Source organism: Coturnix japonica, chromosome 3, assembly GCF_054131305.1.
Source record: "Coturnix japonica strain WE chromosome 3, WE-NBRP24, whole genome shotgun sequence".
Lineage (NCBI taxonomy): Eukaryota > Metazoa > Chordata > Aves > Galliformes > Phasianidae > Coturnix > Coturnix japonica.
Genome location: NC_140665.1, coordinates 69,177,248 through 69,305,991, shown reverse-complemented (window position 1 = coordinate 69,305,991; position 128,744 = coordinate 69,177,248). Strand labels below are relative to the sequence as shown.

Here is a 128,744-nt window from a genome sequence, read left to right as displayed (position 1 = left end):
AGTGTCAATAAAAGATGTATTTCCTTGTTTATTACCTTAGTTCCTCTATATATCACTGAGGTTTTAAGTAGGCTAATTCTGAAGGCTGAAAGGGTTTTCTTACTGATTTCGGTCAATATAGCTTTGGAAATATTCCAAAACCACTGAAACTAATAGAAATCTTTCATTGTTTTAAACATACCTCAAAGATACACTGAATGTGTCTGTCACAGAGAGGCAGTTCTGGAAATGCTTAGGAGGAGAATTTGGTCTATTGAAATGATATTATGATGTGAGCCTTTATGTCCAAAAATCAAAATAAGCTATCGGAGAAAACTGCTGAGATCATTTAACTCCCTCCTAAAATTGATTCCAACAACAAGGTAAGAATAAATAGAGTATCAGAAGATTGGTTATAGCCTAGTAAAGTCTGAGTATGTGCAATAAACTGTTGAGCCATTAGTTATCAAATCTTAAAGTTCAAATCTCAATTAACATATTGCACCTGTCTGCAGCATCAATGGTTTGTGGCAGGATAGAGAGAAACTTCTATTGAGTGACTCTATTCTGTCACCCCTGCTTCAGTCCAGCAAGAAGAACTCAATATATAAAGAAAAATATCTGATAATAGGTACAGGGTCATTTATCATTGATTATTTCCTCTATAGGAACTAAGTTACAAATACATGAATCTCATTTTTGGTCTTACTAATCAGCAAAAATTTCACCCATTCTCCATCAGTAGTTTTGGATATGTCATAATTAGTAATGGTAGCTCAAAGTCTGTCATATAGTATATTTACAGTTATTTCAAATCAAGTAAAAATACATTTGCATGCCTATATCCCAGGACTGAAGACAACCAAATAGTCAGTAGGAAATGCTACAGAAAGAGCACAACATCTTAGATGAGCTTGAAAATAGTTAAGTCTGATTAGATTTTGTATCAAAATACTTTAGTTTGGCACTTCAGCAGATCTAAATTGTTTCAGTATGGAGTAATGTAGTTGGAAATAAGACAAACCTTCATTTAATGTTACTGTTCTGTGCTAAAATTATGGGTTTCTTTTGAGATAAGGAATTTGATTGGTAACTGAGATACACTGAGCACAAATATCCAGAGGAGAGCTCATAAAGAGTAAATAGTGTTAAGTGGATGCATATAGCAGCCTACTTCCACACGAACACCTTAGCATGTTTTAATGATTCCACTATCATCAGCCAGGAATCAAGCCTATTTTCTTTTGGGTTTAATTTGTGGAATGAATATTTTTGTGCCAAAAAGTGTTAAATTAAGAGAAGAAAATGTTATCTTCAATCTTAAAAAATAAAATCAATCAGAAAGAAAAACCTCAAGCAACAACAGCAAACAAGAAATAGTAGAGTTGTCTCTTGCTCCTTCTATGTACAGGTTAAAAAAGAGGCATATGAAATAGTGATCTCAGACTTTCAAATCTTCTGTACTCAGTTTTGCAACATATTATTAAGTACTGAAATATCAAAACATCACTTTACAGCTACACACCTAATATAACTTACACATAAAATGTAGGTACCTTTAAACATTTCTGTACAGCATCTGTAATATCCGTACATTACTCGAAAGCTGCACTTATTATATTAATTGTATGCTGTTGCATTTTAAGACAGTTTACAGCCAGCAGCTTGAGCTAGAAACTGTTTGATCCCAGTTCATTGGTTTGCTGGAGACTGTGCGATCCTGAAAGGATACGCTCATCATACTGGAGGTGAACATAAAAAGACAAAACTCTCCCATCCCACATGCAGACAAGACAAAACTATACCTGGAGATTTTGATCCTGAAGATCCATTAAATCAGAGTATTTATGGTAGACACCTCAGAACCCTGCACATATTGCATGGCTTCCACCTTCTAGAATTTCACAGTTTTGACAGAGGTTCGTGCCACATTGTTACTATGGTCCATATGGAAACGCGGGGTAGAATCTGCCCACATCATGCCTAACAGACGACCACATAAAGATACAGGCATGGCTTATACTCCCACTGTAAATTGTCTAGCAAAGCCTTTTCTCCTCTCAGCCTTGTGGTACAACCTGGATTTATTTATTAATTGTAAATTTCTGAAGACTTTGGCCAACACAAGCTTCAGGACTGCGGTTTGTGGAAGAGATGCTGAGCTAAACGCTTTGAAACACTACAAAACAAAGGTGAGAAATCTATTCAAACATCTAAAGTGTTGACTATATGTAAATTTATCCTACATTTCAGTGCCTGGATAACGTAGACAAAATACCATACAGGCTACAGCTACTCAGAAGAATCAGGTATGCAAAGACAGTTTCAAGGGGAAAGAGCTGTTCTTTTCTATTATTTTTAGGAATGTGTGATTGCAATTAAACACATAAAAACACACATATATAAAGAAATCCTTAAGAAGTTCTTCCAAGTAGCTGAGCCAAAAATTTACTTCAGTGCCACCATAAGAGAGAACCATCATGTGACCTACTGTCCTGATTCACAATTTATCTAGTAACTCAAAAAGAAGTTTAAAAGGCAACTTGATTTTGATCTCTAAGGAACTGGAAGATTTCTGATATGTGGGACACTTAGTCTGACAGACAATAGCATAACAAGATTCAGTTCTGGATAAGGTGGAGGTAGAAGAATATAAAATAGGTGGAAGGAAAAAAAATAGCAATGGGGGTAGTTAATCATTGTTGGAGCTTACAAGAGAAGCGGCAGATTTATCAAAACTCTTTAATACTTCACTGACTGCCTTTCCAAAAGGTAGGATACAAACAACAAATTTTGAGGCTAGATAGCATAACGGAAGAATTCTTTCCCACAGAGGAACTATTACTGAGTCATTGTGTCTGTCCTTGATATGCAGGCATCAGACTAAGTCAATGTTGTCTCATCTAGGCTAAAAAAATGTTTTTACATGGCTGCCTTTCATGATCAGCACATTTCATAAAGTATACAGCATGCAGTTACTGAACATGCAGCAGATACCTTTGGGATATTACAGTGCGCCTATTTTCCCCAGGAAAATTAATGATAGCTTCTTAATATGTAACATTTTTATAATACTGTATATCTGCATTGCTGCCTAATGAATATAAATTAAAACACTGGCCTGGATTTCTACTCTATCATAAATCAAATTATAAACAGATCAAAGCAGAAGAAAAGAGCAAACTGCAATTACAGAGTGAAAATTGTTTACATTCTGGAGCATGCAATGGCATTTCTGTTTTTTGCTTTTGTTGTCATTTACATGCATTTGTTTTCAATGTCATCATTTCAAAATGAATGAAGGTTTCAGATTTCCCATAGACTATATTCCTCATGAAGAGTAATACAGAGGATAAGAATATATTTTGTAACTTTTCTTCCAGCATTGAACATAAAGAAAAGAATATTTAAATAAATGTCATTAATTTTGAAGAAGTTGCATCCCTTTATATCAATCATGAACTCACATACTGGCTTGCGTGTTCCTACAACTCAATGTAGCTAAAAGTCTTGACAGAGAACAAGACACAGACATGCAGTCTGAAAAGTTTGAGCCCATAATGAGTCTCTATAGCTGAGACAGTAGCAACTTTAAGAGAGGGAAGATATGTTTATTGCGCTAGCCACTTAGAAACACTCGTGTTTCAAAATAAATAAGTAAATACATAAAATCACGTACTCGTTGATTTTCCCTGGAGAAAATTTCAGAGAGGAATTTAAAATTTGTATGAATTCAAACAGCAGCGTCTAGACCCTGATCTATTTGTAATAGTATATTTAATTAGGTATTTAGAAGGAATATGGTAGGACCTGATCTTGCCATTTGGCATTCATGCAGCAGAGTCCTGTCACAGTCACATGATTCAAATTAATTAGAGACAGTATGTGCATATACAGTATTATTCAAGTATAGGGTAGTCAACAAACTGTAGACCTGCTGTTAGTACAGGGTTTGAAGCTGACACATTAACCAGACAGGTGAACTGAGACTCTGTTCTCCTACATACTGTAAAATGTAAGAACATAAAGATGGTTTGTGAGTTCAAAAAACTTATGATTCTTCCAGACAAAAGAATGAAGTCAGGAATGTTACAGAGGAGGTCAGAACAAAGATACAGGTCTATGATTCATCATTAGCAGCTGTAATGGTTAGTGAATAAAAACACTCAGAGAGAATAGGATTAACTCTCACAAGGGTAAAAAGATTATTAAAGCCTAGTGCGTCCTTTAAAAGATACTGTATAAAAGGTTACTATGGAGTTGAATGTTTTGCTTGTCTCCATTAGTTCATGACACCATGTTTCAAATAGAAAACTTCCTTTTTTTTCAAGGCCTAAAGTTTGCACACACACACTGGACTCTTAACAAAGAATGGAAACAAGTCTATTCCTCTCAGTGTTAATAGTGAAAACTACCAGACACTTCATGTTCTCAGGTATTTTCTTCCAAGTACAAACTCAGCATTTCCAGTACTCTGCTGTCTGTGTCAATCTGAAATTAAGCTGTGCCTACACTATAGACTTCTCCTGGCATAGCTTTGTGAGCAGATGCTATGGTGTCTTGGTTCCAAAAGTTCCTGTTACAAATTCACATGCATTGACAACAAAAACAAACAAAAAGTTGTCTGTTCGTTTACCTGTTTATCTTGCTTGACTTGGAGGTAATCAGTCTGTAGTATATAGCTTTCACAAGATAAGCTGTATCCTTACTAAGAAAGAATTGCTGCTATGGCACAGCAGTATAGGAATACTATTAAATCACTTCTACTAAAGATATGGGTCTTGGTGAACAACTCTGTTGATACATGAAATAGACTGAAGTCTGCAGAGTAGTTGTATTGACTGGGTAGACTTGCCTGTGTTCGAATAAATTGGTTCATACTTTGTTTCCAAAATCACCAGATTTGATATTGAAATACCAAAGATACAAAACTGTTGGTGTTCTTATGCCCCCCCCCCCCCCCCTTTTTTTTTCTACATTAAGCTTCATACTAGTACACCACTGCTGAATGTATGAAGGTGATATATGAAGTATCAACGATGTAATACTGGCACACAAGACAGGAGGCAAGGCAGGAGAAATCCATAATTAGATTTTTCTCACTACATCCATCTTCATTTATACAAGAGGCCAAAGTCATTATTATTTACTCAAAAATATCCTTGGAGAGTAGAACTGTAAAGATTTACTGCATATTATGAGAATCTGTAAGTATATTGAAGTTTCCTAGTTCAATTATTTGTCCTGTTTACATTTGATTAAAATAGGAAGAAATTTTTACTAGCACTTATGTGTTTGATTTCTAATGATATTTTACCTCTCCTAAATCTACCCTCTAATTCAGAAGGGGGAAATAAGTTTCATTTCTCCCTTCTTATTTAATTTCTTTTTTCATCAACTGACATAAAGTTACATATGATGTTCTTTGTTTTTGATATGAGAAGACCTTCAAATTTGTTAAATAAATTTAAAAAAATAAATAAATAATTGTGATGGTATAGAAAGTGATAATTAGAGAAGATGTATATTTCAAAGCCATCCTTTGACTTTAGTGGAGACTAGGGCCTGGGTGCAGCAAAGCAAATCTCTCGTGCAGAAAGAAACCAAGAGCAGTTTGGGCTCTTTAGCAAAGCCTTTGCAGTGTCCTTGGCCTGTAAAAGCAATACAATTTTTAGGGTCAGTCCTATAAGCCATAGTGCAAAAGATTTAATCTTAAACTGTAAATCTGAATGCCCCATACAATATCAAACTGCTGCTTAACAAAGAGTCTCACTCAATAAGAATGGCACTATGCACACACACACCACTGTCAGATTTACAATAGATTACTTAATCTCAATTAGACTTCTTTATTTCTTAATAAATCACACTAAACAAAGAAAATATTCTGTAATAAATTAAAGCTTTAATGTAGCCCACCAGCTAAATTTTCATATTGTCAATGGTTTACGGGCTGGTTTGGCTCGGTTCTGTGACTAGTGGGGCAGAGGGATTTCACAAAATCCTCACCTCTGGAAAAGGGAAACAGGGGACCACAAAATAATTAAAAACAGTGGCAATGATCTGAGGAGAAACAAACTAATTCACTAAATATGGTATCGGAATGCAAGATAGCACACTATAATACAATATAGTTAGAATTGAAGCTAGTAAATCAAATACAGTGAGAGAGTATCTGAAAAGCCTTACAGTAATACTGAAGTGATGTGCACAGTTGGGATGGGCAGCAACCAGGAGAGGCAAAGAAGAGAGCAAGAAGAGCCCAATTAATGTGACCTTTCTAGGAGTTCTATCTCCTCTCTGGCCACAAAGCCCCATGGGGAATGTAGTTCTCTTCTAGGCAGGTACCCGGAACTGGAGTATTAACACTTTAACTCCCAGTGCACTACATTGTGTTATGATGTGGAATACCAGTCACCATAAAAACATGTCACATATAGAAGGTATTTTTAAAAGTACTTTTCTTCTCTCTGAAATGAAGTCATTAGTATCTGCTGTAAGTGTGGCTCAGGCTGGACACTTATATTAGAGTTAAATGTATTTAACCCTCCATAATACATACCAACAAAAAACCCAAGACTGCACAGTTCTTTCTGAGATTCAAATATTGGTAGCATTTCATGTTATTTTTTATCTCAGTCATACCTAAAACCTCAGCCTGAGTTGGTGCCTCATTGCACAATGCAATTCCTTGTCTAGATCCAAGATCCTGCTCTTCATCCTGTTGCCACCCAATGGACAACTGCAGTCACTGGGGACAGTAAGGCTCATTGCACAGCTCTGGGCACTGGCATCAGTCAAAACAGTTGTAGAATCAGGCCCAAGTTTATGGCAAACCATAACTAATGATCGTCATGAGCAGTGTAACAAAGGATGATAGATTTTTGAATGGTGTAGTTAACCCCAACCCCAACAATCAATTACAAACAGGAAAATGCACTCAGGGCTCTCATGGGCATGGGTTCTGGCCATACAAAGTGAAATGCAGACAGAAAAGGCAGCCCTGCCTCCACGAACAGTGGTAGGACCAACTTGGTATGGATACTTATAACACATGTTCTTGTACTGCACATGTGTTCTTAGTAGGACTTTGGATGTTTGTTGATGGATTCTCTTTAAAAACATGCCTCAAATAAATATTCAGACCCTATTAAATAAAAAATGAACTCTCTTTTTTCCCCTCATCATTATGATAAATATCTACATTTAGGCTTAGGGACCTGTCTGGGGAAGGGATTGTTTGGGTTTGCTTATTTTTGAACATTTTCTGCTTCTTTTGACCTTTATAATATTCTGCTTAAAACTTTATATCTGTATCTGCATTTTTTAAAATTTTATTTTAAAATTTCTTTTAATATCTTCTTTTTTTTCCCCCTTATTGTGAACAAAACCTTTTGTCAAACTGTGTTCTCTGAAAATAATTTTGAATCTTAAGAAAACAGTGTAGATGTATTTCAACACGATGGTAGCGAGTGGAGCAGCCATGTTTTGCAAAGGCAATTTATTGTGGCAATGCTGGGACCACAAAAGGCTTAAATTTTCTCTCCTGTGGGGGAAAAAAACAAACAAACCAAAACATAGTTATCTCTCCTACACAAAGAATTTATGTCAGAGATACAACCTTGGATCTAGGAATCAGACAACTAACAATAGTGACATTGAAAAGTAAGGGCTAATGTTTGTGATCTGCTTAAATAAAATACTGAAACAATATGAAACAAACAAACACAATTTTTCCCAAATCCTTATTTGGAAAACAACAGGAATATAAAAATATATATGTAAAGAACATGGAAGTATCTGCAAGATTCTGAATACAGCCTGAATTCTTTGAAAAACTGACACTTTAAAAAAAAAAATTCACCTTGGTGAAAGAAAAACTTTCAGTGGGTATATATATCCTCACACTGATGCAGATTAAATTTGGAGTCAAAGCTAGGGGAGAGCTAAGTCACTCACCCGAGACCTCCGTTGTTCATTTCCTATTCTGAATCTCAGAGAAAAAGTCTCCACCCTCAGTCTCCCATTTCTCACGAACTGCCCTACCCACCAGGCTCCTGTTACACCACTGCAGCCATTTACATCAAACTACAGTGCAAAGAATAGACAAAAAACCACAATAAAACCAAACTAAAGACTGCATTAAATATACTTAAAGCCTGTATTAGCTATACTAAAAAAATATTAACCCAGTGCCTGTGAGACTCACACTAGATATGCTCTTATTCAAAAGTGTCATTACATATACATAGCCCAAATGTTATTCTTTTCCCAGTTTCCCTCTCCTTTCCTGACTCTTCCATTGCTGTCAGTTCCTGGAGCCCTTAATATGGAAGGCAGAAAGGAGAAGGGGAGACCACCAGTACAGGGAAAATAAGAGAAACCTGCAAGCCAAAGGTGCTCAGATCAAATCCCAAGACTGAGACCAAAGGAGACAAAAACTCTGAATGATTAATTTATTGGCAGCTTACTTCTGAGCAGTAATGAAGAACCGAGTCCTACACTTGTGGGTTTTACAGACATCCAAATTTGGATCTAAGAATTTCATAGTACCCCTTTTCCCCCTCTCCTTGCCCACTGTGCCTGATGGTTGCAGGGTTTGATGTGAACCAATGGAGAGCAGAGAGCTGGGAGCTGGGAGCTGTGATCTGCCTCCCATTACATATTTATGTCAGCAGCTAGGGGAGAACAGAAGCATGTCTCCATGTTTCTCTCAGCAGTTTTCCGAGGAAGATGTACATATTTGTAAATAATCTTTTTTTTCCTAGCATTTCTTACTAGCTCTAAAGAACAGCAGCAGTCAGAAATACCTTCATGCTGACAGTGTATTCACAGCGGTTTTATGCAACTCCCACCACGGCTGCAGACACATCTGTACTGTCTTCAGTGGACTCTGGGCCAGGCCTCTCCTTGGAATCCACCTGTTAGAGGCACAGACTGATTCTCTCAGTGACTGAAGCCCATACAGCAAATCAGCACTTTGAAATGTGGAGCTGCGTGGAAATCCACCCAATCTCTCTCTTCCTTGGTCTCGCAAGTGGGAGCTGCTGATAACTGCACAGTACAGGGCAGGGTGAAAGAGCACCATAAGTTAATAACCTACAAGCAATTCGGAGACATCTCAGACAGAGGCTGACACTGGGGAATTGGATGTCTGCACTGAACGTCCCTTGAATTGTGTTGGAGGGCTGGTGAGGGGAGCACCGATGAGCCTCTGAAAGCACTGCCTGGCAGGTAAGGCTACAATGCACTCTGATGGTGAGTGCCATGTCTTCACTGCTGCTCTTTCTTTCCCCTGGACATCCTCATAGCAGTGTATCAACATTATATAATGCAGGGAGAGTTCAGCATGGGGATAGGGAGTTGATAGCCAGCTCTCGCTGCGTGTGTTTATGTGACAGACGTGATTTACTGTTCTCCCATTTACACGATGCACTCGGAGCTGTTGTTTCGTTTATTTTTAACGTCAAAATAATTATACTTGAACCTAAATAAACATCTGGAAAGTCCTCTAGGTTGCAGGAGCAGCCTTGAAAGCCTGCTTTTAAAAACTCCTCCAGCGTGGGGTTTGTTTCTCACACAGTCAGTGATTACTGCACTGTGTTCTCCTCCTATTTACCGCCTTTTTCTCCTGCAACAGCACGGTTCTGCTTTCTCCTGCCGGGTGGGAAAAAAGGAAAGGAGGTCGAGCGCGACGGGCGAGCGCTGGGCTCGCTTTTCCCATTGGGACCGAGGGGAGCCAGGCACCCTCTGCCCTTCACAGGGGCAGCTCGCCCTTCCCGGGGGTCGCCGATGGGGCGCGCCGGAGGGGCAGCACCGCTCCAGCGGCCCCGGGGGTCTCCGCAGCCATCCTGCTGCAGAGAGGGGGTATCCGGAGAGACGGCAGCTGCCGGCAGGGGAGCAGAGGGACTGAAGGGAAAGGGATGTGGGAACGGAGAAGATGGGGGGAAGAGAGATAACGGGAGGAGGGATGGAAGGGCGAGAGAGGGACGGATGGAAAGATGGAGGGAGGGATTGGGATGGAGGCACGAGGGACGGAGGGATGAGAAAACGAGGGCTGAGGGCCGAAGGTCTGAGGGACGGAGGGCTGCGGGAGTGTGCGCCCGCCTCCCCAAGCTGCTCCCCCTCCGCTGCGCGTCCCCGCCGCGCTCCCCGCCTCCCCCCGCTCCGCCGCCGCGCGTGCCCGAGCCCGGGGCTGCCTCTCCGTCGCATCCTCCTCCTCCGGCGGCGGCGGCGGCGGCAGCGCCGGGGATGGGCAGCGAGAGCGCGCCCAGGAGCAGCCCGGGCCCCGCCGCTCCCCGCTGCTCCAGCGCTCGTTGTTGCTCCTGCCCCGCCGCCCCCCGCGCCCCGGGGGCAGCGTCGCCGCCGCGCTACACGCAGCCCCCGCCTCGGACGGGTGAGTCACGGGGCCCTGTGCCCCCCGCCTCTGAAAACACCTGCCGTGCCTCCCCCCCATCGCCGCTTCGCCCTCCCATCCCGGAGCGGCCCCGGGAACGCAGAGGGGGATGCGGTGAGGGGGGGAGACTTCGCCTGCTCTGACCCCCGGGGAATGGAGGGTTCCCGGCCCGGGTTTGAGCCCTCCCCGTGGGGGCTGGAGGTGCGCGGGGCAGGGAGGGTGGCCCCGGGGCTGCGCGGGGGCGGCGATGGAGGGGGCTGCCGCACGGTGCCCTTCCCTGCCCCCGCTGCCCATTCCCACGGGGCTCTCTCGCACACACAGACAAGCCGACATCCCCCCAGTGCTTGGGTCTGGAGCCCCCCCCCCCCCGTAGCCCGGACCCCCCGTTCCCGAGCGGCTCGGTATAGCGTGCAGCGTCTTAACTTTACCAAGGGACCATTTTTAAGGCGGTTTGGAGGAGGATGAACCAGTCCAGCGCAGCTGGATGCTGCTCCGCAGCCGCATCCCGGGACCGGGGAATGGTCCCGGACCCCCACGGGGCTGTGCGGACGCAGCGGAGCACGGGGAGGCTGTGGCTCTGTGAAGCCCGGAGTGGCCCCGGGAAACGCGAGGCGCAACTCGACACCCGGGTGGACTTTTCTCCCTCTCCTTCAACAAACGAATAAATATATGAGGTCGGAGTGATTGTGGGGTGGGACGGAGAAGTCTGTGCCTGTTTTCCTTTCGATGCCCAGAGCGCAGAGTGCGGATGTTGAGGATGCTGTGACTAAAAAGCGGTTTCTGGTTTTCTGTGTCATGATGCACACGGCTGGTTGTAGGGAGTGTAGTAACTATCTGTATCCCAATACTTCCCTGCCGAAAGGGTTGTTATGGCAGCAGCGCTTCCCCATTCTTTTATTTAGCATCTCTGGCTCAGAGTAATGTTAAAGACCCAGAAACTGCCTTGAAGAAAGAAAAAAAAAAAGAAAGAGCAACCTCTCACCTCTTTTCTAAATAGCCAACAAGTATGAATACAAGATTTGCAGTAAATCTTCACTCCTTTCTCCAGAAGCTGGTGCTATGATAACACTTAAGACAGAAGGAGCCTCTGGGGGGAAAACGTCTATTTTTAAAGATTATTATTCTGTATGGGGGAGGGGGGCCGAGGGCCACAATTCCTGCTTTCTGTTAAATTTTGTTGAAGTTTTTGAATGGTTTTGCAGGTTATTATTATTTTTTGTTTCAATTACATGGTTGTTGGCTTTTTGTTGTTGTTGTTTTTCTTTTTTATCATAGCATTCTTTCTTAGTTACAGAGGACTCCTTAGTCCTGTGCTGCTCTGAGTAAAGAGATTAAAGTAATTCCGCATACAACAAGCAGAGGAAGACTTGTATTTCAATAGATGCAGCTTTTCTCTACAGTTCACAGGATGGTGCGTTTTTGTTTCACAGAACAGAAGGGAATCTGTGTGAGACTCATCAGAAGGCTTTCATCACACCTTAACTGCTGCAGCTGGTGGCAGTCTGAAACAACAAGACTTAGAGGTTATTGTGGAAATAAGTTCTTCTGACACTGGTCATGATTTTCCCATCCCCTGTCAGACCACAGAGAGTTGGTTTTGATTTCTGCTTAATTCAGTGTATTCCAGAAACAGTGGTTAAACCATGATTAGGGTTAGGACTGTTGCTAAAAGCATATAGAATTTTCAGAGGGCTGTATTATCTTGCAGTTCTTCATCTGCAGCTGCATTGGCATCATCTGATGTCTTCAGCTGGAGTTTGGTTGTGTAGAGGTTGAGCAGTGAATAAGGGCAGCAGGACTTCATCCTGGAAGCTCTTGCATTTTTATTTCCAGCAGAATTTTTGCAGGCTGATATTGATGCTGCAGAATAAAATGTAATCAAATGGTATCTTGTTTCCGGTTGTACATTTTTGCTTGTAGTGAGAAAGCAACATGTCTGTAACTGCTCATTTAAGAGTAAACAAATGCTGTTCTATAGCATTCATTGTGTTCACTGTTGAACTAAGTGTGGAAACAGACAAGGTGCAGGTTAAATAAGTGAACTAAAACAACAGAGTGTATGTGATTTGTAACTAATTTTCACTGCCAGTAGTGAATATAGGCAATCTTGTCATCTTCATATTAGAATAGAGACACTGTACAAGGGAAATGAAGCACAGCAATGTGTATTTTTAATGACAAACTGAACTCTTGAATAAACCTCAGAAATTCCTGGGGGAATGCAACTACATTTCTTCATATAACTGTGGTAATGATTCTGATCTTGGTCAAATCAGAATGAAATTCTCCTCAGACATCGCTGTGAGCTGAATCAAAGACATTTTTGCTAACCATTTTGAAGGAACCAGGATGTGAAAAGATCATTTGTATTTTCCCCCATTGCCATAGCTGGAAGCATTTATTTTATATCTGGTATGGAATATTCCAAGCTTTACGCTTCTGAGCTGCACTCAAGCTCACAGTTCATACCTGTCCAGACAGCTCAGCTGAAATAATTATTGTGAGAAATAATATGTATGTATAGCTATGAGCTCTTTTACTGGGCCCTACTAGTTAAATAATAGCTGCGTTTCCTGCCAAAAGGGCTCAACTTTGGTATTTCCATAGCTGATACTAGTAATGTTTTACTTTCAGTTGGAATAGAATGTTTCTTAAAATGACATTATTTGTTTTATGGTTCTGATATTAAAAGGGCTAGCTGATTTTAATCAAGATGAAGAGCAGATGTTTCCAACTTTAGTGATTAAAAATTATCTTTAGTGATTTAAAAATAAGCTTAAAATGTAATGGAGAAAAAACAAATTTGGTCACTCTAGAAAGGGTTGCACCTGAAATTATTTGATACAAATGAAGCAACAAATTGCACTTGTTTGACATGAAACAGAGGTAAAGTGGAGCAAAACCAAAAGCTGACAGTATCATCATAGGAAAATATACAATGTAAACCCTGGAAGCCCGTTACAAATATCACCATAAAAGTTTCTACGTAAAGAGTCTGACTTGAGGACTGGAAGTCCAATGGAGAAAGCCCCACTGACTTCAGTAAGCACACATACCTGTAGCATGTTGTTAAAGAAGAGGTGGGAAAAGGCAATCTGATGAAGTAAATACAAGGGTGCTGACATATAGCTACTAAAACACATGGAGAATGTATGGTTTTCTTTATTTAGGAGCAAGTCCTGGCTACACAGAAGCTGACTGGAATCTTGCCATTGATCTCACTGGGGCCAAAATGTCATCCAGAGAATTATGTTTCAAATGACTTTTGAAATACGTAGTGTGTTATATTTAATCTGGTTTTAATTTGTGTGATATTCTATTAAAATGAGGTTACCTTTGCCAAGCTTGAGATATTAATTAGTTATTAGTGATCATTTTTCCCTTTCCTTTTCAATTTTTTTAAATGTCAGTTTTTCAGAAATGGCAAGAAATACAAAATAGTCTTCTTGTAAGACTGCAGTCTTAAGCTGAATAATTCAAAACCTGTACTGTCATTGTGCAATCAAATTTTTAATATGATGCTGTCAGAGTCATAAAATAAGAAAATCAAATGTGACATCATAGAAGACAATGTATATAGCTGACATGACATCTGGATGTTTTAATTTCCCCACTTTAAATTTAGTGGTTAATGAAGACAGACTCTTCTTCCTTTCCTCTGAGGAAGTTCCTAATACAGCAAGTTAAATGTTCAGAAAAATGATGTGTATATTTTCTCAAAAAGAAAAGTCCCTCATGTAAAGAAAACGAATTAATAGAGGATACAGTTTTAAAGCCTTCCTTGGGAAGAACAGAACTGAGATAATTTATAGCTGGTGAAGAAACTATTGTCATTTGTGTCTTCTACAGTATAGTTGGTACGCTCTTGACAAAGGACAACTTATTAACTGTTTCTGACTAGGTGTGTACCTCTGCATAAAAATGAGATTGATACACTCAACCCACTCAAAAAAAAAAAAACAACAAAAAAAACCCCCATCAATTTCTGTGTTCAGGGTGGTGGTGGGCTTTCTTTTTATCTATCTATCTATCTATCTATCTATCTATCTATCTATCTATCTATCTATCTATCTATCTATATCTATCTATCCATCCATCTATCTATCTATCTATTGTATTGGCTTTCCCCTAAATCAAGGGTATTTCATGCTAATAAAGAGGTGCCATACAGGCAGAAATAGAAAATGAAGCTGTTTGTGCCCTACATTTGTGGAGCAGAAAGAGCAGCAGTGCCTCTGTCCCCACACTGTGGTGCTGCATAAGCCCTGCTTTGCTGGATGGGGACCAATGCTTGATATCGTTCTAAGCAGTCAGCCTCTTGAGGAAACTTGCCTAGAAGTGGGATTTTATTTGTTAGTCTTGGCCTCTGCCACCCTTGAAAAATCCAGCTATGATCGTGAACCAGCTTTAGCGTAGGGTTTGGACTAGATCATCTCCAGAGGTCCCTTCCAAACTCTGCGATTCTGTAATTATGTATCTCCATGGGTCCTGGCCAGATCCTTTGAGGAGCTCAGCTCCTCATCGCTGGTCCTTTGAAAGCTCTGAATGCATTCCAAGATCCTCTGAAAAACTGAATGAAATAACCAGTTCATCTCATACAGCCACAAACCAGCTTTCAAATCTCAATGATTTTCCATCACAACTACATGTTGGCTGTGTTTGAAAAAGTGAACTTGAGGTGAAAGACTCCAAAAATGTGATTACCACTCCCCGAGACATTTAGTCCTTGAGAAATATCTTACTGAAAGTACATGTATCTATTGCACAAATTGGAGCAGAGTGGAATGAATCAAATAACACACAAATATTTTTCTTTTGTTTTAATTATTTTTTCACACTATTTCTTCTAATTATGTAGAGAGACTGTTAATGTTGTCAGATATTTGGTTTTGGAATATATATCTAATCCATGAACAAACAGTCTCATGATTTTTCATATAACTTTTACGTTACCACATAGTGCTACATTTTGATCTGGCAGTAGACAATGATTTAACCTGGCTAAATTAACACATTCCAGTACTAATGCTTTTCTTCCTTCCTGATTTCTACCACTTAAAAGCTAAAAAACTTAAACAGATAACAGAGAAAAAACTATTGTCGCAATACTACAGTGTAAACTCACTGTGTAAGTAAATCTACTGAACTTAAAAGAACCCACCATTCGGACAATGAAAATATACTTTTGTATATCTAAGTGATAATCCAGTTGGTCCAAGCTCTATTGTCTTTTCTGCAGATGACTTCTTCTAATTTATTCAGGACAGCAACTACAGCAGTTTGAAACTGAGAAAATGTATTAGAACTGAACATGCAGGAAAGCCTGCTTTCCTATTTCAGTGTTAGAAGATTAGTGAGAGGCAGAGATCTATACAGTCCAAACTCTGGAGGGCACAGCAATGTAAAACATATGCTTCAAAGCTGTTGGTTTTTTGTTTTTGGTTTTTGTTGTTGTTGCTGTTGTTTTTTCATTTAGCAAATGCATGTTGATTTTTATTTAAATACAGAATATATTTTAAAATTTTGTGTTTATCTAGTACCTTTATTATACTTTTGTTCACCTAATTAAAAACTCCAGAAAATATTTTCTGCATTGTGTTGACTTCCAACTCAAAGCATCTAAATAATATTAAAACATTATGCATCGTTTGCCATATTAAAATGCATGAATTAAAAACTGGAACAAATGACAGACATAGACTTCTTTGTGATTGGCAAAACTTCACATCAAATTTTCTACAGAGCTTATAGAAATTGCTGGCTGATATTCTTTATTGATTAGGTGAGTGATATGCAAATATTCTTCAAGAAAATAACTAAAAATCATAATGTAGTCCAAGATTAATTGCAGTTGTTTAATATGTGGTGTTGAACTACAATTAAAGTTGACAATTTAAACTACTATGATTGAAATCTATCTGTCCTTAGGATAAAGTAATCACTAAGCATAGTTTGCATTTTTGTCTTTGCATTTCCACACAGTTCCTCCTGCAGCATTTTTATACCCATTTTTTCACCCCAGATGGAGCCACCACTGGGTAGGAGTTCAAAATATTTTAAAATAGATTCTAAATAATTAAGCAGTCTTATCTCTCTGTATTTTAAAATGCTTTCTTATGAGTCATCACACCTTAGGAAGTCAGGTACCAACTGCATACTCAGAGCAGACTTCTAACCAAGGACAGATGGATGCGGGTGGCATGTGGACCTTGCCAGATACCATAGGGTAAAGGAAGCTCATAAGGTTTCAAAGCCAGTTCTTTCTACTTATCAGGGTGATCCTTCAGAGCTTTTTGAAATTACAAAATTTATGTCCTTTTGAAATGAATTAGAAGTCCTCAAGAAAGTCTTTTCCCCAAATTGTTTCAGATAGGCTGCAATGTTCAAGTTGGACTTTTAAAATATTGTAATATACAACCCCAAAAAATAGAAATGATTTGAATATTTCCTTTATTTGATTTTTCTTCACAGCAAAACTAGCAAAATTAGTTCATTTTCATGGAGCACTGTGATATCAGTGAAACTGCATATTCTAACATCATAATAGGATTTCAGACAATTTTCTTCAGTGGCTTTAATTACAGAGTAAGAAAGACCTTCCTTAAAACTAAGGCAATGCCAAATGAAAGAACCAGTCCTGAAATCATCTGTGTGTATTACAAGTTCTGTGAATGTGTGTATTCCAATAAACTGGCCGATTGTGTTTGTCACGTTACTTTTGTGATAAGCACTTGAACTTTATTAGAATTAATTCCTCACTACTGTTTGGCAAAGCAGCAGAAGCATTGGCTTACAGGAAAAGAGTTATGGAAAATCATAAAGTTTTGAAACTAAAGATTCGAAATAGGAAATACTTTATGGTCACTAGCACAGAATATTGCATTTAAATGGAATGGGAGAACATCCAACTACACTTAGAAAGCATTTAAGTTATTATTATTGCTTGAATCGTTATGTTTGAAATAAAATTTATCAGCTAAATAGCCAAGGCTATCAACCTAGGCTATCCTGATTTTACAATCTATTTAGACTGGCAATACAGGATTTTCACAACTAACTGCTTAAGACTATTATTCAGCAGTTCTAAATACCCATAGTTTAAAGGCCGACATTTAAGTATAACAAAGTAAACCTGCTCTGACACAAATGCTAATTGGTTTCTTGCAAACTACCAGAGTTTTTTTATACAGCACTATTTGGATGAATATAGAAAGAAAATGTGGTAATATCCAACAAATGCCATTTTGGAGCATAAGAAACATGCTAATTCTAGAAGTAGAAATAATTAGGAGAGTTTTAAGTGAGAATGACTGTCCCAAACATTTGCCTCAACCACCTACACCAAAAGACTATGATGTCCTACATGAGATATTTGCACTTGGATTAGGTTTGCAAGCAAGAATCTCAGGCAAGAAAGCAAGCCTCACTTCCTGAAGATCTCCAAGCCTCCCCCATGGTTGCTCACTGGCTACCATAGTTGCACAGTGTTCAGCAAAGCTTTCTAAGGGACACAAAATAACATTTTAAATATACTGGCGGTTGGAGTCTTATAACTAGATAAAGCATATTTTATTCAGGCCTTACTGAATCAGAAATAGCGTAGCTGGCAGGAGCAGGGAGGTGATCATCCCTCTGTACTCAGCACTGGTGAGGCTACACCTCAAGTACTGTGTACAGTTTTGGGCCCCTCACTACAAGACATCAAGGCCCTGGAACGTGTCCAGTGAAGAGCAATGAAGCTGTGAGGGGTCTGGTGCACAAGTCTTACAAGGAGCAGCTGAGGGAACAGGGATTGTTTAGTCTGGAGAAGAGGAGGCTCAGAGGAGACCTTATCACTCTCTACAACTGCATGAGAGGAGGCTGTAGCAAGGTGGGGGATCATCCTCTTCTCCCCGCTAACAATGATAGGATGAGAAATGGTGGCTTTAAGTTGCAACCAGGGAGGTCAGATAGGATGTCAGTAAATATTTCTTCTCAGGAAGAGTGGTGAGGCATTGACACAGCCTGCCCAGGGAGGTGGAAGAGCCACTGTGGATGTGGCAATGGGGGGCTTGGTAACTGGGCATGGTGGGGTTGGATCAACAGTTGGACTAGAAGATCTAATAGGTATTTCCCAACCTTACAGATTCTATGATTCTAAGAGTTTTCTCTCCAAAGGTATCCTATGGTAAGTTAGGCAAGTGCAAGTAGCTGACAGCATTTGTATTGCTATACCACTTACAGCAGACTAAAACACTAACAACAATAACTGCATCTGGCTTTTAGTTCTATCCACAAAAAAGCAATTCTAGCCTTGCATAACAAGTGATGCTAATGGTCAATAGGAAGGCATTCCAAACTGATTGCACATTGGAGCTAAGCACAGCAGCTCTGCTATGAAATTTAAGGCTGGGAGTTGTTGTGCAATTGATAATACTCACCATAAAGACTGGGAGTAATTTAATTTTATGCGGTCGATGAAACAAATAAGACAATGGTTTGCATACATGTGTATAAACTACAATATAAATCAGTCACGTTCAAATCAGGGAAGGGAACAAAGTAATTGACTGAAACCTGTGAATTACATCAGTGGAAAAACAAAGATAACAGCAGTCAGAGTTTTTACATGTTAAAAGGTATGATTACAAAACATCCCCATCTTAGAATAACAACCTGCAACTGGGAGACTACCTGTTATTGAAGCAAGTTGCTTTATCTCATAACATCTTGATACTTTCAAATAGGCCTAAATTTTATTTTTTAAGCATATATATATTTGCTTGCATAGAAATATATACCTTCATGCATACATACACACATTCATGCATACATGAATGCTCCTATTTCAACTAGTCCACAATGGCAGCTGAGGTTTTCAGGCATCATACTTTTAAAAAATCATCTTCTGCAAAAAATGAGATTTTTTAATTTTTCTTACTAATTTCCTGTGTTAGAATTATTGATTTATTCATTTTCTTAACTTTCTTGGAATGGCCTAATTTGTAATTCTTTTCACTCTCGTCACAATGCAGATAATTTTTGTTCCTTTCACTGCGTTGTTACAGAATAAGTCATTTTGATGTTTGTGCCCTATTTTTGTAAGTGGCTAATGCAGTGTAATGGTTATGGATTACCTGTAGTTTTCAGGTAAGTGGAAGAAATTGCCCCAGAATTTTGCTTCTGTGAAGGTCAGAAACACAAAGATAGAAGTGCAAGCCACCAGATTCTCAATCCTCAGTTCCAGCCATGACTCTTTCTACCATACAAAATTGTTTCAGCACAGATTTTCACAAAAAAAACTAGAGGATACTTCTGATGCTGTGAAGGGAAGATAATATGTGGTAATTACAGGCTATTTCAGCAGTTATAGGAAATGGCAGTATACACTTGAGAGAATAGTCAATGATCGGACTAGATGGTAAACTACCTATTGATGTGTATATATTTTTCTAGATTTCTACAAATTATTGTTTCAAAGTAGTATTTTCTCCTACTTCACTGAAACCTTCCCATTTTTCCTCCCAGTGCGTTGCCTTTTCTTTTTACCTTTGGATCATTTACACTTCAAATTAACTTCATTCAGCTGAGCATTTTTGTATTTTTCTTTGTATGGTTTCTCAAATTGTCACTTCTTAATAATATGAAATCCAGGAAAATAAATAAATAAATAAATAAATAAATAAATAAATAAATAAAGGAGGGAATCTGTAGTTTTTTCTAGTAATTCTGTGTGATGATAGAGGGCAAAAGCAAAGCAGAAAATTATAGCTAAATATGTTGGATGTTTTTGGCTGCAAAAGCATGATTTGGATGCATTTGACTGTATTAGCAAGTAATTCAGCACAACAGTATCAGACCAGTAGATCAAAGCAGTTAGTACTGAGGTCCCTACATTTAGAGTATGTGATCAATGTGTTTTGTCATGGACTAGATTTAGTCTGGTGTCTCGAACCAAATGTTTTTACCTTGCATCTAGTCTGAGGCTTCTCAAAGAACTAATTAGTTCAGGTCTTTTTGTTCCCCGTGCAGGACAGAGTACATTTGGTACAGACTGTAAGCAGAGCTTCCATTTTAATTTCCTTCAAAAACCATGTAGTTTGTGCACACACCAAAACTGCTTTGAAATCAAACTAATATATGGTAATTAGGATGCACTACAAAACCACATTACTTGTCCCAGTCAAAGGGCAGTGTAGGCTCCAGTTCTCTGAATAGCACGCTCCACCACCACAGTGCTCTGGAGTTATCTATTCCTACTTCGGTTTTTATTTTTAGAGGTCTATTTATCTAGGTCCCAAAAAGCACCTTAAGTCTTCTGAAGACTGAACAAATTCAAGGATTTGTGTAAATCTTTCATTGTGCCATCATATGGTCTATATGCTACAACCAGGAAACCATTCCCTGGGCAACTGCTACAGATACTAGGCTAATAAGTCATTCACTGTTTTCTGTGGGCAAACAAATATTTAATATTTAAACATTCTAATCATGCAGAGGCATAGTTCCTACAGGTATGGCAAATGTTTTATCTCAGAATATTGTCTGGGAGATGCAGGTTGCGGAGTCACAGCCAGAATACGCAGTTGGCAGAAATGAGCCCAGACTGCTGACATTTTGGATAACAAATTGGATCATTGGATCACAGTCTTATTTGAGGGTTGAATGACCAATGCATCTCTATTCTTTCTATTTTAAAAGAAAAACATTGTTCTGCTTATTTTTGCCTTCCATTCAGTTTCTAAAATGAGAGGGAAAAAAAGAAAAAAATTATTATTCTATTTCTACTTTGCTGACAGGATCTAAGGGCTAAACGGGTGGATGCACATTCATAAACCCTAAGCAGAATGCTTAACTTCTGGCTTGATGGAATTTAAAACAGGCTCTGTGACATGTATTCCTTTCTGCATCAAACTGCCTACTTGGCGTCCTGACTTCAACATAGATCTCTACTCTCTGTGCAGGGTATCCACAACCTAGCCTGTTCCACCTGACCTCCTGGGGAATTGTGTACCACTTAAATAGGGAATGTTTTATGTGATGTGGCAACAGGATAACAAAAGTGAAGTAATGAATTACTCTGCCTTTTAGTACCCAATTATTTTTTCTTGGATGCTGCCATCATACATTGTAATGTCTAACTGTCAGGTACGGCATTTTTAAGACTCATTTCTCTCACCTGAGGTGGATTTCCCATGAAAAGCATAGGAGACATAAGTGGAATTCAGGAAAGTTGGGAATCTGAACAAGGAAATAACTAGAAGGAAATACAGTGGGCCAGTAATACACATACAACCTACACCTTAAAGCATCTACTTTCAACACAAGGCAAACACCTGCCGTCTCCTGAAAGTAAGCCCATAACCTTGACATGTATTTTTTCAAAATAATTAGAACATGATGCTAATTGATGTCTAAATATCCAGTAATTGCAAGACTCACCACTTGGATAGATGACATTTAACAAGCTCCCCACACTTATCAACTGGAAAAGTAAACCTCAGAAACACTTTCAGGTCAAAAATGTGCCTTAGCTACTGACTGAATGATTATTTCCATATGAAGCGAGCAACTTTCTCCTTTTGAAATGTTGCCAATTTGTATAATCAATTAAAGAGCTAATGGAGAAGGAATTTAAACTTGACCCCCTTTTTTCATAGAAGAGGGGGCTGTGGAGTTAATTGCTTGCTATTTGGCCGAATAAATATTTAAAAACAAACTGAACAGGAGGGGAAAATGAAAAAGTTGTCTTGCCAGATAACAAGTACTTTCTGCTTACTGGGATCCTCTAGAGAGGGAAACTGTTTCAAATCTAATAGTTTTTATAGATCGAGTGATGTAGGGTTGTTTGTCTCCCAAGTGAGAATTTCATTTACTTTGGTTTCAGAAAGTCTTGTTTCCTACTTTTTCTTTTTTTTCCCATGTATGTGACATCTGATCTGGCATGCTTGTTCTCAGAAAACACACTGGTGTTCTCTGTGAGGTGAGCCTGCTGCTCCTGTGAATGAATTTGTGCTCAGAACTTGAGCAGGGTCAGGACTTGAGAATCCAGTGCATGAGTATCACACTGCTTGGAGATGCTGGGCTGCTGCTGCTTGAGAGCTGAAAAGCATTAGTGATGCCCAAACACTGCACTCCTTGATAGGTTTTATCTTTATACCTTATTAAAAAAGCCAGGGTGTTAAAAGACAATGCTTCAGAGGAACCTTTAGAATGACAGAAAGGTATTAATAGGAAGCATTCAGAAACTTTAATATTTTATAAAAATGGCTTAGTTGCCATTTTGGAAAATCAAGATCTCTCATGTAATAGATATAGTGCAGTGAGCAGTAACATAGCTTTCCCACAATCCTTAATCTCTTTGTCTCCATTTGTTTTTAGAAGATATTCAAGCTTATAGCCAAAACACAATGTTAGCTGATGTCCATAGGAGAAGGAGAATGTATTAGTTCAAGGAATTATGCTTTGTAGGAAAGCATATATATATATATATATATATATAATTTTCTCATAGATATTCATTTTTGGCATTCTATTTACTTGAAAAGATCTTTACTTTGCCGGCACTTTGTCTCTCTTCTCATTTAAAATATCAAGGTCTTCACAGTAGAGACTTTTATCATATTTGTCCCTGTAGGCTTAAAAGCCACTATGTACTAACATGATAACTCAACGTAATCTAATCTAGCTTTTGCACTTTATTTTACAAAGCAAACTTTTACATAGATTTCTATAACACTAAAAAGCCTTGCTGAAGTCCTTAACAATCTGATTTATTCAGGCTGAATTGGGCCTTCATACTTCCTAATGCTCCTTGAGCCATTATCAAATTGTAGCTATGGTTTCAGTGAAAGCTGTGATATCTGCAGTAAGTCTTCTCTGATATCTATCATGGAAGAGAACAAGCTACCAAAATTTATTCTTTTCTGTTTAGATTGAAATCTTTCCGAAGCAGGAGTGAGTTGACAAGACCATTAGAATATCCCAGATAATTATGCTGTCAGTGGAAACAAATCTGTTTCAGATAGCAGTCTGTCTTTCTGTGTTAAGATTTTATGACTTCTTCTAGCTCCAGAAGTGTTTTCATGGAATATTTTTATCTAAATTGTAGTGAGTTCAACATGATTTATTTTATTTTATTTTATTTTATTTTATTTTATTTTATTTTATTTTATTTTATTTTATTTTATTTTATTTTATTTTATTTTATTTTTCCAAATGATAATATGGAGTTTTGTTAATATAGACAGCATTCCTTTTGGATGATTAGTCTACAGTTGTTAGATGGACCAGATTTGATCAGGAATCACCCTAGATTTACAGTGCAGTAATTGGAATATATCTATTCCACATTGTTTTGGTCTTACAAATCATTTTTGGGTTCGTGTCTCTTTCTGAGTTCTGGAAAGGCTGCATTTTCCTACTGATACATAGACATTCTGGAACTGTCCTTACTTTCTGCTCATGTTAAATCCTCACCTACTGATCTGATAATATAGTAACACACATTGGAAAGCCTACTTTAAATATTTGCATTTTGAAATTTCTAAATTTCCTTTAAAGACAGAGAGTGAAGCTAGAGATGTATCTCTGTCTGTGAAATGTTAAATTTATAACTCAGCCCAGTGTTCTGTGTGAAGCCTCCTAAACTTTTTACAGATAGGACCGTGTATTTTAATTTCTGTATTTGACGTCTTTACAGTCACTAATAATTTTTTCCTTTGACTTTCATTTTCTTGTGATTTTTCCATTCATTTTAGCAGGATGTTATCACTGGGAGTCCTCATTCTGCTTGAAAAACTATAATAGACCCAAAATTGTGAGCCTGGAGAGCTCACAACTATGTATTCATGGATAACTATAATCTCGCGTCAATTTAGCCACAAAATAAAAGTACACTAACCTTCATGACTTCCTCTGTAGTTAGGAAAGAGAGAAAGATGTCTCCAGAGAGCAATTCACTGTGTTTCCTGGACCTCTCTCTTAGACTGGGAGGAATTATCCTGTGAGAGTACTTCTTTGCTCTACTGAATGTAAGGGAACTTCTATGAGTATTGTGGAGAATATATCTACCTTTTTTGAAAATGTGACTTCATTATTTAAGACCATCAATAATTTTTATATAGGGCTTTACAGTTTCCAAGTTCAAGACCTGTGGCTGACTTGGACTATATCCTGAGAGCAGGAATGGAGCCAAAAGAGCGTGCTGTGCTCCCCCTGTATTTGGGAAAGCTGAGAAGTATGGTACAGAGAGACTTCAGCTGGCAGCACAGAAGCCGTTGTGGGGATAGAAGCAGCACAGCTGTGTTCCTGTGACACTGCACACTGAGCTAAGAAACACTGCTGAAACCAGCTTAATTCACTGGCACAGTATCTCATTTTCAATGAAACTTGCTTATAGCAAGTAGACCAGTAGAATATTATAGATATACAGATAGATACATTTTTTCCAGCTTACTTGCTTTGGAAGAAAACACAGCAAAAATGCAACAAGCTCAGAGACATCCTGTACAAGACATTTTCTGTTACAGAATATGTCTTCCCTGAGAAGCAGTACAATTGTTCAAATTGTCTTGTCATTTCTGTATGTATCTACGCCTGTTTTAAGGAATATGCCAATTAGGGAAAATTTGAAAACATCCTTATACTCAGTTCTGGACTAGGGCACATAGTGATGCAACTTAATTTGATTATAGAAAAGTTCTTTCATTCATTTCTGGGAATGAATACAAAATGAATGCTAATAGATGAGTGCATGCCATTCATTAGTGCTAACACTAATAGTGCACTAATAATTCACAACCTGAATTTGTCAATAAATGCTCAGAGTTATTTTTAAGAAGATTTTTGTGAAGCTGCTCTTGATACAAGAGTACTTCCTTTTAGAACTGCAAGACTACGGAGTGTAAAATTGCAGAAGCTGCAAAGCAAAACTGACTTTTTGTGCAGTTACTATTATCTTGTCAAATGAGTGGATGTCACATTAATTAGACTCTGAAATATTAGTGATACATACCATTTTGTAAGAGGGAGAGAAGTGACTTAGTAGAATTAAATTTCTTTTTTTTTGTTGCTTTTGTTTTTGTTTTTGTTTTTTGCAAAAGGATGGCAATACGGGGATGGAGACTGTTCCCCATTTTGGTTTACTACTATTTTGCATAGGGATTGCAGTCTGTTGTTTCCTTCTAGCCTGGGAAGTTTTAAAATGTGTATGAAAGAAAGTTCTAAAGCAATTAAATATCGGGCTGAACTAACTTTATCACTATTATCTGCTAGGAGGGAATTACTCTTGATCCATCCCATGAACTGTCAGAACACCATCTATTCTCATGACTTTTCCCATTGCTCTAAAAGAAGATTATGGACAACAGGTCCTGCTCTTTCTTTTTGGATTCATATGTATCTGAATTCCTTACTGATCTTTTGGAGTAAATGTAGCAAGACATTACAAGTTACAGCTTTACTTTTTCTATACTTTCAGATATACTTTCAGATATGAATACAGATTCACTGCTTAATTCCCACTGTGCTTGTGGGCACAGGAAAGGGCTGGTGATACCTAATCTCATTATTTTGTAATATGTGCTTTTTTTTTTTTTTTTTTTTTTTTTTTTTTTCTTTCTTAATGCTCCAACTTAGAAAATTACAGTTATGCATGAAAATCTCAAATGCAATTAGATAGAAAAAAAATAGAAAAAGAAAAAAGAAAAGAGAGAGAGAGGGAGTGAGAGATGGGAAGATACAAATTGCACTTTGTATGTAAAATTCTTCTAAACCTACTAAATATTATTGTCGGCCAATTATTTTAGCAAACAGATACTACTTAAAGTATTTGAGTGAGATGATTAGATACTTAGCTCAAAACAATTTATGAGAAAATTATGAGCAATTTGTCTGAGCGTATAGTAATGCGAGCAGTTCAACTGCTGGATCAGAGAAGTTATAATTTCCAGCTGCCAGTAGGGGGGATGAGAGTGGGTGGAAGTTAATCACATCTGCAACTAGAACTGTAGGATGAGGTGTTTCCAAATTCTAAGTTTCTAGATATCATGAGTATGTAAGACAGCTTCAAAGTACATCTCATAACAAAATGAAACAAGAAAGAGAAAATCATATTATTATGTTTTAAATTTCTTTTTTAAATGTCATTTTTTTTAGCCTATCTCGTAGCCTCATGTGGTCTGAGTTACCATTTTTGAGCTCTTTTGGCAGTTCTACAAGACTACAAAATCTTTACTATGGAGTTAGTTGAGATGTAACCTGAAGAGTGACAGTGATTTTGAGTGAGTTCACTGAAGATGGGTAGGTTTGTGCTTCAAAATAAGACAGAAATCTCTTCTATTTTATACACATTCTTATATAATTTGACAAATCCCCAATTAATTTTATTTCTAACACTCTTTTGAGAACTATGAAGCTATGTAATAGAAAGATATTTTCTATATAGAACATATATTTCTTGAGATGAAACAAAACAAGGCCAGTAGGAATAAAACTGTTCCGCTTCTACACAGAATGATTTTTATGAATTAGCTGTTAAGAAATCATCTCTTTTAGATATAAATTAAACCATCTAAAACCTTGGCAAATCTTAACCCCAACTTCCCTCCTACTTCAATGCTTCCCTCCTACTTCAATGAACACATACTTAGGCAGGTAGTACTATCAATAGCAACAAGTATAATGCTATTCATCAGTAGGATTATAAATCAGTGTGAATAAAGAGTGCAAAATTGTGCCCTGAGTTGTAATCAGCATGAAAACTTCTGATGCTGTAATTATCATCTTTTGCAAAGTAGTACTCCCCTCAACTGCTCATCTTGTTTCTTATCTGAAGTTAAACCTTACGCTTGGATCCTTGGTGAGTCTATGTATCTTTATGTTGTGGGATTGTGTGTGGGGAATTGGTCATGCTGACTCATTACAATTTGATGCTGTGAGATGCAGCTTTCCCAGAGCAGCTGCTTCTTCTGACAAACATAATGCTCTACTCTAGGTCTTTGATTTTCTGCATATTTTTCTTGCTCATTAGGTCTTGCTCTTTGTATGTTGCCGCTTCATTCAGCGTACTTAACTCTACTGTATGTTCCCAGATGGCCAAGTATTTTCATCTGTGTTTTCTATTTTGCTTTTGCAGAAGTTGCTGAAAGTTTTGATAAGTACCCGTGGAGGCAGGTTTAAATTATAACTTGAGAAAATAACAGGAGAGAGGAGTATGAATCACTGAGTGTTCAACTGTAACAAAAATAGCTGGGGAGGGGGGTTGCAGAGTAGTAGGGTTGTGCATTTTTCTACTGCATTTTTGAGAGCTAAATGAATATTATGAAGAACTAAAGGCCTGCATGTGAGTACATGCCAATTACTGGAAATTATCCTACTGACTATCACTTTCAGTTGGAAAATACTCAAGTCCCTGGCTGTGTACTGCCAACATTCATTCTGAGCCCTCCATATGGACAGAGAAGGTATTGTTTAATATCTTGTCTATCTGATGATTTCTCGCTTTCACAGGAGAGGTTCTTGTTTGAGTTTAGCTGTGGAAGAAAAAAAGAGTCGTAGTATTTCTATTGCTTACACTTCATGTTTACTAAGTTGCCTCTTTTATCACTCATCACAGCGGGGTTTATCTAGAGTTTTAGCTTGATGCGCTTTTTACTGGTTTTTGAACCTGTCACTCCATAAGTATTTGCATTTTGTTAAATTACTACCAACACTGTGTCAGCACTATGCTGTAATAATTTAAATATATTAACTACTTGATATTTTTCGAAATCAATGACATTTTCATGATTTTCTGGGAATAATATCCCCAAGCAGAAATCTTTCCCATTTCAAATTTTATTTTCATATTACACTTCAGACCATAATATTCTAAAGAGTTTTGAAATAGTCAGTACATGGCAGTATGAAATACAGGAATTTGTTTCTGACATTTTCAGAAGTTTTTTCATAGTTGTTTTTTGTTTTGTTTTTTTTTCTGTTTGTTTGTTTATTTGTTTTTAAATTTATTTAGATTATTGGCTTTTATGACTTTTTTATATTTTATATTATTTTATTTTATTTTCATACAGTCTCATTAAAATGGGCTCTAGTTCACAGATTACTTGGGGGGGGGGAGGAGGGGGGAGGATCGAAATGGATCTTCAAAATAGAAAATCTCAGTTCTCTTAAGGGAATGCTTGACCAGTTTGTAGCCCAATAGCATAACCTCTGCATGATTCAAGGAGCACTGTGGTCTTATTCTGTTCTGTCCATCGATGGATCAACTGACATTATGCAGACAAATATAGATTTTAGATAGCTCTCACCCTTGTATTTCCGATATAAGACCTAGAAAGTCCTTGAACTATCCTGAGTTACAGTTCTTTTCTAAGCCAGTCTTTACAGGATACCAGGAGGCTTATGGTAGACATCAGAATTCAGAGTAACTGATAAAAAATTCATTTTCAATATGTTTTTTGAAATATAATCTTTTTCTGAATGTTAGTTTTGTTATGCAGTTGACTAAATTCTGTTCAAGACTTTAATAAACAGTATAAAAGAAAGCACACTTTGTGCTTTTCCCATTGTTTGTGTTTGGGTATCCTTGCAAGCACCAGTGCCAGGCCTCTAGGAAATATCTTCACAGGGTCATTCCCATTGCTCTGTGTAGCTTCAGCTGTCATCAGAGTGTCATAGACTTGTTTGAGCATCCAGATAAAGACCCAATCCTTGACGCCCGAAAGTTTTGCTACTCCCTGCTGCTTTGGAGCTGCTAATGTTCGGTCACACAACTAGTAGCATCCCTCACAGCTCTCCTGGATGCTCTCCAGGGCCTCACCTTTAGATACACATCAGCAGGGGAGCTGTCATGAAGAACCTGCCACGAAGAGTTGAAGCAAGAAGGTTTAATATCATAGTCCTTCTCACACACCCTGCCAGGCTGCCAATATAGCCCAAGAAGGTGGAAGATGAGAGAACTGCTTATGCACAGGGACTGCAGAGCCGATCCTTGTAAATATGCTTATTTTCACAGAGAGTGAAAAGTTCTCTGTGATGCCTGTCCTCCAAGCCTGTTGCACAAAAATTACTTTCTAGTCTACTTTTGAGAGAAGAAGACACATTTTTTTCTCCAAAGCAAAAAAACCTCATCCCTAAATTTCTACTCAAAATACTTCACAGTTTGTGTTTGTCATGCTTGTTGGGTATTGTTTAAAGAGCTTTGACTGCTATGCTCCATGTGATTTGTTTTTTATGTATTATTAGCCATGGTACAGCTATCAGTCCATTTTTCAGAACTTGCCAAGTCTTGGTAAAAACGATAAATTTCGGTCCTTGGGAATCATGATTATTTTTGTGACTACGTAAGTGTTGTTTGGATTAAAATGTAGTTTTTCTTCATATAGATGCACAGTGAGTGTATAATGAAACTAAATTATGCTAAATCTAGATATATTTAGTTTCAATAATATGAAACTTAGCATGCATAGGAATAGATCTCAATACTAAGTTTAGAAAATTGCTGGGGTATGGTCAGCATAATCTATTTTTTGTCAGCACTTTAAATTTATTCTGGTTCTGATTCTCACAGTCTGTACAGCAACAATTATTTCTATTTATGTTATAAAGTATTTAAGCTCAGTTCAGTTCATATTTTTGTAGGTAGTATAAAAAGCTCTTGCTGTGATACTAAATGCAAGTTGTCTGTTTTTTCAGTGAAATTAGTGCACTAATAATTAAGAATCCGTTCTCTAACTTTAGAACTTTCTTATATAAATAGACTATTAAAAAAATAAAAAAATAAAAAAATAAAAAAAAGGTGCACAGTTTCTTACTGAGTTCTTTTTGAATGGAGATAGTTTGTACTGCTCTTCACATAGACTGCTTTCCTGTTTTCCAAGATCTTTAAAACTCTACTGTTGAAGAGAGTCAAATAGAGCTTCAGTATTTAAAAGGAGTTTTCTGGCCCCTCGGCCGCCCCAGAACAGTTTTATCAGGAAGGTAACTTTTCCTCATGAAATAGCCTAATGGGAGTTAGGAATGGTTTGGACTTTTTTCATCTTGTTCTATGAATACTGAGGGAAACTGTGTGAATGACAACCTTATGTCCAAGTATATTTGTCTCTTTATGATGAAAGATTATTATTAGTAAGAAACTACAGTGAGCTCACCGTTCATATTAGATAATTTAATGATCTTCCAATGTTATGTTATGATGCAGAGATAAAAAAGGTTTTGGGTTTTGTTGGTTTGTTTTCTGGGTTTTTTTGTTTGTTTGTTTGTTTTTACAGACTGCAAATAATGTATGAGTAGTATCTGTATGTTGCAGATTAAGAATGTTCATTCAGATAAAGGGCTTAAAGAAAACAATTAATGACTTAAGAAATGAAAAACACCACAGTTTTCTGCTTAGCAAAGAGAGAGAAGAAAGGAGAAATGTTGAAGACTGCAAGAGGCACTGAAGATGAACTTTTTGATGACAGAATGACTGAATTACTAAATCACTTCCAAATGTGTTTTGAGTTAGAGAAATAAAAATTTCCTGCAGAATTACTACAGAAAGAAAGTGGATCTATAAAAAATCAATCTGGGAGCAAAAATTCTAAGGGAAAAATGATTTACAAAAATATAGGTACTGTGTAGCAAGCCTATGTAGCTCTATTTCTGAGGTGTACAAAAAGAGCAAAAAACTTCTGAGCGAAGCCACATATTAAGTAATTGGAAAAGCTGATCTGGACTTTACTTAAGAAAAAGAGATACAATGGCTGGCAGCAGAAGTAACCGTGTTCAAGTCTTCTGTGGTAAACTCATCCAAGCTAATTCACTGTATGAAGGAAATACACTTTCCTGCACTCTTCCCACTTCTGGAAGAGGACCATAACCTATAGTGTGCTCACATTTTTTCCTTTCCCTTAACTGTCTCCCATTGAGGTACTGCACAGCAAAAATACATATAAACAAGAATAAGTAAAAGGTGGGTTCAGTCTCTATTTAAGATAGGATTGTCAGATAAAAAGAGGAAATTTTGGCTCTGATAAGGAGGTTACTTAATCATTTTACATTAAGAACTCATTAGCCAAGACAATAGAAATAGATGGTTCTCTGATATATAAGTGAGGGCACAGGAACAATCATATACAGTGCAGTGTGCATGTAGTACACATCTAAATAAAGTGGAAAAGACACTGCACTCAAAAAGAAAGCCAGAGGTAACTCTTTTTTCCAACATTTGGCTCTTACTCCATTTATAAGAAGCATACTCAATAACACTGCAAGATGTGCATGGGATGACACTTCTTTCAAATATTAAATAACCGGATGTTGTTTACTGCACTGCATATGCTTGTTTCTCTTGTTCAGTGGGAAAATATATATATATATCTATTTGGTGATAAAAATAGGGTATTTTTCCTTAGGAAAACAAGGAAGTGTGATCTGTTGCAGGATGGGTTCAGCTAAAATTATCAGTTGATGCCTATTTTCCATGTCTGCAGATACAGACCAAGGGCAGAGATAAGGTGAAGTCTGTTCTCAGTGCTTGAACAGAGTTTGATGAGCTTGAAATTCCATCCATACTCACATGGACCTTCAGAGTATGTGAAACCTGGACTTGGGGCTAGAAGGACCTTACAAAATTCAGGGATTCTACCAAAAAAACCTTCATAATCTGTCACTAAAGCACTGTGTTATGTAAAGAACTAATTTATTTTATTACTATTATTGTTTTCATTTTGATGACATTAACAGTGAAAGGAACTAAAACTGCAGATAAAATCAGGTAAGAAGAGATGGTCCTCTCTAGATAGAAACTGTTCTTGCTTAGATTTAGAGGTCATCATTCGCAGATAGGAAGTAGCTGATATCAAGAATTGTAATTCTTGTGTCCTGGTGGAGTGCACTGGCTAAAGAAGTGATCATTGAGATTATGATTGTGCCTGGCAAATTTCATCCTTCAGCTGCTTACAGCAGCTTCTAATTGTACAGTACTAATGCTGGCCAAAGAAATTAACAAATAATTAAAATAATTTCCACTAGTTCTATGTAATGCCAAATATAACAGGTTGAGAATTTTTCCTTTTTAATCTTAAAAGAACAGCCAAATTAGCTCAAGGAGGAAGCTGTCTTTGGAGACTGAAGTAGGCAACATCAAAATTCTTAACATCTGACTTACTATCAGAGGCAATTTTTTTTTCATCCTAGTCAGGGTCTTGATGATGTTCTTACTACAATCTGTGTAATGACCTTTCTGCAATTATGGCATTTTCAGCCTTTTCTTTTTACTGTACTTTTTTTTTTTTTTTTTTTTTTTTTTTTTTTTTTTTTTTTTAATAAAGGTAACATTAAAAGTGAGAAAGAGCTAATATCACATCATTTACCCTGTCCTACCTTATTTTTTATTGCTTGACACTCATCTTCATTATCTTCTACCTGTAAAAGGTCAGTGCTAGTGCTGTTAACTGATCACTCTTGCTTTCAGCTTGGGAAATCTGAGGCGCTGTTACTGCATTCAGTTTTGTTCTGTTTTGCAGCCCCTAGTTGTCAATAGGTAAAGCTTTTCCCATTCCCAAGGAACCAAGTACCTCCTGTGAATAGCTCCCTTGTATGAGCTTCCTTTGTCTGAGGTCCTCTCACTCAGCAGAATCAGCACTATAGTGAAAATGTCAGTTTAATTTTTAGTATGAAATGCTTGACTTTTTTTAACAAGAGAAGAACACTCAATGTTGAAACTGTCGTGAAAGAAAATCTCTTTTCATGACCAGTGGAATAAGTGGACAGGGATAGTGAGGGAGAGAGCAGAGTGGGAAACTGGCTTTCCTCCAAAACAAGAGCTTCATTTAAGGACATAATTGAATGATTTGGAGTTCCTTTCAAAAATTAACACAGCATACTCTTTTTAAATGAACAAAAGCTTAAATGCATAATAATTCCATGTAAATATACTTGTATATAAATGAATGTTTGAAGTATCAATGGATGAACTCACAGATATTTTAGATGTGGAAAACAAGTGGCAACACAGTTGGTGCCTAGGTTTAAAACTACAAACATATACACAATAACCCAATTAACTACAGTGATGTAACATGGGGAAAAAAAAAAAGAAATTAGAAAACTAAAAAAAAAAAAACCACCATCTCGTCAGCATACTGATTTTGCTGCTTTCTTAATAGCAAATTGTGTCATCAGTTTTCTTTCCTTTGAGGGTGAGGAAGAACTTATTATAGTATCAAATCCCTTGTGCCTATATGAAAAGAGCTGAAAATACATTGAAAAATATGTAAGAAAAGCAGGTGTAATAAAAACTAGTTACTTTACGTAAACATTTCATTTTTTAATATCCAACTAATGATACATTTTACACACTTTTCTGTTTACCTAAAGGAGCTGCTAATAGTATATTATGTAAGCACACAGGAAACTGAATTGCAGCAAGTTTTCAGAGAACTAAATAATTGCTACATAAAGCATGTTTAAGGAAAGATATTCAAACTCAATAAAAAGGGACATTCCTATAAATATAAAGTATCTAATTAACAGAGAATCATAGCTGAATATGTGACATACACTGAAGGTTAAGTATTGTTTTATGTGCCTGGAAACAGGTGTGGGAGGCAAAAAATGAGATCTACTCGTCACTGAGGCACAATGAAACTTGTCAGTAACAACTAACTTCACAAAGGCCACAACTTTTGTCATTTTTATAACCAATGGCTGCATAATGTAGGGTGATTAATACAAAGTGTATCTCCCGAGGATGATAATTTGTGCTTAGGAGAGGTGGATAAGGCTACCAAGTGACTTGTAATATTTATTTCATTCTGTGAGATGATTTTTCCCTTTTCATGAGAACAGCCATCATGCCTGCATATCAGAAGCTCGTGTATTTCTCAGACTAGAAAAGGTCAAGGTCAAAACACAATTAGGGGTGATAAACACCAAAGTGGAAATTTGGCTCTAAGAATGCAGACATTCATGTGATGGTGCTTGAATTTTTTTTACAGACAGAGTATGACTGGAGTACTGAAGAAATATTTGAAAGGGAATTACAAGGGGAAGGATATAGGGGAGGAGGAAATAATGGAAAGGAGCATATGCAGACAAAGCCAAACTCACTGTTCCCAATTAAGTCTTCTCATTCTGATATGCTTTTCTAAATGATCACAGAATCGTAGAGTGGGTGAAGTTGGAAGGGCCCACCTGGAACAACCCCCGCTTCAACAGGGACACTCAGAACAGGATGCCCATCATCACTCTTCCTGGCTCTGGGCACCACTGAAAAAAGTGTGGCTCCATCCTCTTTGCACCCTCCTTTCAGTTATTTATAAGCAGCATAAGGTCCCCCCTAAACTTTCTCTTCTCCAGACTAGGAAGTCCCAGCTCTCTCATAGGAGAGGTGCTCCAGGCACTTCAACATCTTGGTGGCCCTTTGCAGGAGGGAATTTGATGACATGAATCAGAACTACTCATTTTATCTTGATTTGTCATGCTATTAATAGGCTGCTTTCTCTTCCTCTTGCAATGTATAAGGCTGCTCCAAAAGTAATGCCTCCTGCGTTATTATGTTGGCCCACAATATCAGAGCTGAATGTTGGTGGTATGGCAGTAGAGGCTGAACTTTCCCACAAATATTCCATTATATTTTATTGCCATGTGACAGATGGCAGCAAAGGGGCAGTCTGACAGAATGGCATCTGACATGATGGTGCATATGAAGAAAAAGTGAATGAATTAGTCCATGTGAAAAAAATTGCACCCACTGACATTCATTGACACATGCTGAATGTTTATTGTGACCAACCAGGAATGTGAGCACTGTGAGGTGATGAGTGGTGTGTTTCAGCAACAACACTGTTGTAGCAGCTTTGAAACAGTGGGCCACTTCCACTGGTACGCATTTTTATGGATGTGACATGCAGGCTCTTGTTCATTACTGGCAAAAAAGTGCAGAGCTAATGTTGGTGGCTGTAGTATTTTGTAGCTGAGAATTTGCTCTACTGAATAGTGTTATTGTACTCTTTGTTTTCTGTTGCAGTTTCCATGGAAAAAACAGGAGGCATTACTTTCAGTGACCTATGTATTTTCAGCCCTAGTTTACTTGCTGTTTTCCACGAACAGTGCATAAAACTCCCACAAATGAATTAAACAAGCTTAGGGATATCTGTGATATTTCCAATTTTTAAATGTGTTTTGAATTTGGAAACATATGCTTAGATGCTATTGGATAGAATTGTTCCCCAGAGATGCAGAACACTTGATCTGCTACATCTGATACAAGTATTGACTGTGCTGCTGCAAAATTTAACTTTTCCTGTATCTCCCCTTGTGAACGTTTCAAATTGCATCAGCCCTGGTTTACACTTTCCAACTTTTATTATTGCTAAGTGCTCATTATATTTTATATCTGTTTTTCAATGTAATTCGTAGTGGGTTTTGCTTTAGCCTGTTGCAGTAATATTGCAGCACATTTCTCCTTGCTAGCAAGTACAATATAAACTGAATGCACCATCTTTGACCCACATTACAATTGCTTTGGTTCTCTGAACAGATGGAAGCTCTGTTGTATATCATCTTTTTTGTCAAGAAGAGCTCTTCCAGTGAGCCACTGTAATTGCAGCGTGAATCTAATAAATAAAAAAAAATCAGATAAATTGGAGAGCTGACATACTCTCTAAAATACTTTGAATTTTTCCTTTTCCATAATTTGTAGCAGTCTCCTCAAATTCTCTGAAAATGAAAGCAATAGCAGCTAATACAAAGTATTGTAAGATGTATTCTTGATTTAAAAAAAAACAAAAAACAAAAAACAAACAAACAAAACAACAAAAAACCCCAGCTTTGTATTATGTTGCCAAACTTCTACTGATTAGCATATTTTTTATCATTGTGAATGGCAGAACAGAACTAGAATAGAATGGTCCACATGGAAAGGATCTACAAAGGTTACCAAGCATCAAGTCTGACAAATTCAGGGCTAACTGAAATCTAAAGCATGTTATTGATGATATTATCCAAATCCCTCTTGAATACTGACAGTCATGGAGCATCAAACACCTCTTTAGGGAGCCTGTTCCAGTGCTTGACCACACTCCCAGAGAAGTCGTTTTTCATCATGTCCAGTCTGAACCTCCCATGAGGCAATTTCATGCTTTTCCTATGCATCCTATCATTGGTTACCAGGGTGAACAGACCAGTACCTCCCTCTCTACTTCACATCCGCAGGAAGTTGTAAAAAGCAATGAGGTCACCTCTCAGCCTTCTGTTTTCCAGACTAGAAAACTAGTGTTTTCTCCAGACCTCAGCCTCTTGGCACAGCACGTGTCCTCCAGCCCTTTTACTAGTTCTAATGCACTCCTCTGGATGCTTTCAAGGACCTTAACATCCTTTTTATTTTATGGACCTCAGAATTGCACCCAATATTCAAGGAGAATTTTCACCTAAGCATATATATTTAATGCACTCTAAAATGCAATTTACCCTCCTGGATCCCAGAGCATGCTGCAGGCTCATGTTGAGTCCTTTCTGTTGAGCTGCTCTTTAGCTACTCATTTCCTAGACTGTACCTGTGATTGGCATTGCTCCATCTCCGAATCCAGCATTTTACTTTTTTTGAACTTCATGCCATTGCTGATTTTCAAGTGTTCCAGTCTGTCTAGATCCCTCTTCAAGTCCCCTCATCCCTCAAGGAGTCAGCATCACCTTCCTGTTTAGTGGCACAAGCAAACTTGCAGAGAATGCACTCCACTCCTGCATCATGATCACTGATAAAAATGTTGAATAGGACTGGTCCTAGAAATGAGTCCTATGGAGAAGCACAAGTGACCAGCCACCAGCCACTAGTCCCATTCACTATAGTCTTATGAGTTCTGCTAGTTCATCACCCAGTGTATTGTGGACCTGTTTATCACAGTTGGACAGAGTTGGAAGAGTGCTGTGGGAGATGGTATCAATGGCTTAACTAAAATCTAGGAAGATTACATCCACTATCTTCCCTTCATCAACCAAGTGGTTTACCTTATCATAGAAGTTTTAATTGTTAAGGTTGGAATTCCCCATAGTGAACTGACATTGACTATGACTGGACTATAGCTCTGCTCTTTAATTGACTTTCAGTAACACCCAGGATAACTCTCTTCAGATCATTTTCAGGGGTGGAGAATAGACTATCAGATCTATATTTTCCTTCATGTCCTTTTGATGGCTGGGTATAGCACTGGCTACCTCTCAGTCAACAGGGAGCTCTCCTGACTCCCAAGAACTCTGGTAAATTGTTGAGAGAGGTTCAGCTACAGCAGCCACTAACTCCTTCAGTACTCTGAGGCGAATTCCAGCAGGCCTCATGGACTTACTTATTATAACATAAAGATCAACAAAAGCTAACACAAAAAAAACCTTGACATCTTTCTCAGTTTTCAGAGTCTTGTCTAGCAAAACGTTGCTGAAGGTCCTGCTTTCTTGCTCGAGAGTCAGGGAACAAGTTATAAAGATCCCATGGATTTCAATAGAGTAAGATTTCTTCTTCTTCTTTTATTTTTCTAATTAAAACAAATGAAACAAATTATGAATATAATGAATATAATTGTAAATGAAACAAACATATTACATAGGAGAGGATATTTACTGTACCAAACCAAACTAAAATATGCTCTCTTTTGAGAATGGAGGTGAAAAGTCTACTACTTCTCAACAGCCTTTTTCTCCTTCTAATGACACAAATTTTTGAACAGATACATTTTGTACTGCTTGCCTAATAATAGCAATTGTCTGTGTAATTGGAAGCATAAAAAGAGGTGGGTAAGCCTTTGAGGAAAGCCAGCTAAGCATGTAAACACCGCTTGTAATTGGTACATAAATTTAGGTGATCTAGTTGCATATGTATTTCCTGCTTAATGGCAATATTTAACAGCATAATACCTCTTTGCTTCACACTTTTCTAAGCTGAAAGTGGTGATCCTTCAAGACATTTGACTTTACATTGCTTCTACTAGGCCATACATACAAAATCAACCGCTGTAAACAGAATATGTTATTTCATTCATCTGACTTTTTCCACAAATAAAAATAATTAAAAAGCAGAGTAGCATGAACCTGCTTTGGCAAGAGGGTTGGACTCGATGATCTCTAGTGGTCCCTTCCAACCCCTACAGTTCTGTGATTCTGTGTGATTCTGTGATTCTGTGATTCTGTGTTAGAGTTATGGTACTCTGGTTAGGCTGTGGTTGGACTTGATGATCTCTGAGGTCTTTTCCAACCCGAGTAATTCTATGATTCTATGATTCTATGAATGATGGTAAGATGTTCCAACACTGTGACTACATTTCAGTGATCAGTCTCCATTTCTGAGTTGCAGGGCTAAATCCCATCCTATAGCACTTTGAAGAACATACAAAAAGTATGTAGTTGATACTTAGATGAAGCTTCCCCCAAAAAAGAGATGGTTGGCTGTTAGTCAGTAATCTCAAATTCTATTCACATCCTTTCTTATTGAAAGTGAAGCCCATGCACACCATAGGAGATTTTTGGAGCAAATTCTAAATTAGAATCCAGCAACTAAAGGGAGTTTCCAGTACTTGAAGGAAGCTTGTAAACAGAAGGAAAACAGACTTTTAACATGAACAGATATTGATAGGACAAGAGGGAATGGTTTTAAAGAGGGGAGATTTAGATTAGATATTAGGAGGTAACTTTTTATGCAGAGGATGGTGAGACACTGGCACAGGCTGCCCAGGGAAGCTGTGGATGCCCCATCCTTGAAAGTGTTGGGGCCAGGATGGGTCCCTGGGCAGACAACTAACCCTCTTCTTCTGATCATCATAGTATGTCTTTTCTGATCATTTTCCTGACTGAATAAATTTTACATAAATGGTAGAGATTGAAACTATATCAGATACTTCAAAGTGTGTGATGAGGGAGTTTTATCAGGAGGGTAATGAAAGGGACTTTGGTTCCTAAGATACAAAATATAGCCTGATGAATATATGAAAAATAATCATTAGTTGTTTTTAAAAATTAGGTAAATATGGCAAGTTTCCCTTTGGAAGGGTCAATCCAAAAGATGTTTGAAAAATAAACAGAAAACATTTAGGTTATCTTCAATTCTAGTTCTTCTGGTCCCTTAAAAGGGAAGATAAAATTCTGTCAGATGTTATACAGATGTGACAATGGCTGTTGTTAAAAGGGATCTTTTGAAGGCACACATTATAAAGTAGACTCTGGTACAGACAGAATTTTTGTTATTAGTTCTTCAAGACAGATGTTGCTATGACTGGTATGAATCCATTAAAAAAATAGGATAAACCTGAAAGGAACTTATTGCCATTCATCTAACTAGAGTAAAGTACAAAGGAGTGTCAAAGATGGGAATAGTCAGGTAAGAACAGCAGTAGATCTCAGAAGTAACTTAGATTTCTTTTTCAAAGGTAGAGGATGGCATATTTTTATTTTTCCTCATATATTTATTTCTGGATTAGATTTTGCTTTTCTGAAGAAAATTCTTTATCACTGAAGTTACAGTAAACTCAGTACTTCTGTTCAGCCCTATGTCTACTTGCAACATGAACATATGTCTACTTGCAAGATGAATCACATCTGCATCTGATTTGAGTGATAGGTTATTCACAGTCATCAATGGAATGAGAGTCAGATTCCTGATACTTTAATTAGTGAGATCAAAAAGTTGCCTTCATAGAGGCAACATCAAGTTATATTTCATGGTGTAAGACTGCGAAAAGGAATCCGCCTACATATATCCCATTGATGCTATGTTTTTAAACAAAGGACAAAAAAAGCAGAATATTTTTTGTTTTCCTTTTTTTTGTTTTCCTGTAGTAAACTGTAGTACACAAAAAGTTTACTTTTATACTCTTCTATAAAAGATATTTCGGAGATACAATTATGAGAAGTTATAATTAATATTCAATAAGATATAAAGGGAAACAGAAATGAAAAATTATTAGACATTACAGTAGTCATTCCCTTTTTGCCTGTAAAATCCATGTAAAAATTATTTTAATCTCTTTTGCACTTTAAAGATTATTGGTAGTTGCAAAGAAAAAAAAATCATGAAAAGCTATTTACTAAATGCAAAAGAAGACATGTGAGAGGGATGTGTATATTAGCAAACTAGGAAACAATTATCTAGTCTTTGCTGTAAGCAGATAGCCCATTTTTCTGAATTTCCTAACATCTGTTCAACTCCTTTGAATTTCTACAACATGCAAATCCGGAGCCATTCCAAATGTTCTGGACTGGGCATGTGGCCTTGATTGCTGCAAAGATGGTCTATAAATATTATGCCATACCTTCAGGGCACCTTATGATACTGCCTGGTACAGGGAAAGACATTGCTGTTGCTCTCCAATACACTATATTCTCTAAAATGTAAAATATACAGTAATGACAGTAATACAACTAAAGCATAAAAATACCATAAAGCATAAAGTAACAATTTTATGATAAAGTTCTACTATTTATAGAGTAGATATAAAGTGAGGATAAAGCTGAAATCACTATCTCTTTTATAGTTTTCTATTTCAAGATTTCTTGCCATTCACTACAAACTTAGAAAAGGTTTAATACCAGAATCTACTGGCTTAGACTAAGTAATCAATCAATTATCACAATAATCAATTAATTATTGAGTAATTCTACATTGTATTGAAAACTTAGTAAAAAGTAGTAATGGTATAATATCTTTCAAAACTTTTTTTTTTTTTTAAATTTAATTTTAATTTTAAAAACACATACAAACAAATAGGGCCACAAATCCCATAACACAGGACCACATATCCCTCCTTTCACTTTCTAGCTATTATTTTCTCCAGGATTCTGGTTTTCCTATGGAGATTTGAATGCCATCAGTTTATACATTTTTCAGATTCAGAAGCTTCCTGCATAAATAAGCATTTATCTCAAAGCATATAAGATACTCACCTTTGATATGATTCCTGGTTTCAGTGCTTTGGCTGGTGGCAGCAATGTTGTATGCAAGAGGAACAGATTTTCTGGTAAGATAATCACAAGCTGTAGAGAATTTGGAACTTTTCTAGAGACTGTGGATTATAGAACACCATTTCCATTCTCATCAGCTACTGAAACACGCTCAAAGTTTTAATGTTCTTATGAGTTTTTTGAGTCTAGAGCTTGAGGTATCTAAACTGAAGTCCCCCAATTAAGACAGTGGTTGAAAATTTTGTTCAACTGGCAAACAGAAACCTTTGCAAGGAGAGTAAATCTTATGAACTGTTAAAGAGCACTTTTGCTAGGACTGAGAAATCAGCTCCTTCAGGAGGTACAAGTTTACCTGCCACCTTCCTTTCCATGCACAAACTGGATTTTCTTAATCTTTCCTTCTGTAACATAAATGGTTAGACCAACAGTCAGACAAGCATTATATGTTGTAAAGGAAAACATTGCACAGTAGACACATCTTCCCCAGGGGAGAGGAATGAAAGAATAAACATGTAACAAGTGTTAGTCACATTGCTTAACACGCTACTGGAAGGCACTGAAATATTCATTGTGAGTGAACTATAAATGGATACATAAAATATAATAAAAATACATATACATACTTTCCAAATAATTTGCTGCGTTCTGCATCAGTCTGAGTTAGAATGTATTTTAAGAGTAGTTCCACGTACAGTGAACTTCAGATGAGCTGAGGAAGGTTTCAAAATCTTTTCAGAAAGACAGCATTGCATTTGTCTTGCTAAGCACATATATAAAAAACAATCATTATGTTTTTAAATAATATTTCTTCCAACCAGCAAGTCATCAATGGTGATCTTAACCAACGAAAGGATGAGAAATAACCCACTCTCCTCCTCACTGTCAACTGGCTGCTTCCTAGCAACCTTTCAGTATCATCTCAGTTTTACTTTCCATAAGGATTGAAGCAGGAGCAGTTAACAACTGAGTTGTGTAGACACAATCAACATTGGAAGGAAGAACAGCCAGTAGAAGTTGAGCAGAGTTTTTTTAATGTACAGAAGAAAGATTTTGGAAATGTTTGCCACAGCAAAGGTATAAATTCCACTTCTGGTTTAAAGATAATATCCACAGTCATTCTCTTTCAATCCCTAATTTATAAGCACCATGTGCTCCCAATACTCATTCTTCTCTAGACATAACACTTTTCAAAAGTAACATAATATTAGTTGGAAGGTTAAACTTCTACTGCCATACCACCAACATCCACCTCCGATGTTGTAGGCCAAGATAATAAAATAAAAATCATTACTTTCAGAACAGTATTTCCTGTTTTGTCATCTCTCCTTATCCTCTGGCAGATATTCAAGCTGCACTAGACAGAATCCAGTTATCTCAAATTGCTTCTTTAGACCAGTCAGGTCAGTGGTGAAAGGTGAAGCATATCATATCTTGCCAAGACTGAATCTAATTTGTCACACTTATCTACTTTTTCTACTACTTGCTTGCATGGTGTCATCTTTAATAGAATTTAACTTCTGATGTGAGTTCCACTACAGCCACTGGAAGTTGTTCAGAATCTTGGTGTCATAATGCATAGATGCAGAGACAATAAGCTGTCCTCAGAACTGGACTCAAGGGCTGGGCAGACAAGTCTGTAGCATGCAGCCAAGCACTCTTCCTTGAGTATGCTGTGCAGCAGTCTGGTGACACAGACCTAATTGTCTGGTTGCACATCTTAGGGCTTCACCTGTTTTTCTCAGATCATAAATGCAGAATTTTATGTGGGATCTTCTTTCTGATTTTGTTCATTTTGACTTTGTTGAATGATTGAAGAGTTTCTGCTGATTTTTTACCAAACATTGAGGCAGAATCCAGATGCATGGCACAGCTGTGTCTTCGTTTCAGTGCTTAAGCTGTATGTGCTGTGTTGTCTTCAGTAAATTATTCAGTACTGTGGTGTTAAACGTGTGCTACAGTGGTGACATGGGCTAGGACAGAGCTACTCTGAGACTACAGAGAAGTTTGAGTGCATCAGCAAGTGTACTGTGCCAGGAAATATGCACACACATATAAAACAACTTGAAAAGAGAGGAGTGGAAGAAATCAATTCATTCAGAAGTATACAGGTGCACTACAGATACTTCGACATATATGTGTAATGTCTCTCACCAGAGAATAAATGCTGGTCAACACGGAGTGAAACTCTTTCTTCTTAAGTCCATGAAAGACCTTCCACAGACTTCAGTGGTTCCAGGATTTAATCAATTGGTCTCAAGAACCACATAATTAATATTACTATTTTAAAAAATCTACTGGTTATAGCTTCCTTAGATAAAATGTTATGCCTTTCACTTTTAATTCATGAAGGGAAGAATCACACATTTTATGCTTAAGTTTACATTTAAACTGGAATTATATCACTCTTTATTTGTATTCATAATCTGTATGCATATACAAAAGTTGCAAATTCAGAGTTAGGTTTTATAGAAAATTTCATTCCATGATGAGGAACCTTAGACATTGCAACTTTAAGAGTTCTCCCTTTGGCTTTGAAACACTGCTTAGAATTTCCTGCTGTGTAGACTCACTAAATCCTTTAAACTGGAAGAGGCCTTCTGTGGTCATCTAGTCCAACCCTCCTGCTCATGCAGTATCAGCAAGAGCAAGTTTTCCATGATTGTGTGGAAAAAAACCTCCAGTTTTGAATAGCTTTGATTTCAGAGATTCTACAACCTTTCAATGCAAACTGTTTCAGTTCAACTGTAAAAACAGTGTTCAGGGTTTTTTTGTGTTCAAATGGGATTTCATGTTGTTGTATTAATTTGTCCTCCTTACCTCTTGTCTTAACAGTGAGAATCACTCTACAAAATGCTCTGGAAAAATAAGTCAGTGAAGTTCAACAGCATCAGAATCCAGTACTCTCTTATTAGGTTCTTTTAGGTATTCCACATAATGAAGATTTAATGTTTAATACCAAATTTAGTTATTTGGAGATACCTGATATTACTCAGGGTTTTGTTTTAGCAGAATGATACCACATTGTATTGAAATAAAAATACAAGCAGAGTATACTCATAATATGCAGTCAGATCACAGTATGTTTGCTCTTGGCAAGGACCAGTTGGTCAGACTGAGGGAAAAGATTGTATGGGTTTTGGAAACAAAGGTGCGTCACTTGGAGAGAATATAAGGATGCTATATAAACTTGCAGAGAGGAAATTAGGAAAGCCAAGGCACAGATGGAACTGAATTTGATGAGAGATGTTAAAAACAAAATGAAGGAATTCTATAGGTACATTGGCCAGAAGAGGCAGGGAAAAAAGACTGTCCAGAGGAGGGCCATGAAGATGATGAAAGTGCTGGAGCACCTCCCCTATAAAGACAGGCTGAGGGAGCTGGGCTTTTTTAGACTGGAGAAGAGAAGGCCATGAGGAGATATCATCACAGCCTTCCAGTACTTAAAAGGGGATTATAAACAGGAGGGGAATCAACTTTTTAAAAAAGTAGACAGTGATAGGACAAGGGGGAATGGTTTTAAACTCAAGGAGGGAAAGTTTAGATGGGATGTCAGGGGTAAGTTCTTAGCAGAGAGAGTGGTAGAACAGGCTGCTGAGGGATGTTGTGGATGCCCTGTCTGTACAGGTGTTTTAAGACCAGGTTGGATGGGGCCCTGGGCAGCATGGTTTAGTACAAGATCTGGAGGTTGGTGTCCCTTCCAGCCCTAGCCATTCTATGATTCTATGATTCAAATGTTATTCTTGCTACTACGTATGCATATTGGCATGATACTGCATACCCCATTGTTGGAAAGTGCTATGCAGAGCAAAGTCATTTGCTCTCTTAATTTGTGTAATGTAGGTTGTCAGCTATCATATTCTGTGCTGCACTCGGGCACATATACACTTCCCAAATGCTGATGAGGATGCAAAGACAGTATTCTCTATTGGGTATCTCAGTGAAGGCCATTTACACAACCAGTTGGTTTAATCAACTGATAAAATTGCCATTGAAAACAAAGGCCATCCTTCAGACCTCTTTGTTTCTGAAAGTTCACCTTTCTCGCCTGCCACGTGGGAGGCCCGGGTTCAATTCCCAGCCAATGCTCCAAAATCTGTCATGGTTTAAATGAAAATCTACCTGCGTCCATGACAGGGGGGCCATGGGCACTGCAGGGGCCCTAGTCAAAAGGAAAAAGTTAATTAGGAAAAGAAAACAGCGGCAACGATCTAAGGAGTCACACTTATTTACTAAATACTATATCGAAATACGGGATAACACAATATAACATAATATAATTGAAATTAAGCTAACGAATCAAGCAAAATAGGAGAGAGAATGAGTCCCAAAACTGAGAGGACTACTGTAAGTCTAGGCAAATGCCTGAAGGCTCCCATGTGCTCCCCTGAACACCAGAACTCGAAAAACGTCAGTCCAACCTGGGAGTGAGATTCTATAGTGTCCTGGTCCAGTGACTTATCTCTGACCGTGATGTTCTCTGGGATATGTAGTCTTCTTCTGTAAGTTGCAGATTCAGTAAAATTATTCATGCTTTATATGATGTTATGATGTGGAATACTGACAGCAAAATTACAAAATTATTAAACCATGACACCTTACCATAACTGTCATTTCCTACACTCTTCTGAGTCTAAAACACATCGCCTGTGCTCATGTCCTCTAAGCCTTATTTCATTGTAAGACTTCGTAAATCTTTCTCAAACGTCATTATTGTCTACATGGCAAGTGACTCAGTTATCCATGCTCCTGAGCAAGGTGGAGGCCCTATAGCACTGATGGGATGGAAATATGATCCTGGTCCATGAACAGGGTGGTGGGAGCCTGAATGGGGCTGGGTGAGGATGACAGTCAGGCCCACCAATGCCATAACAGTCCTCACAAGCAGTCTCTGTGGCACACAGCTTGCTTGGGGATGCGTTGTAAATAAAGATAACTGGCTGCACAATGTATAAGAGTATTCATTTGACCTGAGGAAAACTGTGAACAATATCATTCCATTTGCATTAACCAAAAATAAAATATGGGCAAAAATAAATGATAAGAGAATGGGTGAGTGATGTCAATGTAACTGCAAGATGGTCTCATTATTGTCATATTTTTTTACCACTTTACACAATAATTACTATCAGACTTACCATATAATCTGGAAAGTTCAAACGTCCCTCTCTTAAATTATACTGGATTTTGGTTTAATAGTTTATTCCCTAGGGAGCTGAATTATTTATTGATTTGTTAAGAAGTACAATGATCTAAATGCAAGAACTGGAGTGCATGTAATTGAGATCCAATTGGCAGGACATTAACCTACTCACTAAATTTAAGTAAAGACACTTAAATTGGTCCAGGATTAATGGAAAGTCTTTTTTCTGTTGCATTCTTTCATAGCCAAAAGTGCATTCTAAGAATTAAAGGGAGTAACTTGTTGTTGTTGTTTTTTCTTTTTTTTTCTTTTTTTTTTCTTTTTTCTTTTTTTTTTCTTTTTTCTTTTCCTCTTTTTTTTCTTTTTATAATCCACAGTTTTGACACGTCATTCTAAACTGGACAAAAGTGGCAGAGCAGCAGGATGTATTTTGAAATGATCCGACACTTACTTATTCAAGACTGCAAACCCAGATAGCATTCCAAAATGCTGTAATAGCTAACAAGATTCACTAACAGCTTGTCACATTAAAACTGGAGGTCTAGAAGAATAATGTGTTGAAGGAATTTCAAGACCTGGGGAAAAAATAGTCAATCATTGTAGTTTTTAGTCACAGTATTGGGTGAGTTCAGCACATTTTGCTTCAGCTGAGGAAAGAAATTTATTGTGAATGGCACATAATTAACCTTTAAAAGTAACTTTCCTTTAGCAGGACTGGTGTTCTAGCAGCATCATCTTATACTATTAGTTCCTCTGAGTAATAGAGGCTGTTATACTATCTCTTAATTAATTTCTCTGATACTGATAATGGGATCATCACTTGTACCCCAAAGAAAAAACTATACTTAAATAATTGCAGCCTGGAAATACTTCCTTTTTCCAGGGCTGTTCTTTGTAAGCAAGTAGTAAGAAAGTATTTAATCTTTTCAAAAGTAATCTTTATTTGTCTACAAGTCATTTTTTGATTAGCACAAGATGTAATTATCTGAATTTGAAATTGAATAGTTTCAAAATTTCCTCTCCTTGAATTAAATATTTTCTGTAACTTAATATCCTTCTAAAATGTCTGTGAACTTTGTGATGATGCTTGCATTGATGGTGCTTCTCAAACTATTAGGCTGCATCCAATGCACTTTCAAGTACGATTAATTAGGCTTTAAATGTTCAATATGGGCATTTATCTGGACATGAATCTATGATTTCTTATTCACCAACAGTCTACTAACGTGAGTGTAAATATATGATGGACATGGCTTGCTGACTGGAGCTGCATAGGAGTTGGACTCAGTACTCCCCATGGGCCCCTTGCAACTTGGGATATTTTATGATTCTATATGACACTCAGTTGATGATACTTACTATTTAGATGTCTTCAGCCTGCACTGAAAACAATGGCACCCAATGGAATGTTAAACAAGGGCTTAGATGTGCTGTGCTAAGCTTAATTATTTTCTGTATTTCCTCCTGTAATTCTGTACATGCTCAAGATAGAATCTGATATCAAAGTGTTTTATGTATTTTATATATTTATAAAACTTTCTTGAAAAATTACAGAGATTCTTCTTTATTTGAGGGGTCAGTGTTAATAACCCTCAGAACAAAAGGAAAGGAAGAACTCAAACTCAGGGAACAGTGTTATTAAAGCTTTCCTGTCTCTAATACATCCATTCACCTTCTATTTCCCTCCTATTGTGCCTTTCCTCTCCAATTCTTCTTTACTTCCTTTGCACTTACACATTAACTCTTTCTTTTTTCTTCTTGGTGTTTGTGTTTTTCTATCTTCTGCCTTGTTCATTCTCACCCAGGCTGTCTGGTGAGAAAATTCATTGTTGTTGTAATTTGGATCTAGTCAGCTAATTTTGCTGCAAATTTGCCAGAGACATACAAATCTTCTTATGCATGATCACAGAGATGTTCATACTCTTCTTTTGTGGTTCTATCTGTTTTTTTTTTTGTTTTGTTTTGGTTTGGTTTGGTTTTTTTGTTTTGTTTTGTTTTGTTTTTGTTTGCTTGTTTTTTAGTTTTTAATATTGATATCCTGTTTGTTTGAGTCAGACAAAACGAGAGTTAATTCAAAGCTTAGCACTCTCAGTCTGGAACTAAATTTAAAGCACTGCTGAATGTGACGTGTTGCAGTTAAGAGAAATTTGTTCCTGTTTTGTGGCGTTTTTGTGTGTTTTTTTTGTTGTTGTTGTTGTTTGTTTGTTTGTTTTTATGGTTAAGTGATTGCACATTGTAAGGCCTTCTTAGTAAGGCCTCTTTAGTAAAGAACATATCCATTTTATATTCCACAGTTGCAGCTTTGCTTGTCTAATCAAAAACTGTAAATGCAAACACATCTAAGTTCTTAAATCAGGTTATAAAACAGAATTATAGTTAATGTTGGGGTGGACGCTATGACCACCATTCTTTGTGCTTGGATATTTCTTGGAGTGAACAGTCTTATGTTTGTTTTGATTCCCAAAACAAGATACTATGCAGAATTTTAGCAAACACACTTGTTTCAAGTAAATAGGAAATAAAATCTGAAGCAATGTACTTATAGATATTTTAAGAGGTCTACCTATGTGCTAATTGCTTTAATTTATTTTACATTATTTTTGATGCTTGAGCATATTTTTCTCAAGTTGAATATTAAACTCTGAGGTTACGAGGCAATGACTGTAGTCCTGTGTTCGATAATGATATTAATTTTAAAACTAGGTGGCTAAAGGCTACTGAAAGCACAAATATCTTGATGTGAATTTTCAAGTAAGTGTACAGGATACTTTTTTGATTTTGGATAAGCAAGGAATTCAGCCTTAGGAACTGCCCTAAAACTGTTTACTATCATCTGCTGCATTTTGACCTTAGAAACATCTACACTAACCTTAATGGTGTTATCAAAGCCTGGGGCTGGAATCACAGTTGCTGTATTCATGGCTGGAAGACGTGCATGTTTTCATTCAGACATTATTGCTGTGCTGGAGGTGGGTGATAAACTTTCAGAAAGTGCCCCCTCTCCCTGCTCCTACTTCTCTTCATTATCTGCACTACTTCTGCACAGTTTTAGTATCTTAACAGGAAAAAAAGAAACAAAATTGACTCTTCTATGGGACAGTTCAAACACGTTTACTATCATACTTATTTTTATGAGAGCAACAAGAAAACATGATTTTTGCTCTTTAAAATTATAAAGGGAATAATATAAAACTGCAAAGCATGTAAGTGAACTGGGATTTTTCTTAATCATTACATTTTTCTTTCATATTACTTAATAGTAACTTACTAGCAGTAACAACCAGCAGTAGGTCAGTATGTAGAGAAAAATAATAACATCTGGGAAAAAAAAAGAAACCAAAACCAAAAAACACTGCAAATTGGTTAGAGCCTTGACTTCACAGTGAAGTCAATGAATGAAATGAAATTTAGGTTCAAATCCCTATTACAGGAGTCAGTGATTAATAGAGAGGATGTAGCATGAGCAGGGGAGCCATAAAAGACATGTCCGAAGAAAAGTATCTTCATTATCAGAAGATTTTGGACACCTAGTAGCAAAGTAGCCTGCGGAAAGAGAAATGGTGGATTTCTCAAGTTAACAAAGCCAAAACAAGAGAAAACTTGAGAAGAACAAGAATCACTTTACAGTCCATCCAGTAGTATGACAGGTCATAAACCATGTTATACATCAAGAATCTCATAGAGTAAAACTGAGAGAGATGTACAAAGAGAAGCAGCTTTTAGACAGTTATTTTCTGTCTTCAGTGAATACCCTGAAATCCTCAAGCATTTGTTAAATTACTATTTTAGAGTGCACTTTTGCCAGCTTCTTCTATGAACTATCATTGCACAAATGTATACTAATTACCAGAAGTGTCAGATAAATTCTTCTGCAACTTGGCTTTCTTACAGATGACAATCTACACAGAATGTTTTCACTTTTTTCAGGCTACTGCAGTTTGAATGAAATAATATACTGGGTTTGTGCCATAGATTTACAACCTATACTTTCTACTTATGTCAAAAGATTTAAGCATTACTGATAGTAGGAACAGACAGTAATAATATATTTCTTCCTTTCATTTTAATGCAGCAAAATGAATATGTCAGATTAAAATATCTTCACAGACTGACAGGAACAATAGAATAACTACAAGAGAGGTTCTCCTTGTGTTTGAAAATTACCTGAGGGGCTTCAGGTGGTCTTTTAATTTATAATAACTTCTGAGTAAAAGTGACTATCGAATATGAAGTTATTGAGACAAAATGTTATTCGGTAATTTCACAGACCTACTGAACTGAGATTGCCTCAGCATATGACAAAGATTAAAGAAATTTCCAACATAGATTAGGTGACTTAGATTATGTTTTACAGTTATACTACTTGAGACATTAATCTATTGGACATATATTACAACAAGCCTAATTTTAAAGAATGTATGTTTGCCCTTGTGTCATCATTACCTGCACATTTGAAAGATGATGCCAAAATTACCTTTGTGAATACACTTACCAGGCTTATCTTTCTATCCACCTTTGAACATACAGAGTGCCTACACAGTGGTGCAAATAAAATTATACAAGCAAAGCAAATAGCAAAAATGTTGCATGTGAAAGTTTATTATAAAATTAGATTATGGCAATTACATTAAAAAGAATTGAGAGTGTGTTAGAAGATCTGGAAATAATTGCTACTAAATTCAGTCACTTGTGTGGAATGTGAATAAGTCAACTCAAGGTCAGCTTAAAAAGGAAAATGAATGATTTATGCAGTTATTGCACAGATCCAGACGGCATTATTGGAAGGTGAAAAAGAAGAAAGGACAGTTCTTCAAATCATGTTAATTTGTTAATGCATGTGTACTAGAATCATGTAATTGAAAATTCAGCAATTATTTGTTAATTAAATGTATTAATTTACTAATTGCTGAATTGAAAGACTGGAAATAACGAGGAAAAGAGGCTTGAGAAACATACACAACTTTTCTACTCTTATGAACAGGATGTCCATATTCCTTTTTCAAAGATTCTTATATGTTTCATAGACATCTCCAGCTCCCTATTTTTGTCCTTATTCCACAGCAAAGGAGATCAGGCAGTATATGCTATTGCTTCTGCAACTTTCTGCTACTCTTTCGACTGTGGTCTTGAAGGATGTTTTTCTCATGTTTATTTATCCTGCACTTTAATAGCTACTGGAGAATACTCATATAAGAATTAAACACACGTTTGTTACTTCCAAGGATGAAGGCTGTACAGTTTCTGGAGGTAGCCTGTTCCATTGTCCACTGTCCTGAATGGAAAACATTTATGCCTACATCTATCCTGATTTTTTCTTGTTTCAGCCTATATCTATTCTCTTTCATCCTTTCAATTTTTACCATTGTGAGGAGGCTGGCACCTTCTCAGTGACTGTCCTGTAGCTAAGAGGGGGCTGCTCTTAGGTCTCTTCAAAGCTGCTGCTTCTACAGGAGGACTAAACAAACCAAAGTCCATCAGTTTCTTCTTACATGGCAAGAGCTCCAGCCCACTGAGCATCTTGGTGGCCTCTGCTGGGCTCTCTCTAGATTACTAGTGCTCTCCCTGGGCTAGAGAGGAAAGGGGTCAAAGGGGAAGAAGGAAGAGCATTTAATCTGGACATTGTTTCTTGATGTTCTCTGTCAGGCAGAGGATAATCACTTTCCTTGATCTCCTGGTAGTGATCCTCTTTTAATGTAGATCCTGACACTCATCTAAGGCACACTGTAGCTCATGTTTAACCCGCTGTCTGCCAAAATCACCTCTATATCTGTGTCATTTTCCGCTGAACTGCTCCCAAGCCAGTTAAGTCTCCAGCATATTTCATCACAAGGGGTTCTTCTTTCTAGGTTCAGGACTTGATTTCGTTGAATTCCAGAGGTTTCTGCTGACCCATTCCTTGAATTGGCATTAGTACCCTCTAGATGACAGTCCTGATTTCAAGTGAACAAACTGGTGTCCCCTGTTTGTTATCATCTGCAAACGTGCAAGTGCACTCCATTGCCTCTTCCAGATCACAGGTAAAGTTGTTAAAGAGGGCATATCCATTTTTAGACCCTTGTCATACTCACTAGTTACTGGCCTTCAAATCAAGTATCACCTATTTATTAACTGGCATTCAAATCAAAGGCATTACTAAAACTCATATTTATTACATCTGCTGCTCTCTTCTTGCCAGAGACCAATGCACTTTACCATAAAAGGCAATCAGATTAGTCAGGCATGATTTACCATCTCCCTCCATTGACTCTAGAAGTCTATACAGATTACTGCTTAGTTTGTATGTATTTTTACTGCTAATTAAAGATTAAATAAGTCCGTTTGTGTGACGTGGTGTAGGGAGCCTGCTTTGGCAGGGGGGTTGGACTCGATGATCTCTAGAGGTCCCTTCCAACCCCTACAATTCTATGATTCTAAATTTGGTCTTTCATAATCTTAGAAATTTTTATTGATATTGTCCTTTGTAAACCCAGGACTATTTCTGTCACCAAATGCTTGAACACATCAGCTTTTACAGCAAATGAAATGAGGTAGTTTCAAGTGATAGTAGTGTAGCACTACTTTTTATCGAGAATGACTTCTGACAGTCTGAATGGCAACTGCAGCATTGGGTATCCTGCCAGTTCTAGACTGGCTCCCCAGTATAACTCAGGTTGGCAGAGCTAGCATATGCACAAAAACTGATTAGCTATGGGTAGGTTTTTTTCCATTTGAGATTCCATTAGTGCAAATGATAAATCTTCTTTTGTTTTTTGTGAAATTTGGTTATGACGTTAGAATAATTCAGGAAATGCAGAACATCTCATTTGGTTTTGAGGATCTTGAGAGAAGCAAGTCAAACTGGAAATTTAGTTATTCTGAAAGAAAAGGGAAAACTTCACACAGAAAATTAGTTTACTTTTCAAAATTTAAAACTACTTTCCAAAACTACTTTCCCTAGTGAAATAAGTCCTCTACAATACACTTGAGGTTAGTATTAACACAGAAAGTTAGCTAGTGCATTCATCTGACTTTCTAAGAGCATTTCAAACACTAAACCTAATTTCTAGCACTTAATAATGTAAAAGCACGTTTTAAGATATATAATAAATGAGAAGATATATTTCTCATTTATGACAGAATGTACACATGAACCTAAGCTGTAAGCAGAATGGTGTTCCCAGTACCAGGGCACTATGTGTTATGGTACAGAATATAACACATAATTTTAATACTTTCTAACCTTTTCTGTCATCTGAATCTCTCTGTTTCCACAGTCTGTTGAGCAGTTTAGACTGATGATGAAATCTTCGGGGACAGAGTAACTTTCTGCTTAATCATGGCTTGCTTTCCTTTTACCCATTTAATGGTAAATCCTGTCCACGTAGTTAGTGTGAAAGTGCTGTTTCCCCATTAGGAGAAGCACTTGCAAAGTTCACAATTGTCTTCATAAGATTACTGGAAAAGATATTTGGGTTAATTTATTTGTGTATACATAGCTACATAGAAAACTGGGCTCAAAAATGGAGATTGCCTCTATAATGAGAAGATCTATATGTTGGTTACAGTTAAAAAATGTAGACTGAAAACATAACTTCTGGCTTTGTTACTCAGAAGAATTAATCATGGGGCTCAAAGCCTCCTTTACAAGAAAATACTTAAGGAAATAATCTATTTATCAAAGGGAAGATAAAGATACTGACCTGCAATACTCCCATAGCAGTATGCATTAGAATAAGGATAATGGATACTGTTTTATTTATAACTACAGCAAAAACTAATGCCTACATTTTATAGATGGGCGAAATTCAAAATGGAAATATGAGACGCAGTTATAGTAGTGAAAGGAAAATAACCAGTGGGTCAGTTTATGAAGGAAAGTAGTAGATTTTCTGTCCATCATACAGCATTCTAAAATAGATATTGGTTTCTTTCTAAAAGGTGTGCTACATTCAACCATGAATTATTGACTTCTGTAGAAATTACTGTGTGAGTTCTTACTGCCTATGTCACATTAAATGACTGTGGTGTTCTCTTCTGGCCTTAAAATCCATGAAGTGATCAATGATCACTTTACAGGACTGCAGACATGGAAAAAGGTAATGATTGCTTATGGTCAAAATGGATACTAGCCTATGGAGCCTCCCAATACTGATAAGGCAAAAGGTGACCATATCTATCCATCCTGTGCTTTCTGCTTTTAGATCCAGACTTAGTAATTCATTATTTTTGTTCACTTGCTTAGGACAGAACAGAATCTTCAGGAAAGATGTGATAGATGTCATTTCATTTCATGGAAATAGAAATAGGTTTTTGAATAGGACCAGCACTCTAATTAATATGTATAAATACATGTGGATTTCTTTTCCGCTCTTTTGAATCGCTGTTATATTTTGCCAGTTTTCTGATCTATCCCTTTCTCCTTGAATACTATTTCTCTAGAATTTTCTATCTCCTCCTTGTGGACTGTCACGGTTTAAAAGAAAATCTACCTGCGTCCGTGACAGGGGGGCCATGGGGCCCTAGGCCGAAAGGAAAAGTTAATTAGGAAAAGAAAACAGTGGCAACGATCTAAATTATTAAACCATGATAGGACTAAAGAATCATTAACATCTTTGCACTTTTTCATTATTTAGGGAGAGAATGGCTAAAACATAACGACAACAAAAAGACTTACGATTGATTTGTGATTTATGATTGAATGACAGGATGTAACACTCAGCATTACATGTGATAACAATATTTTTCTAACACATAAGGGCTTGGTCTGGTTATTTAGATTTGTTTTTTAGATTGTTGGCTATTTTTGAGTTTTATGTTTGTTTGTTTTTGAGGTTGGAACTAATATTCTTTACAAGGTTCATTATTATTTGCTTTCCTAAATCCTTTGTATGTCTTGAAACACAGAGCAGTATTATTTCCCTGAAGAATAAAATCAAGTATTTGCTTCTGATTGGGAAAAACTCTGTAAAGTCCACAGTCTGACCTTGTATATTATGTGTTATCTTGATTAATTTAGCTGTAAATTACCCTTCAGTATTCCCATGCAGTTTGGGTATAACAGGTCATTAGAACACTAAAATATTTTCTTGTCTCCTATAGCAATTCTGCATAGAGTAGACTGTTCAATGAGAACACTGTATGAGACATTTACTCCAAAACAATTTTTCACATCAGATCTATTACATGGAGTTTAACAGAAGTGTGTGCTTGAAAACTATAAATAATTATGTTCTGGATACTACTTTTGTGGACCCTGTATTTTCATTTTGTGATGAGTATCGGTTTCTCCTCTTGGAAGTGTAGAGCACTGTGACAAGGTAATAGTGGAAAATGGACTTTTTATACATAATTTCAGGGGAAGTCATAGCGGAGCATCATTCACTGTGGCAACATGTTGCTGGATAGGGTAGACTGTTCTTGGCCCAATGTCAGATAAAAACCTTGTTTCAAAAAGTAACAAATATTTGGGCGAAGTACTGAGTTGATAAATTCCTAGGTTTTGTGCTTCCCCCAAAGAACTTCTCAAGCAGCTGTGTAAAAGGACACTGTACATGCATGGGAGTTACTTTAAATTGCACTTTTGTAATGATGTTCCTTTGTAACACAATATTGAAATTATGTCAGTCTTAAAAGAGCCCACAATTCAGACAGATGATTTCTATAGATGCAATGAAAATGCTGTAATCTTATTCCATGACATTATTCTAGTGATATGTGGGTTAAACATTGCTTAACAATACATTTTGCTATAGCACAAAATGACAGCTATAAAGATAACAAAGTATGGTATGAATCTACGTTGTACTTTCTACACAGATTGACATGCTGCTACACTACCAAAGTGAGCTGTAGCTCATCTGCCTGACCTTACATCAAAATAATTCACAGAAATCTAGGAAAAGATTAGTAGATTTGTTTTCACTTTATTTAACCTTAAAGCTATTCTCTTTTCATAACATGTGGGAAAAAAGGGGGAAAAAAAGGAGAAAAAAGAAAAGAAAAGAAAAAAACAAAAGGCATGAAATAGCTATGTATAAATGCTACTTTTGTTCTGGTCTTTTCTGAACCCAAAAAATTCACATGCTGAAGGACTACATATAAAGAATACAACATAATGCATTACTTGATGAATTGTCCAGTATTTTGTAACCAGCTTTGTTGGTAACTGTAGCTTTACATAACGACTTAAAAGTGATTTGTAAAAATAAATATTCTTAGCTTTTGCTATACAGGGTATCAAGAGAAAAACTCAAAACCCAGCCCTCATGAAATCTGATAATTTATACAAAGGATCAACATATCTCATGGAAGAAAGTAAGTCTCTTTTAAAATCATTGAAGAAAACGTAATCCCACTTGAGATTATTTAGTAAAAAGGAAATACAAAGTTATGCAACAAAATACTGTGGTCAATAATTTGATTATGGCATAGTATGATGCACTTTAAAAAAACAAACAAACAAACAAACAAACAAAAACATGGTGTCTAGATGAGGGAGGGGACATCATTGCTTCACTACAATAGTCATGAACAGAAACATCAGTGTAAAGTACCATAATGCTTTCAGTCCTGAGTGTTTGGCTATAAGGAAACTGGTACTCAAAGGAGAAGACAACATGTGCAGTACTGTACAACATATATCAGTGTAGGGCAGTCATCTGTGTCACAGTGCTGTTTCAGCCAATACTATGAAGGACAAGGTGCAGCTCATACAACCAAATCATGAAGAAGTCCTCAGATTCAGAGGAACAAGAAACAGGATGGCAGCTTCAGTTTAGCCATGTGCCCGAGCTAATCAGAACAGTAAAAACAGCTAGGGATATTTTCTGCTGTTGAAAGCATCATACAAGGGCCACTAAATAAAGGAAAGGGGCGAGTGACACAGATGTTTTATGATTTTCTATTGATTTTTTTTATTGTAGATGTCAAAAACAAAACAAAACAGGAAACAGAAACTGGGCTGTGGCTCTTCTGACTTTATTTTGCTCAAAATGAGCAACATCACTCCTCTCTCCTGCTTCATATGCTTTTCTTCCAGTGCTTTGCACTGAGGCATTCGGAAGTGACTAAAGTGACTTAAGTTGATCTTATTGTTATCCTTTCTATTGAGAGTAAATATTTACATTCTGCTACTATTCTAAAAATAACCCTAATAATGAAGGGAAATCTGGAATGCAGGACATGAAGTCTATATCAGCACTGGTAAAACAAGCAAGGCTCTAGTACCACCAGCATTCTTCAGCTTTTAGCCCATGCACTGATTTGATTTGCTCATGTGCAAAAAAAATGCCAAAGCATTCATAAGTTGGCAAAACACGTAGAATCAACTCAGCCAACTGGGTGACTCTATCCATTCTAGGAGGAAAAAAAAAAAAAAAAAAAAAAAAAAAAAAGAGAGAGAGAAAAAAATTGCTTACTGCTTAGTCACATGGGCATAAAGTAGCCTTAGGCTCCTGACACTTTTTTCTTTCAGACAAATTACCTTATAGTCACTGTTGTCAGGAGACTTTCTTGAATGTGATATTCCAATATCTTGACTAAATGTTCCTCCCTAGGGTTAAAAAGCTTTTTGACAGGAGGAATATGGTCATGGTCATGGTTATTATTATGTGATATTTTATTCTGGACATTTACCTAAAAATACATTTCATTGGAAGTGTTGTTTACCCAAGCAATTTTGGTTCTGGAAAACCACACTTTTCATACAGAAAAATATTGACTATTGTTCCAAAATTCTTCCTTTTTATTCTAAGAGAAAAATATTATGTATCTTTAAGTTAAAGGCTCTGTTTTCTCTCTGTCTCTGTTTACTGACCTTATAGGGTGCAGGAAACAAGAAAGTATTTTACACTATGTATGTGTTTCTGAGTTGTAAACTACATATTATTTGTAAATACAAGGGCTGCTCCAAAAGTAATTCCTACTGTTTTATTGTGCTCTTATTAAGTTATTTTACTGTGTTTTTGAACATCCACTCTTTGGTCTCCACAATTGATCAGCAAGTGTTGGTGAATGTCAGTGGGTACAACTCAGTGACACACATTTGCTTCATATGCACTTCCATATCAGATGTCATTTTTTCAGACTGCCCCCCTTCTGCCGTCTGTCTTGTGGCAAGAACATGTAAGAGAATACTGGAGGGAAGATTTAACTTCTACTGCCATACCACCAATATCTTCCTCTGATCTCACAGGCAAATGAAATAAAAAAAAGGGGGGGTATTACATTCAGAGCAGTACTCCTAAAATATGCAAGTGGCTCAAGGTCTTACAGAGTACCCAGAAAATAGGTGACTACAAATGCGTCCTAATACTTCAGATTTGAACTCCAAACTTATCTTCATATTCAAGTAATACACTTACTAGTACATCTCCCTGTTTACTACATATGTTTTTTACCAGTACACACATTGGCAGAAGATGTATCTTAATCATAAAGGAGATCAGTTCAGAAATTGATGTGGTTAAACAAATTTATTAGTTTAAAACTACTAGAATTTGCCCTGCACTACTGAGGTAAATGAAGTTTCGCCTTAGAATGTCCTGGGAACAATTCTGTAGACTGATTTTATTTTCTGTGTCAGTTAGTAATTGGGAGAAAATGAGTAGAATTTGAGTTACATATCAGAACAGGTCAAAGATTTCAGTGAGATTGGGCTGAAATAATAAATAATGCTTTTTAGCACATCAGTCATGGCAATAACATAATTCACAAAATATTCATAAAAATAGAGTACTCCACAGCCTCAGAAGTATTGATCTCAACGGTTTTACAGAAATAGAGTTGTGAATTCCATTTATTTCCCAGGCAGCAGAATTATTTGAAATTTACTGATAATATTCCAGGAGAAAGTCATGATTGATAATGATATGCTGGTAAGGCTGACTTGAATAGAAATTTAGTTGTAAAATATATGCAATAAAATATGCTGTAAATTAATTCTGAATGTCTATAGTAATAGCTGTTGTCTCTGGCTTGGAAAGGACCTTCAAGAAAAGTGAAAAGGATAGCCTTGGCTATACACAGGCTGCTCCAAAAGTAACACCTCCTATTTTATTACATTGGCCCACGACATCAGAGGCAGATGTTGGTGATATGGCAGTAGGGATTGAGCCTTCCTGCCAGTATTCCATTATGTTTTGTTGCTGTGCAACAGATGGCAGCAGAGGGGCAGTCTGACAGAATGATGCCTGAAGTGGAAGAGCATATGAAGCAAATGTGTATCATTGAATTTCACCTACTGAATTCATCGACATTTGCCTAACACTCACTGTGCACAGTGAGGCAGTGGGTGGTTCAGCAGAGGTGACTGCTACATGAAAGATGTGCCGTATTCTGGATGTCCTTGCAGATTTTTAAGGGTGCAATATGCAGGCTCTTGTTCATCAGTGGCAAAAGTGCATAGGTTATGGTAGTGAATATACTGAAAAATAATGTTTTGTAGGAAAGAATTTGATGCATCAAATAGTGTTATTTTTCTCCTTGTATTTGTTATTTTCATAGTAATAGGAGGCATTACTTTCAGAGTAACCTATATAGAACACATTAAAGCACACCCAGCAACATTTAATTTTAAGGGGTGAGTGGTTTCTTTCTCTTTTGGTTACCCTTTGGCATGCTTTACTAATGTGCTTCACTTCCCTCATGCCTTTTTCACTGTTGAAGACTTTTTCTCTTGATGCAGACTGAAAATTGCAAGGCTCTTTGAGTAGTTAAGTGAGTCTATTTGACAACAAATCTAAAATGGTTTTCAACAGTCCACATTATAAAGAAATTTTATTTTTACCAGGTTAGAAAGATGTATGTATGTATGTCCTATGTTCTGGAATTTTATGCAAGAAACAGACTTTACTAGGCATTGTGCCAGTTACAGGAATTCAGTAATAAACCCAAATTAAACTTTGTCTAAACTGTGGAGGTCTGCTTCCTTGTCTTACTCCCTCTCTCCTTTATCAGAACATGTTTACCAATGTAGTTCCAGAATGGTAATAGACAGGAACTATTCAGATCTTGTGGGTTTTTACACCACTTTGATATTGTTGTGAGCTGTTCCACAAGGTGTAATGCAGTGAGATCAATTGTGTGATAACTATGTTTGTGTTATGTTAGGTCTCATTCAATAAAAAGAGAATAAAGAACGTGACATGCTATGATTGTGATCTTTACTACTCACAAAAGTCCTAGTGGCTTCATGTTTTGAGTCTTAAACCTTGGAAAAGTCCAAATTAAAGGAAGCACAATTTTAGCAAAAGAATGTGAGTTTCTAAATGCTGTAGCATGGGTTACAAAAGAAACAAAATATTGTAGTAGAGAGATGAGAAATCTGCTATAGAACTGTAATCCCTGTTTTAGTTGAAAGTACTTGAAGAGCTGCAAAAGTAATTTTTACAGATTTTTACTTTTATGAATAGATAGCTCAGATAAGTAAAGAATATAAATGTGAATCAAATAAAGAATATACATGTGAATCAAAGATGAAAGCTCATCCCCTTATTCAATATGTTAACTGAAGCCATGAAAGAATACACAGTTTGGAGTTAAAATGTAACACCATATCAATAGCACGTAGCAAGAAAACTGAAAGGTTTAAAGGTGATTATAGAAGCAAAATTTTTCCAGTTGGAATTAAAAAAGCAATCTTATCAGGTGCTACATATATGTAAATTGGCTAAGGCATTTACATTATATCCATAATACTCAGCCTGTGTTGAATCTCTTTCTGATTATTTCTTTTCTTGTTTTTGCTAAACCCATTAGCTAGGCACTTGAGAAAATTTGCACTCAATAATTAAGTGCTCAGTAAATTGCTCAGTCCCTGTGATGTTTTATGGCCCAAAATCAGAGTTGAAAAGGATTTTGGTCTTTTTTAACAAATGCAAATATGTTCTTCAGTTCTTTGATAATATTGTACCAATACTCAGAATTTGCTGGAGCCAAAATTCTCAGTCAGGCGCACACCTTAGGCTTACACTTTATACTTCACAACTCAGGAGGGACCAGGCCTTAGGAATCAGCACCTAGGAATCTCCAGCACATGAGTAACTTCATCCTTACTGGCAGCTGACTGCAGAATCCAGGTGGATAAGAATGTGAACATTAGAATTTTCAAGATCTGTCTCTTGACCTGAATAAACAAACAAGTCCTTTTGCGCTATTTATTTCTGCAGAAGCCAGCACAGCCCTAGGTAATGTTTCTTTTTTGGATACTTCTTAGGTTTCTTCTCTCCATTGAATTAACATAAGAAAACAAAATTATTTGAAATTAAATATTGCATAGGAGGTTCTACAGTCTTTCTTGAACAGAAAAAGTGGTACTGAAACAATTTGTACTTGCAAGAATTATTACATTAAAAGTTACATATTCTTGTCACATTTTCCATTTGAATAACATTGCATAAATCAAACATTACCTCAAGCACTATAACCACTTGATCCTATATGCATTCATTTGTCCATGGTCCTAGAGGACTTAATTTTATTCTGGTAAACACTTCCTTGAAAAAAACCCAATGTGCACCACTCAGGCCACCATATACATACCTGAAACACCATACTTGTATGGAAGTATATTTTTACTTTAGGGAACAATGCATTTAGAAATAAATTCCTTAATATGTTTTCTAGGAGCTGATAAAATTTGTATAATTTTGCTCCCAGAAACTGAATACTAAATCATGGTGTCTTTTTGTGCTCTATTTTTGTTTCTAGTTTTTGTTATCCAGGAGCTGGACTCAATGACCCTTGTGGGTCTCTTCTAACTCAGGGTGGGAATGCACTAGCAGAACAGACTTTAACAGAATTATTTTCTACAAATTCATTAGTATACACTCTTTCCGTTTTGTTAGCTAGTTCTTCAGGTGCAGAACTTAGTGGGCATTTTGTCTGCACTAAATATTGGTACCTCAGCTTCTTCAGTGTGGTTATTTTAGCCTCAATTTCTTGTTTTCTTTTTCTCCTATGCCTCTTTCTTTCCTCTGTGTTCTGCCTATAAGTTCATCTAAAAATAGCCATAGATCTCCTAGCCTTTCTTTTACATTCCTTCTGAATATCCTATTCGTCTGTGATGCCTACAAGAAATCATTTATCTACTTAGATATGTTTTTATCCATCCAACTAGAAGACATCAAAATAAATAATCCTGAGTTGAGTCTATTCTGCCCCACAAAATCTAGGATGCAAAAAGAGTTTGATCCTGTTATGAAGGGAAATTCTTTAGTTCTATTGTTCTGTTCTTCCACTCACATTTCTTATTCTCGTAAATATGTTACATACAGAAAGATATTGCATGTTTACTTCAGATAAGGATCATTGCCTTGATGCAAACATTTAATGTTTATCAAGCATACTCATAATTAAATTACAATGGCAATTAGATTTTATTAGTCTGCAAAGGTAAAAAAGTGTATTTTCTGTACATTTGTTCTATTATAATTTGAAATAAATTGTTAAATATATATTTAAAATACCAATATTTTCAAGGCATCATATTAAATACTTGGAGAAAGTAGCATCCACTGTTTTCAGTCTAGAGAATACACAACACAGAAGCACAACAACTGTTACACACACTTCAAGCCACATGAAAAGAGTTAGGAAATATTATATTAATAAATTACAGATGTAAGAAAAAAAAAGTTCTGTTAATGATGTAACTAATGAACATGGAGGCGATTACTAAAATAAATCAATAGAAAGGGATGATCACGTAAAGATGTAATCAATATAAATGGTAAAAAATGTTGTTCAGTATAATTTTTATTTATTTATTTATTTTTAAATAATTATTAGCACTACCCTAAAAACTGGGGAGGAAAAAAAGGTAACTTAAGAAAAATAAAAGGCATAATTACAAGATAATCAGTGTGGGGTTGGTGATATAATAGCTTTTTATCTGAGAAAAGCCAAGCAATGTAACAAATGAAGGCACCTGTCACAGCACTTCAGAGTGCACAGCAGGAATATGTTAGCTTCTACCTCCAAGAATGTGATACAAAATTTAAAAGTGCTTTCCAAGCACTGCTTCATCTCAGAATTATTTCCCATTTGGGATCATGAAATTCTAATTGAAATTTTTCTCCCTACACATACTCCAAAATGCATCAGGAATGCAATTTTAAGAGATAATTTTCTTTTTAATTAGGTTTGTTTTGAGTCACACATGAACGTGTATGCACTTCCTATCTGCCCAATGTTTGTTCATAGTGACTATCAGTAGCATGGCCCTTGGAGAATCCCACTCAGTCAGTAGAACAAGACCTGTCCTTTCTCCCTTGCAATGTTAAAAGTGCTACATGAACTCTCTGTCATCCCTAGTGACTGCAAGAGAAGAAATACATGGAAATAAAGGGCAAATGAGGGGCTTTAGGACACAAAAATAAGAGCAATCTATTTGATTAAGGACTATTGTAGAAGGCAGTTGTTTGCAAACACCTCTGTGGAGTTACGCTGTGCTTCTCCACTCTGAGTGGCAACATCCTCATTGTCACAGAATCACAGAATTGTAGGGGTTGGAAGGGACCTCTAGAGGTCATCGAGTCCAACCCCCCTGCCAAAGCAGGTTCCCTTCACCATGTCACACAGGTAGGCGTCCAGTCGGGACTTGAATATCTGCAGAGAAGGAGACTCCACCACCTCCCTGGGCAGCCTGTTCCAGTGCTCCGTCACCCTCACCGTAAAGAAGTTCTTGTGCACATTTGCACAGGCAGTGTCTGTTCCTCTGAAATACATACTTGCTTCCTGTTTTAATTTCGTTGAATCAAAATGCTAAACCCTCTTGGGAAATCGGCCTAAAATAACGCACCAGATCTAGAGGTTTATGCTGTACCAGTAGAGTATGACCTATTCTGTTCACCTGGCAACAGTGAGGATTCAATTTTTCTCTCCATAACATCAAATTTGGAAGAGGATGCTCCGTGTTGTAAAAGTTCAGAAGGTCACTATACTAAAAAATAATTTGAAACATGAATCATGAATGGTGATTTATGGAGACACCTGGGTTTCCTCTAATGTGGTTTATTTTAATATTTTCATCAGAAATCATACAGTATTTCTGTAATCACATTTAAGATATAAGTTATGTAATTCCACATGAAAAACATTTTTTCCTCCTCATCTGTCAGCAAAAATCAATTTTTTCCATCTTGAATAAATGCTAATCCATATTTATACTTTGAAAACAAAATATCCTCATTATTTATGAGGTTGGCCATCTTCTTATCCTTAATTACTTAATAGATTTCTTTAAAAATCCAAGGTACATAGCTTGAAACTACCCCACTTAATTTCAGTTAATGAAAAGTGGTATTTTTCATTTTACAGTGCAGAAGATTTTACAAAATAACTGTTTAATCAGGAAACTTAAATATGATATGGTTTAAATCTTCTGGTAAAAAGCATATATCTTTGCATTTTAAGAGAGTTTCAGAAAATATTAACATCTCTATTGTGACTTCTGAATTGTACTATTGTATTATTGTACTTATTAATTAGTGGCAATAAATATTTTAATGATTTTTATTTTGTATAACTTACACTCAATTACAATGCCTTGTTCTTCAAATGAAAGTCAAGCAATGCTCTGATTGTTTACTCTAAGGTTTCCTATTCCATAATTAGAACTACTTTTACATCTTTCACAGATAATTTAATTTGTACAGTGCTCATTATTTTAGGACAGTTCTCATAATTACGCAGCTTATGGTGAAAGCATGTAGTTGATGGCTGAAACAGTGTTTAAAAAGAGATCAATTCTGATATAAAAAATACTGAAAGGATTAGAGATTTTCTAGTTCTGAAACCAGAAACACAAAAAGAAAGGAAATGTTATAGTAATAATGATGTATATAACAGAAGTATATGCTGTAATTTTTTTGTTAATTTTATATTACCTTCTCCATGTTTGTCTGGAAGCCCACCACAGCAGCCACTCTGCTGATGTTTCATCACACACAACTCAATGTCAGTTCTACCCTGAGTCACTTGGTGTGAAGGAACAGTGAGGGCTCTCTCTGAATATTCTCTTTTCAGTTCAGCCATTCTCCTCTACTGAATTTTTATCCATCCCTCTTTCCAGTACCTTGCATGCTTCTTCTTCATGCTGTTATCTCTCTTGAGACATTACAGAGTGGTATTCACACTTGAGAGTAGCAGGAATCAAGCCATGGCTAGGAATAAAAGCAAGATGAGTCTATACCAAAGAAGTAGGGAAAGGAGGGAAGGAGATAGTTAGAACATAATTGGGAAAGCAAGTGTCAAGATCCAAGACAGGGATAATTGGATAACTTCCAGAATGTAAAAAGAAGGGCAGAGAAAGCAAACAATAAAGGAAGAATAAGAGAGGTAAAAAGTAAATGTATACACAAAAGGATAATTTTAAAACATATTTTTTAAAAGTACAAAGATTCTCAACACAGTAAACATAAATGAAAATCTGATTTCACCATTACTCTAACTAGTTAACAAATTTCTGTTGTCACTTTGTTTTAATAACATTCTACGTTGATACAGTTAGCATGCGTAGACTCTACAGTGTAGATTTTCCAGTTATGCTGTCAGTATCATTGATTTCAAATATCTGTGGCAATGGAGAAAATTAACATTGTTGTCAATGCATAAGTATAAAACCAGCAACTTTGGCAAAGGCAATTACAAGATAAATAAGATGTCCTTGTATTTAAAATATTTTTGATTGGCAGATAAAGCAAAAAAAGTTGTTTGTTTTTTTTTCTGAAGTATATGCACTTTCTCACATACAAACTAATCTTAAACTAGAAAAGTCTACCTTGCACGCTGTATTGTTATGTTTGCTAGAGCAAATAAATTAGATTGAAAATGAAGCTTAGGGAAAGTGCTGTTGTATTGTAAGTCACTTGAGCATCACTAACTTGCCTTTCAAAATGGCTTGGTAACAAAATGATAGTTCTGTATTTCTTGTTTAAATAATACATAGAAATAATGGGAAGAATGTTCTTCTGGGCTATAATCTTGCTTTTCTCTTGAATATACTGAATCATTATTTCTTATTTGGTACTGTTCTAGGATATCAGTAAGCCTACACCTCGTTGTATATGCCAAAGTATAGAAAAGCAACCACTTAAGTCGGTGTAACTGTAAGAAGAAAATAGCTTGCTTCTATTTTGAATAAAGTGGAAGTGAAGTCCTGTTGAGATTATTCATAAAGTCAGTTAGATACAGTTCAGTAGATTTAGCTTTAAATCTAGTGCTCTAGAGAAATAGGTAAAATCCTCTTTGATTTCACTTCAATGTACACTCATTTAAATGCTTCTGGACATCCCAATTTCCTGTACCCAGGTGTTCTCTTTGAATATTCAGATAATATATATTTAATATATATTTTTAATCTCCTTCCTGATATGCTACATCCCAGCCACTGGCTTTTCAGTGCCATAAATCCTGGAACCAGACTTATTACTAGCAGACAGGTTCACTCATACATATGTTGTATTTTTCCCCCAGTAGGGATCCAAGGATTTTTGCCTCTTCCAAAAGAGAAAGAAGTGAACATTTTCCTACTGGCTTTTTTTGTCCTGCAGATGTTCCTTCCAAGCTCTGTAATTCATACAATAAATTCAGGAATGCCTTTTTGGTGATTGATATCAGTATATTTCTGTCAACTCACACACTATATAATTTCTGCAGTATTTCAATTTAGGTCAACAAAACGTATTTCTTTTCCAAGTGGATGGTATTCGATTTGTGGTCACTTGACTGAGAAGTTATTTGTCTGTCCTCTTATGAATGACTGATTATGGCTAATGAATTCAGATAGCCAGGCACTAATTTAAAAATTCAGTTATTCCATGATCCTATGCACTGGATTCCAAAAGAATGAAGGTTTTACATTCTTCATGCCTCACAAGCAACTTAGCATCATACGTATGCAATATTTTTGTACTTCCTTGCCAGTATGATAAAGGTGATAGCTAAAAAAAATGCAAGTAATGTTGCAAGCTGAGACCAGGTACTATAGAAGCCAGCATCACTTTCTGCAGTTGTATTAACTGAGTTTGGAACTAAAAATCTATTTGTGTTCTCCCTGTCATCTGCCTACAATGACTAATGTCTTTTCTCACTTTGTTTTCAAAGATGTTAGTCAGCTTCCTTTGCTCCTCTACCTGCTCCTTCCAGAATTAGTTCACAGGACAATCATTCCTTAAAACACTGGTATTCTTCCATTATCATTTCCCTGCATGGCCATAAAGCATTCCAACTTCTATGGCTCTCTCTTATCCTTATCCAATGCTTAGCTATAGATTTGTTTCACCTTTTTGATCTTTCTCATGAAACAGTTCCTTCAGAACTCTTTATCACTTTTCTTCTGTTTCCCAGTCTCATTCTGTTTTCATCAGTACTCCCTAAACCTTTGATATTTCGGGCCACAACCTCCCCTGAGTGGTACAAAAAGATTTGGCCTTTTTATTTATTTCTTACGATGCATCTTCAAAACAGCTTAGTTACATATTATTTTATTTGATTTTATTTTTTTAAATGTTACATGAAAAAGTATCGTAACTAAAAAAAAGATAAATAAATCCTGAACTGGAATATATTTTCTCAGTTTTCTGTTAAAGTGAAAGTTCTAGTAGCTTGTATTCTCTTCATGACGGTACATAGCCTTGTTCTTTTCAAAATAAACACTGTTTGTTTCTTGGCTGGTCAAAACATGCTAAAAGCCTATTGAGGAGAATGGTTCCAGAGAAAGTATAGTTATACTGATGGAAAAGTGAAACAACAGTGTGTTGACTATTCTTGACCATTTTAAATTGTATCTTGCTCAAGATCTCTCTATTTCGTAATATAGAAGCACTAACCAAATATGTCATACCAGCTCACAAAACTCAATGCAAATGAATGGGAGATTAAAACTGTTTTGTTTTGTTTTGTTTTTTCCATTCAGGTTTTGAGGAGTAGCTGTTGGTTTTTGTTCTTTAATTCTCTTGGCATTTCATAGGATTCCAACTAAATTTTGATGAAATCAAAGAATTAAAAAAGTGCATTAGAAGTCCAAATGAAAAAGATTCTAACTGGCTGTGTCAACCAATGTTCAATTTCTGCCAGACCTTCCAGGCTGTTAGATGTCTTCTCCATGACCAGAGACAATGGCTATGTCAAAACTCTGAACAGAAATCAGAAATGCTGGCCTTCCATTTTGTTCAAAACACCATTCCTCCTGTTGTGTATCTACCGATCAGAACATTTTTCTAAGTCTAATGTTGTTACCAACATTTCATTTCAATTTGAAGTTTTACCCAAATATTCTGCCTCCCTCCTGTTATATGCTCTTTGCTGCCATCCATTTAACACTTGACACTGTTATCTTGTATTCCTTGCCACAAGTTGGCTTTGCTCTACTCAGGTTGTGCAGATTCTCCTAAAGCAAAAAGAGACCCATCCCCAGGTGATCAAGAGTTCACTGACAGCATATTTTCTGGCTTTCAAATTTTTGAAATTGCAACTTTTATCATTGCCTTTTTCTATGAATAGAACTTAAATACTTTTCAACGGAAATGGAAAAAAAATTATCAAAAAATATTTGTCTCCAATAACATTTATTTTCTTTTGCTTGGTGCTCTATTTTGTTTTCCTTCTTGTTTCCCTGCTGCTTCACGCTTTATAGCACATCACACACAATAATTGTTGTATGCCTTGCACCTGATTATACTCAAATTTCCTAGAATATTTGTTGGAATTTTTCCAGTATTACAAAGGCAACAAATAATCTTCATAAAACAGAACAGATGGCAGGCAACTTTGACTTTATAGTGGTATTATTGCTTTAGAAATCTGGAGGTCCAGATGCTAAGAAATAGATGGAGCTTTGTTCACTGAACCCAGTATCTGCAGCTTGTTTCACACAGAGTTAGAAATTATGGTAAATATATCATGTTTTTATGACCAAGTAGCTTAGGTTTATATCTGCAGTTGCCTATGTGATTTTATTTCCTCACTTAGTTTAATAAGAAAATTGTAGACTTAAAGTAATCTCAAAATGGTGACAGTGAGAAAATCCTGCTGGTATATGATCAGAAGTAATAAACTCAAAGTCATTTAGGATCCATCAAGCTGCTGGGACAAGTGATGAGAACTGAACAAGCCTTTCTTACCAGAGAAGATCTCAGCTCTTGCAAGACTGGATAGAACAAATAGTACAACTCAGAGAAATGGCAGAGAGAAACAGTTCTTAGAATCTAGCTTCTATTTACACATTTTTATTATTTTTACTCCAGAATGCAGCAAATTGCACCAAACAGGTTCTCATTTACAAAAATTAGCATAGTTGAGAAACAGTATGCAAAAATTCCTCAGAAATGTTTACTTTGTTTTTAAATTATGAAGTTCAAATGCTGATCTAGACTAACTTGTAAATTCAGACCAGATCCACTTTAACCTGCAACATAAATATATTTAGTCATAAAATAAACAATTCACCACTATGAGGAGTTGACTGAGAGGCACAAAAATGTATGAAGTAATATCAAGACATCATGCCAGGGTATTCTGAGAATAAAGTAGGAAAAGTTAATCAATGTAATGCACAATGAAATCACTTTATTTGAGAAATTATGCAACATTCAAATTTAGACCAGACAATTTCTTTCTTGATTTGAATCACATTTTTTACAAACCTTATCCCATGGAAATTATTTCTTCACTCACAATATACATATTGCGTATATATATATACAGGAATTTCAGGAATTACAGGAAATGGTTGAACACTCTAATTCCTGTGTACATACAAAGAAACAAATATATTTTTTCTATGTAACTGTTTTATCTGGGTTGGTGTCACAGACTGCATTAGCTATATCATTCTTTGGTAGCATAAATAACATAAGTCTGAAAGACGCACTAACAAAAGGACAGATATCTGCTTCTCGGCCCTGTACATTTGCAATATTAAGAGCATTTCACTTCAGAGAAAAGATTCATGCACCTGGATTTAAGCATCTTAGGATTCTCTTCAAGAAATGTCTGTGCTACATCAATTAATCATCTTAGGTGGATAAAAGAGAAACACAGCAAAACGTCACTTATCTTGCCTTGTCTAACACTAGCAACTCACTTGTGTTTTATTTTACTTTTTTAGGGAATAGTAAGTAAGAGGAAACAGTGAGCAGGAAAAAGCTCTGAGGTAAACAGCTTATCCTTAATCATAAAGATGAAAATTCTAGCAACAGCACAGATCAAGCATGTGTTGTGTAGCACCTGCAGAAATATAGCAGAAATATAATGTTTTTATACATCCCTGGTATACAGATACCAGTTCTCAAATAATAATAATTTTAATTCTAAATTCTAACAAACTCACTGTTTGCACAAAATACTGTTTTCCATATAATGTCCGGTGGCCTTAGATCCCAGCCTGCTAGTAAATAGCCTGATCACGCCTTCCTTATTCAAACAAATCTATAGTTTATCATTTTAATTTACTTACCTTGACTTATCTGCAGTTTCTTCAGAGGATTCAGGATGCAGACATGCATGCTGGGACCTATATTCTTTTAAGCCTTGACATGGGAATTGATTGTGTATTCTTTGTTCAAGCAGAATTTCCAGTAGGAAACAACATACATTTTTTTTTTTCTACTGAATCACAGAATGCTTTAGGTTGGAAGGGACCTCTGAAGGTAATCTGGTCCAGTTGTCCTTCTTAACCACTAAATTGTAGTGATTCATTGCCCTTTTTTCTAGAAGCTGGAATATGCCAAAAGAAATGTCTAAGTAAAGATAGTCATATCAAGCTTAGCTATTTGAATTGAAAATCATGTAGGTAAAATTTAAAAATTTTACATTGAAAAATAAGAGCGGTACATTCCTATAATTTTATACTAAATGTCTTTGTCTTTATAGTGACTTTTGTTAATGTGAAGTACATCAGATATTCAGCTCATTCAGATCGTTTGTTGATTCTTTATATATTTAACAATACTCACAACTGCACCCAGTGCTGGAGATGAAGCTTCACCAGCACACAGCAGAGCAGGACAATCTCTTCCCTCACCCTTCCAGCAGTACTGCACACCAGGGTACAAGTGACCATATTGCAAACTTACATTTCAGTGCAAATGTTATACTCTGTTTAGAGTGTGTAGGATTTGGTCACTGTAGCATTAAACTGAAGTTGCCTTAACCCTTTTCTAGCTCTTAAAACAGGTAACACTGAGCACTGTATTCTCCCATTCTCCATTTTTCCTTCCATTGGAAAACAAAAAAAACAAGCAGAAAATACCCCTGAGAGTTCCATTAAAATCAACCTGCTACTGAAAGAAAAAGCATAAGAAAGAAGTGGCCACTTTGCTGCCTGCGGAAATGGACAGAAGATATATATGAGTTCTGAGCAGGGAAAATTGCCATTAATTCCTGCGCAGGATTTATTTCAAAAAGTATTTAAGATGATTTCACCTCAGAGATTAATGCTTGAAGTGAAGTGAGAAGCTGCAGCATGGAAAGCTGATTTGTGAAATGTAATCTGGGATGGAAACTTTCAGTTTGGGAAAGGATTGTAGTATGCTAGGGTAATTTTAGAGCTATTTTACATTTAGATAATGCATCTGTGATTTGATGGATAAAATTGATGGAAAATGGCTAAGGAAATCATTTAACTCAGGAGCAGTGCAATTATTGAGAAACAATTCACACAAGCAGCATGCCTGGGATTGGCAAAATGTGTCTTTTAACTTCTACCTATTGAGCATGAATATATTTTATAAAGCTCCCTCCTAGCTTGAGCTCAAAGGGGACATACCCTGTAGAGAAAATCCCTTCATTCTAAGGGGCAAGGTTAGAACACTTTTATTGTAGTGCCCTATCTACAGGAGAGAAAAAAGTAGATAATGCAGTGGCAGCCAGTAAAATGTCCTCACAGCTTCCTATATCTCAAATGCAAAATAAAAAGTTAGTTGTAGGGGAAAAAAAAAAAAAAAAAAAAAAAAAAAGAAAAAAAACAAAACACAAAACAGCCCTAAGCTAATAAATAATGCATTTAGATTTAAAGTATTTGGATTATTTAGGGGATTCAGCAAACAATGAACAAATAGAAATCAGTATATGAAACTTGGACCGTGTTGGGAAATGTTTGTTAAATTGAACAATTTCAGTGTACACAGGAAAAAGAATAAACTGATTTGAAGTAGTGTACACAGGAGTGCTCTGTGTTTCACTTACCCAGATGGCCACCTCTTCTCACCTTCAGACTGAATTGCCATGAGACAGCACTTGCAGAGCACACAGACAACTCAACCAGAAAAAGAGTGAGCTCTTAACAAGAGAGTTTTCATGTCTTTCTTCTGCTTTGCTTTTGTTGCCATGATAAGGCCATTTCTTACCATTTGTTCCAACTAAGTGGTTTATATTCTGTTTTCCTGTCACTGGTCTTAAAGCCGTCACCGGTGTTCCATTATCTACTCTGCCGGGTTTTAAGCCACTCTTCAGCTTATAAAAAACAGAGCTGCCAAGATAATATTATGGCATGCCTGCCTCTATTTTGAAGCTTTACTTTTTTTGCACTGTATCCTGCCAAATCAGGGCCAACCATTACAGTCTTGACACAGCACATCACTTTCAAACATGCCCTCCAATTAGGTTCAATAAGGCCAAGTGCAGTGTGCTGCACTTGGGTCATGGCAATCCCAGGTATTTATACAAATCTGGGGAAGATCTTCTTGAGAGCATCTCTGCAGAGAAGGACTTGGGGGTCCCGGTAGATGAGAAGCTGGACATGAGCCAGCAGTGCATGCTTGCAGCCTGGAAAGCCAACTGTGGGCTGGGTTGCATTAAAAAGGGGGTGGCCAGCAGGGAGAGGGATATGATTGTCCCTCTCTACTCAGATTTTGTAAGGCCCCATCTGAGTACTGAGTCCAGGTCTGGGGCCCCCGGTAGAAGAAGGACATGGAGCTCTTGGAGCAGGTGCAGAGGAGGGCCACTAAGATGATCAGAGGGCTGAAGCATCTCTCCTATGAGGAAAGGTTGAGAGAACTGGGACTGTTTAGCTTGTAGAAGAGAAGGCTCCAGTGAGACCTCATTGTGGCCTTTCCATACATTAAGGGTGCAGATAAACAGAAGGGGGAACAGCTGTTTACAGGGGTGGATAGTGATAAGACAAGACAGAATGGTTTTAAACTGAGACAGGGGAGGGTTAGATTAGATATTAGGAGGATATTAGCAGTGTTCAAGAGGCATCTGGATGAGGAGCTATGAGATATGGTTAAGTGGCTAGTGGTAGCAATGGTTACGGGAGGATGGTTGGATTAGATGATCTTGTAGGTCCTTTCCAACTTTGTGATTCTATGATTCTACAATCTCTATTCACTCTTTTGTTTACGGGAGCAAACATCTTAAAAGCTCTTCCTAGGTAGCCTCTTAATTCTACAATACATTTTTACAGTAGCTCTATAAATTTATCCTAGTGTCTTTCCACTAAGATCTAAGGATACAATGTTTGGAAAGAAGTACTCTGATCTGATAGGAAGTCAAGAGCAACTGAGATGGCTGATATAAATCTATTTTGAGTATGAATACTTAAACACATGATCTTATTTCTGCTATCTCTGTTTTTCTTCTTGTCTTTCTTTTTATCTTTTGCTGCAAACATTTGTTGTATCTTTGCTCAGACAAAATATTCCTTATGGAAAATTTTCCATGTGCACATGAGTGCTCAATAAGCAAATAAAAATTTCTGTTCTGATGGAGTACTGCAGGAACCTACTGAAATAGATGTTATTTCTATATTAATATAGAAACTCTAACTAGGTGGTGCATCAACCAGCCAAAAATATATGCCTCTGCAAAAAAAACGTTGAGGTATTTTGCAAAATGCTAAAAGGTATATCCTCATCACTCACAGCTCCAGTTATGAAGCAGATTCTGTCCATCATGTAAGTAAGTCATCACTCTTAACAAGTAAAAGTAACACAAATTTAATCGAAGTACCAAAATTCATATTCTGGATATGCAAAATCATTTAAAATTTCTGTATGGCCGAAATTTTCTGTGCATGGTATTTGCATGACAATTTTTCTGGTGATATAGTAGTATAGATAAATTATTATGATTATCATTAGGACTCACAAGTTCCCTTTGCAGTCTTAACCCTACTCTTAATCTACATGTCATGGTATAGACAACATTTACAAATATTTCAGTAAATCACAGATAATGCAATACCCTTTAACGTTGTTTTTTCTCTACATAATAGTTAATATTTTTCTGGAAAAAAAAAAAAAAGTTAAACTTATGTCTCTAAAACTGTAAAAGAACATAGAATCATAGAATCACCAAGATTGAAAACAACCTCTAAGATCATCCAGTCCAACCATCCATGTATCAGCAGTATTTCCCACTAAACCATATTTCTCAGTACAACATCTAAAACTTTCTTGAACACCTCCAAGGATGGTGATTCAACCATCTCCCTGGGAAGCCTATTCCAGCACCCAACCAGTCTATCAGAGAAGTATTTCCTAATATCCAACCCAAATCTTCCCTGTTGTAACTTGAGGCCATTTCCTCTAGTCCTATTGTGAGAATGGGCTAACCCAGTGATTATCACACCTGAGCTGAGTACAGAGGGACTATTTCTTCCCTGCTCCAGCTGGCAACACTGTTTCTGATGCAAGCCAGGATGCCTTTGGCCTTCTTGGCCACCTAGGCACACTTCTGGCTTATGTTCAGCTGAGCATCAACCAGCATGCTCAGGTCCATTTCTTCTACACAGTCTCCTGCCACTCTTCCCCAAACCTGTATCGTTGCCTGGGTTTGTTGTGGCCAAAGTGCAGGACGTGGTATTTCATCTTGTTAAAAATCTAGTCTGAATACACAGTTTCATGGATGCAGCTGAAGAAACTTACCTCTAATTATTTCATTTATAATTTTTGAGAGCATCCAGCTTGCTAGGCCAGTCCACAAGCTCACTTTTGCAGGCAAAAAAAAAACAAACAAAAAAACAAAAAACCATCTACCAAAAAAACCAACAAAAACACCTGGGCAAACACATACATTAAGCAGCCTAACCTTGGCCATGTACTACATGCACTATGTTAGTGATATCTTTATAAAATGCTGTTTAAGCTAAGTTAATGATTCCTAGACGAGATCAGACTGAGAGCTTGTGAGAATGCGAGTGATTGAGTGCTGACGTGATATGAGGTGGAACAAAAGTACATACTCTCTTTTGATTTCTCTGATGAGGTAAACAGAGGTACTGTGAGAAAAATTCTGTTGGAGGAGAGTGGGTGGTAATGAATGCCCTTGGAAAGAAAAGAGTTGACAAGTTTTGTATTGCTATCTATTTCCAATATTTTCTGTTAGATATTGCCCAGGGTATTCATGGGAGCCTCTAACCAGGAAATTTCAGTGTAGCAGCAAGTAGCTGAACAGTCTTATCCTTATATGCATGTGTTTAACAAATCTTCTAAGCTACAGGTTCTTTGACTGCTAGAAGGTAACGCTATGCAGGATGCATGTCTTTACCAGTAGGAGTTATCCTCCAAGGCCTTCTATATATTTTGGACAGGAATAACTACATCTTCAGCAGACCAAATAATTTTAATGCAAACAACAAAGGTCACTTGAAATGCTTGTCTTACACAGCCAAGACCTGGAAATATTCAGAACACTTTGGCTTTGACTTCAATGCTGCTGGGGAATGAGGCATAATCCAGAGAAAACTGGGGGCTAACCAAGAGCAACACTGAGTCATTTCCTGATAAAGTCAGTGACAGTCTATTGCTTAGCATGTATGAAGCACATAAAAATCAATTTTTTTGTAACATTTTTAAACTTTACAAAATAACTTCTGCTTATATGTGGAAAAATCTATGCAACAACTGAAATATCTAAAGTATCCGTAATTTCTAAGAAATGAGAGAAAGGCTGTAATTCTGTAAGATACCTTACATTTTGCATATTCGGTTGTTTCCCTCAAGTCCAGAGCAGAGAGGTGTGGCAAACATGTAGGGAAGTTGGATAGAACAGAAGGCAGAAAAGAGCTAACCATGTTGTGCCTTTTTGATATTCTAACTGCATTGCCTCCTTCTGTTGCTTCAAATCACATCTGACACTTATTTAGTTACATTAATCTGATAGATTGCAAATGTGTATTCAGGGCTTTAAAAGTAATTGACACACGTTAAAAATATAAACATATAAATCTGAGGTATCTGAGTCTTGTCCTCCTAAGGGCATTCCTAATTTTTTGACGTGTAAGTCAGAAATAATGTTTATTTTATAATCTTAGTCTACTCAACGCATTTGGAATTTTAGTTATTTATTACATGGTTCAGATTTGGCAGTTTCACTTGCCAGGGTCAGATGCCCATAGCTGTCATTCAATAATATGGCAATAATATGAAATTGTACTTTTTATTTTTCCCTCTGTATCTTGTTTTTCCCAATTTAAGAATGTTCACAAAAAGCATACAATTCCTTCTGAGCTTGATAGAAGAGATTCTGTTCAAAAAATCACTGGTTTTCTACATTATTATAAATTTTATGTATAATTTTTCATGCTACTAACATCACTCTAAATTTTAAAGATAAGTTTTTTTTTATTTTAACCAAAAAAAACTAAACTGTCATACTTGTGTCCTGCCTTGCTAACTATTTTAATCATGTTTTATTTGCATTATGATTTTTATAACACGCACTTCTGGATTTTTTTTGTTTATTTGGTAGGGTTGTCTTCTTTTTCATTTCATTTTTGCAATTGCTTTTTTCCTTGGCGGAAGTTCAGTCCTGAGTTCATGTTGGCAGTTGACTGACAGCGAGCTTCTCAAAGCCTTTAACATACTAGTTAGTGACACTGTTCGTTAGATAGTGATTCTAAAATGCAGACAAGATGCGCGTATCTACCACCTTACACTCTGCTTTTACTGGTTAAAATTACACAGTTCAGACTAGATGGGGTGTAGAACATTTCCAATTTAATCATGTTTCATAATTAATTACCATGACAATATATCTATGCAAAGTCCACAGAGCTGGTTAAACACAGACAGGTGTGACAGCGTACTTCCTCAACACGTCCATTTTGCAGAATCCTTGTTCAAGCATTAGCCAGTGGCAGTTGTGATGGCTGCGTTTGGTTACACAATAACCAATGGCTAACAGAGCATGCGTGAACCAAACACAGCTGGTATGCAATATGAGTCAATATCTTAAACCATAAATAGCATAGCCAAGAACTAGTTGAACTCTCCTGCATGGCAGTGGGCTGCATGCGAAGATCTTCCCTTGAGTTGGGACGCCTCTCAAGATTACTTCTCAAGGCTGAGAGATTCCTTACCCACAACAGATTCTCAGTAAGTCACTAATAGCTTTGCAAACTTTGCAAAACTGAATTTTGGACTGATTTTGAACATAATCCTTTAAGCATCAACTGTTGATTGAGTCTGGAACTTGAACCCAGCTACACTCATGTTCCTCTGAGGAGTTTAGAAACCAAGCCTACTGATTTGATGGGAGGGTCTCTGTGACAGTTTTGTCTGACATTGTCCTCCATGCAGTAAATGCCCGTGTGTACTTCTCCACTGAATGCTGTTAAACTATGGTCTTTTTTATGGTTCACTGTTGTTTAATCACTGCGGTATATCGATAAACATATTTATGCTTTACACTTGCAAGTGTATCTCTGCTCTGTGACAACAAAGAAACTTCTTAATCTCTTACTTTCATTTACTATTAGATATTTTTAATGATAGCATTAGATTTTTCTCCGTGCTAATTATTTTTTTATGTTGTATCATTAGAGTTTTATGCATGCTAAAGCATGAACATGTGATATTATTATTATTTTCTATTTACTGACTAAAAAGACCTTAGCCCTAGTATGAACGAATCTCATTGAGGAATCACCATTTCTGGGTTCATGTTCTTAGGAATTTACCTGAGAGTTTTTGATTACTGGACTTACTTTTCTGTCTTTCGCATATCCTGTCAGGTCTCAGTAAGGTTATTTAAAGTGATTAAACAGGACTAACCACCTTATCAGAAAACTTTGTTGTGCCCTTTGAAAATTTCTTACATAGTTCTGTTGATTATATAGGGTTCAATGGTCTTAATAATTCGAACACTTCCTTGACATTACTAGCTATACTGTGTGAATTATTACTTTGAAATGGACAAAGGTCTTCATCTTCTTTAAATAACAAGTGCAGCTATCAAGTTGAACTTCCTACATGTTTGATTTATCAGCACAAGCTAGAAGAAGATAGTATGTATCATTCCTAGAATTAAAAGGAATAGACATTGAATGGACGACTGCTACTCCTGAGACCATATCCTAAGATGAGTCCTGCATGCCAGTGTCTGCCCCTTATCACAGGCAGGGAACACAGCAAACCCCAGGTTTGCTCACAGCTCAGCATATGTGCAAGGAAAAGTTATTTTAACTGTAGTACTGAAGGACAGCTTGGAGAACAAAAAGGTCATGCAAACACTAAGGGGGAAGGGGAAAAAAAAGAAAAAAGAGAAAGCCAATGCTGGTACTTAAGAAAGTACCAGCCACTGTTTCTTTTTACATTGAAGTAAAAGGCTACAAGGAAAACATATACCATGTGAAAGAAGCATTCTGTTAAGGTTCTTGCCACTTGATGCCCCCAAAAGTCCTAATAGAATAAACTGTCCAGAATGACCTCTCTTTTTTATGTATTTTCTGTGAATGCTGTGGCACAGGTCATCTTAAATACCCAACTTACATAAATGCAACATAGAAAAAAAGGAGGAAAGATTTTTCGCCTTTGCCCTGAAACTCTCCTGATAATTCTCTTATCAGTATCACCCTTAGACTTGAAAATAATATTTCTGAAAAACTCTATATCCTACATTGCCATAAACAAGCATTAACACCCCTATTAGCCTGGAGAAGTTTGTTTTTCTTAGTCTTGATGAGCGAATGTGAGCTCTACTCGTTCTACAACATAAAAAAAAGGAAAACTGGGAGGACCTCTGAAGCACATAGTTTCTTGCCTGACTGCTGCTCAAAGCCAGAATCATATGGTAGGCAGCTGGAAAAATTCACACAAAATTTCAAGGTATTATTTTTATGGAATAAAAATGAATTATTTGAGGGCAGTTTAATCCTCCACAGAGCCTGATTCTGAATCATAAGAAAAGGAAAAACCTGATCTACCAATCTCAAAGAAACCACAAATGTCCCCCCAAAAAAACTATTTTAAAGAAATTGGATGGTGATTGTTGATTCAAAATGGCAGTACTTACACATCATGAATATTATTGTGCTGTAAAGGGCATGCAGCCATTTTCTTTTAACTGTTCCCTGATGTGTTTGTGTAACTTACTGTCTGCCATACTCAGATTCAGAAGGTCTATGGTCATGACCTGCACTTCAAAAGTCCATCATCTTTGAAACAATTCCTGTCTGTGCCTTTAAGTATACTTATCTGCTCTGGCCAGAAGCAGAAAGCATTTTATTTTATTATATTTAGTCTCCAGGACCTGCATCCTAAGCCTGCATTCCACATACTGTGTATTGGTTTTTGTTTGTTTGTTTGTTTGCTTTCAGTTTCTGTTTGGTTGGTTGGTTGTTGTTACACTGTTAGATTGTGGTACATGTATATTATCTGGAAGACACCCTTTACTCAGTTTTCTATGGAACTAGCAGGTGGGAACAACGAAGGCAAACTCTTATATTGTTGTTGTCCATTTTTTCTGGAAGTAATTTGAGCATTAATTGGATTTAAGAGCCAACAGAAGGACTTTCTATATATATTTCTTTTTTTTTTAGATTCAAGACTATATTTGACAAGTGAATGTTTTTGTACAATAAAATAGCCAGATTACGTTTTTAGATTTTCATAATAGCAAAATAACACTACTCATTCACCATATGTAATTCTATCTGTAGTCTATCTGAATATATAAATATAAAGTAATTAATTCTCACAACCTCTCTCTCACCAAGTTCCCTGTCATTTTTTCAGTGTTACAAACAAATTGAGGAGAAGAATAATTAAGTACTTTGGTTAAGATTTACACAGGAAATCTGCTGAAGATGTGTAAATTGAATCAAATTCTGCTGATTTTGAGTTTGGTACTTTAGCCAAAGAACAGTCTTTTCCTGCAAAATCTCTGTGCATCTCATACGTAGTCTAAATTAGAAGCATCATTAAAAGGGGAAGTTAATTACCTTCTCAGCATTAAAAACTATTTGCTGATTTTAATATTGAATACATTCAAGCAGTTTTCTCTTGCAATTATATAGTGAAGATATCTAAACACAAATCTGAAAATAATCATGATGTTTCTCCATGTTTTGATGGTTTAAATAGCAGAAAACACCCACGGCAACTTTACTAAGACAAAGAACTGAAAATACGTAGTCTTAGTTGGATTCAGTTTTCAAACGCAACAAGGCACTAAAAATTATCATTTACATTCTCTTAACTCTTTATTTATTCTGCTTTACGCTTTTAGTAGACCTGTTGTTATGAAAATTAAAAGCACTTTTTGAAGCACCAGGAGCTGCCTTTTTATTTTTTATTTTTTATTTTTTAGAAAAGCGGGAGAGTATTTAAAAAACAAAACAAACAAATATATGAATATTAATCAATGAATTGTACCCAGAAACTTTAGGTACTTCCCCTAGCACATTAACTGAATGATATACAACGTTTGATCTATAGGCATTTCTGGAAAGAGGCAGGGAGATCACTGTCCATTTACCATCACAGGCAAAACAGGCTCAGTATACGGAAATTAATGCTAACCAATAGTAGATTAGAGCAGTGAGAGCTAAAAGCGCCTGCCAACCCCACCCACTCTCTCTCTGACGTGCCCATAGGCTGTGGGGGGAAGGCTTTCTCCTCCATGGGTCTCTTCTGGGCTGCTGGGAGCTGCTACCATGTGCCTGGAGCTCCTCCTGTACTGACCATGGTGCCTGCAGGCCTGTTTTCACACATTTCTCGCTCTTCTTTCTCAGCTGTTGCTATCTAGCAGCTTTTCTTAAATCTGCTCTCCCAGAGCACACCAAACATCACTCATGTCTCAGCTCCCGCAGCGGTGGGTCCCATCAGAGCACCTGGAGCTGGCTCTGCTCTATGCAGTGGGGCTCTTCTGATAGGGGCCACCTCTGATAGGAGGCCTCTGCCCTTGTTGCCTGAGTATTTGGACCCCATCAGCAATTTTGCCTGAGCTTCCTGAGTCAGCATGGGCAGAGAGGAAGGACAGCTATTTGACAAGTATCTAAAAGCATTTGCTCTCAGTGCCACAGGATATAGTAAAAGTTTGTTTGGTTTGAAGATCCAAAGCAGAGATTTACACCTTCTCCTCTCCTGCACATGCAGCTGCTTTGTTCTGGGATGCATCACAGGAAAAGGATATTTGCCTTCACAACCACAGTGGCTTGGTCAGATTCAGGTTCTGCTGTATTAGACAAGAATTTAAGTTTCACTTTGGGATGCACAGATCTTATTTCTGAATGCCATGTTACAACTTAGTTGTTAGGTGTCTTCCCTAGAAGATAGGAAACCAAATCAATTGCATGTGGGATTAGAATTTGATTCTCCTTCCAACCCAGAAAGGACTGACCTAACTCCAAAAGAAGGTCATATAATATAAGGAAAATATATCCAGTGAAATATATACAATTAAAAAAAAAAAAAAAAAAAAAAGACGTTATCTTAGAGAAGTAAGCATCTATCCTCCAGCACAATTATCTTATGATGAGCTGAATGGCTTACTGAGTCTATCTCTCTCCTTAAATATAAGTAGATTATACTACCAGCTTAAAATGGATACCTAACCTTTAGGATAGCGAAATCCCAATGAAAATGCCTTGGCTAGTTTTTAAAAATGTGATAGATTTCCAAAGCATATAGGCATATAACACCTCTGCAAATAGCACCCTAATGCATTTCATTGAGCATACTTTTTTAACTTGTAGCTTTATAGAACTGTGAAACACATACTGCACGCTAAATGTACTATTTCCATTTTTCAAGGAAGAATTTTGTGAGAAATCCAAGATTTATAATGATAGTTTAAATTATACTTGGTTTTAAAACCATTGGATGTGTTAATCAAGAAACTTTAATGTGGCTGTTGTTATGAGATGCAAATTGTAAGATTAAATATATAGATATATATATGTATACCATTGAAATTTGTGATATTTATACGGTACATACATATATATATATACTTCTGTATGTGCAGTAATCATGGGTTTCACTCCCCCTTAGCATAATTATGATTATGTTATAAAACAGTACTATGAGTTTACAAAGGGAATGGTCTTACAGATTTGCAATGGATGATTTTGAAGTTACTCTCTAGAGAGGGTTACCCGTGATCACAACTGCAATTTATATCTGACAACAAAATATTTCTGGATTGGAAATAATGATTTGCACAAATAATCTGGAAATCTGAGAGTAAAGAACTCAGTCAGAGGTAACTTCCGCCTTGGGGAGAGTACAGTCATCACCACCAGCAACTTTATAATCCCTTCCAATATAGTGATTTGTCATTCTGTTTAAATGGATTATGCACCTCAATAGTAACATGCACTAAGGCGGTGATATAAGACATAAATACCTGTTTTATTAAGTAATGCATAACTATGTCACAGTCATTTTATTTATTTGTTGATTTACTTGTTTCTAGAGCCATGCCAGCTAAACAGCAATGAAACTGTTTGTAAAAGTATTGAATGTATTAGCAGAGACTACTCATAATATCTACTCCTATATCACAGAAAACATTGAAATTTTGGGTCATAGCACTGTGACATACTTATCTTCACCTAATATTGCTTTTTTATAGAATATTTATTGATCCAGTGATACATTATATAAAGAAAGGAAATGCAAAAGTAATAGCTGTACTACATATCAGCTCTGAGTGTATTTACCTATTCCTCTGTTTGCCTCAATTCCATCTGTCCCTTCATCTCATCTTAGGACTATGCACTTCTTCCAGGTATTCAAGTCATACAAGAACAAACAAAAAACCTCGATGACCATCAGAAAAAGTGCACGACGGTCTCTCAGATGGCAAGTACTGTGCAGTATGTTATCACCTTATGTAAGCAAAATTCTAACCTCATTGTCCCTTTGCACAAATTAATAAAACTTAATTATCATTTATAAGGACTATCGCAATATCTGTACTGATAAAATCTCTGCTTTATAACTGCTCTGGCTGTACTTGATAAACGAGCCAGCCCTGCTATGGGCTGTCTTTACTATCATCAGCACAGCCTACCTTGCTGATACTTTGCTAAAGGTTGAATAGGTCATCTTAGCTAGATAATGTCTGTGATGATCTGCTCACATCATCTTTGAAGTCAAGTGACTTTGGGCATTTTTGGAGGCAAGAGCCCTCTATATCAGAAGATATAGACCTATTGGTCTATCAGTAGATCAAGTCAGATTTCCTTCTGCCATCAGTAAATGCTACTTCTTACAGATGATATAAAATTGATATTAAGAAGTAATTTGATAGATCATACATTGGTTGTAAGTTTTCCAATCTGTTAGATCTAAACTGTGCTGGTTTGCAATCACAAAGCAGCCACAGCTCCCAGACTTTCACTTAACACAGGATTGAATCAATACAAGGGAACTAATTTTAGTTACATGGTAACTTCTGAACATCTTTTCAGAACACTTTACAAACAAGGCACATATCTTTAATTTCATTTTACATTTGAGGAAACTCAATTAGAATGGAAATCCAAATTCTCAGTGTCATCATCATCTGTCCCACCACTCAAACAAAGCAAATATAAATGTCATCCAGCACTGAAATTGCAAATATCCTCCTAGTTGTTTCCTCTCATGTCCATTGTCTGTCAAAACTATGATCATAGGTTTTTTTTTTTTTAAATCGTTGCTTAAAGAGTGTTTTTCTATGTAAAGAGATTAAATGATATTTTAAATGTGTAAATTAATTTATACTGAGATAAAACTCTTCCTGTTGGTCTAGAGGGAGGATTTTATTTAAGTAAGATAAAACATTTTTTCATTGCAAAATTAAATACCAGCCCAGTCATTATGCTTTCCATAATTATTTTGAAAAAGCAGCTTGTTGGCAGCTTGGCCAGGCAAGAACTCTATCTAGCTACCACCCTAGAGATACTGTCATTTCCAAACCTGTGCTGTACCAGCTAGGAATTTTTTAGAAGCAGTGGCAAAAATGGTACCATAATTAAGTGTTAAATTTGAGAATCTGAGGAAGTTCTGTGGAAGAGAGTAGAATGTGAATGGGAGGGATGTGTGTATTCTGGAAGACTTGCTGCTGGCCAGCAGTTTGATCAGTACAGACAGTTCTCAGAATAGGAGTTTTGCCCAAAAGCAAATCCCAGAAGTAAAGGCTCTGCAAGAGTGTTGATTTATTTTTCAAATAAAATAAGAATCAAGACACTTTAAACTATTTATAAGTATCTCTGAAACAAGACATTTTCCTTCTGTCTTCTGCATATCTTTCTCCCAGAAGAAGTTCTGCAATTTTTTCCACTATCACAGAATAAAAATGTTCTTTACCTTTCTTCATGTTGGAGCAATAGGGCAGTGATTTTAAAGCTGCAGGCAAACCACAGGCCTTGCTTATTCGACCAAATGGCAATCTTGCACAGACAGCAGTGGTATAGTGTTCTCATGGAAGAGGCAAGCCTAAGGAGTTGACTTGGTCTTCCCTGTGTCCCAGTCCTGGGGCACTGCAGAGAGGATGGGACTCCACTACTGATACTCATGGATCAATCTGGGAGAAAAACAGAATACCAAAAATATATGCAAAAAATACCTCATAGCACATACTATCTAGCTTAACAGAATGCAGCAAAGTGGCATGGAGTACTGAATCAATTAAAAATTTATCCGAATTATAGCAGTCATTCTGTGACAGTAATACAGTAGTTCAGATACAAGGATACAAGAGGGTTACCAACAGGCATATAGTATATTTTTTCACCTGTTCTTCATGATCATTAACCATTATGGGGTTCAGCAAGTGAGATGCATGGAACTCTGGCAATTCTCAGCCATATTTAAAGTTTTCTGAACATCAGTTTCAGACAGAGCACTTCACAGGGAGATGTGTACTTTTCTGACATATTTAGCTGTTCAGATCACCTTCCTACAGTGTAGCTGGATGTTGAACAAGCTGGGATTATTTAGAGATGTTGTTCTATGTTCTACTGCTTGATTGCCATAATGCTGCTTCCCTCATCAGAGACATTTTGATTGGAAATCTGCAGTATGAGTCACAAAGGACAATGTTGATGTAATTGGGATGCTGAAATGACAGTGACAGAGTGTTAGTTGAGCTGTGGGAATGACATTCAAATACTGGGTCTTACACTCTTTGTTAACAATGGATATATGCCTTCAGACTTATGACACACAATAGCAAGCATCTAATACATTATTATGGCGAAAGTGGGACTTACTGTGCAGGGAGTGACAACAGCAAGATGTAAAGCAAGAGGGAGTATGTTGATGACTGAGGACCAGGAAAACCAAATTTGCAGGATGTGCTTTTGCACTTAGAAGAAAAGTACTTCTATTATCTTTTCTCAACCCTCCATTTGGAATCACTCTGCTTAGGAGGCTTTTCCATTAACATCAAGAGAAAGAGGGCAAAGAGTTGCCTTCATGATATCATTTATTTATTAAGCCTCCCTTGCCATACTGTATCATAGTGATTTTCTCATCTGCGGCTAAAGCAAGAGTGACTTCAGTCTCCTGTGTTCAATTTGGTATTAGTTTTCTTTATCAGTGTTTATCATTTGTTTATGCTGCTTTATGCGGCATTATGGCCAATCGGTTTGGAGTGTATAGATCCTGATGGCTTACTGGTCATATCTGAACCATGGCCAAACACCAGAGAAACTCTAAGAACAGTAATTCCCAATAGGCAAGGTAAAAACAATTTGAGGCATGGTATGCAGCTTCAGTAAATGAGAGCTCAGAACCTTTGCTGGATGGATATTGAGTCAGTACAGGGCTCCGGAACTGGCATATGGAGAACACAGGAAATAGTGACTTGATGGATCAGTGTGGTATCAGTTGCTGTCAGCACTGTCACCTGCATCCAAAATCTTCCAGAAGGCTTGAGAAGCAGAGTGGGGAGGGAAGTGGGGCTGGAAGCAGAGAGGAACACAGTTGGAAAAACATAAGGCCTCTCATTTCAAATGAGGCATTTACATAGTCATCTACACGATGCCTGCAGTCATAAATCCAGAAAATGTATGCAAAACACCACTGTTATAGCCAAATTCATGGGATTTTAATTTATGCTGATTAATCGGACAGAGGTTTCACCTGAAAGCATCAGTGATTTGGGTTCTGCAGACATTTTTAATTTGGAGCGTATGCTGCTGGGGGAACAAGGAGTAACTCTGGTAATGAGTAATAAGCAGAGTGAGGCTGGTATGGAATGCGTGTAAAATTAAGTAAGAAGTCTGCAGGAAGTAATACGTGCTGTACCATATCTCCCTGAAAGTCACAGTGGCTCTGTTAATTAGATACACACTTGTAGGTGAGGAATTAATTCTGCACAGAAAATAACACAGAAAACTCATGGTTCTTTATGTCTGTATGTAATATAAAATATCCTTAGCAAACAAATACTGCTATCAACAGTCTCTATTATGCAGTCTTTCTTGTGGGCAGGCCTAGAGGTCCTGTCTTTCCTGAGCAGAGTCCTAAAGTTTCCAGTTCTTTGTCTAGGAAGTCAGATAATCATATTTTCCTTCCCTCATTGGAGTATATCGCCAGAAAGAAATGTTTACCTCCTGATCTTCTCATTGGTCTTTATTCCATGTACATAGTAATTATTGTTTGATTAACACACCATATCCTACCAAGAACACTCAAAATTCACTGATCATCCTTAAAATACACTGAAAATGCACAGAAAACATCAAAAACTAAGTGAAGAATAAAGACAAAAAAGTGTCAAAAGCAGTACTATTTGTACTGTTCAGATAGTTAGGATATTGCTGGAGCTGCCAGATTCCCATATTTAATGCTAACTCTGAGATATGGAGAGACTGCAAGTTTGCCACAAAAGCAACTGGTGTAAAGATTGAAACAGAGCGAAAGTGGGAGAGCAGTAGAAATATCAATTAAAAATGGAGGAAAAGTAAGAGATAGGCAGTTAAGAGAGTGAGTTGAGATTGTTCTCAGTAGGAATTATGATGTTTGAGGCTGAGAGCATGAAGTTTTCACTGTGTTCCATGCTGTTTATAGAGGTGACTAGTGCAGGACTAGTAAGAATACTGAAATTTCCCTAAGCTGTCTCAGAGATATTGTAGATGGGGATGATGCAGATTCAAGCTCTTTGAGGTTGAGTCTTCAAATTACCCTTACATAAAAAATTTAGGGAGAACTGGGAAGCAAGGTACTCCTCTGGGTATTTGCTGCCTCAGCTACAGTTTCTGGACTGCCTCCTGATAGAAGTTAGTTCTCCCTCAGGCTATGTCTGTATCAAGGTGAGGTGCACTTCTTCTGCCCTTGCTTTTCTTTAGGTGTTCCAGTTGTACAGATCAATAGGTAATGCTGTAATCATGTCCCATTCTGGCATCGTGCAACAATGTGTACATGTCCTTCAGATTTCACAAAGGATCATCCTCCAGTGATTAAAGTTATGGTGAATTGATAGCTAGAACAATTTCTTGTCCTCTGTAAATTTTTATGATGATGAAAATGTTCTCACTTTCATCAGGGCAAAATTGAAATTTTTCAAACCATTCCCCTCCTAATAAGCTATGCTGAAGTTAAATAATCTATGGGCTTTCCTGAATATTTTTTCACTATCTGCCAAAAAATATCCTTGGGTGTTAACATATGGGTGTTAACAAAATTGATGTTCTCAGGAAAGGTTTGGCTTTTACTCAAAGAACCCCTCACAATTTACTTAATATTTTGTAATCACGTATCCTTGAACCTTCACAGGAAAAAAACATAGTTTATGCTCAGTACAGCAGAATCCAAAACCATTTCTGAAATAACGCATGGAGAGAAAGTAAGAAACAAAAAGAATTTAATTCACCTTGTCTAGTGAAAACAAAAAAGTCATTTTATGAGTAGGAAGTCAATATTTTATGTTTACATTTAACTGTCCACTAAATCACAGTTTGCCTTACACTAATAGAGAACAACAGCCTACACAGCGCAGGAATTTGTAAAAGAAATAAAACTTATGTCTGTATTTTAAGCAGACAGAACATTTCTATTGTTTTTAGGTTTTATAAATCAAAATATTCCAAATCTAAATTCTGTGCTACATTTGCCTCAACACTATCTCTTTTTATGTAATTTCTCCTATATATTGCAGTTAAATAAAGCAGTGATGTAAAATCCCAATGGAAAAATAAATCTAGCTAGAGCAATCATACTATCAATGCTTCAGCTCTGTAGAGCTCCGTCTTGCTTCCTTGCACAAAATGACAATTTAAAGTACCTTTCCAGAAGTCTCCTGGGAGATTATCATATTTTATTCTCTGTTAAAAAAAATAATAATAATAAAATAAAATAAGAAAATCTTTGCAAACCTGCTAGAACTTTCTGGTGAAATACTTACAGTTCACTTCAGCATAATAGGGTAGTTTCAGAGCAGCTGAAAAGTAATTTGTTTCGTTTTACTTTTATCAGCAAGTAAAGGTCATCTATTCAAAACCAGTTTTTTCCTGATGCACACATTTCATTTGTTATCATCTTAAGTAACATGGAAACACAATCAAATTCCAATATTTGTCAATCGTACATGAGTTCTGTTAAGCGATCTTTTACTTTCTGTTTAAATACTTGCAGTATGGGTATTGAATGAATGCTTTTTTGGCATTCAAAAAGGTAGCTTAAAGCAGGAAGACTTCCTTTAAGCTTTACAAACATTTCTAAATGTTTAATGAGTTCCTATTATGTTGAAAATATATTTTAAAGGTATATTACATGTTTTTGTAATCTGGAAAATGTCTTTTCCACATGGACATGTCTCTGAAAATCCAAAGTAGTTCAATTTTTAAAAGCACTCTGATGTGTCAATATAGTGTTTCTCCTGTTGTATTTAGTGTTCGTAACAGATGTCATTGAGAGCTCATCAGGAGCTACAAAGCTATGGTCATAGAAAGAGCTCATAGATATGCTAAATGTGCTACTATATCTCTAGGCATATAGCTATGCAGGGTTATTTCTGACCCTTTGGCAGATATATCAGGTCTTGGCACATTTTACTGCTGAGACAGAAAAAGATAAAATAAAATAAAAAATCAACCACAGTTCATTATTATCGTGACTTCATTGCTGTGCCAGTTCCCTGTATAGATCTGCTTGGGAGCCATGTTGCAATTTTGAAACACATAGGGGTCTGTCTCTCCTTACTTGTTTTGGTTCCGTTCTTAGAGAGAAATAGGTGTGCACATACTGATCAGAGGCTTTGTTTCAAAATTACTCCAGAGCTCTGTGAGTGTATTCAGATCCAAATCAATGTGAAGGAACTCTGTGATTCTGCAACATGAACCCTACCTGCACACAGCAACAGGGCTCACAAAACAGCCAGACCTCCCACCACAGCCTGAAATGGTTCTCGAGTTTTGCAAAGGGTCTTCTTTTTCATGCATGCCCAAAAGGGTTGACATAAGGTAGCAATGACTCACAGATAGATTTTTTATCTCTGGCTTCTAATGAATGTTTCTAGTTTCTAATAATTGGAAACTGGGTGGGTTTTTTGTTTTTTTGTTTTTTGTTTGGTTTTTTTGTTTTTTTGTTTTGTTCTAGTTGTTGTTATAGTTTAAAGGAAGCAAAATTAATTCACAGAGTGTGTGACATATGCCGTATTCATTTACTATATAGCACACATTAGCTGCTACCTGCTGACTATCCTATAATGAATGCCAAAGCTAAAAAACACCAAAGTTAAAAACTCTCCTGTCTTCATGAAATTTCCTACAATGTCTTCCTTGTTCTGTCTTGGCCATACTTTCTCTAGTGGTCTGCAGGAGCTCTGTGAAAGAAATCCTCTCTATCACTGAACATCCTATGACAGAAACTTGACAGTAAGAGACTGGAGTTGCACAAAAACTGGACTCTCGTAACGGTACATTTTCCCAGCCAGGCACCTAGACTCAGGAATATTAAGGAAGTAAAGCAGCTGTGTGCACTCATGTCATCCTTCTCTCATTCTCAAATAGAGCAAAAGAACCTCTATGAGTACAGAACAGTTGAGGCAGAATAAATTCTAACATATCCTGCTTACACTTTAACCTTCCATTTTTGCATTGCAGAAAGTAATTCCATAAGAACAAGTAGCAAAGCCAGGTGGTAAGTTGTCAGACATGACACAAGAACCTAATCAGAATAACTCATAAAATGAACAGAAGATATGTGGTAAATAAATATATAAACAAATAAATATATTTTTTTCCTGAAACATTTGGAGAACTTATTCTAAAATGTCCTTAGAAATATTTTTCATTTGGTTCATTTAAAAAATCTTAGACCTCTGCATTACCAGCTCAAGTCAATCCACTAGAAATAGCTGGATGTAAACAGTTGTCATATTTATCGTATTTATTATCCAAAACCTGAAAGCAGTAAACTTGAAAGATATTCACTGGTAATTAAAATGCAGCTGATAATCATTGACATGGAAAATGCAAAAATGGGCAGACTAGAAATGAAAAATAATAAGGATTTTAAGGCTTTCTATTCACATTCTATTCACATTAGCTACCCAGTAGATACACTCGCTTGCGTATAAGGAACAATTCTTGAGTAAATCCAACCTACTGGCATGGTATGGACACATATATCAGCATCCTTGTATGAGCAACTGCCTTCTCTTCCTTGCTGTATTTTTTCCAAAACCCTCAAGGAAATTCTAGATCTCCAGATACATTACAGAAGTCTCATGCTATAAATGATTTTCAGGATTGCAGGATTCAGCCTGCTGCTGTGCATCTTTCTAAGGGAACTATTTGAGATCAATACTCCCTTTAATTTCTTCCTTAATAAAAGGGTTAAGGCATAAAAAAGAAAAAGAATTTATTTCTTATAAACAATAACCCCATCTTCATTTTTGCTCTCCTCTTTCTACCCATCCTTTTCTGCCTGGTGCCTCACTGATTTCAGTGCTCTGTTTCTCTCCCAGTAGGTGTCTGTGGCATTAGTAGCTGCTCCACTGCCATCCACAACTGCTCAGTGTCCACTGCTTCTGCCTACATCCACCAGTCTGGGCAGTAGTTTCATAAGCAGACACGCATGTATATATACTTACACACATATAGATGTAAAGATATGGACACAGACTAAAAAGCAGAATTGATACGACATATTTCAATGAATCTAAAAAATATGTTTCAAATATCACATAAATGTCATATATATGTGTGCATATTTATATTTATAATGCACTGCAAGAATGTAAACTGAGATGCCTTGAATACATGATTAAATTTCTTCAGGTTACAGATCATGGGTGCATATGTGTCTGTGTAGGGGAGTGTTCATTATTTATAACTTGCTCCAGAGTTTTGGTTCCCCAATCGTGTCTCATATCTGCCTTGCTGTGTCTTGAGTTGCCGTAGGTTTTTCATTTCTAAATTGACTTTATTCACAGAAGAATAGCTTTTGTTCTCTTGTTCTTGCCTCTCACATGTAGCTGCATTCAACTCAAAGAACAAAACCCTAACCATTCTGAAATTAACAGAAGGCTTGTCATTGTTCAAGTGAAAAAGATTTCATCTCTCATTTCTCTTGTCATTCAAGAAATCCAACTTTACAGACAGATTTTCTACTATAGTTCTGAGAAGTGTTCTGCATTTTTTTTACTGCACAGATCAAGAGGTCATTGGCTTAAACCTGATTATACCTTCCATTTTCCTCTACTAATGTACTGCAGTCAAGAAGATCAGAATGCATTCAGAGCTCTGAAACAACGATCTATGCCAGTGGTATCTGATCTGAATTAATGTGGTATGACTACTTTCATGTGACATTTGTTTGAAGAAAAATATTCTATCCCACAGATGCAACTGTTTTCATGTAAATTAAAATAATCATTGTCACATATCATAAAAACTTTATGGTATTATGTTAATCACTTAGTCTGACTTGGACTTCATTTTCATCCCTCCTTTACTCCCACTAAAGCAGTTTCAGTAATAGTTTTGTAACTGCGGTGTGACTAGAATGTTTGTTAGAATGTCTACCGTTAATAAAAGCCCTTAAGAATATTTAAGGCATTTCAGAAGTGTTGCTGCATCCAAAGCAGTACTGGTTTAGCTTTTAATCTGCAGATTTTAATGTTTATTGAAGGAGAAGTATCGCATTTCATACTATAGTGCAGAAGATGAGATAGAAAGCAATTAATTCTTAGATTAACTCAAATTTAATTTCATTTAACTGAACTGAAGTTAAAGTGATGGATGAGCCAGGAAGTTCTCCGTGTCCTCTGTACTATGGGAGATGCTTTTTAGGGCACCAACAGACTCTAATTGTCATGGCAAAACTGTACTGTCTTTCATCCTGTTTGTATGCTGGGCAGTAATACCAATATTTCCTAATACCATTTTTATTGCTTTTGATTTCACTCCCTCATGAAAGATTACAATATAAGAATCCTATTTACTTCCATTTAATTTGGCTGGGAGGGAGACTTCGTGGTAATTTAATCTCTGTTTTGTTTGATATCTAGCCTGCATCTGACCTCACAGACCAAAGCCTGTAATGCACTCAAAATAGGCATTAGCAGGGCTGGTTGTTAACTGCCAGCCTTGGGATAGGAATCCAAAAGCTTCCTTAGAGTGTCTAGGGTGTTCGCTTACTGAAAGAATTTACCTAGGTCTCTAAGTATGGAGACATGCAGGACAAGCAATGGAAGAGGCTGCCCAGAACAGGACTGGCATATGCCTTCCTCCATCCATCACCAAAGGACATCTGGTGTTCTTCAGTATTGGGCTCTCCTTGGATTTTACAGCTGTTTATCTTCCCTTGTGCTCAGAGGGATAACTCCTTTCCTTTATGAAGAAATCAGGGTATTACATCTCTTAAACCTAGCCAGAGGAGTATGGCAAAAACAATTATTCAAAATAAGGCCTTTTTTTTTTTTTTGTGATCTTTCAAAAAGAGAGGATTCAAACCACCTCTGCCACCCCCCTGCAGTATTCCCATTATAAAATTGCAACTACACAGGGAAGGAGGCAGACTCCACGGTCTACTGCTGCAGATGCGCCCTGGGCATAAATCATTAGGGAGTCAATAGGCAAGAGACAGAAAGAGGTCAAGAGAAAAGAGTAGTGTCTGGATTAGCAGCTAGGGCAGCAGTAGGGATGAAAGGATTCTTTCCACCTAATCATAAAGCTTTTCACACATTTTAGAATCAACTGCCACTGCCATCGAGGAGATAGGAAATTTGTAAGGCAAGTGAAATCTCTAGGTCCAGATCAGACTCAAGTACGATTTGTATCCCTCATCCAAGGTTGTAGCTCCAAACGCTGCATAAATTGACTTCACCCTATGCCTATTCCTTTAGAAATAGAGAAGAAAAAGCAGCTGCTACCACTGCATTTGAGATGGAGTCTGCTGCTGTAAGTGAAGCCATTAAGTCCTTCTCAGGGCTGAGAGCTAGGAAAATTGCTGGTTTATTGATATGAGTGTCCCCATCCCTATGAAGAATGAGCCCCTCCTGGGCATGTGCTGGCACCAGGCTGCTGAGTGCACAGGAGGCTGAAAGGCAGAGAGCCAGAGGGAGTTAAAGCATGACTAGCACTGAAAAACAAACGAGCAGAGGCTTTCATGGTTGCATTTTCAAAGTCAGACACCAGTGTTTCCCCCGAGCCCTGTTAGTAGAGCCTGCTTCTGGTTTGGGGCTCCTTAGGACTGGGAGTAGACTAGCCAAGCATGGGGTTCGACCCTTCTTATCACCCTTGCCATCAAATTAATCTTACTCATTCTTGCTGAGCTGTGCTAATTGCAGGGAGACACACATTGTTTGTAAAGGCAACTGCTTGCCATAATTTTTCTTTACACCAGCATCCTCAAATCAGAGGAATACAGAATTAAGTAGAGCACTGCTGTCCTCATACCTAGCTCTTTTTTTTTTTTCTTTTTCATTTATTTTTCCATTACTTCTTTCTTTCTCCTTGTATATCCTCCAAAATATCTCAATTAACTTTCTTTTATAAGCTGCTTTCTGAGCAAGATGGCTATATACAGGTTTCCTCGTGTATCAGAAACAAATGAGAACTTTTTCTTTCCCCTGCTTAAATGCTTCTTTCTAATATGTATGGCAGGGTTGTAGCAGAGGAAAAGTATGGGCTACAAACCTTGAAATGGTAAAAAGATTGCCTAGGAAATTCTATTTTCAAGATATAGTAAATAATTTTATATTAACTCGCTACTATAGTGGTAAAAAGGACATGAATTCATTATGGAATTTTTGCTCTATTAACAATAGAATAATGTATGACAGTAAAATTCAGTAACTGAGCATTAGAATGGACTGCTTTTTACTTTTGCCACAGATACTTGTTTTTTCAGCAGGCATAGAAGGAAGAAAATAAGCAAGGAAATAGCAGCTTCCACCGCAAGTTTCTTGAGTCTTTCCAAATTAAGCACAAGCTTTGTACAAACTATCAGCCTGTTTTGTCCAATTTACTGTCAACAGACAGTGCAGAATATTCTTCCTTCCCATATTCCAAGCTTGAGAGTTGCTCTCAAGGCATCAGTCCATCTGTTTACCTGGACAATAAGAAGTAACAAGTAAACATCTTAAAACATGTAGGTGTTGGTAACTGCTGTAGGATTTTTTCCAGTCTGTAATTCCTTCAACTCATTACTCTTACATATTTGTTGTTTCTTTACTGGAGGATTGCTTTTCTTTTCCTATACAAAATATCTTTTCAGTGACTTTTTGTTAAGCTTTGTATTTTTCAGCTTGTTAGACTAGTAGTTCCGGCTCACCGCTCTTCCTTTTACTGTGCACACAAAGAATAACTCCAAGGAATTAACCACTGGTTTCCCTCAACTGGGGTTTTGTTTTCTCAGAGGAATGTGCAGTTTGTGAGGTTTGGTGTTGTCGTTTTTGCTGGTTTTGCAGTATATGCTGTATCAATCATTTTTCCAATATATACTATCTAAAATAATTCTATTTCAAATATGTTTTCATTCTCGCTGTTTTGTGTTTTGCTGCTTAGATTTTGGGGATTACATTTTTATTTTTGTTTAAAATTCTTAGAAACAACTTTTCATTTAATTTCTGAATCTTCCTCTATTTCTGTGGATGAGTAGGAAGTCACTTGGGTTCTTTTTTTCTTTTTTATTAAGTTTCCTTTTAAATTTTTTTTAATTACCAAACCTATATAATGTTCATAGTGAATTAGTAACTTGTTTGCTACAGCAAACTATTTAAGAGTCCTATTCTTATGATTACCTTCCATCTCACACCTACCAGGCTCTTTCTTTAAAATAGTTAATACTTAACCAATACAAGTCACCTTGAAAGCTAAGCTGTTGTGGTTCAAGAGGACAGCGATTGTTTCTATTCTTGTTTTCCAATTGTCCATTAATTTTGTGCTTAGGTATTATACCAACAAGTTCTCACTTAGCTGAAGTGCATTTTTCCCAGATGGAAAATAAGCAGTGATTTTTTTTTTGGCACGCATGATCTTAAGATAGGATGGATTTGTAGTTTTAATACACAGACTTTCACCTGAAGCTTTGAGTAATGAACTCTCTTTTAAGAAAACAAGAGCAATGTGGGACTCTGCTCAAGATGCAGAACTTGGATAAGGACTCTTGGCCACTGTGAGTCCTGTTGACCAACATTTGGTTACTTCTTTGCTCAGGATAATCACATAAGTTGTATGGATTTCTAAGAGAACAGTTGTGCTTTCACCCTTTGAAGGGCAAAAAGAAGTCTTATTTGCAAAGAATATGGCCATATTAAAAAGAAGGGGAGAAAAGATCTGAAAATCAACAGCTCTCTTCTCCATTTTCCTTTTGACTGTCCAAGTAAATGTTGTTCTCCCTTTCAGGCGCATAGCTGTTTGCAGTGGTTGTGAGCACTTCAGTTTCTCCCTTCACTCTTTAGGGTAGTCACTGTCTGTCTGGCAAGTAGCATCCTTTGTAAATTAAAGAAAGATTGTTGACTAACATCCAAAAAAAAAAAGACCCCAAAAAACAGGGACATCAGTAGAGATCCCAAACACAAAGGTATAATGAGTTTCTGAAGAAAAAAGTGCGAGGCAGACAGGGAACTGAATCGTTAAGAGAGACCAAATTATGAGGATTTTATGCAATGTTTAAGAGGGCTTTCAGGCTTTCTTACTAGACTGCAGAACCATCTCAAGAGCTACACTGCCACTGGCAGAATCCTCCAGATTAGTGCAGTTGTATCTACAAAAAGAGCAGCATTAAATCCCAATTAAAATATTCAAGCTTGCCTATGCAGCAAGATTCAACACTGTGACTACTGCATACAGCCTCTAATTGTATCTACAGAAACTGCTGGTACTTAGAGGTCCAAAAGCCTCTCTGCCACAAAAGTAATGCCCCCTAATAAGTGATCACTATTTTAAGCAGGTGTCTTCCGCCCTTTACTGACTCTACTTTGTCTGCTTTGTCAACAAAAATATTTATATATTTTTTCCAGTGTACCAAAGAAATGTATAGTAGGAAATCAGATAGAAATAACAGTGATGATAGGATGGGGAATTTAGCATACATGCACGGCAAAGCGTAGGGTTCTTCTTTTGCTATTTTGTGCCCCATCTCTGTTTGCCTTAAGTCATACCATTTTCGTAGCTACTGGGAGTTAACTAGGACTTCCTGGTGGGCTGGTGGCCATCACATATGCATAGTTTGTTCAGATATGTTCTATGTATTTCAATTGGGTGCAGTTTTACAAGCCGGCCACAAATCTACTGTACAGCTCTTTTCTCAGTTGGAGAGAACAGCAATTTGCTGTCCCCAAAGGAAATGGAAAGAAACTATCTTTTGTACTTCTGCTTTTCTTTCTACAGCTTCACTTGATGCAGAGCATTTTCAGTGCTTTTGAAAGAAGATTGGATTGTGCTGTATAGGATGAGTTTTATCTTCAGGAAGACAAGGTGCTTTCCTGGAGAGGTAGATAAAGCTGTTGAAGAGCATTCTTTTCTGTGATTAGCACAGTATGGAAAGCCACCACTCCCTTCAGAGAAGGTTATTAGTTGTAAGCTAGATTTGTCGTAGACTTGTCAATATGGACCTATCTCTGCATGTTATCAAGACTGACAATGCTACCAAATTTTAGTAAAGCTTTGCATGAACAAACTTTCTAGTTGTGCCAGTGAGGGAACCAACTGTTTTCTTACATTCCAAGTCAGACCTTAGGGTTCATGTGTAGAAACTAGTACAGCTAGAGTGTGAAGCAGGGTTCTGATGATAATAATGTATTTTGCTGGAAAATACTTCTCACATATAGGATTTTCATGTAATTCTCCTTTTTCTTTTTCTTTTTTTTTTTTTTATTTTTTTTTATTTTTTCTTTTTATAAATATGAGGCTGTAGGGTATTGAAGGAGAATCACTCCAGTATGCCAGTATGGACTGAAATGCTATAGCCACACTCCTCTGTTATTAAGAGACCCTGCTCAGCTGGCTGATGCCTTTTGCTGTGCAATCAGATTGCAGAAAGGAACCACTGAACTGGTGCTTCAGCAGCTGGGGAATGACAGCATGTGAGTGCTGCTGGGAGGAGGAGAAGATGTATGACAATCAAGGGAAGGCTGGAGGCTGCAGAAAGATTGCAGCACACTGTGCACTGCATGGCAACTTGGAGAATGGAGCTGAGAGTTGGCTATTTCTCACCAAGGCCAAACTGGGTGAGAGATAGAGATTCGGAGATTTGCAAAATAGAAGCAGTACCCCAGCTAGCAACTGCCAGGAATCTTTACATTTTGCCTTTGAAGACAGGAAATGTTTTTTTGCCCATACAATTTTTCAGTTTCTCTTAGTTTTTCAGTGTATGAAGTATTGCTCTTCCATAGACTTCATGAAAAGCTTCAAGATGGAAGATTTTTTTACACAATTTATTCAGCTGTTTTCTGCAGTTGTTGGTTACCAAGTTGCATTTTTACTAGGTACATTTTACAACAATCATCTGTGTTTAATATCATCACTGAGCTGGAAGGAATCAAGGGAGGTTGTCTAACCCAACCCAGAACCTGCGGGCAGAGTCCAATCTCATTGTTGAAGGATTCATGTCTAACCTGTTCTTAACATTCTACAGTGGCAGCTCCAGCACCACCCCTAAACTAGTCCATCTTAATTAAGGTCTTAAATCATTTATTTATTTTTTTTTAAGCTATTCGTAACAATATATGCCAGTGTTGTATGGAACCATTCTATATTGTTCTCAAAGTGCAAACATGCAGAACTGGAATCTAAGGAACTGAACAAATAACTTGAAAACAAAGGAGATGGTGAGGGAAAGAAAAAGAATGCTGCAGACAATAGAATAAAAATACACAGCCTGAGATTAGCAGCTCATTCAACTCTCAGCCTATAAGCGTTTAACTGTATGCAGCTCAGCTGTGTCTTTTCAGACTAGGCAGCTTTCAGAAATCTGCAGGACAGGCATGTAAAGGCATGGTAGCTAGCTCATGTTTAGACAGTAGGGAAAACTATCTACCATTCCAGTTGCTGAAAAGGAAGTATAACTGGGAACAATAAGAGTTAATTCCATCAAAAAGAAGCATTCTTCAGTCTCAGGGAACTGAACCAAAAGCAGCTTGGGGCACTTGAAGATAAGAAATTACACTCATGCAATCCTAAGGCATTAAGTTTTCATTTTATACTGCAAGTGAAAAATTCCAGCTATCTGGAAGTGTGGTCTAAGAAGACAGTGCTCCCTGCATAAATGTTGATATGCAGTGGCTGGGACTGGTGCAATATGCCAAAGGACAGGTACAGCAATTTCAAAGGAGTGTTATTTCCAACAATGTTTGTTTGCATGTGATCCTTATCAGTTCACACTGTATTCAAATGTCCTTTTAATATTTCCAGAGTATCTCCATAGATACTATCTCCTGCTAGCAGGGCCTCTGTCACCTCTGTTTGCCCCAGTGTCCTTCTGCTTCTCACTTTCAATAAATCTGCTGTGCCACAGATGCCAAGTCTGATCCCCAGAGTGATCCTCCAAAGATAACTTGAGATTTTAAAGTATATATTCTTGAACTCTCCTGATACAGGGTGCTGATAAGAATTAGCCTGGAATATTTCAGAATTCTAAGTAAGACAAGAGAAGTAACAAGTGATCTTTATTCATTAATCAATGTCAATGATTTCAGAAACAACACTGTCCCTTTGTTCCAGCTTACTTTTAAAATACTGTCCTTAGTATCTCTTTGCACTCTTGGAAACATTTCATTCCTGCACACCTCAAAATCCTCCAGAAAGTCATTTTAGCTCTTCTAGAAGATTTGCAGTGGCTGCCTGTGCTGACAGTAAGTGTTTTTTCCATGGACACAGCAGCCAGCTTTTTTGGATTGCAAAATCATAGGACTGCACCACTAAGCCTTTGGAATATCTCAGTATTAGACTAGTAACGACAGTTATACCTCTGCCAGTAGTCTCATATTTGGGGCTACTGTCAAAACCTTGAGGGTATACCTATCCTGGAATAATTAAGAAGTCATCATTGTAAAGGAGTCATGATAAAATAGGTCCTATAGAATTGCATTTTATTTATTTGAGAACATGATGCACTCATACAATATTTTACAAGCCTTTCCTGGTGTACTTAGGGTTAATGCTGCTAGCTCCCTGCCCACTATCCCTGTGGCTGCGTTGCTACTACATGCAGTTGCTTGGTGATGGAATGCCGAAGTCTGCACTTAAAAGAAAGTCTTGCAAAGTTTTCTGCTGAGGAAAATAGTCTTGCACTGATGATACTATGCTTTCAAATAGGAAAATGGCACCTAGAAAATTGTTGATAGGCCACAACACTCAGAGATGTAGTTCATAATGAAACTACGAAGGATACTGAATTCTTCTTGTTGGTAATGGTCTCAGTAAACACATTTCTTTGACAAGTTTTCTTTTTAAAGGCTGCCATGACAGAAATTGATGGGGGAGGGGATCTGCAAAAAGGAAGTGTGTGCTTCTGTGGTGGAAAGAAAGCCGTGAAAGAGGAAGGGTGAGCTAAGGTTATTTGGCTGGATGTGTTGCAGTGAATGTCTCCACCGTGTCTGTCACCTTTATAGTGAGAAAGAAACAGCAAGAGATCAGCAGCTACCTTGGGTACAAAAGGGAAGAAGAAAATGTTAAATATGAAAGATGCATTTTGAATAACATTGTGAAAAATATCTTCCACAAATTTTAGTGGGCAAATTAAACAAAGAATCAACCTATATATACTAGCATTACAGACAAGCTATTTTTCAAGAAAATACAATTTGCTAACAGGTGTTTACCACATGCCCTCACTGTGCTGCTGTCTTTGTTAAGGACAGAGTCCCAGAAGTCATGAAAGCAGTCTGTTGGACTGAGGACAAAAGTTTTTGCTTCTGAGATTAGTACTTCATTCTGAAAAATGGCTGCTATTCCCTGTGTACATCTCAAAAGTCATTGCCGGAGTTAAAACAAAATCTTGTCAGCTCCTTTGGGTATAGGCAAATAATATTGCTGGAATTATTATCTCTTCTGCTTCTTTGTGAGCCTCTCATTCCATGTTATAATGTGTCTTACTTTTGCAACACTTTTCCAGCATTCCATTAGCAGAAGCTTCAAAATGAAAAACACTTATGTATCTCCTAATAGATGTGTGAGTTTGCATAATAATAGTTTTCTGAACCCCAAAGATGAAAAACTAAACAGTGGTATCCTGGCTGTGGGCTACTGTTTTGGTGAAAGGTAAAACTAAGAACCATGATCCCATATCAGTAGGGGGCACTTGAATACAGAGGGCACCAATGCAATGTGAGGAAAAAGACGTTGAAAAGACAGAATAAGTAAACTTACGTGTTTAATGTTGCAAGATGCTAATATCAGCTTTCTGGATACAGAAGCAGTTTATCCTCACATTGACACTAAAATTCAAAGGCATAAATACCACACAGTGGGCACAGAATTTCATGCAGTGAACAGAATAAATAATATTTGACTATTTCCTACATAGCAGGAACTATCATGTGTTTATGCAGGGGTTTTCATTAGTTAGCAGATGAGCTTGGTTTAAAATAACCCCTGCCAGAGAGCACCAAAGAGCTTTTAATTGGAGGGTGACTACATAACAAGACACAGTGTTAAGGTACTTTTCTGATTTCCCAGCAATTTTGGTCTTCAAAAAATCATCAGCTTCTGTGAACAGACAACTTCCTCAACCTATTTTTGTACTCAACTCACAGTACCTCTTGAGTGAAAAGACATACCTATTCTGTGTGTTAGTTTCAGTAGAAGAGAAACTAAGAATGGCCACATGAAGATTGGTTCAGCCCCTTGTTTCTAACTCAAGTTTCATCTCTTTGAGCTGTTTGACCCAAATCCCTTACACCTTAGAGTACATGCTCCAATTTTATTCATAGAAAAGAAGGAAAACAGTCTTCTGTTCTCATGGGTCAGGTCATAAACTTCCCTCTAGATGTATTTCCAGCAAAAATCAACAGAAGCTGAAGAAAAGCCTATGTGATATATCCGCAGAACCACAAACTGAACTTGAACTGATTGGACTAAATGAAAAAGTTGTGGACACAACAGTTTTTCCCCTCTACTCCTTTCAAGATGCTTTGCTAAAAGCATAGAGGACTTGCTAAACTCTATCCAAAAGGAGGGGATTGAGATGACAGGCATACTCAGCACATCCCTATATTTTAAATGACTGTACTAGGTGCCTATGTCCAGTTGATGGCAGGTGGCTGCCAGGTTCCACTGTGCAGAAAAGTCAAGGCTGCTGCATGCCAGACACAACTGGTTCCAGTCTGCTCCCTCAGTCCCACTCCAGGGCATGGCTGGACCCAGCAGTGAAGATGGAATATGCTGGAATAAGTGGAAAGTGTTAGGAAGAAGGAGAGACACAAGAGCTGTTATGGACTGAACACAACCCCCTGTTACCCAGCTCTCATGCAATGCTCAGATGGGATGCAGAAGAAGTGGGAATGAAGGACTGAAGATGAGTCTGGGAGAAGGGGGTGAGGGGGAGAAGTGTTTGATTTTTTGTATGCTTCTTATTATCCACATCTTTTCTAATTGGCAATAAATTACATTCATTTTCCCCAAAGTGAGTCCATCTATGACAGTAATTGGTAAGTGATCTCTCTGCCCTTATCTCAATGAGTCTTTCCATCTTAATTCCTGCTACCCGCCCCCCCAGCCCTGTCCTGCTGAGGAGAGGGCAGCTGGGGGTGGGGGTAAGTGGCAGTCAGCCAAGGTTAATCCATCACAATACATACAACCAGAACAAAGACTATGTGACTTCCCAAAATAAGGAAGAAACTGTGGCAAATTATTTTTTCCTCAAGATCTAATGTTAGTGTAGAACTCAGTAGGACATTCCCTTTTTGTCCCTTTCCTCAATAACGAATGTGAAAATGCTTTTTGTTGTATTGTGTTGCTACACACGCATCAGCTTTTACACTCACAAAGCAGTACATGTATGTTGCATTAGTGGACCTCTAAATCACATTCTATTATGTCTTTGTGCTGAATGTAATTATTTTTCTCTCACATTAAATGAGATGAACTGACTTAAAAGAAATTCTGCTTTCTGCCATCAATTTCTTTCTTTTATTTAGAGAATATATTTTACATCTATTTTTAGGAATTGAACATATATGTATGTATATATCCATGCTTTTTTTTTTTGGTGTTTTTTGGTGTTTTTTGTTATTGTTCTTGTTTGTTTGGGCTTTTTTGTGCAGCTAGCTATCAAAGATAACAGAAATCGAAAGCACTGAGAAATATGCAGAAAAAGAAAGCCAAACAAATTTTGTAGTAATTGAAATGCTCAATTGCCTTTTTACTGTATGCCAACAAATACAGTACACTTTTTTTCTGTAACTAATTTCTATTCCTTTTCCTTTTTAAGTCCCAACACTTTTCACATACGTAACTTTTGTGTTCTAGGGCTACATTTAGGAGTAGAGGTTAGCCAAAAGCTATCCCTAACTCTGCCAGGTTTCACAAGAAACATATGGAAGACAAGTGCTGGAAAGAGATATATCAATTCTCTCAGGAAGAAACAGTTAGAGAAAGGACAAAGGAAACTATATGAAATTCTCACTCTTTTTTCTCTATAGAAAATGAAAAGGTGCCTCACAAAGAAGCAGTGTATCTGGTATCTATACTTTTCTTAAATTTTAACACAGGACTATGACATAAAAACATGCTTAAATGTTTTAAAGATATTTTATTGTTCATTTTTCTTTGTATAGGGACTATGTAAGGCTGACTATGAGAACATAGTCTGTGCTGAGAACCTGTATTACTTCTTTTCTTCCCTTAGGTTGGATGTTAGGAAACACTTCTTTACAGAAAGGGCAGTTAAACACTGGAATAGGCTCCCCAGGGAGGTGGCTGAGTCACTGTCCTGGATATGTTTAAGAGCCATTTGGATGTGGTGCTCGGGGATATGATTTAGCAGAGGGTTGTTAGAGTTAGGGTACTATGGTTAGGCTGTGGTTGGACTTGATGATCTTTAAGATCTTTTCCAACCTTAGTAATTCTATGATTCTATGACTCTATCATCTGTTTTAGGATTCCCAAGGAAAAAGTAAGAATTCATCTCCATATACTCATCAGTCAAAAGTTAGTTTTTTAAGTCTTATTGATCCAGAAATAAAAGTTCCAGTACAATTTTTTTTTTCATTCCTTTAAATCTATATCCTCTATATGCACACAAATATGTATGGACAAAAACTGCAAGATATTAACCCTTACCCATACGCAAGCAAAGAATCAACAGGTAATTTTGTGAGTCTCAAACTCTTGGCCTAAGTTCTAAGTAAAAACACTTAAGATATGTGCTGATAAATATCAGTATGACATACCTTAAAACTCTAATTTATATGTTAGATTCTTGTGTGAAGAAGATAAATATGAATATGTCATTATCTAAAACTTTTCTATGAATGCTGTTCAAGAACTCATACATTTATAGAATAGATTCACAAAATCATAGAATGATCTGAGTTGGAAGGAACCTTTAAAAATCATCTCGTTCCAAGCCCTCTGCTGTGAACGGGGGCACCTTCCACTGGACTAGATCACGTTGTTCAAAGCCCTGTCCATCATGAATATGAGCACTTACAGGGGTAGGGCATCCTTTTTTTACTTAAAAGTTCCTGAAGTTACAGGTCAGTAATATTGAAGGGTGTCCATTTTGATGTCTGATTGCTTTAAGAGGGGGTATATATGTATTTGAAAAACCTGATGTTATTTTCTCTCTTTGTCTTCCTCTCTTTTTCCTCAGAACAAATTATGACATCAACATCTAAAGGAATTTTCCGGCCATTTTTGATTATCTTCATTGTCCTTGGTTGTTTCATGGCATTTATACTAATTTATATTAAACCAACAAGCAGCTGGATCTCTAGTCCTGTGGAATCAGCCAGCTCAGTTTTGAAAATGAAGAGCTTCTTTTCTTCCAAAACTGATAATTTTAATGAAACTATTATTTTGGTTTGGCTTTGGCCATTTGGCCAGACATTTGATCTAACATCCTGCCAAACAATGTTCAACATCCACGGGTGCCATCTGACTATTGACCGCTCGCTATATAACAAGTCCCACGCAGTTCTTATTCATCACAGGGACATTAACTGGGATCTGACTAATTTACCTCAGCAAGCCAGGCCACCATTCCAGAAATGGATTTGGATGAACTTGGAATCTCCAACTCATACACCACAGAAGAGTGGCATTGAACACCTCTTTAACCTAACCCTGACTTACCGACGTGATTCAGATATTCAGGTGCCTTATGGCTCCATGATGGTCGGTACAAGCTCCTTTACGTATGAAGTACCAAGTAAAGAAAACTTGGTTTGTTGGGTTGTAAGTAACTGGAACCCTGAGCACGCTCGAGTCAAGTATTACAATGAGCTTAGCAAATACATTGAAATCCATACCTATGGGCAAGCCTTTGGAGACTACGTCAATGATAAAAACTTAATTCCAACTATCTCCAGTTGCAAATTCTACCTTTCATTTGAAAATTCAATCCACAAAGATTACATTACTGAGAAACTTTACAATGCTCTTCTGGCTGGATCAGTACCAGTTGTACTGGGCCCTTCCAGAGAAAACTACGAGAATTACATTCCAGCAGACTCCTTTATCCATGTGGAAGATTTTCTATCCCCAAGAGAGCTGGCAGAATATCTTCTGATGCTTGACAAAAATAACAAGATGTACCTTAGTTACTTCAACTGGAAGAAGGATTTCTCAGTGTATCTTCCTAAATTCTGGGAATCGCATGCATGTCTTGCTTGTGATCATGTGAAAAGACACCAGGAATACAAATCAATTGGAAATTTAGAAAAATGGTTTTGGAACTAATTTGTGTGAGTGTCTATATGCACTTTTTTTTGAAGAAGCTAATGGATCTGTAGTCTAAGTGAAGAGTAAAGGAATAAGGAAAAAAGAAGGAAGGATGAACCTCACAGAACCTTACGACAAGGTTTATCAGCCATCCTCTCTTGGCAATCCTATTTATATTTTGTAAGAGATTTTAAAAATTATGAGCAGCAGTCATCAATACGCAGTTTTAAATTATAATGTACATACTAATTACATGCACTGAAGAATATATGATTGTTTACTATAATTTGTAAAGAAGATTTTTCACATTTTCTGTGGAGTATGTCTCAGTCTTACACATAAAGTTGACATTTAAAAAAATTCTTTTCTTGTTTTTTTTTCCTTAGTTTTTTTTTTTAAACATTTTATTCACTGTCTAATCTATTTGCAAAATGAGAACACAACTCCCAAATGCCATAGAGAATTTTAAAAGGATAATTTGCTCTACTTGTCTGAAATATGTGTAATATTTGATTTAAAACAACAACAACAAAAAAGAACAAGAAAGACACAGTTCAGTATCTACAATTATTTCAGTGTGATAAAATGCATCCCTTTTTAAGGGTGCACAATCTAGAAATACAGTTTTTAAAAAAGAATCCCTGTAGCAGACAGTCTTTGTTTAAAAAAAAAAAAAAGATTTCACAATAAACAACTCCTAGAGTCACTTTAGCAATATGTCAGTTCTTACCTTCTGAAGAACAGAGAAACAACATATTGAGAAAATAAACAATCTTCGGGACCAAAGCCCTGGTTTATCCAGCTTTTCATTGAATTTAAATGTAGCGTGTCCTTAAGTTTCCTCGTGTCTCAAGTACAGTTTATATGAACCTGGGCTGTAATTGGTATTATGCTAATGCAGAAGTAAACAGATTTTAATTTAGGCATTTGATTGAATCAAGTTCATGCACTGAATTCAGCTGGTAATAGTGATTGTTTAGAAATAGCTTGTTGAGAAATTCTGGAAATTTATCTCATAATCATTTTTGTAATTGTGGTGTTTCTCTCCACTTCTATGAAGGTCTGTTGAACTTTATTGATAGATGGATGACTTGCTGAGTGGCAAGTTTCATTTCTGAAAGAAATATCCTGAAAATCAGTAAATAAGTTATGCTGAAGTATTCAACCGTTCAACTCATTAAGCTAATGAGTTTTGGTTTTTGAAACTATTTTATGTGACAGGTATAAGCAAAAGCAATCTCAAGAACAGTAGATGCTTTCAAAGGCAAGTTCTTATGTATTAAATTTGCTCTGATAGCAAATACAAAAATGTGATGATTGTTATGATTGTTTAAAGTATGTCTGTTTCTAATGTCTGTTATTTGATCTTGTTACTATTTTTTTTTTTTTTCAGCAGCCAAGACTTAAATACTGAATTGCTATGTATTGTCTTATGTATAAGGTTTGTTTAATGACATGGACATACAGATATTTTGGTAGGAACTGGAAGCAAATCAGCTTGTTTGGTTTTATGCCAAATATCGCAGATCACTCTTACTAATGAGCTGCAGACAGCTCCAGAATCATATGTCTACTTTTTTAATACGTTTCAAACCATACTGAATATGTTCATTATTTTCTTTAAATTACAGAAAGGGTTGTAAAAGAAACTGAAATAAATGTTAAAAGTTACAAACTCACTGGCAAACATCACACAGTAAACTAGTACATTATTCCAATAGTTAGCAAGTGAACATTGACTTGAAACTTTTAAGACTATCCATGAGTAAAATGAAATGAGCTGTAAAAATGTTGACGAATGAAGGTGCATTTTCATTTACTGTGAACAAATATATGCTCTGCTACTAAAGTAAGGCCTGGTAACAGAAACTATCAAAAAGAAAAAAAAAGTCAAAAGATGAAAAGATCATAAAAGTTAGTAAAAAACTTCAGCTTATGTGATATAGAAGACCTTATTCAATCAACATAATTGATCAAATATGTAAGATTAAACCTGAAGACAAAACTCTGATGGAGAGATTAGGGGATAAGTGATGATAAAATTTAGCAAAAAATAATGTGATCTGTGAGAAACTTCTTTTACCTCAGGCTGGAATACAAACATGGAAGGTTGTATGAGAAATATAGTTAAGCATTTAAACTCAGAACCTCATTTGGAAGTGTTACAGACAAACTTGTGATCCTCCCTATGGCTTCAAAAGCTTTTTTCTGATCCAGATATTAATTTATTTTGTTTATTGCTGCCTTTAAAAGTTTATTTACAAGACATGTGAGCCTTCTAGATTCACCAGCATTCCAGAAGGAAAAAAGATGATCTTACCTTACAAATTAATGCAATAGAGGGAAACAGTCTTCTAAAAACAAAGTGCTGACATATATGTAAGGTGAATAGCATTTATATCGTTTTGAAGGCAAGTGTCTATTACCTACATGAACAAAACCTTTCTATTTCTTCATACCTTTTGTTTTCAGGAGGGTTGTGAAGTTTTCAGCTGCTGAAAATGCCATTGCTGTGGTTAGGTAACCTGATCTCCTTGATGATGGAATTCAGATTTTTTTTTGCATTGACCTCACTAGAATTATATTCACTCATTTGTGAACTTCCACTGTCCCGCACTTCATTCCTCACACCAGACAGCAGGAGTTCTGCTGGGTATTACAAGGACTTATTCAGGTATGAACAGTTCCTTAGCTTCAAGATTCAGCATATCAGCTCTTACTTTATTAAATAGTGAGCACAATAAAGAAATGACAAAAAATATTACTTGTTACTATGAAAATATATTGGTATTGTGGTTAAACCTAGCAGACAGATAACCACCACACAGCTGTTCACTAATTCCCCTCAAAGTGAGATAGGAGAGACAATCAGAAAAAATGTGAAACAAATGGGTTGAGATGAAGACAGTTTAACATGACAGAAAAGGAAGATAAAATAATAATTATAAAAGAATGTAATGCAATTGCTCATCACTTGCCAACCAACACTCCAGCAGTCCCTAAGCCACTCTCAGCCAACTCCCCCAGTCTTATTGTTCATCACAGTGTCATATAGTATGGAATACCCCTTTGGACAGTTTGGATCAGCTGTCTTGATTCTGTCCCATCCCAGCTTCTTGTGACCCCTGCCTACTCATTCTCAGGGCACCACAAGGAGTTGAAAAGTCCTTGACTTGTTATAAGACATCATCAACTAAAGAATCAGGATTTCAGAATTTCAGAATCATCAGAATTCATTCTTCATTAGTCTGGGTAATTCTTATTGTAATACCATTAATATGGCATATGGCAACCATAATAGTGATTACATATAATAGTGATGCAGTATTATGCAGCAATTAACACTATACAATTCAAATCACTGTCTATTCTCACACAGCATCAAATTCCCTTGAGGTACACACTGGACTTCCTTATCATCCTGTGTCACCCACCAAATGCACCCAGGTCCCCAAGCAAAAGTTGGGTTTGCCTTTGCCTGGGGCAGAAATAACTCAGGCTGTCTTGCCCAACATGTTTTTTCACGTGCATTACAAGGACTTTATCTCCTTCTGCATGTGACTGGACAGAGCCAGCTCAGTTGTCAAATCCACTAGTGACTAATCTCATGGCTTGTGCTAAATGTGTATCCCAATGTTTGAATGGCCCAGTACTCGCTGCTCTCAGTGAAGTCTTTAGAAGTCCATTGTAGCATTCAGTTTTACCAGAGGCTGGTGCATGACTGGGGATGTGATATACTCACTCAGTGCCATGTTCCTTGGCTCAGGTATTCACAAAGTTATTTCAAGAATGAGTCCCATTATCTGATTTAGTTCTTCCTGGGGTGCTTTGTCACCACAAAACTTGCTTTTAAGGGCTCAGGATAGTGTTTTTGCTAGTGGCATGGAGCATAGGATATGTTTCTAGCCATCTGGTTGAACAAGCACAACTTGGAGAGCAGAAAAGCCAACACTGTGACCGGCAACGATGAAAATGCTATAATGTTCGCAACAATTTTGTTTAAACATAACCTGTTTATATCTATCATTTTCTTAACTATTTGAACCCCCTGCTGGGTGCCAAAAGGACTGCTGTGGTTTAATCTGTCTGGCAGCTAAGTACCATACAAAGTACCGCCACCATTTACTTATTCACCCTGCACTGGGATGGGGGAGAGAATAAGAAAAAAATATAAAACTCAAGGGTTGAAATCAAGACAGTTTATCAGGACAGAAAAGGAAGATATATATATATATATATATATATATGCACAATGCAATTACTACTGACTGATGCCCAGCTAGTCCCTAAGCAGTGCCCAGCTCCAGCCAATTTGCCCATGACAGTGTTCATATGGTATGGAATATCCCTTTGGCCAGTTCAGTTCACTTCTCCTGGTTATGTTTACTCCCAGCTCCTCGTGTCCCCCCGCCCCCTCTCTGTCAGGGCAGCATGAGAAGTTGAACTGTCCTTGATTCAGCACAAAAAATGCTCAGCAACAACTAAATCCAAATCACAGCACCATACTTTTAGAAAGAAAGCTATCCCTGCTGAAACCAGGTCAGATGTATACACTGAAAATTTTTGAAATATATCCTAAGTATTAAGACTGTAAGTAATGTTGACCTCAGTGAGCACTGGATTCAGTCAGTGTGGAAATTCCTATTCTAAGTTCTAAGGTATGTGAAAGTTTTTTGCTGCAAATGGAAGCAGAGTACTTCATAGAAACTCCACTCAAGTTTGTATATGTTGCCTTCAGGATGCACTGGTCAAATTGTTTCAAAGATTAATAAAACAAGAGAGAAATCTATTTTATATTGAAACAACAAAGAATTAATATTAAATTCTAAACAACAGACAAGGCTCTAATGCTTTAGTGACATTCCTGAAGCATGTTGACTGTATATAAGTGAGCCAGTCATTTTATGAAGATCTTACAGGGATCTACAGGCTGGATGGGGCTTTGAATAACCTGGTTTAGAGGGAAGTGTCCCTGCCTGTAGTAGCAGGGTTGGAACTACATGATCTTAAAGGTCCTGTTTCTATTCAATGAAAACAAGGTATTGTTTATGTCTTGATACTGCTGGCAAAAGAAGGTAATCATACAATTAAAGAGAAATAAAAGATGAGAAATTGAACCAATTCTTATTTTTTCTCAACAATTTACTTCTGTTATTGTGTTTATTTGCCAGCCCACAATAATCCAGTTGCACAGTTACTTACTTACTTGTCACAAGTTACCTCATTAAAAGCAGAGAATATTTTAGAATGCTTTCTTTTGGATGTTTTTAGGTGCTCTGTCATACAATGAGCTACGAACACTACTATCCTTATCAGTATGGAAAATAAGACACAAAACAGATAAAATACAAATAGCAAATACACTGCTATCCCACTGAATGTGGGAATGAACAGATGTCAGATGAACTGGCAGTAGATCATTCTGAAATAGACATTTCCTTTAATTTTACCAACACTCAATGACCACAGCAGCTCCTGCTCAACAGGAGATCTCCCTTCCTTAGCAAAGCCTGATTGCGAGTTTCTTTGAATGCCTCTTGCTATCTGAGGTTGTCCACAGATTGTCCAAGCAATTATCAGCAACATATTTGTCCTGTAGGAAGCATATCAAATAAAATGAAAGATGGACAAAAAGAACAGCAAAACACAGAGTTGCAAAGTTCATGCAGACTGAGCGCTGCCTGTGAGCATTGCTGAGCATGAAAACAACTAGTTACTGGCTCTAGCTCCTCATGCTTGTTTCTCAACCTGAATATAAAAAACATACCATGTAATATTCTCCCATTTCTAATCAGGCAAGCATCAGTTAAATAACCAATAACTGTTGCAGATCATTCAAGAATGTCACTCCTGTTAGTACTGGATTCTGTCTCATATTATAAAAGATAACATTTGGGGGGAAGGGTGAAATCTGTCAGTGAGGTAATCATGTCTCAAGTCCAACATGAAGAATCTCATTGTCTTTTCTTTTTTGATTTTGAAACAGATTCTTCTTTTATGCAACAATACTTTTTTGGATCTAGTTCAGGAAGAGCCTTAAGCACATGCATATGACTTGGAGACTTAAGCACGTGCTTAAATTTAAGAGCATCTTAACTGGCCTAATGCAATGGAGCTTTTAGCATTATATTATTATTGGCTTTGGGAGCTGTGTGAAAAAGCACAGCATATAGCAGAGGCCATCTTCTGTGCTCCTTATTGAATCCATGAGTCTACCCCGTGATTAGTCTTGCAACTCCAAGCTGAAAAATCTTTGGACTAATTTTGGCTTAGTGTTAATTAATTCGACTTAGCCCCCACTCTTCTGCTTCAGGACACAGCCTGTTCCACCATTTTCTCATGCCATCCACTAAGCACAGCACCCCTCCTTACTGCTGTGAGTGTGCTTGTGTGCAAGAAATAGAACTGAGAGGAGATGAGATAGCATTTAGACAACAGTCCTAGGAAGAAAGCATAAAATCTGATCATGTCTGCATCCAGTTTACTCAGACTGAGTGTCCTAGAGGGATCAGAATAAACCATACACGACTTTCCTCTTGGAAGAAAATATTTTGTTTGGTCTGGATGGGACTCAGTGATCGAACAGCCATGTGTGCAAATTGGTAACAAGAGGTCCACAGTCTGGGAGAGACAAAGGGCATCAGTGTGTCTGTGCAGGCTGACAAGGAAGCTTCTGACCTATTTAAATCTAACAGTCAGTTTTCAGATAGTAAAAGTCAGTTAGTCAAATTTTCAGGTGCTTCCTTAGTAAAAACCAGTGTGCTAAAGAAAAGAGAATCTAGGTGATTATCTGACAGTTGGTGGGCTTTCTAATTAATACTGGTTAATAATTCCATTATGGTTTCGGGTTTTTTTGTGTGTTTCTTTCCTAACATATGCAATTTTTAAATGTTAGAGTTCAATCAGTGTAATTCATACAGAATAGACGTTTCAGCTTTAACTTTCACTCCTTGCTCAGGGAAATCTCCCACTGAAGTCAGAAACTGGTTTGGAAGATTCCCACATGGTAATACAGGTTTGAGTGTAGAGTGGAATGGCTGGAGTTAAAACAACCTTCTTATTCATGTATGCTTTCCTTTTAATATTGGAATAATTACTTCTAGTGCTATAGACTACCTTCAGAGAATCAGTGTAACAATCATCCTGGTTAGATATGTCCATTAATGTTACAAGATTACTAATAAATTGATGTAATAAACCATGCAATAGTAATTTTAATTCATGGCACAAATATTATCAAGTGATACAGATAATAAAACCATAAACTCATGAGAAATAATTAGGCCTAGAGACATCATCTTGCAGTTTCCATACTGGAAAAAGTCACTTAATTATGCTATTGGAAAGGTAATTAATTGAGGATCTTTTATGTCATCACATTCTCCATGCAATTAACTGAAACCAACAGTTTCTGTGCAGTGGATAGTTTAGAGATTTGGTTGCGTTGCAGACAGCCTTTCACCTCCAGGTTAATAGCCTAAATTATGAGTAGGTTGGTGCAGGCAGCTATTTGGAAATGTCTAGTAGATGATACTGTTATCTCAGTAGGGTTTCTCATTTCTACTTTCAGTAAAGGAGACAAAGAACTAAAGTGAGAGTCATTTGACATCTCTGTGCATTTCTCAGCACACAGACAGGATGGCCCAGGATGCTCTCAGTCCTGCAGCCAGCACCACGCCTGCTTACAATTGCACAGAAGATTCTGCTGTCCTCAAGAACATTGGCTTTTTCTGAAGCATGGTGTTTGTCTGGACAAATGAAGTATTTATACCTGGAAGAACTCTTCATTAACATTCCTAAGTAAATACTTAATAAGAAAATTATCTAATCATTGCAAATTGGCAGCAAAAGCAACTGTTACTTAGTCTTTATATGAATTACTCAAATGTAAAATAGGCTGTGAAGAAATCTTATCCCCCTGACTTAATATCAGTTTGGACTGATGTACAGGGACATCCATGGCTGCAAAATTTGCAAGATATACCACAAATCAATGCTTACATATATGAAATTGGGATAAATTTGCTATATATAACTCAGCACTTCAGCAGTCACCAGATTAAAATGCTCCCATCAATTCTTTTCTTTATAACATGGTACAAAAGGCCAGTCTTATAAATGCTGCTTGGCAAATAATTTATCCCTAAAATCTAAATTTTCTTTTGATTTTTTCTTTTGTAACACATATGTTAGACAGGACTTAAAAGTATGGGAAGTTAACTCTCTTGGTGCAAGTTAATGTTTTAAAGATACAAAGAAGGCACTGAAGACAATAAAGTGAGAAGATTTTCCATCTACACAAAATCCTAATGTGCCAAACTGTTTCCAGTGAATGAAAAAAGCAGTTAAATACAACGACTTTTTATTAGGATTTGCAAATCTTCTACTACCGCACTGTAATTTTGCACTATTTTGTAAGAAAATTAAAAAAAAAAAAAAAAAAAAAAAAAAAAAGGAAAAGGAACTGAGAATGAAACAGAGAAAAAAAAATCTAAAAATAGATGCCAAATGTATAGTTTGTAAAATACTATTTTTCTTATATAAGGTGTCATCACATAGTGAATCTAACTGTATTATTGTGAACTGTGAAAAATGTGATGTACTGTTGTGACACAGCCTACCAAGGGTCATTCCTAATATACAAGATTATTCACCTGGACTTGTTTATATACGATACATATTCACAAATCTGGTATCATTTTTATACTTATTTTTTGTAGACTATTTTTCCACATTTACAGCACAACTGTTATTTTATATCAAACATTAATTTTACTTCAAAATATTATTTAAACAGGTGAGTGGGTGTCTTAAATGTGCCAGAGATTCAAAACCGTAAAAAAGGTAATTCAGAAACTACTATATGACAAATTGTAATGCTGCTGAAATCTGAGATGTTTTATTGAAAAAGCAATCACACTGTCATAAACAATGATGTCTGGTCCACAACAATGTTGATAATGTTACATTCACTAGGATAAATGTCTGATGGTTATGAGCTGCATTTCTATTCTTTCTTTCTGTACACTGGCAAAATGATACAGGTTGCCATAGTCAAACACTTTGATAACATGGCATGAACTTGAACTGCAAAATATATTGATGTTAATTAGGAGAAAACCCCTCAAGCTGCCTGTGCTGATACAAATCCACTTTGGGAATCAGTCATCTTAATGTGGGATTATTGATTGTTGTACTCAGGACTGTGTCTCAACAAATATAGTAAGTTCTGTATGTAAAAACATGGGACCACGTTTGTTCTCTTAGTGCAAGATCAGGACCAAAGTCCCTTTCTTGTATACTGGAGCTTACACATGTAGCATTCTATGGGATCTGATATAAATCCTTTCTTCATGTTTTCAACTAATGATGTTCCTTGTACAGAAAACTTTTATGTGTTTTATATAATATATATAAAGCATAAATTCATGTGTAAGAAATAATAACCATGGAAAACTGGATTTTAATAAAATTATGAAAACCATTCTTACATTCAGGCACATTTTAAGATGCCATGTTAAAAGGAAATCTTGTAAAAAGCTGCATTTTTTTATTTATTAGTGATTATATCTTTTGGCCCATGACATTTATAAAAGAGATTCTATCAGACTATTTCTTTGTTCCCTTTGAATAATCTCATCACCCTGAGGTACGTCTGAAAAATGTAGAAGTTTAACCACTGATGCTTTTCAGTATATTTTTAATTTGATGTTGTTGTTAAACTTTCTTCTGATTACCTATAACTATGCTCAGAATCTTAAACACAATTTAACAGCAGTCAGGAGATATGTATGAAGCTACAGGTAACTGTAACCATTTCAAGGACATTCATCATTTATGTGAAATTAATCTCTCTGAAATCTGACATGGTAAACAAGCAGCTCACTGACTCTTACCTACTGAGCACTGGAATTCTCCCCAAAGCATAAACACTGACTTATGTAAATAATAGTGCTCTAAATAAGCCTAATAAATTACTGTAATAGTTATATTTAAAATAAAAACTTCTAAGTGTACTACAGTCTTTGATCATTATTTTGTAGGTCTAATACCATTCCTTTTCCTTGTTGTAGGTCTCACTGAGGGCTGGATCTACAGAATGTTGCTTGTCATTCTTATGGTTTCTCTTTCGCAAACAATTTGTTTTTTTTTTAAAGCTGTTATACAAGAAATCCTTGCAAGTGCACAGAGTCAGACTGAATTCATACAGACTACTGCATGATTTTATTTATTTTTTTCATTTTGCTATGTGCAGCAAACAATATAACTGAATGGGTATGGTGCTACAGCTGAGGTTACTTTGTCTTTCTATTGCAACATAGTCAAGCAGGACTATTAGAGCAATCATTTGATTTTCCTAAAAGTGTAAGATGTTTATTATTTGAATATAGGCTTTATTATGTCTATTTAATCTCACAAGACAAATTATAAAAAAAATTTAGAAGCTGATAAGTAATAATTTATGTGTTCATATTTCATTGCTTCACTGTAAAAAATAGAATCACAGAATCACCAAGGTTGGAAAAGACCTAAAAGATCATCCAGTCCAACCATTCACCTATTACCAACAGCTCCCACTAAACCATGTACCTCAACAGAATATCTAATTGGTCCTTGAGCACCCCCAGGGTCTGTGACTCCACCACCTCCCTGGGAAGTCCATTCCTGTGCCTGACCACCCTTTCTGAGAAGTAATATTTCTAAATGTCCAGCCTAAATCTGCCCTGCCACAGCTTAAAACCATTCTCTCTAGTCCTAAATATAAAATAATAACCCAATAAATAACCTATATTTGCAGAGCTTAACTACATCTCTACAAAAGGAAATGGTTAACATGATGGTGTCAGTTTTATTTTCAAGTACATATGCAAATAATAATAATAATAATAATCAATAGCTATCACTGAAATAAATGTCATAATTAATAGGATTTTCCCGGTAGAATAGAGCATTTGGTCCCACTGATCACAAAGCAAGTCAGAACATTATGTTAGGGTACAGAGCTGCTTGTAGTTAAGGTCTTTGAAAATCTTTCTCCTTCCCATTAGAGAGGCAAGTTGCTTTCCTCCTGAGCTAGTAAAGATTTGCTAATCTGAATATATTCCTTAAAAAATTATTTCACTTATGTCATTTGCTCAAATCAAACTTATCATTATCTGAACTTGCTCATGACAAATGCAGGGATGAACTAGTTTTTAACTGTACATAGAAAAGAACTCTCCACCATATTTCATTTATTCTTTCCTTCTAATTTCTCTTTCTTGCATTTACATGTCACAGCAGAAAGTAAAGCTAAGACAGCAAATATAGCTTTCTATTTTTAAAACAGAACTTTATTTCCCTTTCACTTACAAACCCACCCTGGATTCACCAACTTATTGGACATAAAGCCTTGTGTATTTAGAAAGCCAGATCTCTACCCCTAAATGTCAGAAGCAGCTGACTTAATGATCTACTTCTGGAAGCACAGCCCTGTAATGAAAGCTAAAAGAAACAGTTACGCACAGGAGATGCAGGAGGAGCTGCTCATAGTCAAATCCATGTCTGTGACCATAAGGCTGTGGGCACCATTCCCTCATGCAGTGATACAATCAATAACCCCATGTTAGCTTTACACAGGCCAGTACCTTGGCACAAAACAATGCACTGAACTGCACATGAAGCCAGCACAGTCTAAAAACAGGCTAGCACTTCACAGTGAGGCTGATAAAGAAGGTAAAGACAAATAGTTACAACACTTATGGGTACATCAGCTGGTTGCGTTCTGACTGCACATTGCAAAATACCACACATCAATTCTCACACTCACTAAACTGCAGCTTCTTTTCAGATGTAATATTGTCTCAACACATATTTTAATTCCAGTAAAGTCTTTGGATAGAGAAACAGGCCTTTAGGCAGAATACCTGGCTGTAGTTTAATATATCTCAGAGCAGATGGTTTCATGTAGGTGTGTAGAGGTGCAATGAATAAGTTCCCACTACATGAGAAGGAGTCACAAGTTAAAAAAAGTATTCTGAGAAGCATCTCAATGCACCTACTCCGTCTTCATCTTCAGTCCTACCTAAGATCACATTAAAAAGAACATTAATTATCAGTTCAGTAACAATTTATTTGCAATTTATTTTTATGTGTGATAATTCAGAAAACAAAGAAAACAAAGTTGATTGTGTTGAAAGTTGAAAATTAGGTGTAATTTTTTCAGTAAAAATTAGTCCCTCACTTTGTTCTAACTGATAGATTTATGAAAGATCAACATTATTTTCAACATTTTTGCCTTTATCAAAAAATTAAAATAACATCAATGTTTCAGTAACAGCTAAAATAATATTAAGATAAATTTGAGAAACTCCATATTAATTTCAATGTTCTTCCCCAGAGGAGTCTATTTTTCAGTGACAGAAATCTTGAATGAGGAAAATGTCATCAGCTGCATTTTCATTCTTCACTTGGCCTCTGTCATGTGTGAAAAGCACACACTCAGTGGGATGTGGTTGATCAAAATGGAAGAGTTGTTGCAAAACAAGTCAAAATAATTTCTAAATGGTCATAGCCTTCCTGATATACCATAATCATGTTATTCCTGCAGTAGAAGCAATCATTTAATAGGTCATTGTCATTGTTCAGGCTAATTTTTTCAAGTTACTGAGTTCACTTTGAAATCAGTTTTGTTTTTCAGCACCATCACAGTTTCTGGCATTTGTTGACATTGGCTCCACCTTATGTCAGCTTGGCTTCCTCATCATATCATGATACCTTCCATATCATATCCTCTCCTAAACTGAAACTATATTTTCGTGTTCTGATTATTTTGACAGAAGAAAAAAAAAAAAATATGCATACCTAGCTAGAAAGATTCAAGCCTCTGCACTCTTGAGCTACAGAGCCCTACACTCTACCACCACCACCCTCTCAACGTCATTTAACTAGGTTTAATTCACTGGTGAGCACGCAGATTAAATGTAACAAAGTACATGGGCTATCAGGCGTTTTTTAATTGGTTCTGCTTGTCAATCAAATACATTGTAATGCAATCAGTTGCATGCATAAGTCACATCCAGAATTGCAGTTTTACCCTGGAAACCTTTTATTCCAGTATTGCTCCAAGCTGCCATATGGTTGTACTGTAAGAAACCCAGCCTTGAGCTCAAAACAGACCAATATCATAGGAGGGCTGTGTAGTAAGCTGTTATCCAAGATTCCATGATTAACAGAAAAACAAACATAAGCTGCAGTTGGGCATGCCATAAAATTTACTGCAGCGATACCCACCTGCACAGCTCATGTCCTGCATCATTATCAGCTCTGTCTCATAACAGTCCTTAAGTGTGTAAATCCTGGAACTACCAGTACCACAGAGCTCTCTAGCTTACTGGAAAAGCTGCCATCCTATCACACCATACTGATCCACAGAGCTCTCCAGCACTCTGGACAACCTGCCCAGCAACAAAAAAGCATAGCTGCATTTCCCAGCACTTCTGAGAACTGGACAACACTGCCTATAAGCAGCACTGAGCTTGAAGACCACCCATCAGCCATACATTATCTGGGTCAAAAAGAGAACATGTTCAAAAGTGCAGCTTTCTTTGTCTCCACCTCTTCTTTCATTTTTCTGCCTTTCATGCTGGATGTCTGAAAAATTCTTTCATCTTCCATTTGTTTGATATTAAAAGGTAACCTCTTTCTCACTAGCTCTGAAAGCAGTGGCACAATATTATCATTCAGAACCTCTCACAAAAACAAACAAAACAAAACAAGCAACAACAAAAAATCAACAGAACCAAAACCTTAATCTTTTTTGTGATTTTACATGTCTCTGATGCACTACATTTTAGTTTGTATTTGAGATGAATGCTTTCACATACTCTGAGATACATATACTGAAGAGCAAGATAGAGTTCTTTTACCTGTTTTTATGAGGCTCAACTTCATATTTACAAATGAAAACAGAGCTGACGATCCCTTTCTTATCAGAAAAAAAAAAAATGCAGGAATGTGCACCATAAAGATAATAATTCTCACTTCTCCTAATCCCATTCAACCAAAGAGATCAAAGAGATAATGAAATAGATCTGAATGAAATGACTTTCAGCATTTTAAAAGCTGTTTTTCCTCAATCATGATAACTATTGAACTAAAAGGCTATAATGCTCCTTCCATACTTAAGAAAATAATCTGCACAAATGTTTGCAAAATTAGGGCCTTTGATTTCCAGACAAACTAGTATGTCATGTAAAAAAGTGTTTTCAATCCCCTACATTAAAGAATGGAGGCAGAGTTTATGAACGGCACAGCCCACTTCAGGTACTCAGAATGTCTGCACAGCACAGCTCAGCCACAGGCAGAATGAAAAAGCTCAGCTATTGTACACCATGGCTGTACACCAATGTAACCACTCACCTATACCTGTGCTAGCTCACCTCCAGCCATTGCACTTTTGTAAGGGATCTGCTAGACCCATTTTTTTCCTACCCTGTAGCTTCCTATCTTTTTTCTACATTACAGTCAATTTGATAGCTGGATTTAATACAGGATGGAAAGAACATGTTCTGGGGCAGAAATCTCAGAAGTAGCCTAATCATACTTTTTTTCATACTTTAGCTTAAAATTACTTAGGAAGCTGTTCTGCTGCTTTGGAATAATACAGCTTCAATAGGTAATGTATTCCTCCTCACTGAAGCCCATGTCACCTTGTGACAGTCCTGTTCTTCAGCTTAAAAGGGAAGATACTGTTTTCTTTCTCCCTTAAGTTTACCTTCATGATGTGTTTTCATACTGTTGCACCCCTTTTCCATTTTTAGTTTGCTTTTCCTTTTCCTTTTTCCACCATAATCTTGCCATGCCCTGATATTTTCAGCTGTCAGGAGCAATTTACCGTTCCTGAATGTGAGTGGCCAAACTTCTACATGCCATTTGAAATGCATGGTAACACCATCCTCAGAGACTTTTAAAGATGCTTTTAGAGAAAGCTTCTCTAAAGTGATTGATTCCTTTTCCACCTGCTTTTGAGACCCCACCCCAAAGAACCCCTTCTTGGTGACATCTTTGTCCTTATTTTTTATTGTTTCCCAGTAGCTGATTGCTTCAGCTTGAGGTTATTGCTCACTTCTCCTTTAACTGTTTCTGAGTCCTTTTTTCCCCACTACAGGAGAATTCCCTTAATTCATTTACCAGCTCACCACCCTAATGTTATCTAAAAGCCTTACATAATTCTTGTTTTCCCAATCTAACATATTAGCATAATATAATTGAAATTGCTTGTGAAGTCCAGAAACATTAATTTCAAGGCACTGTTGATTGCATTGTTCTAATACTTGCGGTAATATCCGTACTGTATGATATGACACTCCCCAAGACAGAAAACGTGCTTAACAAGCTTTCTCCTGTCCTCCAAGCTAATTACTTTCATGGCTTTTGCTTCATGATGTATTCCAGTTTAAAACAAAAATCTTGAAACATCCCTCTGCATCACCAGTTTTTACCTAGACAACATGCTGCTCAGTCTCACTCTTTCCTAAACAAAACAATGCTTCTCCAAAATACTCATTCAGTCAAGTTCAAAAACAGCCCCATCCTCTTAACACATTTAATTCTTTTAGGATCCTTCAGGAGAAGGAGGAATTAAGTCTGCTTTAATGAATTCAGGTCCTGTAGCTGGATTATCTGGCATATAATTAGGTGTGATATCTGATTAAAGATTTTCTCACAATTGGAACATTCATAATAGCTCTCTCTTATGGATTCCCTTGTGTCTCTGGAGGGTTGCATTCAGATGTCAGGTTTTCTTTCAGAAGGGAGACACTGCAGGACACTTTGAACTGTCCAGTTGCCCATTTCAGTGAGCCTTATATGAACATACTGTATCTGCATCCAAAGACTTTCTGTGAAATCAGCACATACACTGATAAATTACTGAGTGTAAAAAATACAGCCAAACAGTGAAACACAAGATAGAGACCTCTCCTTAGAAGTCTAAAATATGTCATTCTGATACATAGCTAATTCCACCATGCAGCAATATAAATATCTGCTAGTTACACACCGCTAGAGAACACAAGCACAACCTGTCACCTTCCATGAAGAAACAAGAAAGACAAAGCCATTCTCTGTGCTGAAACAACCACTGCTTCACTTTCATTACCTTTTCAAACTTCCTTCTTCCTCAGATTTCTGATTCTGTAAGAATCACATGAAGTTTCTTTCTTGCAGAGTTTCTCTTCTTGTCTCACCTACAAAGACAATATTTTCCAAGTGCACACATAGCAATTTTTGAACATGAGAATGACCGCTAAGTGTTTTTACCTCAGGATCATTTATTCCCTGACCATTATATTACAAGCTGTTCACAAATGAGGATGCAGCAAAGTCATCATTAAAGAAAACTATTTTAGGCAGCCTACTGTACTCCACACTTGTGGATCTGCTTGTGTCTGCTCTTGGAGAGAGATCACTGGGCTAGATGGACTCCATGTCTAACTCATTTTGATCCTTATGTTCTCATATAGAAGTATCATCAAACTTTCCTTCTTAGCATATGAAACATGACCTACAGATACCACAGCTTTTCATTCCTGGAGACCAATGCCAGCACCGTGTTCACTGGCCAACTTCTAAAATCCCTTTCTTATACATTTACCAGTCTGTGTGCTTTCTTCAGGCAATCCCAATGTCATGCAATTTGGATATAGCAGCAGGTGGCAGACTGTCTGATGCCATCGTTTCTCTCAAAGTAAATCTGCTGTGAGAGTTAATTGAAAGCTTATCTAGCTGTACCTGCATTAGCTCACCGAAGTGTTAAACAGCATGCTGCCAGCAACACTGAAGTCAGCTGCACACCTCAGAGGCAGCAGCATGTGGATAAAGCTAATTCACTGCTGCTAATGTTGGCATCGTGACATTATATGTGGAAGCACAAGCAGATGTTTTGGTACCATTCTTCTCTATAAAACACAGACAGGTTTCAGTTCTCTTTAATGAATGCCTGGAGACTTGCCATTGCTTGGGTTCATGTACTCTCACCTTCAGCCCCACTGAATTGCCCTCCTTGCCTGTCCATAAAGTGGGGAGCATTCAAATCCCTTTGAGATCTGGCTCCAGTGAGACTATGAACCAGGTCTGCAAGTGTAGATACAGGGGCATGTGGGAAATGGATATATAAGACCATATTTTTCCACCATGCACCAGACACTGTAATCTGATCTTCATTATTAACTCACCCTTTTTAGTGGCAATTTCTTCACAATGAAAACAAAGTTCTACAACTGATCTTACATGAAATGTGAACCATATTCAAAACTAAATTTGGTCCTGCCTTCCCTCCCTTGATTACTATGAAAGTCCTTCATAGTTCAGCAGTGTGATTCCAACCTTTCGAATACTTAGAGAACATGTAGCTCTTAATTATAAACTTTGTTTCCCACCAAACAGAATCTAATCAGAGACAGAACTTTCCTTTTCAGAAAGAATGCTTTCCATATAACTGAAACAGAATGCAAGAAGCTATTTGTATAGAACTGGAAGAAATAGTGAAAGATAGCAGAAGAAATATGCTCTTTTGATAAGCATCCGTTGTCATTCCTTAAATCTAGGAATACATTCTTTTGATGAATCAACTGAGGACTGGATATTGTGTCAGCTCAGATATCCTGCATGATAGGAATGAAATAGGCATTCTCGTGTTTGCAAACAAAACTGAGTGAAAGCCCAACCAAATTCAACTGTTATTTCACATATCACACTCCACATTCAAAGAGGAAATTACAAAATTAATTAATCAGAAGATGTTTCAAAAAAATGTATGCTTTTGAGACAAATCTTATGAAAACTGCAGTTTACAATAGCATCGCAGTGTTACAAGAGCACTGTAATATTGTGGCATGCGTTGTTTTGTTCTGTTTCTCAGCAGTTTTGAGAGAAGAAAGTGAAACTCGGTAGAATTAAAAGTTAGGGTATCCTCAAAGGAAACTGCAGTACTAAGGTGTTTATGACCACACTGTCATTTTTTGAATGTTTTGTTTTTCACTATAAACAAACAAACAAATAAAAGATCATCCATTCTACGCTGGCTCAACACTTGTCTAAAGAAAGGAGGGGAAGGGGGAAGGAAGGAGGGAAGGAGGGAAGGGAGGAAGGGAGGGAGGAAAAAAAGAGGCAGGTGACACTGGGTTGGATTATGTTCAATATCCCAAGTTGTTCCGAATCATCTCACATCAGCAAAATAACATCATCTCATTATAACACAGTGAGAATTACAAGTACATATTTTGTTTTCATTTAAGCAACCCTCTGTCTCTGTCCCAAATCATACCCTTCTTCCTTCCTTTTCTGGTAGAAACATGACATATAAGCAAGGCTCCTCTACATCAGGAGTGGCTTGGGCTAGACCTGCAGGGCGTGGGGAGCAGCCCAGAGTGGGAGGGAGGACCAGGAGAGCTGCATCCATGGGGACACACCTGAAGCAGTGCCCAAAGGGTGACCCCTGCGGTACGGGTGGAGCTGGAGAGCTGCAGGCTGTTGGAAGGCTACGTGGCATCAGGTGGGAAGAACAGCACTGTGGGAGCAACCAGTGTGGAGCAGGGGCAGTGAGCACAGAAGAGTGACAGAGACAAAGCGTTACAGACTGAGTGTTGTCCCCATTCCACATTTCCTTGTAGGAGGAAAGGGTGGGTGGAGGGTGTTTTCTCTTTGTTTTGTGTTCTCACTAATCTAGTGGGTTGTTAACAATAAATTGTGTTAATCTCCCTTATGCTGGGTGTGTTTTGCCTATGATGATAATTTGTGAGTGATCTCCCTGTCCTTATCTCAACACATGAGCTTTTTTCATGGTATTTACTTCCTTTTAGCCTTCTGACGAGGAACAGTGAGAGAGGCCACCACACAAATTTAATTATATTTTGCTTTAAAATTGTCACCATGTTTTTGGTCACTACATTTTTTTATTGATCTTGAATTGGTGACACACCTACTTACTAAGCCTTTAAAAATCTCTAGTAAGGGTTGTACTGCAAGTAGAACTGAATCTGTACATGTGTGGGTATCTTTTTTGACAGAACGGTGTGGTAGGTTTATATTATAAGTGAATAGACGTATAGCAACATCAAGGCCTTTCCCATCTGTTTCATTCTTTAAGTATTTTGAAAAGAAATGAGTCACGTTGGCAGAATCACACAGTAAATAATGAATAGAACAAGTAAACTTTATTTCTTTTTGTGCTTGCGTCATCTCTGTTGTTAGGATGATGTATGTTCATCACTTTAATAAAAAAAAACACCACAATAAATAAGAAATAAATTAGCCATTGTTTCAGAAGGCAGACATTTCTCATTGATTATTCTAGAATCTTCCTTGCTGCAAAGTAACCACCTTCTTACCCTTATACTACTATTTTAGCGTCCACACTGTGTTCCCTCCTCTTTTCTGGGTTAACTAGGACCAAATCCTTCAGAACTGCATTTTCTTTAATTTCACTGATCTGTCTCTAGTTAGATGCTTCTTTAAATGTGTTTCCCGATTTCCAGTTTTTCATGAGTATTTAACGGAAGTAATTGTTCCCTTTGTGTTCTATTCCTGCTACTACATCACAGAGATATAGGGTTGTTTTTTTTTCTTTTTCTTTTTTTTGTTATATCATCCCAGCAGGAATTTGTGTTTCATTTGTGATCTGCTGCACTCCTCACTGCGGTATCTCTGACAACTCAGTTACAACTAATTTTGTACTTACACCTCGGATTTTGCCTTCCTAAATGATGAACTATACACTTGTCTTTTGTGAATTTTGTCTCTCTGATTTCATATTATTCCTTCAATTTATCAAGAACCATTGAATTCCAATCTTTCTTATTCTTCCAAAGTGCTTTCAAATTTTTCAGCTCAGCATCATCTACAAATTTTATAAGCTTATTCTTTATTCTTTTATTCAAATTTTTAATGAGGCTATTTTAGCTGTGTAAAAAAAAAAAAAAAAAAAAAAAAAAGACTGAGGAACCCGACCTGAACTGTCCTCCCTAACTAAAAATCCCATTCCTTATGTTGTGCTCATATCGTTTGATGTGGTGAAGGCTTCACCATTAACTATGTATTGCATCACAGTGTGAAATTAACTGGCTTCTCTAGAAAGCTGAACAGCTAGGACAGGCAAAAATAATGCAATCTGGTCCCTCTCTTGGGTTACATTAATATTTACTGCTATGTTGTTAAATTCAGCAGTTTTTCACAGATAAAACTCAAAAGCAGCTAAGGCTGAAAAAACTAAAACAATTTGTCTTGCATGTTGTTTGTCTGATAAAGTGGTGAGCTGAAATGGATGCTGTATTCATTGTGGACGTGCATCAAAGGGCCTGTCTTGTGAGGTGATAAATATTCCGACCCTTTTTCAGCCAAGGATATAAACTTTTAGTGTGTGTGTGTGTGCTGCCCAGGTGAAACCTTTGCCTTTTCATTAAAATATTTGCATTTTTATTGAAGAAATAAATAATACTTATATGAATACTTACACTATGCCATGCCATGCATTTGTTCTGTGTACAAAATTTCTAAGTTAATTTCATCAACAATTACTGAAATCAAATATATATATATATGTATATATATATATATATATATATATATATATATATATATATATATAAAAAAAACACCAAAAAAAACAGGTCAAAAGCAATGTAAGCACTCAATAGCTGTGTTGATCATGAGTGACCCTGAAGAGATCACTTCTTCTGAAAGTGTTACTATATTCCTGTTATTAGGCAGCAAGAATCTTACTATGCTAACACATTCTCGGTTATGCTATCTGATGTGATTTTCATTGCTTGTCTTCTCAATATACAGGAACAACACTGGCTGAAAATACCACAAAAACTGATTTGGCTTAGAAGGTAAAATAGAAGGTGATAATTTGGAAATGTACTGGAAAAAATGTCCTCCCAAACTGAATGAGTAGTTAAGAAACAAATAGGTTTTTGGTTACGTTCTTTCACCACACATAATTTTAGATGTCGTAAACCTGGAAATGTAGCTTTACATGGAGGTCATTTCATCTAGGCTTTCTCTCTTCAAACACACACAACGAATGATTTTAAAAGTATGTATTTTACCTAGCTAGAATGACTGTATTCTTGAAGATACCTGTTTCTCTCCACTGACTGCAAATTAAGTTTAAATGAACGGCTCAAAGTCTAAATATACAGTTTCTAGGTAATTAAATGAGAGGAAGAAAATCCCGCCTAGGAGTCCAGAATGACATATCATCATTTTGATTTGTGCAGACTTCTCAGAGGTGAATGATCAAAGCAGTGTTGTAGTGTGCAGTGAAGATTAATGAGTAGAAAAGCAGAGAAAAGGATTATGATGTGAGTGAAACATGAAATAAATATGAGAGGAAGACTGGTGTGGCTTCACCTTGAGTGCTCTGCTGTTCGGGATGCAACAATATAAGAAGACATAAAACTTGCAGAGCATTTGAAGGAGAGCTTCAGAGATGGTGAATAGTCTAGAGCATGAGATGTATGAGGGGCATTTGAGGTCCCTTGGTGTGTTCAGCCCAGAGCAAAGAAGGCTGAGAGGAAGACTCATTGTGGCCTCCAGCCCCTCATGAGGGGAGCAGGGCTGCACTCATCTCTCTGGTGACTGTGACAGGACTCGAGCTCTGTCAGGAGAGGGTCAGGTTGGAGCTTAGCAAAGGGCAGTGTGCATGGATTAGGCTACCCAGAGCAGTGGTCATGACCCCAAGCTGTCAGAGTTCAAGAAGTGTTTGGGCAGTGCTCTCAAATACAAGGTTTTAATTTTACATAGTGCTCTGTGAAGGTAGGAGTTGGACTCAGTGTTTCATGTGGGACCCCTCCAACTCAGGATGTTCTATGATTCTATGAAGATCTGCTTCAGGGATATTATTTGTTACTATTTAGTTTTGATAGCCAGAGTGGAAGGACTTGTACCTGAGGGCTATGTGGAAGCTAACAGAATTCACATTTACCTCTATGGTGGTAAAATAAGGCTGTATTATGAGAAGATACTGCACAATGAGGCATTTCATGTGTATTTCTCCTTGATACTGAGTTATGTCACAATTAAAATGTGGTTGGGAGTTCACTTAGGATCTAAAACTGGAAAATGCAGCATGAAATTTGAAAGTCAGTGTGTATTGTTACTAGCTATAGTATCATAACTGCAGGAGTGCATTCTGCTAGCTCAGGTACACTGTTTTGATGTTTGGAACTAGCCAAACATTTCTTCCAGAATTTTCTCTGAGTTTTTGAGTACTCACTTCTCGCTCTGGTGTATCATCAGTGATAAAAGCCAACCTAGTATCATCCAGCTTTTCAAGTTCATGTTCTTATCAGTACCCAGTCAATTTTCAGAACTCAGGTTCAGATAAATTAATGGTGAAGAAAAAGATACCTAGCTGTCTTGCCGTGCAATTTCTGTGAAGCAAAGTCAAGCCTGTCCAAGTGTGTTTTTTCTTGATGAATTGTTATTATATTGGCTGTATCTCTAAAAAATGTTTACTCAGGTTGGTAGTGGTAAGACAAGGGGGAATGGTTTTAAACTAAGTCAGGAGGTTTAGGTTAGATATTTTATTTTTAATTACAGAGGGTTTAACATCTAAATCAACTTACCTGTGGAGGTAACCTTGAGAACAGCAGCAGTTCTGAATAACTCTTAGCTTTCAGGTTAAAGCAGAGTGACTTTTCCTGTCCTGTTTCATTTTAAAAATGGGAATTGTTACTAGGAATTGTTAAAAATTGATTGTTAAGAGGACAAGTGTACAGCATTAGCTACTGCAAATCAGAAATTACAGAAACAAATCAGAGATTTAAAAAAATAAATGACTAACACTAGAGACAGAGCAACAT

The 128,744-nt window shown here is 36.9% G+C and overlaps 1 protein-coding gene across 9 annotated transcripts; it reads left to right on the top strand.

Annotated features, from left to right (window-relative positions):
• Nucleotides 1–8,942: 8,942 nt before the first annotated feature.
• Nucleotides 8,943–115,910, top strand: FUT9 (fucosyltransferase 9). Of its 9 annotated transcripts, none has more exons than XM_085541894.1 (3): nt 8,943–9,213; nt 83,358–83,445; nt 104,825–115,910. In XM_085541894.1, the coding sequence occupies exons 2-3, from the start codon at nt 83,394–83,396 to the stop codon at nt 105,910–105,912; spliced, it is 1,140 nt and encodes a 379-aa protein (XP_085398020.1). In that variant the 5' UTR covers nt 8,943–9,213; nt 83,358–83,393; the 3' UTR covers nt 105,913–115,910. The 9 variants fall into 9 exon arrangements, with proteins under 9 accessions (XP_085398020.1, XP_032299455.1, XP_085398021.1 ...); XM_085541895.1 differs by lacking the exon at nt 8,943–9,213 and adding an exon at nt 9,945–10,375 and having other exon boundaries at nt 83,358–83,431; XM_032443563.2 differs by lacking the exon at nt 8,943–9,213 and adding an exon at nt 9,984–10,375.
• The last annotated feature ends 12,834 nt before the right edge of the window (nt 115,911–128,744 follow it).

Coding starts and splice junctions, on each gene's coding strand:
- FUT9 (XM_032443563.2), top strand. CDS start 10,022: ATGAGAAAACGAGGGCTGAGGGCCGAAGGTCTGAGGGACGGAGGGCTG. Junction 10,376..83,357: donor GCAGCCCCCGCCTCGGACGG/GTGAGTCACGGG, acceptor CACTTCTTCCAG/GTATTCAAGTCATACAAGAA. Junction 83,446..104,824: donor CAGATGGCAAGTACTGTGCA/GTATGTTATCAC, acceptor CTTTTTCCTCAG/AACAAATTATGACATCAACA.